At 52.5% G+C, this 137310-nt stretch overlaps 8 protein-coding genes and 3 long non-coding RNA genes across 33 annotated transcripts in view; 5 read left to right on the top strand and 6 right to left on the bottom strand.

The window, feature by feature from the left end:
* SIGLEC1 (sialic acid binding Ig like lectin 1) overlaps positions 1–3024 on the bottom strand; it is a 21140-nt gene extending 18116 nt beyond the window's left edge. For 2 of the 8 annotated variants that reach the window (XM_070588887.1, XM_070588891.1), the window contains exon 1: positions 2608–3024. The gene's annotated coding sequence lies outside the window, so the exon portion shown is untranslated. Of the gene's footprint in view, positions 1–2582 lie in introns of all 8 variants that reach the window. The other 6 variants (XM_070588889.1, XM_070588893.1, XM_070588892.1 and 3 more) reach the window with 5 other exon arrangements.
* Positions 3025–17314: 14290 nt separating this feature from the next.
* On the top strand, positions 17315–38639 carry HSPA12B (heat shock protein family A (Hsp70) member 12B). Of its 5 annotated transcripts, none has more exons than XM_070588880.1 (14): positions 17334–17391; positions 21041–21324; positions 23767–23826; positions 25455–25552; positions 26566–26690; positions 30941–31127; positions 31471–31575; positions 31837–31953; positions 33829–34003; positions 34886–34972; positions 35398–35502; positions 35610–35868; positions 36296–36399; positions 36999–38639. In XM_070588880.1, the coding sequence occupies exons 3-14, from the start codon at positions 23784–23786 to the stop codon at positions 37652–37654; spliced, it is 2061 nt and encodes a 686-aa protein (XP_070444981.1). In that variant the 5' UTR covers positions 17334–17391; positions 21041–21324; positions 23767–23783; the 3' UTR covers positions 37655–38639. The 5 variants fall into 5 exon arrangements, with proteins under 5 accessions (XP_008531821.1, XP_070444981.1, XP_070444982.1 ...); XM_070588881.1 differs by having other exon boundaries at positions 17379–17510; XM_008533599.2 differs by lacking the exon at positions 21041–21324 and having other exon boundaries at positions 17315–17391.
* Positions 38640–39054: 415 nt separating this feature from the next.
* Positions 39055–51731, bottom strand: ADISSP (adipose secreted signaling protein). Of its 5 annotated transcripts, none has more exons than XM_008533595.2 (6): positions 51497–51667; positions 45153–45269; positions 43569–43711; positions 41006–41144; positions 39973–40095; positions 39055–39724 (listed from the first exon to the last, which is right to left on the bottom strand). In XM_008533595.2, the coding sequence occupies exons 2-6, from the start codon at positions 45169–45171 to the stop codon at positions 39624–39626; spliced, it is 525 nt and encodes a 174-aa protein (XP_008531817.1). In that variant the 5' UTR covers positions 45172–45269; positions 51497–51667; the 3' UTR covers positions 39055–39623. The 5 variants fall into 5 exon arrangements, with proteins under 5 accessions (XP_008531817.1, XP_070444984.1, XP_070444987.1 ...); XM_070588883.1 differs by having other exon boundaries at positions 45153–45323; positions 51497–51659; XM_070588886.1 differs by lacking the exon at positions 51497–51667 and adding an exon at positions 50221–50286 and having other exon boundaries at positions 45153–45323.
* A 7671-nt stretch (positions 51732–59402) lies between these two features.
* On the bottom strand, positions 59403–63208 carry SPEF1 (sperm flagellar 1). 3 transcript variants are annotated; one of them, XM_008533593.2, is made up of 8 exons: positions 62910–63208; positions 61602–61713; positions 61085–61241; positions 60848–60887; positions 60652–60712; positions 60304–60427; positions 60089–60192; positions 59403–59858 (listed from the first exon to the last, which is right to left on the bottom strand). In XM_008533593.2, the coding sequence occupies exons 1-8, from the start codon at positions 63016–63018 to the stop codon at positions 59534–59536; spliced, it is 1032 nt and encodes a 343-aa protein (XP_008531815.1). In that variant the 5' UTR covers positions 63019–63208; the 3' UTR covers positions 59403–59533. The 3 variants fall into 3 exon arrangements, with proteins under 3 accessions (XP_008531815.1, XP_070444979.1, XP_008531816.1); XM_070588878.1 differs by lacking the exon at positions 61602–61713 and having other exon boundaries at positions 62910–63182; XM_008533594.2 differs by lacking the exon at positions 59403–59858 and having other exon boundaries at positions 59950–60192.
* A 2347-nt stretch (positions 63209–65555) lies between these two features.
* CENPB (centromere protein B) lies at positions 65556–68466 on the bottom strand. Its single transcript, XM_008533611.2, has one exon. The coding sequence runs from the start codon at positions 68186–68188 to the stop codon at positions 66371–66373; it is 1818 nt and encodes a 605-aa protein (XP_008531833.2). The 5' UTR covers positions 68189–68466; the 3' UTR covers positions 65556–66370.
* A 114-nt stretch (positions 68467–68580) lies between these two features.
* Positions 68581–72003, top strand: LOC103559813 (uncharacterized). Its single transcript, XR_547063.2, has 4 exons — positions 68581–68694; positions 68783–68844; positions 70303–70345; positions 71409–72003. It is a non-coding gene; the product is annotated as an uncharacterized lncRNA (long non-coding RNA).
* A 3496-nt stretch (positions 72004–75499) lies between these two features.
* CDC25B (cell division cycle 25B) lies at positions 75500–85261 on the top strand. Its single transcript, XM_070588877.1, is given in 16 exon segments — positions 75500–76016; positions 76890–76996; positions 77586–77637; positions 79481–79522; positions 79726–79762; positions 80035–80241; positions 80244–80393; positions 80585–80719; positions 81169–81249; positions 81363–81539; positions 81686–81781; positions 82327–82389; positions 82552–82650; positions 82869–83002; positions 83724–83835; positions 83985–85261. Coding segments are annotated over 16 exon segments (1833 nt in total). The 5' UTR covers positions 75500–75816; the 3' UTR covers positions 84126–85261.
* A 7508-nt stretch (positions 85262–92769) lies between these two features.
* On the top strand, positions 92770–96949 carry AP5S1 (adaptor related protein complex 5 subunit sigma 1). 3 transcript variants are annotated; one of them, XM_008533586.2, is made up of 3 exons: positions 92770–93310; positions 94331–94518; positions 95806–96949. In XM_008533586.2, exons 1-3 carry the CDS (start codon positions 93185–93187, stop codon positions 96230–96232), a joined length of 741 nt encoding a protein of 246 aa, XP_008531808.2. In that variant the 5' UTR covers positions 92770–93184; the 3' UTR covers positions 96233–96949. The 3 variants fall into 3 exon arrangements, with proteins under 3 accessions (XP_008531808.2, XP_008531809.1, XP_008531811.1); XM_008533587.2 differs by having other exon boundaries at positions 92965–93918; XM_008533589.2 differs by having other exon boundaries at positions 93145–93359.
* Positions 96950–102061: 5112 nt separating this feature from the next.
* LOC139078175 (uncharacterized) lies at positions 102062–108561 on the bottom strand. The gene is made up of 3 exons (XR_011530997.1): positions 108444–108561; positions 104537–104686; positions 102062–102557 (listed from the first exon to the last, which is right to left on the bottom strand). It is a non-coding gene; the product is annotated as an uncharacterized lncRNA (long non-coding RNA).
* A 2776-nt stretch (positions 108562–111337) lies between these two features.
* Positions 111338–115506, bottom strand: LOC103559809 (uncharacterized). Its single transcript, XR_547059.2, has 3 exons — positions 115307–115506; positions 113751–113954; positions 111338–111721 (listed from the first exon to the last, which is right to left on the bottom strand). It is a non-coding gene; the product is annotated as an uncharacterized lncRNA (long non-coding RNA).
* MAVS (mitochondrial antiviral signaling protein) lies at positions 114550–130654 on the top strand. 4 transcript variants are annotated; one of them, XM_070588873.1, is made up of 7 exons: positions 114550–114944; positions 118101–118271; positions 119686–119860; positions 121073–121245; positions 122239–122395; positions 125130–125644; positions 126581–130654. In XM_070588873.1, the coding sequence occupies exons 1-7, from the start codon at positions 114792–114794 to the stop codon at positions 127034–127036; spliced, it is 1800 nt and encodes a 599-aa protein (XP_070444974.1). In that variant the 5' UTR covers positions 114550–114791; the 3' UTR covers positions 127037–130654. The 4 variants fall into 4 exon arrangements, with proteins under 4 accessions (XP_070444974.1, XP_070444976.1, XP_008531807.2 ...); XM_070588875.1 differs by having other exon boundaries at positions 114806–114944; positions 118081–118271; XM_008533585.2 differs by lacking the exon at positions 114550–114944 and adding an exon at positions 115694–116789.
* Positions 130655–137310: the final 6656 nt, after the last annotated feature.

Genomic DNA, 137310 nt, shown 5'->3' with positions numbered 1-137310 from the left:
AAAATGATTACAACAGGGGCCGGACCAGTGGCACAGTGGTTAAGTGCCCACATTCTGCTTCGGCGGACCGGGTTCGCCAATTCGGATCCCGGGTGTGGACATGGCACTGTTTGGCAAGCCAGGCTGTGGTACATGTCCCACATATAAAGTAGAGGAAGATGGGCATGGATGTTAGCTCAGGGCCAGGCTTCCTCAGCAAAAAGAGGAGGATTGGCAGCAGATGTTAGCTCAGGGCTAATCTTCCTCAAATACATACATACATAAATAAATAAATAAATAAAGTATTAAAAAATTATCAAAACAGTAAATTTTATGTTATATATATTTTACCACACACACATATAAAAACCCACGTTGTCAACTTTGCAATCCTCCCTGGTCCTAAATGCTGACTCGGCAGAGTGATGGGGAGGGCCTGAAGAGGCTGGAAGTGGGGACAGGAAACTCATGACATATCCCAGCCCCCAGTCCATCAGTCTCAGGGTTGGGGCCCAGCTGATTCTTGTGGCTACCAGGGGGCACACCTGGGGAGGGGCCGAGCAGACGCCAGGGTGCCTGAATTGCCTGTCAGGATGACAAAGCAGCTCTTAGCCAAGTGTGAAGGGAGCACAGGAAAGGCACGGGTGTGGGAAGGCCAGGAAGAGCCCAGTTTCTCAGGGGGCATAGCCCCCTGGCTGAGCTGCTCCAGCAGACAGGTCTGGTCATTTGCTGAGGCCCAACAAATGGGCCTAGGTCTGCTCCTCTCCCAGAGGGATGTACCCACACCCTCCATACCTGGTCCTTGGCCACAGGAGAGGCTCATGCTGCCCAGGCTGGACCCTGTGACCTGGATGCTATGGCCTGGATGCTGGGAATGTTTGGGGACAGGTGTGGCCCTGGGACCCAGAGCCTCCCGGGGTATCAGGGTCAGCTCCTCCACAGCCAGGACATCAGTAAGATACACACATATTGACCCTACCAACCCTGCTGTTCCCAATTGGGGCCCTGGAAAGGGCATGCCGAAACTACAGGAGGAATGGTGGGGTTTTAGACACACTGACCCCAGAATGAAGCAGGAATTTCTGGAATGTGTGAGAAGACCCTTTCTAGAACCACCTAAAACCACATCAGGTAGATGTCACCCATGCTTAGCCCAGCCCTGGCTCCGAAGGGGTCGGTACCCCCAGAGTGCAGCTTATTGGCTCAGCCTGTAAAGGCCAGCCTCAGCCCAGAGAACTTTTGGGGAACAAGAAGGGCAAGAAGGACCGCAGGAAGGGAGACTCTTGCCCCCCTGTGAAAGGCTGGTGGTGCTAAGGGGCAGCTGTCTCTAGGGCTGGGGTTGGGCTGGGCATCCTAGTGTGCACCTAGTGCCCCCTGCTGCTACAGGAATGATTGCAGGTCCTGGGGAAGTGTGTGGGTGTACTGGGGGGACAAGGAGCATGGCAGCCCTGAAACAACCCGTCCCTTGGGCAATGACTGGGAGAGCATTATCCCTAAGACTGGAAGTTCCTGAGGTTCATCCTTTTATCTCCAAGTCTTGGATGCTCTGAAGAGAGTTTTCAATCCTTGCTCCTAGAATTGGTATGCATTGCATCTGGGTTGGGTTGGGGCTGCCTGGCACACGGTGGGTGCCCATGTTGCTGAAAGCAAGTGTCCCAGGACATCTGGGGAGGGCGGGCTTGGGCCCTGATTCCCTGACCTTTGATCCCGGAAGCCAGCTCCAGCCTGGGGAGGGAAGGGTAGCGGCAGTGTCACGGTGGACAGCTGGGCCTGGGTGCAGGATTCAGTTTCTGTTTCCCAGCCCCAGGGCTTCTCCTCAACTTCCCTATCAGGCAAGACAGGGACGGAAATGGGGTGACATGACCAGCTGGAGTGTTCTGCCCACAGATAGGAAATCAGGGTACAGATGGGCAGTTCGGAGAGTGCACTGTCTTCATAATTGTGGAAAGCCCCCAACGGAGGCCAAACATTTAACTCTGAAAGCCATATAGTCCATAAATGAGGCCTATTGTCTTTGAAATGGGCAGCAGAAATTTCACGTTCCATTCTCCAGTCTGGCTGTAAATGCTCCCAGCCCAAGCACCCATTCCCCCAGCTATGCGGGATGGTGCGGGGGGTCCTGCACTCAGAAGAACGAAGGGGTCAGGAGAACGAAGGGGTGATGAATGGAGGGGAGTGGGAAGGGGTTAGAGGGAGGGAAGATGAGGGCTTCAGTGCAGTTGGGCTGGGGTTTAGAACGGAATTAGGGCTGAGATTGGGTTGACATGGAGGTGAGAGTGATGGGGTTGGGGTGAGAGTGAAGATTGGGGTTGGGGCTGGGTGGGGATGACGGTTAGTAGATGTTTGGGGATGGGATGCAAATGATGATACAAGCGAGAGTGAGGTGAAGCTGGGATAGGGATGGGGCTGGGCAGGGCAGGAGCCAGGATGCCAGTTAGGATTGGCATGTGGGTTGGGGAGGGTTTGGGTGGAAGAGTTTGGGTTACGGGTACATCTTTGATTAGTGTCTTGGGCTTGGGTTGGTTTGGGGTCCAGCACCCACATCCGGACATCCCCCCGGCAAATCTCAGCCCAGCCCCACTCCAGCCCCACCCTTTGCTTACCCTCCAGGCCCAGGGATAGGAGTACCTGCTCCACAGGGGAAGTGGCTTCAGGGCTGGTGAACTGCAGGAGGGAGAACAGGAAGGACCAGGAACTCTTGGTGCAGCTGGCTCTCCAGGACACTGCCACCCCAAGAGAGGAGTCCAGTCTCAGGGGCTGCTTCCTCTTTTCCCTGGTCAGGGAGGCAGCTGCAGGCCTTGCGCAATACCACGGCAGGAAAGCCCTCCTAGGCAGGGGAAGGCCCTCGCAAGGTCCAGGACTCAGGGACTTGAGCAAGCAGAAGTGGGATCTGGGGCCACACTGGCACTTCTTCTCAGGCAACACGGGAAATAGAGTTCCTGTTCACCAGGTTCCTGTCTCTTTCGGCATGACTCGGCCTTTTTTGGGAGGTCAGGAGAGGAGCAGGGAGCTGTCTGCACATTGTTCCTCTTGATGACTGGGAATGAGGCAATCCCAGCCTGTGGCGGGGAGCATCTCTGATTCCTCTCTCCTTCCCCATTGTCTTTCCCCCAACTCCCCTAACACGTGATTTCAGCACACCCTCCACCCCCGCTGAGGCAGAAAAGGAAAGACTCCTCCATGGCTGAGTTTCTGTCATAATACTGAGCCCGTGTTACTGAGGGCCTACTATGTGCCAGGCACTTGACACATGGGGGCAGACGTTAATTGCTCCAAGCAATCTCGGATACAAGTCACAACACGTTTCTTTGTTCTGCAACTCACATGTAATTCAACTCAGCTCCTGCCTACCTGTAGTGGTAGGGAACCCAGCCGCTGCAGATCAGGCCCCTGTACCTGTGGGCAAACCCATAGATGCGGATCAACAAGGAGGGAAACCCTGAATCAGGAGAGACCCAGGGTCTCAGGCCACAGTAGTCCAAAGCAGAAGGCTGCTGACACTCTACCCTGAAATCCTCAGGCCCCGGAAAGATCAGGTCTCTATCACTGTCCTCTCTGAAGCTCCTGCATCATTCCTAACCTTGGCCATTTCCTCTTTTATTGTTTTTTTTTTGTGAGGAAGGTTAGCCCTGAGCTAACATCCGCCACCAGTCCTCCTCTTTTTTTATTTTTTACTGAGGAAGACTGGCCCTGAGCTAACATCTGTGCCCATCTTCCTCTACTTTATATGTGGAACACCTGCCACAGCATGGCCTGATAAGCGGTGCGTAGGTCTGCACCTGGGATCTGAACCAGTGAACCCAGGCCGCCAAAGCGGAATGCGTGAATTAACCACTGTGCAACCTGGCCAGCCCCAGGTCATTTCCTCTTTTGACCAAAACACAATGGGTTCACTCCATTGCTTTCTCCTCCAACCCCAGCATAACATTTGTAGGTTCAGAGACCCCCAGTTCTAGGCCTTTGAGATTGTGAGTTAGTGGCCCCAATCCTTCCGTCCGCTGTAGAGGCTTCATGTTGAGCAGAGCATCTTCCTTCGGGTAGAGCTAAGACCCTAGATTTTGGTCTTAGCCATGTAACTTCCTCCAGCCAAAGGATGTGAATAGACATGACATAAAAAAAGTCTTGAAATGTGCTTGCCTGGCTGGCTTTGTCATCTTGCATTTCTGCCACTGCCATGAAAAGGGCACACTCGAGCTAACCCATTGGCTTAAAGAGGATGATAGACACGTGGAGCAGACCTGAACCAAACTCACAGACTGGACTGAAGCCCAGCTGAGCCCGGCCTCCAACAGCCAGACCTGAGCCAACCTGTGTTCACTGGTGGACACAACTGAGAATTGTGCAGCTGCTTGTCAGCTACCGTAGTAAACAGACACAAGGCCTAAGTCCCAGACCAGCACACACAGAACTTGCTCACCTTTCCTTGGGGTAAGGAGAACAGAGACTTGTCCACCTTGCCTCGTCAGGGAACATTACCTTTCCTTGTTTCTTGGAGGCTTCAGCTGGCAAAATAAATTTAGAAATTAAAATTCCTAGGTAATTTCTCAATAGGTCACACTGCTGCACATACTTTTAACTTTCACAAACACTCGGTGAGGTAGGTAGTATTATTCTCATTTTGGATGTGAGAACCAAGGTATGGGGATGTCAGGAGATTTGCTTAAAGCAAAAATTTTTGGCTGCAAAAACATAAATAAGACTTTACCAAAGAGATAAGAGATATACAGATGGTAAATGAACATGTGAAAAGATGCTCCACACCATATGTCATCAGGGAAATGCAAACGAAAACAACAATGAGCTACTTCACACCTATCAGAACGGCCGAAATCCAGAACACTGACACACCAAATGCTGACGAGACTGTGGAGCAACAGGAACTCTCACTCATTGCTGATGGGAACGCTAAACGGTCCAGCTACTTTGGAAGACAGCTTGGCAGTTTCTTACAAAAGGAAGCACACTCTTACCATATGGTCCAGCAGTCATTCTGCTTGGTATTTACCCAGTCGAGTTGAAAACTTATGTTCACACGAAAACCTGCACATGAATGTTTATAGCAGCTTTATTTATAATTGCCAAAACTTGGAAGCATCCAAGGTGTCCTTCGGTAGTTGAATGGATAAATAACTGCGGTACGTCCAGACCATGGACTATTACTCAGAGAAATGAACTATCTATCAAGTCTTGAAAAGACACGAAGGAACCCTAACATCACATGACTAAGTGAGAGAAGCCTATCTGAAAGGGCTACAGACTGTAGGAGTCCAACTCTATGACGTTCCAGAAAAGGCAAAACTATGGGGACAGTAAGAGGATCAGCGGTTCCCAGGGGTTGGGGAGGGAGAGGTGAATAAGTGGAGCACCGAGGATTTTTAGGGCAGTGAAACTATTCTGTGTGATGCCATAATGGTGGAGACATGTCATTACACATTTGTCCAAACCCATAGAATGTACAAAACTCAGTGAACCACAATGTAAACTACAGACTTTGGGTGACTATGATGTGTGAATGTAGGTTTCAATTGTAACAAATTGGTTGGGGACGTCGATAATGGGGGAGGCTCTACGTGTGTGGGGGCAGGGGGCACTTGGGAAATCTCTGTATCTTCCCCTCATTTTGCTGTGAACCTAAAATTGCTCTAAAAGAAGAAAGAACAGAGGTCATCCCACTTGCCCCGTTTGCTGCGGTGAGAACTCAGAAATTCTCCCAAGAATTTTGGCCGTAAATGGTAGGCACTCAGCTTTGACGTTCACGTCCCATCGCATGAAACCAGTGCCAGCTCAGGCCCTCGACCCTTCAGACAAGTGACATTTTCCACCGTGAGGCGGGTGGCTGAAAGCAGTGTGGATAACTGCTTTCATATCCATGTTGTTTAGAGGTTGGAATATAGAAGGAATAAAGTTCAGGAAAAACTCTTTAACAAATCTCAGACTTTTGTATCCTGAAATTCCATCTTATTGTATTTAAATATATTAGATCAAAATCTGCCCTAAAACGGCAGATCCTAAAATAACAGAACTTTTCAGAATCAGGAAACAGCAGGAGCAAAGATGACAAACTATTTTTTTGGTGGTAACGCTTCAAATGCGAAATCTTGAATACAAACTTAAATCTGGCTAATAAATGAATTTATTTCATGGCTTAATGGTGTTACTCTTAGCAAAATTTTGATAATGTGTTTTACTTTTGTTCTGGAATAACAAAAATGTTTTTTAATGGAAAAAAAGAAGTTTGGCTCAAGTGCAGAAAACCCAAAATAACTGTGGTTTAAACCAAATAGGGGTGTATCTCCCTCCCCCTCAAGTGAGTGCTGGCATCCAAGGCTTATATGGCAACTGCACTATCATCATAGTGATAGACCCCTCATAGAGATTAGACCCCTTCTTACTTATTTGCTCTGCCGTCGTCAATGGGCTGCTTCCACTCATGGTCCAAGATGGCTGCTTCAGCTCCAGCTATTATATCTGCATTCCAGAAAGCAAAATGGAGGGAGGAACAAAGCAGGTCACGCCCTCATCTTTTAAGGACAATGCCTTAAATTGCACACTTCATTTCTGCTTGTATCACACTAGTCAGAAGTTAGTCACATGGCCTATGTCTTTACTCCAATAGATGGTGTGCCCAGAGAAATATTGGGGGCGTATTACTAAAGAGTCAGGGGAGATGAAGCCCTACCCTCATATGGAGCAATCAGGACCCTAATTCAATCTTTTATTCTTTGGACCTTCCCAGATCCCAGCCGGAGCCCACTGACTACTTCCTTGACAGCATCCCTCAGAGCCCCCTGTCTCCCCCAGAGGGCGCCAGAGGCCTCAGCTTCCTCGCCTTTATTGTTCCAGACGCAATTGCAACATCTGAGGTGTGGACAGCTCTGTCCAGCTGCCTAAGGGAGATCTTTGGGACCTTGCTCTGTTCAGCTCAGGGGCAGGCCGGAGTCGTGTAGCCCAGCGGTTAAGAGTCCCACATAGAGCTGAGTTTAAATCCAGACATGTCATTCACCAGCTGTGTGATCATGGGGAAGTCACTCAACCCCTCTGAACCCAGAGCACTCCAAGAGCTTGTATGAAGAGCTTCCCACAAGGCCTGGAATGTCGGAAGAGCTCAGTGAAGGCAGAGTGAGAGTGGCTGAAGGCTATGCTCCCCCTCCCCCACCCGAGGTGACCTTCACTCCCATAGCTACATCTGGATTTTCACCCATTCAGTCAGCCCACACAGCCTGTGGTTCGTCCCTCTGGCTCTCCTCCCCTGTTCATGCACCTTGTACTCACCCAGTGTGAGGGCTCCGGGGTTCTTAAGGAGACTAAAGGCCACCCTCCTCCTGGATACAGCCACCAGCTCTGTCTCTGTGGGATCACCTGCTGAGGGGGTGACTTTGAGGCCAACAGGCCTCACAGGAAAATAAAGAGGCTCAAGTCGTGAGTCCCCCGTTTTTCCTTCCTGTGTGGGGTCTGGGCGTCCAGTGTGAGCACTTGCAGGCCCCATGGGGCCCTATCGGTGCAGAGCTGGATGGAGTTAGAAACGTTTAAACCACTACACCGACTTCCAGTTCAAGATGTTGGGCTGAGAACATGTCCCGACCACCCCCAGCCTCTCAGATACCACCAAAAGCACCAAAAGAAAGAGGAAAGGAAATAAACCCACAGCAAGGCTGAGAACAGGATGGCTGGGGGGGTGGGTCAACAGTCCAGGAATCTTGATTTACTTCTAGAGGAGAGAAAAAGGGCAGATTGCCATGAGGGACAAATGCGGGCAGAGGAAACCACAGCCAAGCACGCCGGAGAGAAAGCTCCTCCAGGGGCGGAGCAGGGATGGCGAGCAGGAGTGGACTGTCTATGGGAGACAGCACACCTGGAAGGGAGGGCAGGGCACAAGGACCTCTCCGCCCCCACTGCTGATGCTCCAGGGCAAAGGGAATACCCAACATCAATGCCAACACCAGTCAGCCCTGCCCTTTGTTCATAAACGTGAATTAGTCACCAGGTATTACTAGGTAGGTAAGAAAAACCAACAAAAGGAGAAGGATTAAGAAAAGAAGAGCAGGGCCAGTGGGTGGTGCAGTGGTTAAGTTCACGTGCTCCGCTTCGGTGGCCTGGGGTTCACCAGTTTGGATCCGGGTGCAGACCTACTCATCACTTGTCAAGCCCTGCTGTGGTGGTATCCCACATAAAATAGAGGAAGATGGGCACAGATGTTAGCTCAGGGCCAGTCTTCCTCAGCAAAAAGAGGAGGATTGGCAGCAGATGTTAGCTCAGGGCTAATCTTCCTACAAAAACAAAAAGAAAAGAATAGCAAATAGCTATTGAGTGCTTACTGTGGGCCTGGCAGTGGTCTAAGCGTTTTACATTTAGTAACTCCTATAACGACCCTCCGAGCTGGGCGCTATGATTATCTCCACTTTACAGGAAACTGAGTCACAGAAAAGTAATACAACTTGGCTGAGGTCTGCACAGCTAGTAGAGGGCAGAGAGGTGGAATCTGAACCCAGGAAGCCTGTTTCCTGCATTGTACTCCGAACAACTCAGCTACGCTGCGTCTTTGATAAATTAAACAAAAGGCAAACAATCCGATCCCAGAGGACACAGATCATTCAAAGAGCAGAAGAGAACCTACAAAGAGTCTATACTACCACATTCATAAAACAAAAAGAGGCAGCTATGAAAATAAAGCAAGAAACTGTTCTTGGAAATTTAAAATAGAATCACTGAAATCAAAAGAAAGTCATAGAAAGGAAGTGTGAATGAACATCTGTGGTTTGGGTGTCCAAAATGAACTCACTCTTCTTTTGGTAAAAAATACTCTGATTTCTCTCCTGTATTTCCAAGCCCTGTGGATTGGGTGGTATTGACTCCCTTCCTCCCATTTGCTACATAACAGGAACATGTTGCTGCTGGCAGTCCACCTTGTGGAGCCAAGGGGTGAAGACAATACTGAGGGCAGAGGAAAGATATATGTGACCCTGTGTCTTTGATGACATCATTGGAGTCCCTGGATCAAGCCTTACCTGAAGCCAAAGGGGTGAGTGCTTCTCTCTCTCAATATCCACTGATCAAATCCCATAGAAGGACTCCAATTACTGCCCTCAGATGAGTCACCATCAAGGTAAACTGTCAGGCCTTGGGTACAAGTCCACCCCTGAAGGCATTGCAATCGGACAAAAATCCAAGTCACACGACTGGACAGGAGGAGCAGCATTTCACCAAAAGAAAGGGGGAGGGAAAAGGAATGCTAGATAAACACAGCAACAGGTACCACACTCACTACCTATATAAAGGACCCAGGCACGGGAAAGTGTGCCTGGCAAGCAGACTTTGTGGTAACATAATGGAGACAACATCTGTTTCTTCTCTTAGAAAGAAAAAAGAAAGGCAATTAGAAACCCAGAAACTACAAAATCTATTCCAGGGACCAAATATGAAGCAAATACATGTGAGGCATGATTTTGAGCAATTCGTGGAGTGTCAGAAAAGAGAATCTGCTTGACCTTGACACTCTCCTTCAAGCAGCAGAGGGTGGAGGAAATGCCATTCCGTTTCCCTCTCAATGGAGCTCTCTTGTTACTTGGTTCTGCAGTAAATAATGCTTATATAATGATAAAATTGGTTGGTTTTCAGTTTTCAGAATCAAACTAAAGAATGGGAGATTTAATTATAATTACAGAACAGAACGTAAGCATCATAAACTTTGACCAAGGAAATGTACAGATAAAACCAAGTGAAATTAGAAGGAGGTGGAGAAGGAAGGTGGCAGATGGCACAGAGGAGCTAATTATTCTTATATAGTGGTGAGGCTCAAGAAAGCCTGTCTCAAGTTGATGGAAGAGGAACTAAATTTTAAATAGAGATTGTCTAGAACTGTAAATAACACCGACATAAGACTTCAATAATAATATAGCTAACACAGCTGAGAAAGTAGGCATGGGGTGAGAGGCGAGAGTGTGATTTAAATTCTTGCTTTAACGGTGAGGTATCATTAGATGCCCTCTTGAGTTACTCAGTCGAGAAGCAAAGGTAAAGCACATTATTTAGAACTATGATGTTAAAACTCCAGGATATCTACAAATGGAAAAAGTTCTGAGAAGTGGAACCGGGTGTAGGAAATTTTGCTTTTCGTTTTGCCCCATTCTGAACCGGTAGAATTTCTTTACTCACACGAAGCATAGCACAACAGCAGCCCCCGCCCACCCACTGGGCTCTACTTCCTACGTCTGTGTGGAGGGTCGACACACAGCACCCAGCGCCACTTCCTTCTAGTTTGTCTTCCTGGACTGCAGAGGCTGGAAAATTAAATTTACATTTCCCAGACTCCCTTCCAGCTACCTTAATGCCACCACGCTATCCAGCCATAATTTATTTCCCACTTCCCCAAACTGGTCAAAATAACACTCTCTCCCAAAAATCTGGAACTGGGACTAGGACTCTATTGGCATCTGCTTGTAGCAGAAATGAAGGGAAAATAAATTCAGGAGCTGTGGGATGATCACGTGCATGGAGAAGAAAAGATCAATAAAAGGCAATCTGTTAAGAGAATGAAAAGGCAACCACAGACTGGGAGAAAATATTTGCAAAACACATATCTGATAAAGGACTTGTACCCCAAATATACAAAGAACCCTTAAAACTCAACAATAAGATATCAAACAACCCCATTCAAAAATGGGCAGAAGATCTTAACAGATACCTCACTGAAGAAGATATTAAGATGGTAAATAAGCATATGACAACGTGCTCCACATCATATGTCACTGGGGAACTGCAAATTAAAACAATGAGCTACCGCTACACACCTATTAGAAGGGTCAAAATCCAGGACACTGACAACACCAAATGCTGGAGAAGACGTGGAGCAACAAGAAATCTCATTCTTTGCTGGTGGGAATGCAAAATGGTACGGCCACTTTGGAACATAGTTTGGGGGTTTCTTACAAAGCTAAACATAGTCTTACCAAATGATCCAGCAACCACGCTCAGATATTTACCCAGCTGAGTTGAACACCTGTCCACACAAAACCCTGTACAAGAATGTTTATTGCAGCTTTATTTATAATTGCCAAAAACTGGAAGGAACCAAGATGTCTTTCAGTGGGTGAATGGATAAATCAACTGTGTTACATACACACATACGAAGGAATACTATTCAGCGATAAAAAGAAACAAGCTATCAAGCCATGAAAAAAAATGGAGGAAATTTAAACGCATAGTACTAAGTGAAAGAAGCCAGTCTGAAAAGGCTACGTATTGTATGATTCGTACTCCCTGACTTTCTGAAAAAGGCAAAACTGTGGAGACTAAAAAAATCAGTGGTTGCCAGCTTTTCGGGGGATGAATAGGGGAGCCCGGGGGATCTTTAGGGCGGTGAAACTATTCTGTGTGATACCGCAAGGGTGACATGACATTACGTATTTGTCAAACTCACAGATGTACAACACAAAGAGTGACCCCTAATGTAAACTATGGACTTTAGTTAATAACATATCAATATTGGTTCATTAATTGCAATAAATACACACAGTAACCCAAGACGTTAATAACAGGAGAAACTGTGTGAGGGAAAGGATAGAGGGACACTGTCCTATCTGCTCAACGTTTTTGTAAATTAAAAACTGTTTTTAAAAATAAAGTCTATTAATCTTTTTAAAAGGCCATCTGCAGCAAAAGAAGAATTTCGCAGATATGCAGAGAGCAGCAGAGAGGAGAATGCACACAGCAACAGAGCAAAGAAAGAGGCCAGGCGACAGCTCCCTGGCTGCTGGCATAGGGCCAGTTCCTTGTTCCAGGCCGTTGTGAGGCCCAGATGCACTGCTCCACCCCAAGATTCCACAACATCCAACCCCCTGTGTCCTTGACGCAAGCTTCTCCTTTACTTATGCTGCTCCAATGGGTTTTTGTTACTTGTATGACACTTCTAAAGCCATCATCCAAGTGGACCAGTCTTGGGGTGATGTTATGACAGAAGAGGTCCAGTCTAGCAACCAAAAAGTAATTTCAGGGGCCAGCCTGGTGGCATAGTGGTGAACTTTGCACACTCCCACTTCGGCAGCTCAGGGTTCACCAGCCCCGATCCCAGACACGGACCTACGCACAGCTTATCAAGCCATGCCGTGGCAGCGACCCACATACAAAATAGAAGAAGGGGGCCAGCCCGGTGGCACAGCAGTTAAGTGCGCACAGTCCGCTTTGGCCGCCTGGGGTTCGCTGGTTCAGATCCCGGGTGTGGACATGGCACCGTTTGGCAAGCCATGCTGTGTTAGGCGTCCCACATATAAAGTAGAGGAAGAAGGGCAGGGACTTTAGCTCAGGGCCAGTCTTCCTCAGCAAAAAGAGGAGGACTGGCAGCAGATGTTAGCTCAGGGCCAATCTTCCTCAAAAAAAAAAAAAAGCAAAAGTATTTTCAACAGATTTTAAGTTCTGTGTGTTTTCTTTTCTCTCTCTCTCTCTCTAATTTTTTGCTGATGAAGATTCTTCCTGAGCTAACATCTGTACCAATCTTCCTCCATTTTGTATGTGGGTTGCTGCCTCATAGTGGCCACCAATGAGTGGTGCAGGTCTGCACCCAGGATTTGAACCTGGGCCACCAAAGTGGAGCATGCCAAACTTAGCCACTAGGCCAGGGGGCCAGCCCCTCTGTGTGTTTTCTTGAATACCATGAAAGGGATACTCAGATTACAGCAACATGTTAAAAAACTCCTCTCTTTTCTTCTCCGATCCACACACAATGGCTACTCTTAGAATTCTCTCTTTAAAAACTCCTCAAAACAATTTCCCCCAATCCTAGTCCATACACCTCTCGTCTTTCCCCAGCCGCCCTCCATCCTGACTCTGCATCATAAAAGCCAAGAAGTGTTCTGGGGAGGCAGAACCCTCCTCACACAACGTGGGAAAGGGGTGGATGAAACTGAGTGGCAAAGCCAGAATCATCTTTCATGGGCAAGGGGCAGTGGGGGGTGGGGGGGGCAGGCCTCTTCCCTTCTCTTCCACACCACACTCTCCGCCTGGGTGATCTCATCCACTCTCATGGCTTCAATTACCATCTCCACCAGGACGACTGCCAAATTTCTACCCACAACCCAAGACTCTGCTTCGAGTTCCAGATCCATATACCAACTGCCTAGTCAACATTTCTCCTTGGGGTCAAATGAGATAGGATTACATTCTGCTAGGAGTAGCAGACTGAAAATAGAGTGTCCTAAACAAAAGAGTTTCTTTCTTTTGCACTTAAAAGTCTGAAAGGACACAGCCCTGGACTGGCATGGGGATACTGCTCAAGTGCCAGTTTCCTTGCTGGTCACATTTCTGCTATCACTAGGGTGGGTCCCTCAATGTTATGGTCCAACCTGGTGGTTAGAGCTCCAGTCATCTCATCAACATTCGAGGCAGCAGGATGAGGAACGAGAAACAATGGGCAGCCAACAGCAGTGTTTAAAGGCTGGAAGATGCCCCATAACACTTCTGCTTACACCTCATTAGCCAGAACTTAGCCACAAGGCTATGCCTAGCAACAAGGAGGGGTGGGAAATCTATTCTTTATACTGAGCAGCCATGTGCACGGCTAAAAAGAGAAAATTCTATTATCCAAAAAAGGAGAATAGAGGGGCTGGCCTTGTGCCATAATGGTTGAGTTAGGCCATTCTGCTTCGGCGGCCTGGGTTTGTGGCGTTCGGATCCCAGGCGTGGACCTACACCACTCACCAGCCATGCTGTGGTGGCATCCCACACACAAAATAGAGGAAGATTGGCACAGATGTTAGCTCAGGGCAAATCTTCCTCACCAAAAAAAAGAAAAAAGAAAAAAGAAAAGAAAAGGAGAATAGATATTGGGAGAGGGGGCAGCCAGCATTGTCTAAACAGCAGTCACACAATCTCCCCCAAGTCGACATGGCTGAAATGGAAGTATCATCTTGCCCCAACATTTCCTTTTCCCTTAGAGCCTTGGTCCTTTTCTGTAGCCCCAAACCCTAGTAGAGGGGTAACTCTGTGGGGCAGAGGCTGGCGAGGGGAGGTGTCACCCAAGCTAAGTGAAGACATGAGCAGAGAGAGAATGGTGCAATGAAGCTGAATTCCTGGTGGTCCAGAATAGAGACTGAAGACCCCAAACAGAAGATGCCCAAGTGGAGCAAGTGGGGTTGAGGGTTCCCGTGCAAAGGGCCAGAGTGCCTGCTGGCGTAGGACACAAGGGTAGGTCTGTACATGAAAGCATCAGCGACAAACACACCCAGCCCCTCACCCAGCTGCCTCCTGCTCACTCCACCCTCTGTGACTTTGTCTGGTCTGTTCCCTCCTCCTGGAATGCCCTTCCTGCTTCTCCACTGAGAGAGTGGATAACTCTCTCAGTCATCCTTCAGGGTTCAGGTCAGGGGTCACCTCCTCCAAGAAGGCTTCCCCATGTCCCTGCTGGGAACTCTAATAACATCCCTCTGAAGAAGGGGCTGCAAGTGGGGCGGTGTCAGTGCACAGTTCCAGGAGCTGGGCCAATTCTGCTGCTCTGGGTGTCATTTGGGGCAGGGTATTGGGGGTGCTCAGCAGGAAGGTGGGCCCCCAGGGCTTTCTTTTCATGAAGGGGGAGGCGCCAGCTGCCTGACAGTGGAGGCAGGGCACCGCCAAGGTTGAGCCTTGGGCTCCTGGCCACAGGCTGGGGAAGCCTCCCGCACTCCCATCTCCACTGAGGAAAATGATGCAGACCGAGGCTTTGGGCCACTGAGAGGAAGTCCAGCTGGGCGGGGGCAGGCAGAGTAATTCCTGGAAGGAAGCTGGCACCTCAGGAATCTGGCAGAGAAACCCTCTAGAGGCCTCTCTCCCAGGAGCCACCCACCTGCTATCCCCAGGAAGGAGCAGGCAGGGCTAGACAACCATGGGGGGACGGTGCTCTGGGTGCCCAGGGACCATCCTCCTTTCAATGGCCTCCTGTAACATGTGGCACAAGCAACAGCACAGGCTCTCAGGCAGCCGTGGGTCTGAATCAGGCGGTGCCCTGTCCTTGCCAGGCCTCAGCTTTCTCCTCTGTAGGATGAGGATGGAAAGTCCTTCTCCCGAGGGTGCCGTGGCAGCATGTGTGAAAGGGTAAGGTACCCAGTTAGGCACCAGCACATCATGAGGGGCAGCCAACAAGTACTGGTCTACTGCCCACCCCCACCCAAGCCCCACTCCTGAGACAGGCCGAGGGGGCACCTGCCGTCCCCTGGGTGTGTGTGCGTGTGCGTGTGTGTGTGAGTGTGTGCCTGCCCCAAGCTCTGAGGTGGAACCAGCAGCCAGGCCTGGGCAGGAGGGAGGAGACTGAGAGGTTCTCCCCACAGCCCCTCAGCACGCATGGGCTTAAGTAGGGGGATCACCTGGCCTAAAGCCAAACGTCACCCTCTGCCCTAAAACTGCCTGTCAGGCACCAGGAAAGGGGAGCCTGGCTCCTGCCTTCCAAACCCCGAGTCTTCCTGGAAGCCCCACCTGGGGGTGACCCGGCCGGGGGCTCTCCAAGCAGACACAGCACTCACAACAGGGTGCGAGGGGCCGGTTTCTGTCTGAGGCCCAAGGGAGGGAAGGATGTTGCCGAGCAGGTCAGGGCTGGGGCTGGCCTGCGTTGAACGAAGAGTCCAAAGCACAGAAGGCAGGCTGTGCTTGAGGGGCAGGAGACGGGGTTGGAGGTTAGGGCCGGAAAGGGGAGCTGGAGAGGTCAGCTAAGGGCAGTACACTCCTGAGATCACTTGGATCTTCTCCTGTGGGTAATGGGGAGCCATGGAGAGTGTAGGAGTGGTGAGGCCATGGGACCAGATTTGCACTTTGAAAGTCTCCTCCAGTGGCACCACAGAGATGGACTGGAGGTGCAGGGCTGGGAGCCAGGGCATGCCCAAGACTGGCAGCTCCTGAGCAAAGGCCAGACAAGGGAAGCCTGGCCTTCAGAGAGGCTGTTCCTGGGAGGACACCGTCGGAGGCTGATCCTTCCTTGAGCTTCCCCACCTCAGGGAGAAGCAGGAAGCCGGTGAGGTCAGTGGGTGGGCCCACAATGGCAGTGGAGGGGAGAGGAGGGAGGGACAAGGGCATAGAGAGGACAGTAAAGGGTAGGGCTCTGCAGGACCCTTGTCCACGCCCACCTGGGCCCAAATCTGATGGCAGTTGAATCGAATTTCCTCTGACACAGAATGAGCATTCACTAGGGTTGTTTGCTATCTTTTTCTTCCGTCAGACTGGAAGCTGCCCAAGGGTGGGGCCTGTGACTCCAGAGTCAGACCGTGAGGGCCTGAAATGGGGGGAAAAGAAGGCTGCCAAGCAGGAGGGTGCTGAGGGCTGGGGACCCCCACCCGTGAGTCTTCACTCCTGCTCAGCGCCTGCCGCCTGGGGCCCTCAGAGATGAGCCAATCTGTGGAGCTGAGGATGGGGATGGAGGAAAACGGGGAGTGGAAGGGAAAAAGAGGCAGGTTGTGTTCAAGGGGCCAGACCCTTCACCCCTTCCCAATATACTCATGTACGGCCTCACTTCCACCCTCCCAGGCTTTGCTCAGCCTCTGGAATGAGAAGAAGGCCTGCCAGCTCCCATCACACGCCTGTCACACACCCACAGACAGACAAACGCACTCACACACAAAGACGCAAGACACAGCAACACACATATAACATACACAGCCTCATAGACACACGTAGGCACATAGACACAGTCACATAGACATCGCAAGAGACACAGACATACATACACATGTAGTCATAGACACACAAAGACACACACATACCCACAGACACACCAACAGATAGAGACACACACTTGGAGCAGCCAGTGGAGGCTGCTGACTGGCTGCTGGCTTGCTGGCCAGGTACTGACGTCCAGAATTGTCTGGTGTAGCACACCCCCGACCTGGACCCCATTGCAGGGGCCCTCTAGGGCAGAGGCCCTGACAATAAAGGCAACAAGCCTAGTGGAGGTGACACTTTAACTGGGAGCCTTTTAGATAGGCAGAGAGCGGGGAGGAAAGTATTCTGGGGAGGGAAAAGGGTCCTGCAAAGATTTGAGGTGGAGGGGCAACTGTGAAGCTCAGAGAACTGCAGGGGCCTTGTCTGCCCAGGGGGTGGGAGACCAGACAGGAGGCCAGCCCCCTAGCCTACAGAGACTTCACTGAGAAGCAGTCCTTGGCCCCCACTCCACCCATGCTCAGCCTGAGCCTCTGTGGGGGCACACTGGGCAGAGGGGAAGGGGCTGGGCCCGGGCCTTGCCAGAACTGGAGCGGGGCTGGGGCCCTGGTAAGTCAGCTGCCTTAGAGGGGCCTAGTAGAACAGAATCTCTACCTGTTTGGAGCCCACATCCCAGCATTCCCGACAGGGCCTGGGTTAGGACAGGAAGAAGGCTGTGACTCCCCACAGGAAGGGGCTGGGTGCTCCTTGCCAAGGCAGGATGAGTTCCGAGTGGTCCCCTCGCCAGGAGTGAGGCCCCAACCGGTGAGAACTCTTGCCTCATTGCCCCAAACTTCAACAAGGACAGAGCTGGGCCACAGCCTGGGACCCAAAAGCCAGCCCTCACCCTCAATTTGGCCTCTTGTCTGACTACTGGAGACCAGGCAAAGGAAACTTCAGGGGAGCGGTCTGGGGCAGGGGCTGGACGGGTCTGGGGCAGAGACTGGAGGGGTGTGGGGCAGGGACTGGAGGGCTGTGGGGCAGAGACTGGAGGGGTGTGGGGCAGGGACTGGAGGGCTGTGGGGCAGGGACTGTGAGGGGTGTAGGACAGGGGCCGAAGGGCTGTGGGGCAGAGACTGGAGGGGTGTGGGCAGGGCCTGGAGAGCTGTGGGGCAGAAACTGTGAGGGGTGTAGAACAGGGGCCGGAGGGCTGTGGGGCAGAGGCTGGAGGGCTGTGGGGCAGGGACTGTGAGGGGTGTAGGACAGGGGCCCGAGGGCTGTGGGGCAGAGACTGTGAGGGGTGTAGAACAGGGGCCGGAGGGCTGTGGGGCAGAGGCTGGAGGGCTGTGGGGCAGGGACTGTGAGGGGTGTAGGACAGGGGCCCGAGGGCTGTGGGGCAGAGACTGTGAGGGGTGTAGAACAGGGGCCGGAGGGCTGTGGGGCAGAGGCTGGAGGGCTGTGGGGCAGGGGCTGGAGGGCTGTGGGGCAGGGACTGTGAGGGGTGTAGAACAGGGGCCGGAGGGCTGTGGGGCAGAGGCTGGAGGGCTGTGGGGCAGGGGCTGGAGGGCTGTGGGGCAGGGACTGTGAGGGTCTAGGGCAGAGTTCTCCCTCCCCAGCAGCTGGGCCTGTTGGGGCGGGCAGGGGAGCCCTCCACAGCTGGGCGGCGGGAGGCCAACGTGGGGTCTGGAATTCCTCTTCCCCTACTGCACCTCCCCTCTCTGCCTGCCCCCCTCTCCCCTCCCTTCCACCCTTCCCCCCCCCCCCCACGCTGCGGGCGGCGCGGGGGAGGCGCGGCGGCGGGGGCGCGGCGCGGGAGGGGCGCAGGGAGGGCGGGCGCAGGGCCAGGCTGGGCCCCTCGGTGGAGGCCCGCGCAGGCAGGCCCCGCCCCGGGCTCGCACATCTGGGCTGCGAGCGCGGGCCGCCCCGGGGCGCAGCCGGCCGGCCATCCGGCCGGGGGGAGGGAGCGGCGGGCAGCGGCGCTGGCCGGGCGCACGTCGAGGGCTGCGGCCGCCGCGGCAGGGCACGGCCACCACCGCGGCCGGGATCGAGGCAGCTGGACAGAGGTCCGGCTGTCAGGAGGGCGGAGGTGAGTGCTGGGCTTGGGTCGGGGCTGCTGGGTTCCCAGAGAGGAAGAAAGTGCCGGGGTTTGTCGTCCTGTCCCGGGCTGTGGGCTGCGACCCCACCACAAAGTTTCTGACCCTGGGGGGCCGGCTGGGGACAGATCTACAAGCCCCTGTCTTCAGCGGGGCTGCGGGTGCGACCGGGCAACTGGCCAGGGGACCTTGGGCTCCCATCCCGGCTTTGGGACCCCACACCCGCTCTGCGGATGGTCGGAGTCTGGGGTGGGGCTGGGGGCTGCTCCAGGGAGCTAATTTGTGGAGGACACTGTGCTTAGGCCTGAGGTAGAGACCCGGGGGTTGAGTGCGTGTTTGGGGGGCGCCTGGGAAGGGGGAGGTCCCAGGGCCTGTGGTTCGGGAAGTTGGAGAATGGCTGGGTGGCCTGGGTGCCAGTGTCTCGAGGCTGTGGGCTGGCTTCCTGACCAGGGACCTCTGTTTCCCTCTGTGAGGCCAGCTTGGAGGTCCAGATGGGGTGGGGTCTGGGCTCTCTCGGGGGCAGTAGGGGACCTGTGAGTCAAGCTTGTGTTGGGGAGAGAGACCAAGAGAGTGAGCTTGAGAATATGGACTCCCTGAGAGCAAAGGCAGGCCTGGACCCCAGAAAGTCAGGGAGGTCAGGGGGACTGGGGGGCAAAGGATGGGAGGGGCTGCAGGCCCTGGGCTATGTAGGACAGAGGTTGTTTGTGAACTAGCTGCTCCCATGATGAGGACCATGGGGATGGGTCAGGATGTATGCAAAGAAAAGTTGAGGACAGGGAGGGGCCGTGGGAGGCCATTTCTGTCACTCCCTGCCCCAGCACAGGAGGAGGCAGCCACCCCACTCCACAGCCTCCTACTGGTCCGTCTCCTGGAGGGCTCCTCTCCAGAGACAGGCTGGGGCAGCCTTTGGGGGTTTCTGATCTGTGTCTTGGGCCTTGGTTGGCCCAATCCATGGCTTGGGGGAGTTGCCTGCGGCCTCTCTTTGCCTGCTGACTGTCCTGTTCCATTAAAGGGCCCTTAAAGATGATGAGTGGAGAGCAGAGGATGGGAGAGGTAGGGTCCCAGTGACAGGAAGCCTGCAGGGGAGGGAGGGAGCTGTAAAGATCTGGGTGGGCTCTTTGTCCTGATGGGCACAGGCCAGGTCTGTGTGGAGCCCTGAAATCCAGCAACACGACACACCCCTAGTGCCTGGAGGGCATAAGTACCCAGCCTTAACTTCCCCACCCAGAAGGAGATCCTTGGAGAAATCTCACCATCAGGCAGAAAGTCCTAGGCTTTTGTACGTCTGGGGGGCACTCTGGGATGGGAGTCTCTGGTTTCAAGTCTCTATTCGACCACACCCTATCCTGGTCCCCAGTGACTAATAGTTCATGCTTATTGGGTAGAACTCAGGGCCAGGGGTCAGGGTGAAGCTGAAGATTGGAGGTCAGTATGAGGCCAGGGGTTAGGGGTCAGTCCATGGGCAGGGTTAAGAGTCTGTCTGTGGGTAGGGTAGGGGTTAGGCTGGGGCCAGAGTTTGGCGTGCGCTTTTAGCCAGGAAATGAAGTTGCTTTCTGTGTAAATCAAACTGCTCCACCCAATTATTCTCAAAACCATAAACATTACCACTCTGAAATTAGTGGGTCCCTGGGGTGGGGGTCTACCTCCCCCCATTTCCAGCTGTGGAGTCTGCGCAGATGTAGCTTTTGGGAGCTGAGGCTGTCCTGAGCCCCATGGTCAGCGTTCCCCTTAAATGTTTCTGGGTGTGTGGGCATGTATGCATGTGGGGCATGTCCCGAAGACCCCCCGGGCGTGTGTGCCTGCTTGCAGGGCCGGCAACGTCTTCTACCTCCACCTTTCAAGGCATCAGTAGGATCCTTCTTTAACGCAATTGATCCCCCTCCCTCCCTACGGAACTTAGAATGACTAGAATAAAAGTCTCAATGAGACCAAAAACTTCTAAGAAGAGAAAATTCACAATCCACATCCTGAAGAGAAAGTACACTGCTCACATCTGGCCAGCTCCCCACCTTTATCAACCACTTCCTTACCTGGACTTGTAGGTCCTTACAAGCACCCTGTGTGACCCATTTTACAGGAAAGGCACTGAGGCACAGTTAGAAGACATGATACATTCCGGCCAGGTACCATTCTAGACCCTTGCCAGTCCCGAGGCCCCAGTCTAGGGGCACCCAATGTATCACACACTCAGAGGTGGCAGATAACTGGCCTGGCTTCAGAGAGCTGGGGAGATGATAGGCACACGGTATAGACCTGGAATCCAGCTTAGATTGATGCCTCCTGAGTCTTTTTTTCCTGGTGGTTCTAACATGTTTCTCCTCCAGATACAAAAGGTTTAGTCCAGAAAACCCATTCATTCATTCAACCATGTGTTTCCCCAGCATTTAGCCAGAGTCTGACACAAAGAAATGCTCAATAAGTTTTTGCTGAAGAATGGAAACAATATACAAACCAGGCTGCCAGCTTCTCCCTTGTGACCTTGATCCAGTGGTGTACTGGTCCATGTTTTACCATCAACTCTCCAAGAGGAAGAAAAACCTGATTTGTAGTGTTTGCCAATTTCTGTGGTGTAAATGCTCCCACTATGGCTGATTTCAAGCTACCAATGTGATGTCAGTGAATGCAGAATTGGGAAGAGATGCACAGAATCAGCTCTTGTGAGCCGGTGGGTACCGCCTCTAGCATGCCACTCCGTCACCTTAGCTGGGCTCCTGTCCCTAGCTCTCAAGGCCCATACCCACCCCCCGTTTTGCTTTCCCTTTTCTCAGCATCACCCAGCTGCTCTATGAGTGCCCACGACCAGTCCCTATCTTTCCCCTGATTCTGATTCCTGGACATCCAACTGTGAGCCTCCAGTGACAGCAGGACTGGGTGTGTCTGGAAATCTCCATGTTGCTGGCCATGCAGGAGTGTCCTGGACATGTCTGGGTGTCCATGACGAGGCTGGGTTGTGGGAACTGTGCACGAGCAAGGGTGCGTGCCTATGTGTGTGTATGGGTGTTATGGTGCCCAGCTCTGTGTCTGCCTGGGTTTTGTTAGCAAAACTTCCTGATCAGGCCACTGGCTACAGAGAGGGTGTGGGCTCTGGGCAGCCCCCACCCTTGTTTAGGGAGGCAGCCAGGCCCACAGTGAGGACAACAGCATTGGCGATCTGAAGACTGGCCCAGGGACACACTGAGCAGCACTTCTCAAACTTTACTGTGCACCAAACTATCTGGGATCTTGCTAAAATGCAAGTTCTGACTCAGCAGGTCCGGTGCAGGGCCCGAGGTTCTGCATTTCTAACAAGCTCCTGGGAACCCAGTGCTGCTCCTCTGAGACCACACTGAACATCAAAGCTGTCCATGACCGGGAGGACGCTGCCTCTACCCTGGCCCCCAGAACTTCACAGACACAAGCTCAAGTTCCTCCCATCTCAGAAAAGAAAAGAAAAACCCTTCCTCTCCTCCCTCAAGCTTTACGTTCTCCCAGCTACTGCCTCACATCAGCTCCTGGTCTCAGCCAAGCTTCTCAGAACCGCTAGGTCCGTTCTCTCACCTTCTGCTCGCTCCTCGCCTGGGCTTGCCTGACTGCTACCCCATCTCCGCCATTCCACCAAAATGCCTGCCATTAAAACAAGATGTTTCCAGTCATCTAACAACCTCTCACAGGCATCTAGCTTCACGCCCGTCTCTTATGGGTCTTCGTGAAACCATGGCAGGCATCTGGGTCTCCTTGGCCAGCCCACCTTCCTCCAGTCAGCCTTCAGGCACAGCTTCTCTTCTCTCTGCCAAGCCTCCCATGACAATGAGTCTGAAACGCACATCTCCACCTCAGCTTTCTCCCTGCCCTCGAGATCACACGGCATCTGGCTCCTTGGTATGTTCTCTTAGCAGTTTCAAAACTGCACCAAGAACCCCGCCACTTTCCCCCTGCCAGCCTGCCCTTCTGCAGTCATCTCCATTTCACCCTCCATCTCCTAGCTTGACCACACCGTGGCCCTCTTGACACCTTCTTCCTAACCTCCCGCGTCCAATCCAGCCATCCTCCATCAGCCCTGTTGGTTTTAACCTCTGACTGTCTCTTAAATGTCTCCACTCCTGTTTCAAGGCATATAGCCACCACCAGCTGTCACCTGGAGCCCTAATTGGGCTCCTGCTTCCATGTTGCCCCACTGCAATCCACGCTCCCATGCAGACAGAGAGACACTTCAAAACGCAAATTTAGTCCTGCCTGCACCCCTACTCTGGCTCCTCAAACTTTTCAGGATTTGCTGTTACCTTTCATATAAAACCAACTCTAAAATAGGGTCCACGAGGGCCTTCCTGCAGCATCAGGCCAGCCCAGCCCCTCTCTCCAGCCTTACTATGCTCCCCATTTGGCCCTGCTTGTATCCAGCTGTGACTTTCACAGCATCCTTTGTAATCTCAAATTGACTTGTGTGATCATCTGATTGTGAATGGTGTCCCCACCAGGCTGTGGGCTCCTGGGGCAGGAACCATGTCTCTCTGGGTCACTGATGTCTCCCACCACCTGGCACAGAGTGGGCACCCAAAAACATGTAGGAGCATCCTGATTTCCACAAAGTGTTTTTTTTTTTTTTTGTGAGGAAGATTGGCCCTAAGCGAACATCTGTTACCATTCTTCCTCTTTCTGCTTGAGGAAAATTGTCCCTGAGCTAACATCTGTGCCAATCTGCCTCTATTTTTTGTATGTGGGATGCTGCCACAGCATGGCTTGATGAGCGGTGTGTAGGTCCTCACCTGAGATCCGATCACGAACCCTGGGCCGCCAAAGCAGAGCATGCAAACTTAACCACTGTGCCACCCAGCTGGCCCCTGCAATTGTTAAAAAGACATTTTTGAGACAAGCTGGGACTGTGGGACTGAGCATTAGATGAGATTAAGGAATTACTGTTAATTTTGCTGGACATGATAATGGTGTTGTGGTGATGTTTTTTAAAAAGTCTTTATCTGTTGGAGAGACATATGTGTAGGTGAAACAACATGATGTCTTGGATTTGCTTCAAAGGACCTTGGCCAAAAGTCAATAAATAAGATAAATAAGCATTCAGTGAGGGAACAAAGGAACAAATAGATGCCACTCTGCTTGTCCCTTCCGTTCACAGCCACTGGGCCTGCAGAGATGCTGACTGTCCCGGAGGTGGGCCTGCAGGGGCTGTACATTGGTAAGAACCCCCAACCGCCCCCCCAACCCACCACCCCACTCACCCCGGCGCTGAGACCCACCCCCAGTCTGTCCATGGGGACCTCTCCCAATCGAGGCTCCTGAGCGCCATTCTGTGTGTGTGTGTGTGTTGTCTGCCTGTAGGCAGATCTCTGTGCACAGGACCTTGTGTGAGAGTGTGTATGTCTGCAGGTGGGTGTGTACACAGAATTCTGTGCGTGCGTGAGTGTCCGCCTGGGGCCTGGTCTGGGAGCAGGCTCTGGGTTCTCTGCAGGGGAGGGAGGCCAGGAGGCAGGAGGGACACTCCTCAGGAAGTCCACTCACAAAGATCTGGCAGGCTGGGCCTTCCTTCCTGCCTCCCTTCCCAGGCTCGAGCCACAGCAACTTGGCCTCTCAAGCTGGAGCTGGTGGCAGAGCCCAGTCCTGTGCTGGCCGCCTGAGATAAAGGAGCCCTGAGAGTATGAGCACCACCTCCCGGCCCCTCCAGCAGCTCAAGACGGACTCCAGCCTTTCCAGGCACTTCCTAGAGTCCCCCTCGTGCCTGGCCCCTCACATATGTTCCCAGGGGACCCCAAGGCCAGGGAGGGCTGGGACTGTCAGGGCCACATGCTTGCAGCTGAGGGAACACAGGCCCCAGCCCTGGCTCAGCCGGAAACCAGACAGACCTGTTTGATTTGTCTGTGGGTCTTCACGCCAGACCCCATCAGCCTCCCTGGCCAGCCTCCCTGTCCCCACACGTGAATCTCAGGGCAGCCCCAGTATCCTTCACAGGGGTCTTAGCAAAGCCCAGGTGGTGGTGACAAGCCACCAGCCCACACCTAGGGGATGTCCAGCCAGGCAGGCCCTCTTGCCCCCTGAGCTGCCTAAGCCTCCAAGCCAGGCTTTGGGCTGACCTCTGGGGGCTGCACTGCTTCCTCCTGCCAAAGGTCCAGTCAGTCCTGGGCCTGCGAGAGGGTCTCTGTGGGGTCTCCTGCACCCAAACGCTGACTCCAGGTATATGTGTGTTGTAGAGGGCCAGGGGATGGTGGGGGGGGGGGGCCTTAGAATGTGACTTTCTAGTGTTGTGGACACCCTTCAGCTCAGGGCTGGGCTGGGGGAGGTGCTGACCCCCTTGATCCTCACCAGGCAGCCAGCTGGGCCTGTCTGTGGCTCTTGGGGAGGGAAAGGGGCGCGATTCCCTCAGGTCCTGATTATAACCACGTGGCTGAGCTTTAGTTGGGAGTGGGGAGCGGCCCCATTCCCACTCAGGTATATAGTCCCCCCACCTTTTCTGGTTTCTCCACCCTTAGGCCCACCCCGGGAGCTCACCTGCCCTCCTGTCTCTAGACTCGGTCTCCCACAATGCTTCTCTATCTCTTCCCTCCCCTGCTGTGTCTGAGGGGTGCTGGGGAGACGATGAATCCCCAGGTGAAGCCTGGGTCACCCTCCAGAGATGGGTCGCCTCTAGCTGATAACGGGCCCTCAGCTGCCTCCCCGTTCTTCTCACTCGTGTCCTTCCTGCCCTCCCTCTCACTCCCCCTTCCCCAGCAGGGTGCTCCTTGCCTTGGCCCAGCAAGGACTGATGGAGCACCTCCCCGGCTGCCAACCCCCCACCTGACTGTGCTAGAGTGACTTGCCTTCTCTTTGCAGGCTCCAGCCCAGAGCAGTCCCCAGTGCCCAGTCCACCCGGCTCCCCAAGGACCCAGGAAAGCTGTGGCATTGCCCCCCTCACACCCTCGCAGTCTCCAGTAAGCCCGGAGCTGGTGGTGGTGGGTGGCCTGGGTGCTGTGCAGGGGGGTCGTGCTCCAGAGAGCAAAGGCTAGACTGTTCTGGGCTAGGGGTGCCACCATGCCTCCTGCCCCTGCACACTCCAGTCATGTTCTCCCGGAAGGGTAGCTTCGGGTGACCTTGGATGGTAGGGGTAACAGTTCTACTGAGTTGAGCCCCCTCCAGGATGACGTCCAGGGGCCATTGCAGCAAGCCTGCCTGGGGCAGGTGGACCTATGGGCATGTAGTTCTTCCCGGTCCTCAGAGCACTGGGCCTCCCAGAGTTGCTCTCCCTCCCTCTACCACAGCCCCACCTTAATACAAGTTATATCTGGGGAGGAGGAGACATGTTGCTAAAAAATAATTTGGATAGCACTAGCTTGAAGGATCCAGGACATAGCCTTCCCCAAGCTCCCTGGTTACCCCACCTAGAATGGCCTCCCTCTAGTGATCCAGCCTGGAGACCCCCTTGTTCTCAAGGAGCCCAGGCTTGGCCTGGGAGAAGATAGGGACCACTCTGGGCGCATGCGTGGGGGCTCTCTTCTCTGCCACAAAACCAGACAGCGTCTGGTTGTGTCACTGTAGCCACAGAGAGCAAGAGGGTCAAATATACATGGGTCCATGTGCTATGAAGCAACCCGGAGGAGCAAAATTGCTCCCAGCTGGGCCCAGGCTGGTGCCAGGCTGTGAAATGATGTGAGATGGGGGTGGGGCTAAGGCAGTGTAGGCAGAAGGCCACCAGAGAACCAGAAGCAGGAAAGCAGGAGCTTGAGCCAAAAAGTGCATGGGGCTACCTGAGACGCCGTGGGCTTTCTGAGCAGTTGGCAACTCCAGGGCTCAGCCTGGAGCCTAGGAGGGGAGGGGAGCCTAGGCAGGCAGGCAGGTGGGGGTGGGCCAGGGCTGGTCTGGACCACAGCCAGCAGAGGAGAGGAGCTCCCACACGCAGTCAGCCTGGCCCTGTGGGGTGCAACCTGACTCTAGGCTTTGTTTGCAGAAGCCCGAGGCCCGAACCCCCCAGCCGGCCCCCTTCTCTGTGGTGGTGGCCATCGACTTCGGCACCACATCCAGTGGCTATGCCTTCAGCTTTGCCAGTGACCCTGAGGCCATCCACATGATGAGGTGAGGGCGGCTGGGTTGGGAAGTTGGTGGGGGGAGTCCTCATACCCTGGGATAGGCCTGGTCCCAGCAGTACTGACACTGAGGAGACAAGGGGTCTCTTCAGAGCTCCTTCCACTCCTCATCTGGGGCTCCCCACTGGGGCAAAACATTGGAGGATAGGCCCCAGGTCTGGGCTCCGAGCCTCAACTGGAGCAGCTCCCTGCCCTCTACAGGAAATGCTGGGCTTCGCTTTGATTTTTTTAAATTATTTTGTTGAGGTCATACTGGTTTATAACTTTCTGTAATTTCAGGTGCACATTGTTATATATCAGTTCTGTATAGACTGCATCGTTATCACCCCCAATAGTCTAGTTTTTATCCGTCACCATATATACGTGCCCCTTTACCCTTTTGCCCAACAGCTCCCCCCTTCCCCTCTGGTAACCACTAAACTATTCTCCTTCTCATGTGTTTATTTATCTTCCACATATGAGTGAAATCATATGGTGTTTATCTTTCTCTGTCTGGCTTATTTTGCTTAACATAATACCCTCAAGGACCATCTATGGTGTTGCAAATGGGACAATTTTGTCTTTTCTTATGGCTCAGTAGTGTTCCATTGTACATATATACCACATCTTTATCCATTCATCAGTCGCTCGGCACTTGGGTTGCTGCCACGTCTTGGCTGTTGTGAATAATGCTGCAATGAACATAGGGGTGTGTAAGTCTCTTTGAATTGTTGAATTCATGTTCTTTGGATAAATCCTCAGTAGTGGGATAGCTGGATAGATGGCATTTCTATTTTTAATTTTTTGAGAAATGTCTATATTGTTTTCCATAGTGGCTGCCCCAGTTTGCGTTCCCACCAGCAGTGTATGAGGGTCCCCTTTTCTCCACATCCTCTCCAACATTTGTTATTTCTTGTCTTGCTAATTATAGCCATTCTGACAGGTGGGAGGTGATATCTCATTGTAGTTTTGATTTGCATTTCCCTAATAATTAATGATGTTGAACATCTTTTCATGTGCCAGTTGGCCGTCTGTATATCTTCTTTGGAAAAATGTCTATTCATATCCTCTTGTTGGGCTTTGTTTTTAATTTTAAATTTTTATTGAAATATAACAGTAAAATACACAAATCTTTTTCTGGACTTGTACACAAACACACATACATATATATGCACATATATTTTTTTTAAGATTTTTATTTTTCCTTTTTCTCGCCAAAGCCCCTCAGTACATAGTTATGTATTTTTAGTTGTGGGTCCTTCTAGTTGTGGCATGTGGGATGCTGCCTCAGCATGGCTTGATGAGCAGTGCCATGTCCACACCCAGGGTCCGAACTGGCGAAACCCTGGGCCGCCAAAGCAGAGCATGTGAACCTAACCACTCGGCCACGGGGCTGGCCTCCATGTGGTTTTTTTTGATGTGAAGAATTTATTGAAAGTTTCACAGTGCTCACAATTGCCTTTCTACATCTTATATATTTATTTATTTTTATTGAGGTGATAATAGTTTATAACATTGTGAAATTTCAGTTGTACATTATTTTTTGTCAGTCAACATATATATGTGCCTCTTCACCCCTTGTGCCCACCACCTGACCCCCTTCCCCTCTGGTAACCACTAAACTGTTCTCTTTGTCCATGTGTTAGTTTATCTTCCACATATGAATGAAATCGTATGGTGTTTGTCTTTCTCTGTCTGGCTTATTTCACTTAACATAATACCCTCAAGGTCCATCCATGTTGTTGCGAATGGGACGATTTTGTCTTTTTTATGGGTGAGTAGTATTCCACTGTGTAATATATATACCACATCTTTATCCATTCAGCAGTCGCTGGGCACTTGGGTTGCTTCCATGTCTTGGCTATTGTGAATGATGCTGCAATGAACACAGGGGTGCATAAGTCTCTTTGAATTGTTGATTTCAAGTTCTTTGGAAAAATACCCAGTAGTGGGATAGCTGGGTCATATGGTATTTCTATTTTTAACATACATTCGTTTTTTAAATAAAAATGAGAAATCATACAACTTGCCTTGTTTTAAACTTTCAACACTATTTTGTAGACGTTTCATATCAATACATTGCCACCACTTTCTTATTTATTTATTTATTTATTTTGAGGAAGATTAGCCCTGAGCTAACTACTGCCAATCCTCCTCTTTTTGCTGAGGAAGGCTGGCCCTGAGCTAACATCCATGCCCATCTTCCTCTACTTTGTACTTGGGACGCCTACCACAGCATGGCTTTTTGCCAAGCGGTGCCATGTCCGCACCCGGGATCCAAAACGGCGAACCCCAGGCCACTGAGAAGCGGAATGTGCGAACTTAACTGCTGCACCACCGGGCCGGCCCCTGCCACCTCTTTCTTTTAACAGTTACATAGTATTCCATAGTATGGATGTGTCATAATTTATTCATAATTGATTCATTCTTCTATTGATTCATTCTTCTATTGTTTTCAGGAGATTTTTTCCTCTTATTTTTCACTATTTCAGAGAGTGCTGCAATGAATAACTTTCCTTGGAAACTTGTGCTGGGATTGCTACAGGGTAGATTCCAAGGTCCAACATTTCAAATGAAAAACAAGGAAACGAAGGATCAGAGGGTTAACTCAGTTGACAAGTGATACAGTTGCTATGAAAGAGATGTTCAAAAATTCCACTCTGATGTTGTCGAGTTTTGTTTGAACAAAACATTTGTTTGACACTCCCCTCCAAGCCTTGAGACCCTGATCATCTGAATATATCTTAGAGGGGCTGCAGCCAGGAGGTGGAAGACCCTAAAGCTCCCAACCCAGACTGGGATGGGGGATCAGGGATGCTCCCCAGGGCCTGGGAGGCTGGATAGAAGGTTGGATGGAGAGACAGACAGAAGGGTCACTGCCCCAAAGATACAAGGGACTTGACCTGTGTGCATCTGGACTGTCCTTCCACTTCCTCTGCTCCCTCCACATCCACATGAAGCCACAAAGGCTCTGGGCACTTATAGCCGTCTAGGAGCTTCAGGGATCCCAGCTGGCATACTCCTCAGCATACACAGCTGAGGCCATGCTGGGCCCCATGCTGGGGCCAAGGACACATGAAGGGATACTGTCTGTCCTGTGGAAGTGACAGGCACACTAAGTAACTGAGGGACATCCTGGTCTCCTCCCAAGCCCTTCTCACCCCCACCAGCCACCAAGCCCCATCATTTCTGTCTCCCTAATATCTCTGGAATACCTATCCACTGCTCTCCACAACCACCACCCCTAAGTTCAGCCCCAATCTCTCTCACCTGGACAGCTGCAATATCCTTCTCCCTGAGGTTCCTTCTCCATCCTCCCTCCCCTCTAGTCTGTTGCTACATGGGGACCAGTGACCTTTCTAAATGCAAATGTGGTCATGCCGCCTCACTCCCCTACTTCAAACCCAGCAAGATAGAATTCCGATATGGCAGCTGATGCTCTTCTTTGACTGACTTTAACATTCCTGTATTTTCTCCTACTGTATATTGAGCCAGCTATGGTTAGTTCTCCCTGCTCCTTCATGCCTCTTAGCATTTACACCTGCCCTTCCTCCTGCTTGGATTCTCAGTTCCTTCCCTAAACGGCTGCAGGGATGAGCTGAGCCTAGAGGGGTCAGGGCATCAGAGAAAGCAGAGGAAAGGGAGGGAGGATTGGCCAGGCCAGTGAACTGGGCAGGGAGTTCTGGGTAGAGGGCTGCATGGTGCCTGTGGATAGGGAGGTTTGGAATCTCATTCAGGTTTTGGGGGCCTGCTGGAGGTGCAGTCAACTGGGGTGTAGCTGCTGAGGTGCATCAGACAGGAATGATCACAAATGCCTTGAAGGAGCTTGGCTGTGGAAGATGCCCTAGAGGAGGGCAAACTGGGAGAAGGACTCTGCTAGGGTCCTGGAGAGACGCATCAGGAGACCAGACCCAGGCATGTGGACGACAGCTTGCTGCTGCTTGTTAAGGGTACGGGGAGGAGAGTCAAATGGTGTACCTCATGGGAGGGAGCAGAAGCTGAGAATGTCAGATGGGACTCGTGGCCCCATGGATAGAAAGAAGATCCCACTTATGGAGATTTAAGTGGATGCCAAGCACCATCTTCACAAGAACCCAAAGAGGTAGGTACTATTATCATTCCCGTTTTACAGACAGGGAGACTGAGGCTTTAGGAGGCTAAGTGGCCTGCCCAAGGTCACACTGCTGGTCCCAGAGCCAGCACCCAAACCCACGAAGGGAGGGTTGCTGCTGACCACACTGACAGCCTGTGCCTCTGCAGGAAATGGGAAGGCGGAGACCCAGGCGTGGCTCATCAGAAGACCCCCACCTGCCTCCTGCTGACCCCAGAGGGCGCCTTTCACAGCTTTGGCTACACTGCCCGTGATTACTACCACGATCTGGACCCTGAGGAAGCGCGTGACTGGCTCTACTTCGAGAAGTTCAAGATGAAGATCCACAGCGCCACTGTGAGCCACATTCTGGCTCCGGACCCGGCTTCAGCCAGGGCTGTGGGGCCAGAAGGGAAAGGGTCGGGACTAATGGAGGGTAGGCAAAGCTCCAGGTGAGGCGGGGCTCAGGGGGCGGAGCTCGGATGTAAGAAGGAATGAAGGCAGGGCCAAGGGGTGAGGTTAGGGTTAGAGGAGGTGTGGGGCTAAAGAGAGGGGCTGGGACCATCTAAAGTGAGATTAGCGCGAGAGAGGGACGATGCCAAGAAGAGAAACACCAGAAAATGGGTGATTTTAAGAGAGAGGTCATCAGGTAATGGGGGCAGAGCTATGGCCTCCTGCAGTCACCCTGTGTCCCCTCCAGGATCTCACCTTGAAGACCCAGCTAGAGGCAGTAAATGGAAAGAAAATGCCTGCCCTGGAGGTGTTCGCCCATGCCCTGCGTTTCTTCAAGGAGCACGCCCTTCAGGTGCGCTGCGGCCCCATCCCCTGTCTGTCCAATGGGGAGCCACTGTCGGAGGTCATCTTCTCCAGTCTCCTGCCTTCCTATCTAGTAGAGCCTGCCTTGGCCGTAGTTTTGGGAGCCGGGGAGTGTTAGGGATTCTTCCAACTCAGCTGGGAAATCCTTCCTGAGGCTCGATTAATTCCTCCAGCTCCCATAGAGGGCTGAAGACACCCCCACTCCCCACCCCAAGCCAGCCGTTCCCCTCACTTCTTCCTCCTGCTCCAGGAGCTGAGAGAGCAGTGTCCATTGCTTCCAGAGAAGGACACTGTACGCTGGGTATTGACGGTGCCTGCCATCTGGAAACAGCCAGCCAAGCAGTTCATGCGAGAGGCTGCCTACCTGGTGAGGATGTGCAGACAGAGCCGTGGATGTGGCTCAGGAGGGCCCTGGGGGTGGCCCCATACCCTCCTCCACCCCACCACCCTTGGGGTCACAGAGTCATTGTGTAAAGACCTCGGCCTTCCCCTGCTGGGCATTTTGGAAGGTTCTTGCCACTAGGAGAGGGAGTGAGCCTGCAGGAACAGAGAGCAGAGGGACAAGTGGCACGACCCAGGCCAGCTTCGTCACTGTCTTAAGTCAGGTTTCCTAGGAGCAGAGCCCAAGATGGGGAATCTTGTGCATATGGCCTATTGAAGAAGGACTCTCAAGAGAAAGGGGAGTGAGGAAAGCAGGGGAGGAGAAATAGCTGAGCAGGATGTGTTCTCAACTGGAGAAGCCTCAGCCTGATTCCATGGAACGCTCTGGAGGGAGAACTGTACCCCGGAGTTGGCCAGGTGAGGCAAGGGGGCCGGCTTTTTGTACATCCATATCAGCCTGTCACTGGTTGCTGGGGCACTCAGGGGAACCTCTCCAGGTGAGGTGGTTCCCATTCAGCTGAGGGCAGTTCTCCAGAGAAGGGGGCAGTTGTGGGCCAGGAGCTACCAACACTCACAGCAGCTGGACAGGACACCAAGCACATCCACATCAGCCAGCAGCAGTATTTTCAGGAACCTCCACCCCCAGCACAGCCCCCACCATTGTAAGTGCCTAAACAGTGGAAACAGGACTATGGAACTAAGAAGAGAGGTGATTCTGGCCAATGTTTGCTGGGCTTCCTACCATAAGAGATGTCCAAAGGTCTGGAGAAAGGGGAGGTGTAGCCCCTGGGCCCTTGGGGGGCATCCTAGGACCTCCAAAGGGGATCTCAGGCCTGCCTGTGGACCCCGTCGGAGGATACCAGGGTCCCCAACCCTCCCACACACACACCTGGGGGCCAGGCATCCCCCAGGTGCCAGGTCTGCAGGTGCCTACGCTTGTCACTGGAAGGAACTAACCTGAGCCTACTGGGCATCCCCCTTGCCAGGATAAAAGCAAGACTGTGCCCAGCCAGAGCAAACACCCCCACCCTAGTGCCCCCTGCTGGTTTACCCAGGCTGCTTCCTCCCATACTGTTTCCTGGCTGCCAGCTCAGGAAGGGCTGGCCCTGGGCAGGAAGTCTCGATACCCACCCATCCCCATCCCCCACCTGATTAGAATCTGGGGAAGCCCACAAAACCATAAACTACTCCCTACAGGGATCCCCTGTCCTGATGCAGGAAGTGACAGATCCCAAGTGTTTTTCTCTCCTCAATTGGCCTGTCTTGGTGCCTGGAATTTTACTGTTAAGAGTTTCTTTCCTCCTATATCAGATTCCCGGGGAACAAAGTTCTCCCAGGAGTGGGAGGCCTGTGGCCACTGTCTGACACCAGCCTGGAGGAGGAAGAGGTTCAGTGAGCCAAAGGGCCCCCTCCCATCTCCTCTGATTGGTGGTTTGGCCATTACACCCCTACACACACACACTGTGCTAAAGTCTCCGCTAACACCCTCAGTCAGCGCTCAGCTGGGCAGCCCTTCTGTGAAGGAGACTTTGCTGCAGCCTGGACCACCTTGGGCATCTCGGAGGGGCAGATCCCAGGCTCTCTAGGTTTTCACTCTGTCTAGGGTCTCTTCCTGCTGGGTGACCTCATGGCATCCCTGACCATGGCCATGCCCCTCCCCAGCCTGGTCACAGGAGGTTGTGAGGCAGCTCCAAATTTGTGCAGCATGGAGGGGCCTGAGAGGGTTGGCATGGGTGGATGGGTGGAGTGTGAATGAGGAGGCCGGAGCCCGACGGGGCCCTGTTGCCTGCCCCGGGGTACCATCTTAGGAGTGATGCTTGGCCCATGGTTCTCCCTGGCCCTACCCAACACCCATCCTCAGGCCGGCCTGGTGTCAAGAGAGGACGCAGAGCAACTACTCATTGCCCTGGAGCCTGAGGCCGCCTCTGTCTACTGCCGCAAGCTGCGTCTGCACCAGCTTGTGGACCTGAGCAGCCGGGCCCCAGGCAGTGGGCGCCTGGGTGGGCGCCGCTCCATCGATTCCAGCTTCCGGCAAGGTGAGCCGCCCCCAGGGGGACTGCCCAGTGGTGGGCTTGGAGGCAGCTGCCCTTGTAGGGTCAGAGGGTCCCTGAGGCCAGAAGCTCAGCCATGTCCAGCATGAAGGGGAGGCCCCCTCACCCAGGAGGAGCCCAATCTGAGGAGGGAGAAGCATCCCTGGTGGAGTTCAGTCTGAGGGAGGAGGCACAGCCCTCACCCTGGGGAGCCCAGTCTGAGGGTGGAGATCTCACCTTGCCCTAGGGAAACACTGTCTGAGGTGGGTAGGGCTCAGCCCAGCCCTGAGTCTGAGGTGGGGGGAGAGCCTCCCCTGGGGGGACGTGCTCTGGTACTGACAAAGGAGGACTGGGAGGAAGTTGGTCCCCACTCTGAGCTGAGGGAGGGGTCTTCGGGAGCTTTCCCGTAAACAGACACTGAATCAGCTGCTGCTCCCCTCCTGGCACATCAGCTGTCCTCCCCGCCATCAGCCCCAAGCTCCTGCTGTCAGGACCATGCACTGAGACAGCTATGGTCAACCTTGGTCACCCTCCCAGATGCCATTTCCCATGACAGGGAGAGGACCCAAGTCCTGAACTCCCAAGACCTCCCCCGCTACACACACACACAGCTCCTCTGAACCCACCTAACCCTGATTTTGCCATGGCCTGAGCCCTCCTGCGTTAAGGGAAGGCCCTGGGGCCAGAAATACTCCCCTCAGCTGTTGGCTACAGCGCCTGCGATTAACCCGTCGGGTTCTCTAGACTCTTTGGGGTTCAGTACTGCTCTCTCCCAGTTAGGAGTGGAGCAGGAGTCTCCGGCGAGCGCTGGCGGGAGGATGGGGGTTGAATGTGGAAGCCGAGACCCCTCCTTCTAACCTCACTGTCCCGCTGTCCCTCAACTCCCAGCCCGCGAGCAGCTGCGAAGGTCCCGCCACAGCCGCACGTTCCTGGTGGAGTCAGGCGTCGGAGAGCTGTGGGCAGAGCTGCAAGCAGGTGGGGGGAAGGGGAGATGCCCTGCGGGGCACCATATACAAATGGCGGCAGGGAAAAGTTAACGAAGTCGGCTCCAACCCCTAGAAACTCCGCCCCTTCTTCCTCCATCGGCTGTACCTAACCCGGCAGTCCCTTCACAGTCCCCTGTACCCCCACCCCACTCACAGCCGTGCCCCTAACTCCCACTCCTCCCGGGGATTGTCTGCAGAAGGTCCCCCTGGAACCTTCTCCCACACGCACCTTGCGCCCCTACCCTCTGGCCTGAGGTTCAAGCACCTAAGCCCCTTAGGGCCCATCCCCATCCCCCCTTCCGCGAGCAGGGCTCGGGACCTGGGGCAGGGCTGCAAGCTGGGTAAGTCTGAAGGGCGCGCAGAGCTGAGGATGCAAGGCAGGCCACGAATGTGTCCTTACGGCCACCCCTGCAGGAGACCGCTACATGGTGGCAGACTGCGGGGGAGGCACCGTGGACCTGACTGTGCACCAGCTGGAGCAGCCACATGGCACCCTCAAGGAGCTCTACAAGGCGTCTGGTGAGTAGCCAGGCAGCGCCCTTGGTACCCAGCGCGCCCGGGCTCCGCCAACGCCCTCTGGCGGCAGTGTCGGCGCTGACTCCCCTTCACTCCCTGCCCCACTCCAGGCGGCCCCTACGGCGCAGTGGGCGTGGACCTGGCCTTCGAACAGCTGCTGGGCCGCATCTTCGGTGAGGACTTCATTGCCACCTTCAAAAGGCAACGGCCAGCAGCCTGGGTAGATCTGACCATCGCCTTCGAGGCCCGCAAACGCACGGCAGGCCCGCACCGTGCGGGGGCGCTCAACATCTCGCTGCCCTTCTCTTTCATCGACTTCTATCGCAAGCAGAGAGGTCACAACGTGGAGACGGCCCTGCGCAGGAGCAGGTGCGCCCGGGGACCGCGGGCTCAGGCAGTTTCCGGATGGGGAACGCCCCTACAAGGGAGGGTGTGGGCCCCAGGGGGCAGTGTGGTTCCACCTGAGCCGCCCGGCACACACATCGTGCCAGCCCCGGCGGCAGAGGGAGGGGCATGAGTACCCCAGCTGGAATCCGCAGCCGGAACTGGGCCGAGAGAATCTTGAGCCCCCAGGGTAAGGCCGATATCTGTCTCCTCCCCGCCCGGAGCCACAGGGAGGCTCCTCTGCTGGGACCTCATGCCTGGAACTGGAGCGGGCCCACAACTAAAGAACCCCTGAGAGAATGGGGTTGGGATAACACACAATGTGCATTCGGTGCCCAGGCACATCGGGCTGGAGCTGGGACAGAACCCCGGACCCTGACCCATGCGCCTGTGCCCCTTTCACCGCCTATAGCCTGAACGTCGTGAAGTGGTCCTCACAGGGAATGCTCAGGATGTCTTGCGAGGCCATGAACGAGCTCTTTCAGCCCACGGTCAGCGGGATCATTGAGCATATAGGTGAGAGCTTGAGCTTGCGTCCCCCATTCACCCCACATACATCCCCAGATGTGGGAATAATTCCCCCTATTAGTGCCTGGAAACCTCCACACAACCATACACTGGAATGAGACCCAGAATCATCTGGAACACCTGGAGTTAGTGCGGTGGAGACTAAGATGGACAATGTGTAGTCCCGCCAAATCAAAGAATCTCTCGTGCCTCAGTTTCCCCATTTATAAAATGAGGTGATAATGGGTTCCCAAAACTGTTAGGATAGGAATCTAAATGAGCTGAAATATCTAAAGAGAGTGCAATGCCTTGTACACAGTAGGCATTTAGTACGTGTAACTGCCTATCCTTATCTCATGCCGTCCACGTTGGGGGGGCGGGGGGAAGAGTGTTGGGAGGCGGAGCCCTCAATGAAAGCGCTCAGTGTTTTTCATCATCAGAACAAGGCTACCATTTTAGTGAAATGGCTAGTTTTTAGCTGCCAGGAGGGTACAGGTGGGCGGACGGAAGGTGCCAGTGGCCACGCAGTGGTGGCCTCAGCGGCTCGGGCTCTCTGCTCCCTCGCCTTGCTTCCTTCTCCTTACCCCCACCCCCACCCGGTCCTGCAGAGGCATTGCTGGGGCGGCCCGAGGTGCAGGACGTGAAGCTGCTGTTCCTGGTGGGCGGCTTCGCCGAGTCAGCGGTGCTGCAGCACGCGGTGCAGACGGCGCTGGGAGCCCGCGGTCTGCGCGTGGTGGTCCCGCACGACGTGGGCCTCACCATCCTCAAAGGCGCCGTGCTGTTCGGGCAGGCGCCGGGCGTGGTGCGGGTGCGCCGCTCGCCGCTCACCTACGGCGTGGGCGTGCTCAACCGCTTCGTGGCTGGCCGCCACCCGCCCGACAAGCTGCTGGTTCGCGACGGCCGCCGCTGGTGCACCGACGTCTTTGACCGCTTCGTGGCCGCGGAGCAGTCCGTGGCCCTGGGCGAGGAGGTGCGGCGCAGCTACTGCCCGGCGCGCCCGGGCCAGCGGCGCGTGCTCATCAATCTGTACTGCTGCGCCGCCGAGGACGCGCGCTTCATCACCGACCCGGGCGTGCGCAAGTGCGGCGCACTCAGCCTCGACCTCGAGCCCGCCGAGGGCGGCCCCGACGCCACCGGCGCGTCCCCTGGCCGCCGCGAGATCCGCGCCGCCATGCAGTTTGGCGACACCGAGATTAAGGTCACTGCCGTCGACGTCAGCACCAATCGCTCCGTGCGCGCCGCTATCGACTTTCTTTCCAATTGAGGACGCGCGGGCGCAGTGCCAACACCCCCCTGCAGGCCCCTCCTTCTTTCGCTCCGGGGCCTAGGGAGCCTGCTGGGGTAGGCGAACCTGCTGGTTCTGATGTCATCGCGCCTTTCCCCACCCTCCTGACCCGGGGATGAGGTCGCAGGAGTACAGGTGGGGACACATCAAGGGACTCTGGCTTTGGGATTGGGCCCTGGTCCGCTGACTGGAAGGCTGAAGGGCCCTGCCAAGGACTGAGGTCAAGAAGACTTAGAAGGGGGTTGTAAGACGGCACGTCCACAGGGAGCACTTGACCCAGAAGGCAGAATACACCAGAAGACAGCCCTGGGCTGAAGTGGGGAGGGTGGGGGGTGGGGGTGGGGGCAGAGGCAGCTAGGGGAGGCCAAGCAAGGCTGCGGTAGGAGGGGCAGCAGGAGGAAGAGGTTGTGCAGGGCCTGGGCCTGAAGGGCCGAGTGCACTGACTGATGGGCGCAGCCGGCACAGGGAGCCAGGCAGAGCAGCCCTGTGTCACAGAAAAATGACTGGAAGCTGACCCAAGAGGAGCAGGGGTAATAGGACCGGCCTGGGTGTGGTACTGACCACCCTAGTGTGACTTAATTGTAGAAAGGGCAGTAGCCGACTAATGAGGAGGGTATGGGGTGAAGGCACTTATGATAGGATGTGGGGACAGCATGCTGAGGGGCCTTTCCTTCAGGACAAATGACCCATTTGGGAAGGCCCCAAGGGCAGCCTGTGAATGACCCACTTGTACTCTATCCCAGCCACAGAAGGATTTGAGGGGCAGGGAAGACAGGGAGCACGGAGGGCTGGTCCCACTCTGCCGTCAACTGAGTGTGCCATTAGGACATTCCCTGCCCACCTATGGCAGGGTGATTTTCATTCCCCGAGTATGAAATGTCAGGCACCTCCCTCCAACCATGACATGCACCCCACCTGCCTGAGAACCTTAAGGTGACAATAAAGCATTTATGCCTAAGGTGAAGCCATGGCCTGCTGGTACCTCACAAGAGGGGTCCCCAGCAGTGGAGCAGCGGAGGGGGCCTGGATTCAAGAAAGAAATGAGGAGGCTTTCAGCTGTGCATGGGGCTTGGAACTGAGCAGAAGGGGATGCTGCTGTCTCCCTGTTGAGCATCCCAAACAGAACTCCCCAAGGCAACCACAAGACCTCTCTGGCCTGGGCAGAAGTCTCCTCCCCATCCAAACTGTCTTGGCAACTATTCCCAGGCCTCAAATGCCACCACCTGTGCATACTTCTTTTGGGGCTAAGTGCTATAATACCATGAAGTGCCCTTGCTTCCTAAAAGAATGAGTTTAGCCAAATCTGTCCCTTGGCCCATCTGGGAAAGACTGGGTGTTCTCAGGGCCCTGGAGAACAAAATTTCCAATGGCCTCTGGTATCCACTGAAAGTTTTATTTCTTTAGGATTTTATCCCAACCAGTTGTTTAAAAACCAAGTAACACAGACCTGGGGAGTAGGGGTTGGGCACTGCACCTCCCTCCTTCTCCCCATGGACAGCAGTAGGAGAGAAGGAGGGGACAGGAGAGGTGGCTGAAGCGGGGCAGCAGCAGTAGTAATGGGGCGACGCTGTCACAAAGCTAGCTCCCTCCCTCCTCTCCCAGGCCCTGGCTGGAGTCCCTATGGCTTGGGGTGGGAGGTGGGGAGAACCCACCCCAGGCCCTCCCCCACCCCTCCTCAGATAGCCTCCTTGGGGACTCAACCCATTTCTTCTGCAGGAGACTGAGGCACAAGGAGAGGAGTAAGTGGGAGAGGAGGATGCAGGAGAGGCAGGGAGGTGGCACAAATGAAGGCAGAGGTGAGAGGCATGGGCGAGGCCCTGGGAGGCCCCTGGATGCTCCACCCCCATACCCACCCGGCGAGGAGCCTGGAAGCCACACCATCACGCAGCATTCCGGAGATGAGGTGGGGTTTAAGGCTGAGGGGCCTGGAGGCTGGCAGGAGATGGCCTCAGTCGAAGCCATGCCAGTCACTGTGCTCAGAGTCGTATTCTAGCTCAGCACCCACGCACTTGACACCATCCAGCAGCATGGGTGTGCCGTGGTGCCGGTCTGCAAGGCAGGCGAGAGGTCAGTATGCCAGGCTAGACCCTGGCTCCACCCACTCCAAGGGGACCCCTCCACCTTCCCTCCCAGCTCTGCTAGGGGGTAGAGGGAAAGACACCTGTCAAGGAGGTTGGGAACCCTGGGCCAGGGCAAGGATCCCTTTTTCAGATGGTGATCTGGGAGGAGGGCAGAAACCCCTTGTGGCCAACCTGGTGCCTCCCTGCTCTAGCCAGACCTGTGCCTCATGCTCTCACCCATGACGCGGGCCTGCACCATGACGCGCACACAGGTCCCGGTGCCACCTTCACAGGCTAGCAGCATCTCCTCCTTGAGGACACCCTCCTTGTGTGCCGAGTATTCACACTTGATGCTGTAACCTGCCCAGGGACAGCCCACAGCAATCAGCACCTGCATGGCCTCCTGCCCCGGCCCCTGCCCCCCAGCATTCACGGGCCCCACTCACCACCAAGACTGGCCTCCTTCTCCAAAGGAGCAAGGATGGCTCAGGAGGCACACAGGCCTCAGAAACTTCCCATTCTCCAGTGACCTGTACATGCCTCTGGCCTAAGAGACGCCATTATGGCTCCAAGAGTCAAACTCAGGCTTCCAGAAGGGCCTGCTGATTCCCCAAAAGGGCAGGCAGGGAGTGGGGGTGATGGAGAAAGGTGGGGGGCAAGGCAGGTCTTGAGCAAATCAGGCAGAAGGAGGCAAAGGCCTGAGGGGACTCACTCAATCCACTTAAGGGCAAAGTCATGAGGAAGTGAGGGAACATGAAACCTAAGCTGGGCTTCAGCTCATGGTGAAACGGACACCCTAGCATCTGCCAGGCTGTGGGGGGAAGTGGGAGAGGGCCTGAAGCGGGCAGGGTAGGAAGAAGCAGCCTGAATCCCAAAGCCTGGGACTGGCAGGTGCTAGGAAGTAGCTGCCCAGAGTTCCTTCTTGAGCCTCTGGCAGGTTTTTCTCCAGGGGCAGGTGAGAGGGAGGGCGGGAGGCACACAGCCAGTTCCTCAGTGGCTCCCATCATCCCACAGAGGTATCTATCAGGCGATGGGCAGACACAGGCCAACAGTATGAGCCCATGGACTTCTGTCTAGGGAGTGAGGCCTGGGGCATGGGACCTGCCAAGCTGCTACTCTGCAAGCCCATTAAGAGGCATCATGACCCCTGATTGCTGAGCAGCCTGTCCACCCAGATGGGGGGAAGGGAGTACCCATGTTCTCACTCCCACACACACCCAGACCCTGATGGAAGAGGGCAGTCCTCCAGCACTCCGAGCAGGGGACGCACCTTCTGGGATGGGCATGACGCTGAGGAGCTTGAGGTGCAGGCTGGGGACAGGTGCCTCTCGGATGTCCTTGCTCAGCCTGTGCACTGGCGGCAGAGTGAAGGTAATCTCATACCTGTGCAGGATCTTCAGGAAGCCAACCTGCAGCAGGAAGGGTGGGGGAAGGAGGCACCTTCACTTATAGCCTCCCCCAGGAGCAGCCCAGGTCATGCCACCTAGGATTCTGTGGGCTCCTGCAGCTGCTTCCTCAGGGATCCCTAGGGAGCCTAACTCCCACCACTACTCCAGGTGGTCCACACCCCCAGCTTGGTAGTTCCCGGCCCTTCCCCTCAGGACCTCATCCCCACAGCTCAGCGAGCACACCCCTCAGCAGCTGTCTCAAGGGCCTCGCAGCTCCTCAGTGCCCATTTTATACGCGAGGAAATAGAAGCTAGGAAATGACTGGCTGGAGGCCAGGATAAAGTTCCCCATAGACCTCTTGGCCACTTCTGCCACATGTGGCACACAGCAAGGCACCAACCACTGCCCACAGGGAGATGCAAAGTCCCGTGACACAGGACGTCCACCATCTACCACTACTGAGACCTGCTCAGAGCCAAGAGCCTAGGGTCAGGGACACTGGTCCTCTAGTCACTCACATGGAGATCAACGGTAGCACAGAATGAAGAATGAGACAGAAGACACTAGACCAGCTGTGTCAGTCCAGAGCTGGCCCACAGCCTGGCACCAGCCATTAAACCCAGGCTTTGCCTGCCTGGCTGGCACCTGAACATGGATGCCTGCCTGCCCAGTGCCACCTGCTGCTTACTGTGCCCAGCGGCCCCGACTCGGCACAAGCCACAAGCAATTTTTGTTGTTCATATGCAATGCTTGGCAACCAATGCCCTGAGACTGGTGCCATCCTTGGAAACTCCAGTCGTCTGAAGGGTCACAAGCCAGATTGGCTGTGAGTAGGTAGGCTGACCGAGTGCCAGTCCAGGAGGCACAGGGGTGCATGCTGTACCCACGGCTCACATGAGCACATACTCTCCTGCTCACGGTTTCAGGGGCTGGACCGCCCTGTCCCTGGGGGTCAGTTGGGACATGCTGCATGGAGCATTTAGCTTTTCAACGGGAGCAGCCTGACGTCACTGCATAAAAAGGCTCAACCCATGTGGCTCCCACACTCTGCACGTGGAGGGCACACCTCTCAAGAGGGCTTTCTGGCTGTACCTGCCATCAGTGACGCTGTAACCCAGCTGCACCCCTTACAGAATCTTCCAGGGGAAATACTGAGAGAAGTGCAAAACAATACTCATTACTGCTCTATTTAAAACAGTGAAAAATAGAAACAGCCATAACACCAGGAATAGGGAACCGACTAAATCAAGGATGATACATATAACGGAATACCAGGCAATTGTAAAATCTCCTGGAAAATTATTTAGTGACACAGGCAGGAGACAGTTCACAAGAAAAGAAAGCAAAAAACAGCATGTACACTGTTAGACCAGCTTTTTGTTTTTAGAAACAAAGCTTTAAAAAAAAGCTGGAATGACACACATCAAAATATTTACCATGGTTATTTCTGGATGGTATGATTGTGGGTACTTTTAAATTTCTCTATAGTTTTCTCTGTCTTCCAAATTTCCCCTAATAGACATGATTGGATTTTGCAATGGGGGGTTTGAGGGGAGAAGGAGCTATTTTTTAAAGTTTTAGTTCACTCTGTTTATTCCCTTGGGGAAGTGGTCAGCTGTAGGAGAAAGAGCAAGGATTTCAGAGTTGGACAGAAATGGGTAAGAATCTGGGCCCTTCCTCAGGGTGGTCTCAATGCCACTCCCCTTCCCCCAGGGCACTCCTGCTCTACTCTGGAGCCCTAGCTCATTGTCCGACCTGAAGGCCTCACTTCAGCCCGTTTCCCGGCAATCCATCCCCTGCAGAGACTGCCCCCTGCCCCTCCCAAGTGAATGTGGGCTCTGACAATGTCCCAGCAGTTGGAGGAGCCATACTGGAGGGTGTGTGAGGTGTGACTGCTAGGAGAGGTGGGGGCTCCACCAGCAGAAAACATGGGGGTGATAAAGAAAAGAGCCTAAATCAGCCAGAGGTTTACCAAAGAAGGGTAAATAAAGTCACATCTTCTTATCAGCACAATTAGCCTCACACCTGTGTGACAAACATACATTCTTCCATTTCATTCTTGCACAACTCTATGGGGTGGGAATTGTCTTCATTCAGAGAAGAGGCCTGGCCAAAGTCACAGAGCCAGAATAGCAAGCCTGGACCTAAACCCAGGCCTATGGCCCCATAAGCCTTGACACCCACCTTCCGTTGCTGTTGTTGGGGTGATACCGATGATAACAGTGGCTCTGCTCACCTTGTTATAGGAATACTCTAAATGCACTCATCTCATTGCATTCTCACCACCTCCTGCTTTACAGACGGGAAACCAAGGCCCAGGGAGGGACAAAGATGTGCCTATGAAGCCAGCTTAGAAGAAATGGAACAGACAGGCCCAGTATGCCAGGCAGGGGTGGGGAAGAGGTGGAGAGAGTAAGGCTGAGGAGGGGGGAGGTGTGCCCATACCTTGACTAGAAAGCTGCTGTCGCTCTCCTGGGTGACCATGACCACTGAGTCATGCAGCTTCTCATCAAAGTGGACGTGGCTCTGGGAGCCTTCTGCATCATGACCTGCTGCAAAGCGGATACTCCGGACTCTAGGCTTGTTGCCTAGGAAGAGAGTGGGAGAGGGCTCCAGGGGCTGCTGGCTTCCTCTACCCCCAGGAGACGACTCCCCCTTGTCACCTCCCCACCCCCTGTAACTGCCCTTGATGTCACGCAGCACCCACTGGCTGGACTCCTTTCAGGGCTGGGCCACATCCTACTGGACACTGGGGATCATGAGGCTTGAGGCCCCTCACCTGCCCCTACCTGCCCAGTCCTCCCACAAAAAATACCCACCCTGAGAATGGGTGTGGGCGGAGTCAGGGATTGGCTAATATGACCCCTCACTTAGAGGGGATGAGGCTGACACCAGAGACAGGAAGACAGTCCTCCAGACTCTCGCCCCAGGCAGTGCAGGACTCAGTCCCAGGCCTCTGGGTACCCTGTCTGGTGCTCTCCTTCACACTGCCAAGCTCCCCATCTCTGGGACCTTCTCTTCCAGGTCTGTCAGTGCCTGAGGCCCCTGCCTGCTCCTCTGGATGACCCCAACCTGAGAGAGGAGCGGGGCAGGAACAGGAAACAGGAACGGGCTCTGTGGAATCTTCCTGGGTATAGGAGAAACAAAGAGGGCCAAAAACAACACCAAGCCCCCCTAGGAGAGGCTGCCTCTCAACCTCATCACTGATCACTGGCAGGGAAGATGGAAGAACCTAGTGGAGCCTCCCAGACCCCACCCAGAGACACCCTTCCTTCCTCTGCTTCACTCTCCAAAAAGCCCTGAGCTGTCCCCGGCTGAGTTGGGTCCTCCAAGGCCAGGAGGCAGAGAGTTGAGACAGGCAGAGTAGTGGGAGGTGGGTTGAGCATCTGGGTTGGGGGAGGCCTGTCTTGCCAAGAGCATGACCCCAGACCTCTCTGGCCCCCACAGCCCCTAGGTCTCCCAAGAGCCCTGCCTAGAGTCCTGCTGGTGGGATAGCCTGGGCCAGCCTGGGCCTGGGTTCTTGGACACTCAGTGGAGGCCTGAGGGGGCCAGCCTAGTACTTCCACATTCCCTGCTGAGCCTCCAGACCTGACCCGCAAATCTTATCAGGCCTCCTTTGCCTAAATCCCTCTATGAGCCCTTCTGGAATCTGAACAAAACCCAAATTCCCTTCCACTGCTTGCTATGGCCATACTCACCTCGTCAGCCTCAGTGCTCAGCCCAAGCCCCTGGGGACCCCTAAACCCTGCAGTGAAACAGGAAGCCTGGAACACGGGGACACGAGGGCACACACTTCCATAGACCAGCACACCAAGGAGCCAGCAAGGGTCCCAGGTTCCCTGCTAGGGCTTCGGTGAACCCCAGAACCTGGCACAAACACTGGTATAATTACTGATGTAATGTAACTCATACTCACATTCAGACACACACACACACAGCCAATGCAGGCCTCACATGCCACAATGCCCCCTCCCACCAGGGCCTGCTGGAAGACTGGAGCAAACGCCGCCAGGCCAGGAAGGCACTCACCCTTGTTGGCTGCAGCCATGGACGCCCTCCCTGCCACAGGGTGAGACACTCAGCTCCTGCCAGACACTGCCACTCAAGCTCAGCAGCCTCCCATGCTCCAGGGACACGAGCAGGAGCCTGAAGGATGGCGAGTGGGGAGGGCCGGAGTTAGGGCCACACATGTGCCCACGGCTGGGGGAGAGCAGAGATCTCCCTTTAAGAAACGCCCCCTGCTCTCAGCAGCCCAAGTGGTGCCTGCAGCATCTAGCACAGGGGGTTTCTGCCCCTACTCCCTACATTCACCAAGAGCCCTCACTCCTGCCTGACACCCTACTGACCCAGGGGCCAGCCAGCATGTGCTGAGCTGCAGCTTCTGGGTGCCAAAGTGCCAGCACAGGATTCTTGTGCCCAGCACACGACTCTTGTGCCCAGCACACATGAGGCTGGTGGGAAGGGCAGCCTGGAAAGGAGGAGGGCATCATTGGCACTTTCTAGGGGCCATTTCTGGCGCTGGTGACCCCAAGGGCTGTACCCTCCTGCAGCCAGAGGCCACATTATTCAGGTCACACGCCCACTACAGCTGGGTCTAGGTCAGAGCCAACAGAATGCTTGGAGGGGAGCAAGAATGGGGGCCCAAAGAAGACAAACATGTCCGTGGAGCTTTCCCTCCTTTGATCAGTCAGAGCCCCTTGGAGGGGCTGCCCCCATCACAACCCACCATTCAGACTCTGGCCTGATTCGAGGGGCTGGCCTCCCAGTTCAGCTCCCCAAGGGCAGCCTCAGGGCAGGGGCAGTAGGAGGTGCCCCCAGGAAGCCTGTGTGAGCTGCTGATGGGCTGAGCTGGGCCCATCTAAGCATCAAAAAGAATAATGACTGCAATTGACAGAAACAGATGGAATACATAAAATTGGAGCATTCACAGAGATTACAAAAAAAGAAGAGAGAAAGCAAAACAAACAAACCCAAACCCTCATTTGTCACCACGGCCTGCTGGTAGCAATGCCCTAACTCTTTACTCTGAAAATTGGCAACAAAGAGTAATAATTCAGCCTGTCTCTTGGCCTTTCTGGTAGCCAAATTGCCCTGGTGGGTAAAGGAAAGCTCTTCTTTACAGAAGGATTCTCACTATTAAATAACAAAGGAATGACCAAATGCTAAGTAATTCTGCAACCTCCAAAGAAACAAATGCTGGAGGCAGTGAGTCAGCGGATGCTAAACCAGGAGGGGAAAGGGTGACCGAAGTGGATGCTTGCAGATACCCAAGAACCACTGACAGATGACCTGGGGTTCTTAAGGGGAATGACACAAGTTTGCAATGGGGAGATGTGACATCAGCCAGTCATGCACTGATCAATCTCCCCTCCATCAGTGGGCCAGCCTGACATTGATGCCTCCTGATGTGAAGCAGCATGAGGTCACAGCATCACCGATACGGGGGTCCTGCCCAAAATGTCTAACCTGGATCTAATTGAGCCCCTAGTTCCAACTTCCCACTTACTGAAAACACAGAGGTTAGTGGGACAAATTAAATGACTCCACAAGAAAGCAATGAGACAAACCTAGAAAGCAGGATATTCTATAGGACAACTGACCTGTTGTTTTTTTCCCCCCAAACTGCAAGAAGCAAAAAAAAGAGTAGGTTGTTCTAGATAGGGAATGGGCAAACTACAGCCTGTGGGGCCGCCAACTGTTTTGTAAAGTTTTATTGGACACAGCCACACTCACTTGTTATATGTTGTCTAAAACTGCTTTTGCATAAAGCAAAACTACCTTGAGTAGCTGTGACAGAGACCGCACAGCCTGCAAAGTCTAAAATTATTTCCTATCTGGCCCTTCACAGAAAAGGTTTGCCAACCGCTGTTCTAGATTAACACAGAGACCAAGAAGGCAGGATACTCCGTGGGACAGCTGACCTGGTTTTTTCCACCAAATCGGTTACAAGAAGAAAAATAAATGGGGTAGGGGGTTTTTAACTTCCTATAAAAAAAGACATTTGGGGGATAATCGGGAGATGTGAATGGGGCTGGATCTTAGATGACATTAAGAAAAAGAGCTTGTTAGGTGAAATAATGGAACTTTATTATGTAGATAGTATGTCCTTATTTTTCAGAGATACATAAGTACGTAGAGATGAGTGACCCGTGAATGACCTTGGCTAGTCCAGAGAATGAAGAGAAACTATGGGTGGCCTCATAGTCAGGGCTGGGCCTGTGGAGGACATGACCTTGAGGTCCCTCAGGTGCTGAGTAGCCAGGGGAGCAGGCCTCATCTCCCTCCCCATTTCCCAGTACAAGAGAAGCCCAACCAGGCCCAAGCCCCCTGGTAGGGAAGGAATGCAGAAGCAGCCCCAGGCCAGCACCCCCCCCCCCATTGGAGGCTAGTTCCCAGGCCCCAGCCCAGGCTGCAGGGAGGGGAACTATGCCCCCATTCATCTCTGGCCAGGGTCACTCTGGGATCAGCCCCAGAAGGGCAGACCTTTAGCCCTTGAATGCTCAGCTTGTCCCCAGGGAACCTGGCCTCTGGAGAGAGGCCTACCCCCAACCCACCCACTCTCTCTGCCCCCACAAGCTGTGGACTCAGAGCATGTGAAAAACGGCCAAGTGTAAGGCTACCAGGCCCTCTTCCTATCCCAGAGCCTGCTCCAGCCACACCTCTGCAGCCATGGAGGAATGACAGCCCAATGTCAACAAGGTCCACCCATCTCCCAGGATACTTAACCAGTGGCTGGTGAGCAAAGGCTCCTGGGGAGTCTTCACAAAACACTCTGACCCAGTACATGCAGGGCATCCCCTGTCTTCCCCCCAACCCACTGCCTGTTGCCTGCCTGCCTCCACTCAGGCCATCCCCCTGCTAGGAACAATCCTGTTCCCCATCCAGACCTTAGCCTGGGTCTCAGCCCCAGAGAACCTTTTTTAGGGTAGCACAATGCCACCCCACCCTGGCCCATCCCAGGATAGGTCTGAAAATCTTGAAAGGATCCCCTTTCTCACTTCTGGGATTATTTGATATCTACATTCCCCACTTTACAAGGACAGTGACTGTGTTTTTGCCAAACCCTGTGTCCCCAGAACCCCAGTCCAGCACCTGGCAGGGAGCAGCTGTGTCCAGTTTGTATTTGTTAAATGAATAAAGGACCAAACTAAGGGGAGCCCAAGCATGGCCTTGGCTGGGCCCTCTAGGCAGACGTGGCCCGCCAAGGTCAGTGACTGTACCGGAGGTTCTCAGGAAGAGGAACTCCTCACCCTACTCTCTTAGCCAACCCCTGTCCTGGAGGGCACTCCCCTCCCCCATCTCACAGTGTGGACTCACACTGGGCATTCTTCTAGCCTTGCCACAATCAAGGGGGGGCCCATGCCCGCCTAGAGATGGAAGCCCACTGAAGGCAGGACCCATATCTCATGCACTGCCCAGAGCTCAGGACGGAGCAAGCACTTGGGCACTGCCTGTAACCCTCTGGCAGGGAGAACACAGAGAGGGGAGGCAAGTGACTTCAGGGGCCCAAAGGAGACTGGAAAAAGCAAGCCTTCTTTTGCAGCAGAGAGCCCTGCCGGTCACTCTCCCTGGGGAGCCACTCTTGTCCAAACATAATTCCTCCTCAGGAGCAGGAGGAGGGGGCATCGGTCCTCCTCCTGCTGCAACTGTGTCCACAGGGAACTGTGGCCCCCTGGCAACCCCAGGCCTCTTCCTGTGCCAGCCAAGTGCTGAGCATGGCCCAAGCCACACAGTTGCCTAGAGGCAGCAGGGACAAGGTGAGGAGCATGGGTCCAGAGCCCAGCAGTTCTGGCTCAAATTCAGGCTGCATGGGGAAGTTACTTTGCATCTCTATGCCTCAGCTTCCTCATCTGTAACACAGGAATAAGCAATGGCCTCTTCCTCCAAGGGTTCAGTGCAGTTGATGCCTGAAAGCTCTGTGACAATGCTCCCCACTCCACCCCCACCTTTGCAAAAGCAAACCCCCAAAGGCCTCGTTTCTAAAGCAACAGCCATTTCAGGGCTGCTCTGGCGGAGACGCACTTCAGGCCAATCCTAAACAACCAGGAATGGCTCTCAGGGTGGGCCCCAGGGATTTCAGCCTTCTCAGAAAACAGCTCAAGTGTTGAGGGGCCTCCCTCCCCCTTCTCTTCTCCTGCTTCCCCCTCCCCCACTCCCAGGTCAGCCAGGTCCCCAGGGATTGCCAGAGAGCAGAATGCTTGGAGTCCGCTGTCCCCTACAACCAGAAGGACTCACAGTGCAGCTGCGAAGAATGTACATCCTGGGAAATGCTCTCACTCTGGCAAAAAAAAAAAAAGACACCCACCCCCTTAGAGGGGCTATCAACAAGTCAGGGGGCTACTACCATGGACAGTCACAGGATTGGGAGGGCTGGAAAGCTGGAACAAGAGCCTTGGGGGGCTTCTTTGGCTCTCAGCTACTCTCAGGGAAATTAGGGGAACCTGCTGTCTGGAGACAGAGAGCTGCCAGCTCAAGCCACTCTCAGCTTTAGCAAGAAAGGCTGCTTCGAGGTTACCCTACCCCGGATAGGCCTCAGCCAGCCCACTGGAGCCTCTGGCATGAGAAGCAGACCCAGGGACATGGCAAGTGGGCAGAGATGGACGGTTACACAGGAACCCAGAGTTCGCAGCCCCCTAGACTCCTGCCCACAGGGTGCTAGCTGCTACTCTAGGACGTCCCACGCTGAGGCCCATGGCTCCAGGCCAGGGGGAAGCCAAAGACAGTTTGTCTATGGCAAAGTGGAGCTCCAGTGCCACCCTCTTGCTGCCCACCCCACAGCTGCACCCCCACACCACTTCTGTGCTCCAGAGGCAGCCCCCAAATCCCAGGCATCACAGGGCCAGCCCCAGCTTGTCCTCTGCTTTATGGCTGGGAGCATGCCCTCAACTTCTTGGGGCCACCTTTCTCATTCATTCCTCAATCTCCATTCTCAACCTGTTCAAGGATTTTCTGAGCCAAGAACTCCACAGCCTTCTACCCTCCTCGCCCCCTGCCCAGGGCTCAGTCCTGGCTTAAGGACTCAGTCCAGCAGAACATCGTCCAGCCTCTCATTAAAGGTCAAGTTTGTAAAAAGAGTGCCCACGGAGGCCACACTGACCTGCTGATTCCAGAACCTGACATAGGGCTGGGCACACCGTGGGGGCCTGCATACCTAGAACAAAGCTTAGAAAGGGAAGGCTGGAGGTCAGGTGTGGTTGTGGCAGTTTTACATGAACTCAGTCTGGATGTGACTCCATTTCCTCCTCCATCCAGCAGGCCAAAAGTGCAAGGATAAGTATGGGTGTTCTCTCTCTCACAAATGGGTAGAGCGGGGGTGAACTGGGTAAGGAACCCCCACCATCCTACACTCTCCTGTCTCCCCAAGAAGTGCTGCCCTCCCCTGCCCAGCCTCCCTTCCTCACAATCCCCCCACAGCCCCAGCTGGAGGGTGCTTAGACCCCTGTAGCGTCTACCAGCCTGCCCCACCCAGGCCCTACCCTCGGCCTGTCACCTGGAGGTCCCAAGAAGTAGAGGCCAGGCTAGGCCTAGGGGGTTACTGCTGCCCCTGACCTTCTTCAGCTCCCCAGGCAGAGAAACGCCCTACCCCCACTTCTCAATGCCAAGATTCAAGAAGAAGGGCAACCTAAGGCCTCCCTTCTCAGTCCAGCAGGGCTCCTGCTCATCAACAGGAACACTAGCCCAGAACCTAAACAGAACCCCTCCTGCTGAGTGACAACAGGGAGGTGCTGACCAAGCCCCCAGAGGCACCAGGGGCCCGGGTGTAGGACCCTGAATCCTCTCCCGCCTCCATCCCCGTGGGTGTGGCACCCCTATCCCCGACCCGTTCTCATCTTCTGGGGGGACAGATACGGCTGGACGTTTCTCCTCCCATCACACCTATGCTGGACTTCGAGTCGGCGGCTCTGTCCCTCAGAGACAATCCTGTGCCCTCCCCACCCTCACCTCTGCTGACGCAGGAGTCTCGGGAGCCCGCACTCCCCGACATCACCGCCCTCCTCCTTGAGGGTGCCGAGGCACAGGACGCTCAGAGAGGCTACTCGTCCAAGGTCACACAGCAAAGCGGTGACAATAGAGGGGTGCTGCCGGCGCTGACCCCATTAAACCCCGTCCTCACTGTGTCACACGTGCCCACGACAGCGCGCCGCGCAAAATACCCCAGCTCCACCAGCTAACGGTCACCCGCAGCCCCAGGGCCTGACATCTCCCCACTTCAGGTACTAGGGAGCCCTCCTGGGCCGGGCCCCGACAGAGGAGCCCCCGCCCCAGCCCGTTGGGGTGTCAGGAATCGACTGCCTAGGACAGCGGCTAGGCCAGGAGGAACCCACAGCGAGCGGGGTGGAACCAGGAGGTGGCCGGAAGAGGAGCAGTCTCACCGTGCAGGGCGCACTGCGGGGCCGTGACGGACGACCGCGGCGGCAGCTGTGGCGGTCGCGGCGGCAGCGGGGGCTGGACGCAGAGCACGAGGAGAGACCCCCGCGCCGCCGCCGCCGCCGCCCGCCTCATGGCCACGCCCCCGCCTCCACCCATTGGTCAACCGAGGGGGGTGGGGCGAGGACGCCTCGACCAATAAGCGGGCGCCAGGGAACATCCAACAGGCGTTGCGCCACTGCGTCACGTGCAAGGGGCCCTGCGGCTGCACTATGCGAGCCCACGCCTACCCAGGGCTGTCTGAGTTCTCGCGAGGAAAGCGGGCAGGGTGCCCGACGTGGCCAGGGGCCAGCATGGGGCAGAAGGTAGAGAGGGAAGGACGAGCGCGTCGAATAGGCCCCGCCCGCGTCCCTCCTTTGGCTGTGGAGTTTGCACCTCCTGCCTCAGCCTCAACTTGGAAAAGGCCTCCCTGGGCTCTGTCCCCTCGAGCGGCCGTCAGGCGGGACTCAGGGCTAGGTCGGGCACCTGAAGGTTGTCTTTCTCCCTAGGCTTCCAAGCCTACATCGGCAATCGATACGGGCACCGCTAGGTCCTGTCAGGAGCTGAAGAACCCTCCATCCTTCCCGCTCTGCAACCCCCGGGTTTCGGCCTCTTCCCCCTCCACCCCGTGCCCCTGCCTCGGCGAAGCTCTCCCGCGTGGACCTGAGACTCGTCCTGGGAGCCCGGTCGGCCGGGATAAGCATCAGAACAAAGGCGGCACGCGGGGTGGGGGGTTGAGAGAATCTGTGCTGGTGCCCGCGGGGACGGCAGCCTCTGCTCCCGGTCTCCATGGAGGCGGTCGCCATGGCAGCGGGATGCGCCTAGCTCAACGCCGCGGGGTGGGATGTGCGCGCAGGCACAGAGCATGGGAGCGAGAAGCTTGACCCTCAGGTCTTTAGAAGTGCTAGCCGCGGCTCCGCCTGCAGGTCCTTGAACAACACACCCCCACCCCCGCATTTCGCTGCACCTACGGTGTCCAAGAGGAGCTGTCCGGAGCACGCGGCTGCCTCCTACCACCGTAACTAGGAGAGAAAGGGCGTGGCGTGGCTAGGACCAGCTTTCTTTCAGGAGGACCAGGGTCGCTGCCTTTGGGGAGCCCCCAAGGCTCCTACCCTCCGCTGGCTCCCTGTGGCCCCTAACCTATCTCCTGGTCTATGGTCTGCACGCTGTTGGCAAATTATGTCTTCCTGAGCTATTGTTCCCATTGCATCTTCCCCACCTCCAACGCGCTCCGTGCCCTGGGCCTGTCTTCAGCAGAGCTTTACAAACTTCTTAGCAGTATTTTGGGTGATTCGTGCGCACTCTGGCGTTTGAGATGCTGCCCTCCTGCGCGGGCATTAGAGTTCCACATTCTGACCCCAGCCCATCCACTCCTGCCCGGATGCTTTCTTACCACCCAACTACACCATTCCATGTGCCTCACTATGGCTCCCCCCAGTTGTATTCCCATATCTATTCTATTCTTCAAGGTCTAAAGTTGGCAGATAGTGGGCCTGAAGCAGGTTGTTGATGTACTTTGTTTAGCCCACATAAGTCTTTTTAAAATTCTAATTCTTCTTCCTTCTCTTCTTCCTCTTCCACCTCTTCCTCCCCTTCCTCCTCTCCCTCTTCTCCCTCTTCCTCTTCCTCCTCTTCCTCTTATTTCCTCTTTTGAAATATCAGAAGATCTAACAACATGGACTCACATTTCACCCTGGCACAAGAGGCTGGCACATTAATTTGCCATAGTCCCCACCAATCCCTATTTGTGGGCTTTTTCAAACACACAGACTAGCTGCTAACTGTGCACTGCGTGGGGCTATTTCCTAATTGTCAACTCCTTTCAACAAATATTTACTAAGTGTATATGATGAACAAGTTACTGTACTAGACCCTGGAGTTAAAGACACTCGCAGTTTAGGGTGGGAGGTACACCACACAGAAAGAACTGTGGTCCCCTGTCCCTGCCAAACACTCCTTGCACTCCCAGGTGCTGGGCAACATGGATGACTAGCCAACTGGGAAGACCTGCAATACAGAGCTGCCGGTGCCTGGGGATACTACAGGCTCCCAGGGAAGGCCCCATGGCCACAGTAAGTGCTGATGGTTCTGTTGGAAAACCTCCAGGAGGAAATGAAGCTTTTTTTTTTTTTTTTGGTGAGTAAGATTGGCCCTGGGCTAATATCTGTTGCCAATCTTCCTCTTTTTTTTTCCCCCCTCCCCAAAGCTCCCCAGTACGTAGTTGCATATCTTAGTTATAGGTTCTTCTATGTGGGACACCACCTCAGCAGGACTTGATGAGTCGTGCTAGGTCTGCACCCAGGATCTGAACTGGCAAACCCTGGGCCGTGGAAGCAGAGCATGCGAACTTAACCACTCCACCACAGGGCTGGCCCCCTGGGAAATTAAACTCTTCATACCAGGAAGAAGTCAGAGTAAAAGGTACATGGCTGCCCCATCACAGCCCAATGGGCCTGTGTACCAAGAAGAGGGTGTGCCAACATCAGAGTGGTCCCCAGGCCCTGGGACTTCCTGAGCAAAAGGCCTTCCCAGAGCTAGATGGCTGTTTGAGGGAATCCCCAGGCTCCTTGGAGAGGAGGCCAGTGTGGGGAGGAATTCGCAACTCCAGTTTAGGAAAACAGATTGAGCACATGTAAAACATTCACTCCTGCTCCAAACACATGGCATTCCTGACTCTATTCTTTTTAATAAAAATTAAATGACTGTAAACTCATTGGAGAACTGCTTGGCAGTATCTAATAAAGCTGATAAATGCCAACCCTATGACCCAGCAATTCCACCTTAGTTATACACCAAAAGACACAGATGTATATTCATTGCAGCACCATTTGTCGTAGACCCAAACTTAGAATAACCAAAGTGCCCATCAATGATAGAATGAATAAATAAAGTGCACGATATTCATACAGTGGCATATTATACAGCAATGCCAAAGAACAGCCTACTGAATACATGCATCAATATGGATGATTCTCACAGACAATAATCAGCAAAAGAAGTCTGACACAAAAATAGTATACACTGTATTATACATTCTAGTACATGTCTTGGTAAACATGTATATATTGAAGAATGGAATTGCTGGAACATAGCTGTAGTGGCTTTATAGTGTGTCAACTTAGCTATGGTGAAAAATATTTCCCAGAATTTCCTTCTATCTATGTTTCCAGTTGGGGTGGGCCACAACAGACATTTTTGCATGAGATTTGGAGAGTGGAAGAAAAGCAGTGGCTATATTGGTTTTTACACCTGCAGGGTCTAGGCAGGAGTTTTGTAGCCCATGCACTTTGTTGCTGATCTGCTGGCTCAGCTCCCTGACATGGGGTAGCAGCCAGGCTTGCTCCACCTTTCCCTGAGTCCTCCTTCAGCTTCTCTGACTCCTGGGGCCAGATAACACAGGAGGCCAGCCTCTCCAGCAGGATACCCACTTCATCAAGTTTGCAGGCAGTGGGAAATGACATGAGGTCCAATTTGTCCTCAAGGGTTCCAGCTTATGCTCATGGATTCCAACTTGTCCTTTCTCTCCTCCACTTTATGTCCATCTTCCCTCACCAACTGCCTGACCTGTGGACTTTAAGCTCCAGCACCAGATGCAAAAATGACAGCCTTACAGAGACTGTTGAACAGTTACTTGAAGTCAAATCGCCGTAACAAATCCTTTCCACTTCTCTGATTGAACCCTGATAGAATAGCATTGGCATAGGTTTGATTTTGTGTGAAACTGCCAAAGTGTTTTCTGAAATGGTTGTACTCATACTCCCATCAGCAGAGTATGAGAATTCTTGTTGCTTCACCTCCTCATCAGCGTAAAAATTAGCAATTAATTTTGTAAAAACACAACACTGTGCAAGCCAAAGCAGGGCAACAGACCACCAGTCTTCAGCCTCTGCTCTGAGCCATGCCCTTGTGGAGGACGATTTCGCAATATCTATCAAGATTGCAAATGTATATATTCTTTGACATAACAACCCCAGTTCTGGAATTTATCGTACAGATATATTTGCATACAATACTGAATTATGAATGTATGAGGTTATTCATTGTTACATTACCATTATTAATAACAAAAGATTAGAAACAACTAAAATGTCCTTAAATAGAGGACTGATAAATTTGATGCCGATAATAGAATTTTTTTTTTAAGGTATGCTTTTTGGTGAGGAAGATTGGCCCTGAGCTAACATCTGTTGCCAACCTTCCTCTTTTTTTTTTTTTCCCTCCCCAAAGCCGCAGTATATAGTTGAATATCCTAGTTGCAGGTCATTCTAGTTCCTCTATGTGGAACACCACCTCAGCATGGCTTGATGAGCAGTGCGTAGGTCCGTGCCCAGGATCCAAACCTGCAAACCCCGGTCTGCTGAAGTGGAGCACATGAACTTACCCACTCAGCCACTGGGCCAGCCCCCCAGACAATAGAATTTCATACGGCTTTAAAAACAGAAGTTTTTAATGGACTGATACATAAAAATCTTGTGTTAGTCACAGTTCTCTAGAGAAACAGAACCAATGAGATATATATACATAGAGAGAGAGAGATTGATTTATTATAAGGAACTAGCTCATGTGATTATAGAGGCTGGCAAGTTTCAAAATCTGTAAGATGAGTCAGCAAGCTGGACAGATGATGATTTAGTTTCAGTCCAAAGGCTGGTAGGCTCAAGACCCTGGAAAAATTGATGTTTTAGAGTCCAAAGAACTCCATTGGGCTACACAGATCCTTGTTTCATGACACTCTCTCCACACTTGTGCATAAACAGTCCACTTATGAACACCTGTAAACCCACCACTTGCCCCAAAGGCAGGAAAAAAGCTGATGTCCTGATGTCCCAATTCAAAGGCCATCATGCAGGAGGAATTTTCTCTTACTCACAGGATGGTCAGGCTTTTAATTCTATTCAGGCCTTCAACTGATTGGATGAGGCCCACCCACATTAGGGAGGGCAATCTGCTTTTCTCATTCTACCCATTTAAATGTTAATCTCATCCCACAACACCCGCACAGAAACACCAGAATAATGTTTCACCAAATATCTGGGCACCCTATGGCCCAGTCAGTTTGGCACATAACATTGACCATCACAGATCTACAAGCAATCTTGCTGAGTGGAAAATCAAGATGCAGGATAAAGTGGGTAGTATGCTCCCCCCTTACGTTTAAAAAAAGAGAGAGAGGTAAGAGAACAATAAATGTGGGTGTTTGCTTGTATTCCCATAAACACACTCTGGAAGAATACACAAAAACTAAAGATACAGGATGCTTATTGGAGGTGCGGGAAGCAAGACTTTTCACTTTTTATATGTTTTTTTTTAATTATATGTTTTATCTATTTAAAATGTTAAATAACAAAAAAATTTAAATACTTTTTTACATGCCTCCTCCCCTTCTAGGATTGTGAACACTGGAGGAGATAAATCATGTATAAACTTATCTTTGTGTTCCTGGCATTTAGTACATAGTAGACGCTCAATAAACATTTAAGGAATGAATAAATAAATGAACGAACCAGAAGAAAGGGGAGAGGGAAGTGAGGAGCAGGGCAGGAGAAATATGTCAATGGCTGTCAGAGTGGAAGTTTGGGGAATAAGAGAGATGTTGAAAGAAGAGTTGTAGAATTATAATGTGTCAGGGCTGGCCCCATGGCTGAGTGGTTAAGTTCATGCACTCTGCTCCAGCGGCCCAGGGTTTTGCCAATTTGAATCCTGGGCACGGACATGGCACTGCTCATTAAGCCACACTGAGGCTGTGTCCCACATGCCACAACTGGAAGGACCCACAACTAAAAATATGCAACTATGTACTGAGGGGCTTTGGGAGAAAAATAAAATCTTTTAAAAATAAATAAATTAATTAAAAATTTTTTTAAAAAAAAGAATTATAATGTGTCATGTAATCCACCTTCACATTTATTCCCAAGAAACATTCAGTAGAATTCTCCATTGCTTTTGGGGTTTGATTTGTAGGGTTGTGAGCTGTGATTGTGGGTTGAGGCATATCTAGATACTAGGAATAGAGAGGGGGAACTCAATAAAAAGGAACCTCCAGGACCTGGCCCAGCCTCTGCCCTGGAGGAGGCCAGCAGACTCTCCAGGGAGTGATCTCAATCACTGAACCCGCATTCTGGGCCCATTGTGCTCCTGTCAGGCAGAACCATGCCCTGCCCCACCTGCTGGTCCTCAGGCCCCTCCCACAATCTACCTCTATGAGCTCCACACACAGGAGCCTACAGATGTGGTCTATGGATGAAAGGTTCAGAAAACAGAACTCTGGAGACCCAGTGCAGACTATGGAGAGAGAACAGTGCTAGAGCTGGGATTAGTATGTGTGAAGAGCTGGTGGCTAATTTGGGGAAGGCAGAAGGTCATGCAGAAGCAAGTGTTAATCTAAGTCCAGGCTGAGTGCAAGGAAGGGGTTCAGACCAAGGTCAGGAGTAGTCATCAACCTTTATTTTTATTTAATATTTTAGGAACTCAGGTGAACAGAATTGGACTACACATATCCTTGTTTCAAGACACTCTCTCCACACTTGTCCATAAACAGTCCACTTATGAACACCTGTAAACCCACCACCTGCCCCAAGAACTAAGATATTACAAATAATATTTACTCATGTGCTTCTTGCATCTCTGCCTCTGCTTCCTCAGAGGTAACCACTATGCTAGATTTTATCCTTTCATTGCTTTTTCCTCTTTGTGGTTGACAGCTTCTAAAATGATCCCTGCCTCCTGGTATTCACATCCATGTGTACCTCTCCCCTTGAATGTGGGCTGGACCTAGTGACTTACTTCTAGTAAACAGGATGCAACAAATGTGATGGATGTCATTTCTATGATTACATTAGATAAGACTGTAACTTCCATCTTGCTAGCAGACTTTGTTAACTCTCTCCCTCGCTGGCTTTGATGAAGTAAACTACCATACTGGAGATGGCCACATAGCAAGGAAATGAGGGCAGCCACCAGCCAACAACCTTCAAGAAACTGAAGCCCTCAGGCCAACAGCCCACAGGAGCTGAATTCTATCAACAACCAAGTGAACTTGGAAGTGAGTCCTTCCCCAGTCAAGCCTTCAGATGAGACCACTGCTTTGGTCAATACTTTGACTGCAGCCTTGTGAGAAACTGTGAAGCAGAGAACCCAGCTAAGCCATGCCTGGACTCTTGAGATAATAAATGTATGCTATTCAAAGCCACTAAGTTTGTAGTAATTTCTTACATGGTAATAGATAATACAAGTTCTTTTGCTATTACAAAGAATGTTGCTATGAACATTGCTATACATGTGTTACAGAACACAGAACACAAGAGATTAAGTTTCCCCTGGGTATATACTGAGCATATGCCTAGAAGTAGAATTTTGAGGTCTCAGGATTTACAAATTTTCAATGCTACTGGTAGTCAGTAAATGATCAGAGTTAGGGTCACACCATGGCCATGGCATCTTGGTCAGGGTTGGGAGTCAAGGTTGGCCTCAGTCCACAGAACTTGGGATCAGTCTATGGGAGTGATACAGAGGACAGATTTAGGGGTCAGTCCTTGGGTAGAGTTGAAGGTGATTGTGTGGCTACATTTGGGGAGAATCTGAAGCCTGGGTTTGGGGTTGGGGTTGGACAGGGTTGGAGGACACTGTGAGGGTGGGTTTGGGGGTCAGTCTAAGGCCAGAGTTAGAAGTCAATCTGTCCTAGTACACAAGACCTGGCCCCTGTGATATCATCAACCTACCAAGCAATGGCCACCCAGGGCCCACATGCTCACAAGGTGAGACCCACTCTGGGCCTACAAGGTTCTTCCACTCAAGGGGTGGGAGGCAGCCAAGGTGGGCAGGAACTCACTGCCCTCAGGAATCCAGGCAGAGACAGAAGGAAGGCACAGAAGAGAGAGCACAACACCTTTAATGGGGTAGCCCTGTCCCATATCCCCCAAACATTCTCAACAGTACCCATTGGAGGGGAGGGCCATTGGTATAGGCATAGCAATGGCTTCCCCACTCCTAGCTGAGCCCATTCCTCACCCCATCCTCTCCAGCTGCTGCACTCCCCAACCTTGAGCTGGGTCCCAGGTGAGCACCCAGGAGGGGCAGGGGAGTCCCTCAGCTGCCTGGGGCAGCTTCCCCCACGGCCCAAGGTGCCGAGCACCAGCCTGGATGGAGACGCTGCTGTCCTCAGAGCTGGGCGGGGACCCAGTTCTAGGGTTGTGGATTGAGCCAGTGGACGACCCCCCAAGGCCCAGGGCAGGGAGCGCCAAAGTGGAGACCCCGGTGTCAGGCACTGCTTTGTGGGGCACGCCAGGTCTCTGCTTGTGGCTTCTGGGTTCTGGAAAGCGGTCCATTCTCCTGACCCCGATGGAGTGGAAGGACGTGGCTCAGTCAGGGGCTCTGCGGGGAAGGGCTTCTGTCCCACCACCCCCGACGCTTACCCCTACCCCAAGGGAGAGGGGCGCTCGTGCCCCAGGAGGCTCATTGGAGCTGCTGGCTCCGCCCACCCATTCGTCCGTCCGTCTTCCGTCGGTGGGTGCGTTGGTCGCAGCGTCTGGGCTCTGGCGGGTACGGGGGCTGCCTCTCACCGCTGCTTACGCTCCACCTGCTGGAGCCGCCGGGAGAGGTCTTCGATGCGCACGTTCTTGAGCTGGAGCAGGTGCTCCAAACGCCTCACCTTCATCTGCAGGACCTGGGCCGCGCCACGCAGAAGTCAAGCTTGACGGCCCGCTGCCCTCTGCCCCTGCCTCTCCAGGCTGCAAGGCCTCCCCGCCAATCCCCCGCCTTCCTAGTGCACTCTTACCTGCACGGTCTCCTGCGAGGCCAACAGCTCTTGCTCCTTTTCAGCGATCTGGAGGACGAAGCTTGGGTCGCCCTGCAGCGCCTGGGTATACCCTGGAGGCCGGGGCGCTGGCAGCCAACCCCGCCTGGGGTGGGAAGCAGCTTAGGGGAGGCTTAGACTTCGGGCCCCACCCACACCTGTCCCTCAGCCTGGCCTCCCCTCCTACCCCCTACCTTCCTCACCTCCCCACCCCGTCCCTGACTTCCCTACCTTTCTAGGTGCAACCTGCCCCCACCTTCACCTCCCGGCTCGGTGTGGATGTCAGAGATCACCGGGCCTGTTGAGGCCAGGAACTGCCAGCCTCCTTACCTGAGCTGCCCCCCTCCCTGGGGGTCTGGGGCACCTTCCCCTGGGGCCTTCTGGGACAAACCTGAGATAAGGCATGTGGAGGAGTAACTGTGCTGGAGTCCTATTTTCCTTCCCCTCCCCACCCCCACCCCACATAGGAAAGAAGAACAGGAGGAAGGCTCCTCCTGGGAAGAAGGAAAAATAAAGGCCACTTTACCCACATCCATGTAGTCAGTGCCATCCTGGGGGGCCAGCTCCTGAAAGAACACCCCCAGGGGCCACTGTGAGCTCAGGCTGCCCATCCCCATAGAGCCCCATGTCACTTCTGTGATCCCCCAGGCCAGGCTCCCTATAGCCAGGCACCCTTCTCCCACACTTATGGCCAACAGGGGGGGCTTCCTGCTGCCCGGGCAGCTCCCCCAGAGCAGTGGGAGAAGCTTGACTTGGGTGGCACCTGTAAGGAGCCCGTGCCCTGCTTCCTGCGCCTCTGCCGTTCCTCCAGGCGCAGCCTCAGTGGAATGAGCACCAGCTCCACCACGCCCGGGGCACACTGGGCAATCTTGCGCATCACGTCCTCTGGTACCGAGAAGTTCAGCTTGTTCAGCACCTTCCTGGGGGATAGACAGAGGGATGGTGGACTGGGTCATGGGAGAATGAAGTGAGGGGGGTGAGAGGAAGGAGGGGGGTGTGGTGGTTGCAGTCCTTAAGTGTGCAGCCCTGGGGGAATGGGAAGGCACGCATCTGAGCCCCGTGCTTGGGAGTGCGGAGGTTCCTTGTCACCTCCCCAATTGAAGAGTCCCTTGATTTTGTTACCAGATGGATTCTGTTTGCATTGTCCCTCCCCTCCCTGAAACCAACACAGTCCCAGCCTGGGCTGTGGAGACCATAGGAGGTGGAGGGGCTGGGCAGCCCTTCCTGGGATCCCAGATAGGGGCTGCAGTCCCCATTAGTGTGCCCAGGTATTCTGCTACCTGTTCAGGTGACCCCAGTTGCTGAGCTTCTGCTGGAGAGAGTTGGCAGGGACATAATTGTGCATTTCCACCATCTTGGGGAAGTAAAACTTGATGACCTCTGCGACCAGGACTGAGGGAGTAGGGGTGGGAGCAGATATGGAAGGTGGGGGGTTGGGTAAGGGAGAAGAGGGAAGGAGAAGAAATGGGTGGGGTGGGAGAATCAGGGGTGGCAGAGTGGTGGGGCCAAGTGGAAAGGTGGAAAGGGGAATAATGACAGGGAGGGAGTGGTAGTAGAGTGGGGAACAAGAAAGCGAGATCAGTGATCAGTCAGAGACTAAGCCTGCAGCATACCCCAGAGGAGCTGCATCCCTTCCCCATTAACTCAGGGCATATGAAAACTGAGGTCTCTGGCCCTCTAGCAGAGAATGAGTCTCCAAGAGAGCCCTTTAGGAGCCTGGGGCCTCACACTAGGAATTCACATGGATATAGATGCACACACACACACACCAACACCAAAGTCCCAGGAGAGAGTCACAGACTCACACAAACAGATATATGTGATAAGATCCCTCTACAGATATACACATAGCACAGTGTATATAGACACACAGGCACACATATAGCACACACACACACAAAACCACACAGATGCACAAACACACACAGAGATACTTCCATCAGTAGAGTTCCAAGGGACAGTCACCAATACACAAGCACAACAAGTCATAAATACACCAATATACACACAGAGAGACACATACTTCTGTCATTAAAAACCCAGGAGACAGACTTAGACACACAGACATCTATACAATCACAAAGAAAGGCATATGCACACAAGACTTTTCTACATACATACAGGACAGAATGTGTCAACACACATCTGAACACACACAAGACTCCCACAAGACAGACAATATAGAATACAGCAATGAATGTGCACACACTGAGAGATGCACAAATACATATACAGACACACATCATAGTCATTAAAGTCCCAAGAGGGAGTCATAGACTCACACACTCAGAGACACACACACACATACCACACATGCATAAAGGATAGAACATGTAGACGTATATATGGACACACACACACGCACATTCCCACAGATGCAGACAGAAATACACACACACTTATACAACTGAAGTCCTAGAAGATAGTCAGACATCCCCCAAACACACCCCCAACACACGCACACAAGCACAAAGAAGACATGTATGCACACAGACTCCTACAGTAACCCATATTACAGGACAAAACATGTAGACACACACGGACACACAGAGGCACGCGCGCACACGCACACACACTTGGGCGCACACCTCCGTCACTGAAGTCCCGGGAGAGATTTCGCTTGGGCCGGGACAGAGGGATGTTGTCCACCCACAGGTACAGCTGGTGCAGCGCCTCCTCGTCCACGCTGCCCGCCATTGGTGCCCTCGGCAAGGCCAGGCCGTTCCAGCTGTGCAGCGTCCAAGCCCAACCTCACGATCCCTCAAGCGCCTCCTCTCTCGCCGCTGCCGCCGCCCAGACCCAACTTTGCCTCTCTAATCCCAAGACTTGTGTCCCAGCTGGGAGCAGCCATATTGTTTTCTGAAACCATGGCAACCATCCGTGACTCGCCGAGGAGCAGAGGGTTCTGGGATTTGTAGTTTTTCTCCCGCTACCTCCTCTCAAGGCCCCGGCTTTGAAAAGGCGATTAGGTGGCTTCATCTTCCCCGTCTCCCAAGGAGAAATCACCTCTACGCCCACGCCACCTGCTGACCAGCCACGGGTCCACTCTGGGACCTACCAAAGCCAACCAGGCCCGCAGAGCCCCTACACCAGCATCCCCAGGGCTGGGACCCCCCCTTCTGAGTCCTTTAGGGATCAGTCCCAAATGAAGGCAGCATTCCAATGTTTGTCAGCTTTATCTGGGAGGTCCATTATTAATCACCCACTGCTTTCCATCTGGAATGTGTGATAGGCTATGTGACAGTGCCTCCTTGCTGTGTCCCTCCTCAAAACTCTGTGCTTATAGGGCCATCACCACTCCCTGGCTCCCAGCAGTGTCCTGGTGGGGCGTTTAACGTGTACCCCAGACTCCCAGAACACTTGAGCTCAAGGCCAGTGCCTTGGGCAGGTCATTTAACTCCTTAACCCTGTGTCCTCCTTTGTAAAATGGGGATGGTTCACACCTATTTGTTCCAGTGCAGTAAAGGGAAGGAGAATGGGAAGGGCAGTTACAGAACACCTGTATTTGTATGGGGACTGGGGGAATGGGATTTGGCTATAGGTACAGCAGAGCTCCTGTAGACACTTCCACATCCCTCATCTCCCTCCAAGAGCTTTTCTTCCATAGGTTAGAAACTGATTTCAGTAACCAGTTCCTTTTTAAAAGAGCACTATATTTAGGAGGGTTAGGAATATGGGTCCGTCCTTAGTGAACGGGTACAGAGTAGCAGTAAAGGGACACTAGTTGGGTCAGCCTAGGGAGAAAGCTTGCTTCTGCCACAGACTAGTGGTGTGGCTTTGGGCACATTACTGGACCTATCTATGCCTGTTTTCTCGTGGTTTTACCTACCTCATAGGGGCTTTGTGAGCATCCAGAGCGCTTGGCACAGAGCCTGGCACACAGCAAGAGCCCTATTAGCATCAGTTGGTGTTATCATTGATGAGATGATCTCAGTTCCAGCAAAGAGGTGTTCTTGTTGGCAGGAGACAAATGGGAGTGATTTACCTTGTTGGTATTTGAGGTGAGGGACTTGGGTTGGCTGGGGCACCTGGGGAGAAGGCTATTGCTCCCACCTACTTACTCCAGAGCAGGCCAGGGAGAAGGCTGGGCTTCCTTATGGCTCTCTGGTCTCCTCCTCTAGGGCTCAGATGAGGTGGGGGGAAGAGGGAACTCTCAACTGCTTTTTGCTGTCACTTAGTTTTGAAGCCTTCACATCCTGGAGGGGATCCCTGAGTGCCAGGAGTGTGGAAGGCCAAGTGTGGAAGTCACCCCACCTTCTTGTTTAAGTCCTACAGTGGCCTTGCCTTTCTAGAAGGGACCACACCCAGGGCAGGCAAGGGACAAAAGATGACCTGGATACCCACCCCCCTTAACATTCCAGGGTGGAGAGAGGAGGAACTGCAAGGTGGTGGCAGGGAGGAACCACAGGGTGATGTGCCAGCCCCAGCAGAGGTGGGAAAACCGGTTTAGGGCGCAGAGCTGCCTGCCCTGCTCAAGCTCAAGCCTGCCTCTACCTGGAACCACTGGGGCCTGAGGGCCTCAGTGAAGAAAAGGGGGGCGGGGAGTACAGGGGGCGCCAATCTGCAAAGTCCTCACCTTTGGACTGGAGGGCACTGCACAGGGAGTTGCCAACTCATCCTCAGCCTCTTGGGGGTGCAGTGTGTCCCCAGCAATTTCATGAGTCAGCAATTTCACCTTGCTCCTGCCACTGTTCCCAAGGACAGCCGCCAGGCTTGGAGATGCCAATCACTGAAAGGCCTAAAGGGCTCCCTTTTCAGGCACCAAAGGTAAACCAAGGGACGCCCTATATGCCCCTCCAAACTCCAACCTGGACCACAGGAGCTGTCCCAACACACCTCTCTTTCTGCCTTCTGGCCCCACTCCTGCAAGGCCCTTCTTTAATGGGCCTTGCTAGGCCTAGATCCCAGGTACCTATAGTTTAATTTGGCCCAGCAGGGACTGCTGGTTCTCTCTCCTGCCCCAGCCAAATGACACCGAGTTTCTCTCTAACCCCAAAGCAGTGCAAGGCCCAGCTTCCTCAAACCCACCCCCAGGCAGGTGTAGTGAAGACTCCTTCCTTCCCAAGCTTAGATAACATTTAGATATGGATGTTGCCCCTACCCACGTCACGGCCAGGGCTGTGGCCACCCTCTCAACATTTGCTTCCATGTCCCGCCAGAGGAAGGCCCAAAGGGAACCAGGGAAGGACATGTCCCCAAGACAGACGCAAGCCCAGACCATGAAGGATGCACCCTTGGCTGTTAAAACGTTCACCCCCACAAAAGGGGGGTGGACAGATTTATTGAATTCAGGCTGGGAAAGGAGCTGCTGGTTGGCTGGACTCTGGGCCCAGCCCCAGACCCCCTACCCAGGATAGGGCCCTGTCAGAGACGGAGAAGAGGAATGGGGCCTGCAGCTGCCCACAAGGGAAGCGCCCATTATCACTCCTCTGGAGGGTGCCTTGGGAACCTCCAATCTGGAAAGAAAACCAAGGGCCAAAGTAACATGGACTGGGGAAGAGGGGAAGCAGGCAGAGGCAGGCTCAGGAGCCTGCAGTGAGTTAGACTGTGCTTCTTGAGACGGCCCAGGGGGCAGGATGGGGGGGCTGCCAGCCTTGTGGGGGCCTAGGCTGGACCTTCCTCTGGAGCCCTTCCCAGAATGGCTTTGGGGTCCCCTCCACCAAAGACCTAGTGTGGACGGCAGAGGGGAGAGGCACTCTCCGGCCGGGAGCTTCCAGGGCCCATCCCTGGCTGCTGCTGTGGCCTAGTCCACTGATGGCACGGTGTGGTAGCACCGGACAGCTCCCCCCTCCTCCCCACCTGGTCCCCCAAGCCAAGGGGCATATGGGGAGGAAAGAGGATTCTGAGAAAGAGGCAATAAGCAGGCAGTGAGGCTGACCCCAGCCCCGGACCCTACCGAGGTGACTGGGACTGTCACAGGGCCAGGAGAACATCACTAAAGGATCTGGGGCTCCCCACTCTGGTTCAATCCACAGTGGCTGCCGGAGAGTCCTCTGCCCTGGGCTGGTGCTGCCACATCCAAGTTGGGGGCATGGCTAGGCCCAGTCGCTCAGCTTTGATGTCCAAGACCCCGAACTCCGGCCTGCCTGGCATGGTTCTTCCTGGTCACATGGACCAGATCATGTTCCAAGTGGAGAATGTGGCTCTGCACACGGTCGTCAATGGGGAAGGAGGTCAGGTACCTCTTGACCATAGCAAAGTAAGCCATGGCCTCCCCGAAGCTGGGTACAGGCACCTCATCACCATCTTCCTCCTCATCTTCGTCATCTTCATCTTCATCCTCCTCATCATCCTCATCTTCGTCTTCTTCCTCACTGTCCGACTCAGAGTCCTCCTCACCTTCTAGGAAATGGAGGGTGGGGCACTGGGCCTCCTCCTGGGCACCATAGCCCGCGAAGCTGCCACCGGCCTCCACTACTCCCTGGGCCCAGTCCTCTGCCTCCAAGCCCTCAGAGGAGCTCTCCTCCTCCTCCTCCTCTTCTTCATCACTGTCATCAACATCGCCCTCCTCTTCCACCTCCTCTTCCTCCCCCAGCTCCTCTCCTTCTCCGCCTTCCTCCTCCTCGCCTTCTTCCTCTTCCTCCTCCTCCTCCTCCCCTTCACCCTCCTCTTCTTCTTCCTCTTCTTCTTCCTCCTCCTCCTCCTCTTCCTCCCCCTCACTCTTGAGGGCAGTGGTGATAGTGGCATTAGGGCCACCCCCGAAGCCAGCCTCACGAAAGCAGGCAGCTATGTCCGAAGGCTCCACTGCCTGCCAGGCTGCAGCCACGAAGTGCAGAGCCTCCATGAGGCTCAGCTGCAGGCCTGAGCGATCCTGGCCCTCCAGCGCAGCCATGGCCTTGAGCAGCATAGCCTGGCGGTAGTGCCCCTTCACCTGTTGGACCACTCCCCGCTCCAGCGGCTGCACGGCACCAGATGGGAAGAAGGCCAGCTGCACATGCCGCAGGCCCGAGGTGTCCAGGGATTGGGCAGACAGGCGGCCGGCCAAGAGCAGGACCCGGCGAGATTCTGCAGCCATGCGGGTGTCCAGGGCCTTCAGGTACTTGGCCAGGGCCTGAGTGGTAACACCACCCTTAGAATTGGCGGTGTAGTCGCAGGGCAGGCCGGCTTGGCCTGCACGGGGCTTGGCCGACTTGCCGGCCACAAGCGGGGGCAGCTTCTCGCTGCCGTCGGCGTTGGCGCACAGCAGGACGCTCAGGCGCTGGGTGGCTCTGCGCGCCCGTCCATCACCTCCGCACATCCCTGCGGCCTGGTCGGGCAGGAAGTCGTACCACAGACTGGTCTCGGTGGCGCTGAACACGTCCTGGGAGGCGTAGCCCTCGGCCACCGACGGCGGCTGCTCCTCCCGAGCACGCCAGCCGGTCGTACTCCCGCCGCTGCCCTCCGAGGGCACCGCGGGCGGGCTGGCTGGAGCCGCTGGGGCCCGGGGGGCAGCGCTGCGCGACCGGGCGCGGGCCACGCTGCTGCAGGACACCACACCGTGGCGCCGGCGGAAGCGGTCCAGCCAGCCGTTGGAGGCGGTGAAGTCGTCCATGCCCAGCTCCTCGGCTATACGCAGCGCCTTCTCCTTGAGGATGATGCCCTTGACGGGCAGGCCAGCGGCGCGGATCTGCTGGAACCAGGCGATGAGCAGCCCCTCGAGCTTGTCGTAGGGGGACAGCTTGTTGGTTTTGCGGCAGGTGGAGGCCACACCGTACTTGCGCTCCGACGCCAGGATGGCGCGCTTGTTCTTCAGGATGGTGCTCAGCGTGGACGGCGGGATGTTGAAGCGCCGCGCGATCTCGCCCTTGCGCAGGTCCGGGTTCTCCTCCACCTCCTGGATGATCCGCGACTTCTCCCGGAACGTCAGCTGCCGCCGCTTGGGGCCCATCCTGGCGCGCCCCCCGCCCCGGGGCCCGGCGCCACCGCCGCCGCCCCGGGGCGGGGGGCCCGGGCCCGCGGCGGGGGGCACCTGGCGGCCTCTCCCGCGCGCCCCGCCCGAGACAAAGCGGCTCGCGGGGCGGCGGGCGGGGAAGGACCCGGCCGGGCCGGGGGCACCTTCGGGGGTGCCGGCGGGCGCGGCGCCGGGCTGCGGGCGGCGGGCGGCAGGCGGCGGGCGCGGGCGAGGGCGGGCGGCGCGGGCGCGGTGGGCAGGAAGTGCCGCGGCGCGGGGAGCGGGGAGCCAGGCGAGCGGGGCGGAGCGGGCGGAGCGGGATCTCGCGGGAAGCGCGGGGACGCCCGGCACCGCCTCCCCGCCCTCCGCGCCCACCCTCTCCCCGCCGCCCCGGGCCGACCGCGGGGGGGCGCTGCGGCCTGCTGTACCGGCCTGCGCTCGGGCGTCCGGTGACCTGCGGGCGGCAGTGCGGGCTGGGGCGCGGTGTCCGGCTTCTGCGCTGGGTGGGCAGCGATTTACTGCTTATAAAGAAGACCAACTGTATCTTGTATTTTGTTTTATTACGGTAAAAATAACTCACGTTTTTTGCAGAAACTGAAAAATAGAAGAAACTAAAAATCATCTTTCACCTCAACACCTGGAGAAATGTGCAGGTAACATTTTGATACGTTTCCTTCCAGTCTTTTCTCTAGGCGCATGCCGTTTTTTGTTTTTTTATTTTTTAATTTATTGCATAAAAGCGGCATCAGACTGTATTTTCTGTATATCTGGCATCTCCTGCTGTTTTACCTGGCATCAAGTGATGAGAATTTTGCCATATCGGTAAAGTATTGCCAACCTGCTTTTTAATGGTTGTATACTGCTCGGATTATGGATGAACACCAATCTGTGTAACCTATTGTTACCCCTTTAAATGGTTATTTTTATAAGCCACATTACAGTTTTAAATCTATTTGATGGTAATCCCACAATCCATAGATAAACTGCTAACATCCGGGTGCGTCGCTTTCTGGGCTTTTCCATGCATGTAGCCATGAATGTATGTGTTTGCACCTACGGAAATAATGTCATGTGTGTACATAAGCACACATACACGTGAATCCCTGAAACCTCCTCTTGCAGCAAACACATAAAAATGACAAATTCTTAAAACAATGACTGCACTGTAGTGTTTTAAAAAACCGCTTGGAGTAGCATGAGGAGTAGGCAGAGAGGAAGGCTGTGACCCGGGGGGACAGGCTGAGGACCTAGGACTGGTTGAGGCTTCAAGCAAGTGGGTGCGGACAAAGAAAAGAGGACCAAGGAAGTGCCCTGGGCTCTCCAAGGTCAAGGGCTCAGGAAAGGACTAACAAGAAACTCATGAGGAACAGCTGAAGCGGTAGGAGAAAGACCAAGCCTGTGTGGTGTTCTGGAAGCCAAGGGAAGAAAGCGTAACTCCCTTTTGTTTTTAGTGTGCATTTCTCTGTTCTTATGGGGACTGGCCATTTGAATCTTGTGAATTTTCTAGTCATATCCTTTGCCCAAATACATTCTCTTGTATTTTTGTTGACTTTTAGGAGCTCTTCATATCCTTTGAACATAAAATACTTTAAGTATGTCGCAAATATTTTCTCCCAGCCTGCCACTTATCCTTTAACTTAGCCTAAGGAGTCTTAGATATGAGAAGTTTTTAGTCTCCAAGCAGGCAGGTCTGTCAATTTTTTCCTTCATTGCTTCTGGGCTTTGTGTCTTACTTAGAGAGGCCTTTCCCACCCATGAAATATAAAAAAATAGTCTTCTAATCACAAGGCCCAGAAAAAAACATGAGAGACTTTTTCCTAGAGGAGCCAGATCAGTGCTTGGCCCATAATGGGTGTATGGGCCCTATGCAAAGGTGAATGTAGGGCCACCTGGCTGAGGACTCCTTCCCCCGCGTCTTCAGGAAACCGTGTCTACATTTTGGAGGTTTCATCCATGTGCACATGTGTCCCTCCTGCCTCCTCACCCATCCTGGCTTATAATCAATGGTGTTTGGGTAAATGGACTGTGGGTGGGCTTTTTTTTTTCTACTTTGCTGAATTTTCCAAGTTTTCTTCAATAAGCAAGTACTACAGCCCCTTTAATTTGAATAGGAGAATGGAAAGCTTACTGAGCGGCACGAAGAATAGTGATTAGGTAAGTGGAATGGGTATTAAGCCTGGTGGACAGCTTTGGATAGCCAGAGCCAAGAGAAGAGAAGGTGGACTGTGGACTTCCCTAAGGTGGAGAATTGGAAAGATGGGGCTTATGGGGGGGGGGATCCCCAGGGCTCCAGATGGACTCGTGTGGGAAATGGTCAGTTGAGAGGGAGTGGAAATGGGCCCTGTGCACTGCTACAGGCAGTGGGTACACCAGGTGTCTGGAAGTGCCTATGCCATCAGCATCTGTGTGTGGCTTCTTTTCTGTCCTGGAAGTGGCAGTACCAGTGCCATTTGTATGATGCCCAGGATAGGCCTGGACGTCGAAGACATGTGGGCCTGTTGGTGGGGGGCAGATGCAGTTAGCAGGAAAGAGGTTGTCCAGCCATTCGAGGACATTCCTAGAGTTCCTAGAGCCAAGAGTCCCAAGAGAAATACCTCATCTCTCCCCCAATTCTCTATAGAAGATGCTTTTATTTTTAACAGCTTTATCAAGATATATTTCACATACCATACAATTCACCCATTTAAAGTATACAATTCACAGATACATGCAACTATCACCACAATTTTAGAACACCAGTAAGTCTTAGAACATTTTCCTCACCTTAGAAAGAAACCCAGGGCCGGCCCCACGGCCGAGTGGTTAAGTTCACACAGTCTGCTTCGGCAGCCCAGGGTGTCGCTGGTTCGCATCCCAGGCGCAGACATGGCACCGCTTGTCAGGCCACGCTGAGGCAGTGTCCCACATGCCACAACTAGGAGGACCCACAACTAAAATATACAACTATGTACCAGGGGGCTTTGGGGAGAAAAAGGAAAAATAAAAAATCTTTAAAAAATATATATATACACAACAACGTACCAGGGGGATTTGGGGAGAAAAAGCAGAAAAAAAAAAAAGAAGCTTGGCAACAGTGAGGTCAGGTGCCAATCTTTAAAAAAACAAAAAAAAAGAAAGAAAGAAACCCTATACCCTTTAGCTATCATTTCCCTAGCTGCCGCTGCCCCCTCCCCAGCTGTAAGTAACCACGAATCTACTTTCTGTTTCCCTGTTCTAGACATTTCATATGAATGGAATCAGATCATATGTGTCTTTTATGACTGGCTTCTTTTACTTAGCATCATTTTTTCAAGATTCATCCATGATGTAGCATCTATCAGTACTTTATTCTTTTTATGGCTGAATAATATTCTGTTGTCTGAATGTATGACATTTTGTTTATTTGTCAGTCGATGGACATTTGGGTTGTTTCTACCTTTTGGCAATTATGAATTGTGCTGCTATAAACATTTGTTTGCAAGTTGTTGTGTGGACATATGTTTTCATTTCTCTCGGGTATATACCTAGGAGTGGAATTGCTGGGTCATATGCTAACTCTGTGTTTAATTGTTTGAGGAACTGCCAGATTGAGATCGTTCATGCTCTTTTAATTAATCCAAAAATTATATCTGTTCTTTGGAAAATATTTTAAAACAGAAAATTTTGAAGATAAAAACATTTGATCACCTTTAGTTCTATCGCTCAGAGAATATCCTTGTAGGATACTTTTTCTGTGCATATTGTTTTTAATGAGACCATACTTGGCATAATATTTTGTAGCACATATTGTGAACATCTTTTCATGTCAATAAACATCTACATCATTGAGTTTCAAACTTCTTTTACTATGAGAATCCTTCCTTCAAAAGACTATTTTCCAAAAGCCCAATATGTAATCATTCAATAATCAACAATTACTTTTTGGGACCCTGCCAGGGGCCAGGCAGCCTACACCCCCCTGACTCACGCTTGTTCTCTTTTAAAGGCTGCAGATACTGCACAGTATGGAGAAACTGCCCTCGTTGTCTGTTCTCCTATTAACGGACACCCATATCTCTGTTTCATTGATATTAACAATGACTCAGAGAACATATGTCTGTGTGTACTTTTATCATCTCCTTAAAAGAAATCGCTAGAAGTGGGATAGTGGGGTCAGAGGCCAGCCTTGAGGCTCTGGCCTATTCGAGGTGCTGGGAGACAGGAGAAGAGGTAAATGACTTGATCCCTGTTCTTCAATAGCTCACTCAGCTTGAGGAGATGAGATTCAGGAAAGGGAAAGGGAGATTTCAACAAATAAAGCCCATACCTTCCTCTTTAGGAATCTATTCTGTGCATACCTGGTGCATCATTGTAAAACCTAATAACCTAAATGTTCAGCATTAGAGAATTGAATAAATATAGACCATTATGGCACTCATATGGATTCATCTCCAAGTAAAATAAAGAAAGAAACGTGTAAAACAATGTTTCATCTACCATTGGTGTATTTATAAAAATATGGGCATATATATGCTTGTAAATGTAGAGACCTGCACTGTCCACTATGGTAGCCACTGATCCCATGTGGCTGTTGAGCACTTGAAATGTGGCAATTTGGGATGTGCTGTGAGTGTAAAATGCACACTGGACTTTAAAGACTTGGTACCCAAAAAAAGGTATGTAAAATATCTCATTAATAAGTGTTATATTGATAATATATTGAAGTGATAATATTTTAAATGTATGAGGTTAAGTCAAATATCAAAATTTCATGTTTCCTTTTTGCTTTTTTTAGTGTGGCTTCTAGAAAATTTTAAATTACATATGTGGCTCCTATTTGTGCCTCCATTGTGTTTCTATTAGCTAGGACCATTTTAGACTATCTCCAGAAGAATATGGAACACATTTATCATAGTAGCTGCCTCCGGGGAGGGGTCCTGAAGCTTTATGTGGGGTGGGAGACTGACTTTTCACTGCCCTTTTATACCATTTGAATTTTCTCCTCTATTTGAATTTTTGGTACCATGTACCACTTTTTAAAAACCATTTCATGGGCTGGTCCAGTGGCGCAGCAGTTAAGTTTGCATGTTCCACTTCGGCAGCCCGGAGTTCGCCGGTTCAGATCCCAGGTGCGGACCTACGCACCACTTATCAAGCCATGCTGTGGCAGGCGTCCCACTTATAAAGTAGAGGAAGATGGGCACAGATGTTAGCTCAGGGCCAGTCTTCCTCAGCAAAAAGAGGAGGACTGGTGGCAGATGTTAGCTCAGGGCTAATCTTCCTCAAAAAAAAACAAAAAACAACAAACATTTCACATGTCACAAGCCATGACAGAAAAGGCACTAGAAAAAATAATCCTACCAAGAAGATGCTGTGTGGGAAGAGGCTTGGAGAAGCAGAAGGATTTGGCAAACATGCAATAATTTTTCCTCCTCTTCTGCCAAGGGCCCAGGGTCACACTAGACCCTCTCAAATGAGCCCAGAACTTGATGTGTACAGTCCAGCACCAGGGCCTTCCTTTCCATGGGTGGATGGAGCCTTCTGCAGCTCAGAAGTGTCATTGTAACCAGGGCCTGGCTGGATGGGAGGATTTGTTTCTCTTACAATATGGTTGCAAATATTTATTTTAGTTTATTTTTATTGACTAGTTTTGTTTTTTTGGTTTTTTTAATTGAGCACGTAATCTATGATCTACTTGGCAAAAGGAGATTCAGGAAGATACACAGAGCTGATGTGTGGGATGCTCTGGAATGACTCCTCTGTGATCCTGGCCCCTCTTCACTGGCCCAGAGGTGACCTCTGACTGGGATTTCTAGGGATTCAAGAATGTAACTCCCCCATCTCCCGCCGCAGCCCCACACCCTCCCCACACCCGGTAGAGGTGTGTGTGTGTGTGTGGATAACACCTGATGGGATGATTTTGAAAATGCAACCCTCAGGGAAGTTTTATTTCCGGTCTTTGAGGTGGGAGGCCTCACAGTCTGCCTCCTTCTCTTCCTCCTCCTCCTCCTCCTCCTCGCCTCCCCTTCCCCAACCAGGGCAGTCACAGCCTGGGCTGTGAGTAGTGGCTGGAGGTCCGTAGCTAGATCCTTGACCTAGGACGATGAACCGGAAACCTCAGCCCTGCTCAGCGCGTAGCATAGCGCCTGGCACAGCACATAAACTGGGCAAAATATTGAGAGAAGCAAAAGTCCTCATCGCCCCTCTCAGGTAGGACTGGGGTCTTCCCACCCCTTTCTTCTACGTGTCCCCCCGCCCCTCTCACCCAAACCCCCACCACCAGGCTCTCCCTTCTGCCACTCCGACCCACTGCAGCCTTGGCCGAGGGTTGGGGCTGCACGGTTAGGGGCGCAAGGCCGCAGCTCCTTCCTTCCTGGGCTGCGCTCCGCCCAGCCAGAGGCCACCTCTTCCCTGGGAAGATCGGATTCGGAAGCTGCTTACCGCCCCCTCGATGTCGGGCGCAGCCTTCTGAAAGTGAGCTCGCTGGAAGGTGATTAGATAATTAGAAGATGCTCAGTTTAAACTAGTGACAAATTTGGCCTACCTGATCATCAAACAGCAATTAAACAGTATGATGCCATTGGCACCACATTAGCCAAACCATCAACGGTTATGAGATACTTCCATAACTGGGTTTTGAGGTCGCCGACACCTTCTTTGGCCCCCACTGCCAAAACTCATGCCTAGGCCAACCATTAGAGCCTGCTCTGGGGCTGCCGAAGAAAATCGGACCCCTTGGGGTCACATCTAACCTGGGGCCCCCGGAAGCGCTCATCAGTTGCACGTGGGCCCCCACCGCCGGTCCACCTCCTGCGCTGGGGGGCTGCGCGTGGGAATTACGCTTTGGCGCCACTCCACGCTGCCAGTCGCGGGGGCAGGGAGGCTGCGGGAGCAGAGGAGCCTGGGGCGAATCTCGGCTCCACCACTTGCCCAATCGCGTGACCTTGAACGAGTTAATGAACTTCTGCACGCCTCAAAGTCGGGTCTGTGGAGAGGCGAACACAGACCGTGCAGCGCAGCTGTGTTTGGCAAACTCCAAGAGCGGAGCCTCTCAAGATGCCTACGGTGGTTGTAAATTATATTAAACCTGCCTGGGGTCCCTCTGAGGCCACCCTAGGGGGTTGCTGCTTTCTCTGGGGCTCTCTCCGCTGGGGGTGTGCAGCTCCAAACCACATCCTGAGAAGCGGAATTTGGGAAGCCAGGATCCTCGAGCCCTGGCTGGGGGGCTGCGGAGGGCGTGGGAGAAACCCCAATTCCTCCACCCCACCCAAAGCCTGGGACTGGGCGGTGCCATGCTGGTCCAGCCTCCGCGCCTTTCACTCCCGCGGGCCCCGCCCTCTGCCCCGCCCTCTTCTAACCCGCGCCCCCATTGGTGGCGTACGGCGGCGCGGCCGCTGTTATTTTTCGAATATATAAGGAGGTGGAAGTGGCAGCTGCTGCTAGAGGCGTCCCGACGTGGTGGCTGGTCCCCCGCATCCCTCCATCCCTCCCCACCCTCCCCGCTTCCCTCTCCTCCTTCCTCCCTCGCTCCGGCCCCGTTGCTCTTCCTCCCCCCTCCCCCCTCCACCCCGGGCCCGCTCCCTACCTCGTCCCGGCCAGCTGTGCCCAGCGTTTGTTGGTCGCCCTGCGCCCAGCCCTCCGGCCAGCCTTCTGCGGGCCCCACCGCGATGGAGCTGCCTCAGCCGGAGCCCGCGCCTGGCTTGGCTCTCAGTCCGGCCGGCGCGCGCGGTGGCGCCGAGCGTCCGGGCCACCTCCCGGGACTCCGGCTGGGAGCTCATGGCTTCCTGGGGTCCCCGAAGCGCGCGGCCGCTTCCTCGCCGGTCACCACCCTCACCCAGACCATGTACAACCTCGCCGGGCTTGGCAGGTAGGGTGCCCCAAGGAGGCTGGATGTGGGATGAGAGGCCCGCACCAGGGTGCTGGTTCCGGGCCTCCTTGGGGAACCCGGCATAGGAACCGAATCCGAGAGGCAGAGTTGGGAGGTGTCCCGGGCAGAACCTGCTTCAGGGGCTCGGGACAAGGGCAAGGAGGCCAGGGCTGCGCTGCTGACCCGCTCCTGGTGACTTGCTCTTGGCCAGCACCAGTCTCTGGAGACCCTCTTTCTCTTTCCCCCTCCTCCCTCGGTGTTCCTCCACCATGCTGTCTCCCTAATCTCTGCCCAAATTGCCACCATTTTGCCCCAGGCAAGGGATCCTGAGCCTGGAGGGGGAACTTGAGGGTGGTAGAGCTGTCCCATTCTCATATGTCCATGCCCCTGCTCCCTCCACCCAGTTCTTCCCTGGGGTTAAGGGGTTAAAACTGGTCCTGCTCCCTGAGCAAGTCTGCAGGGTCCAGGCGGGGTTGTCCTTGAGCAATAGAGACCCAAGTCTCCATCCTTCCTCCAGAAAGGCTCGTGGATGGGTAGGGGCCTCAAGAGTTTAGGGGCAGGCCCTCCAGGGCCGTTTTGCTGCCCCACCATCCCAGGGGATGGCCCCCAGCCCACCTGCTAGCTCTTGCCCTGGGCTCACCTCCCCCTGTACCCAGGAAGACCTTTCTTAAATCAGTCGACAAAGACAAGACACTTAGGGCCTCTGTAGAAAGCCTGAGACGAGGGTGGGCCCTCTACACCATCACCTCCCTGGGGGCAGTGCAGAGGCTAGATCGCTCTTCAGAGGTGGGTGGCTGGTGGGAACACGGGCCAGCCAGCCCTTGAGCCCCATATTTACCTTTCTCCTTCTCTGGGTCCCTGCTCCCTTCCCAGCGAGACCCCAAAGACTCAGGTAGGCAGCCTGCTGACACGCCTATCCCTGTCCCGGCGGGCGTCTGAATCCTCCCTGTCGTCTGAGTCCTCTGAATCTTCTGATGCAGGTGAGGCCCAGGGGTGCCAGGGGAGTTTGGGGGGCTGCCTGAGCCTCCCCACTTCCCTGCAGATCAAACTAACACCCATCCCACACCTGGTGGGCTCAGGAACCTCCCTCAGCCCACCTCTGATGGGGCTCACCACACCCAGCCCAGACTGGCGGAGCGGGGAGGTTGGGCGGGGCCCTCTGAGGAGACAGATCTTACCTATTTGAAACTGGGCGCCAAAGTCCCTGAACCACAGTCCTGCCTGGGAGGCATTAGGGCTGAAAGTTGGTCGTTTTATAACATTCACTTGCCTTTAGCTGTAACTTTTTCCTTCAAAAGGTTGTTATTTCTTCTAGAACAAATTATTTTAAACCAGTTCAAGAAAAACACCTAGCGAAGTTTAGGTTTAAAAACCTATGTAGAGGAGTTTCCATAGTAAACAGGGAGTGGAGTCCTTAGGGTCCATGGGTGGGTTTTTTTGTTTCATTTTGTAATGTGCCAAGATCTAAAATAGAAACAGGTTTTTTCGCTTCTCTGAATAGGGTTGGGAATGGTGGAGAAAGTGCAGGAAATCCCACTCCTTTCAGACCAAGGCGCTCTGTCCCCCCAGGTCTCTGTATGGATTCTCCCAGCCCCATGGACCCCCAGATGGCGGAGCAGACGTGAGTAGAGAAGAGGGATTCCCACCATCAAGGAGTTGGTGCCTGCCCCTGGGAATCCCATTTCTAGCATGAACTCTGGAGAAGCCTGGGAAAGTGGACAGACCCCCCCCCACCCCATCCCCATTGTGGGGACTAATTGACCTTCCCAAGTCCTGGGATTCTGCTCCCTGACTCAGAGAAGGGTCTGCTCTCACGGGAGCAGCTGAGAGTGGGCTCAGGGCTGGAGTGGTGGGGACAGTGGCCACTGGTAGTAGTAGATACTTGACTCCAGCCAGCCCTTGTCTTATGGGAATACAGGCCTGGTGTGGATCCTGTTTTTCTTTCTGCCCTATACACATATTTTTCTGTGGAATATCACAATTTTAAAATATAGTCCAACTAAATCAAAACCTTTCTGTTCGCTCTAAACCAAACAAAACAGTTGCTGCAGGCTGGTTTGGCCTTCGGCCATCCTATCAACAACCTCTGGCTTCAGTGACACTTGACCCTCTGGCCAACCCCTGGACCAGGCCCTTTGTGAGAGGGAGCTGGTTCTACTTGGGACAGATCCCTTTCCCTTGGTTGTGGGGCATGAGGAGCACCTTCCAGAACACAGCTGTTCCCATCCAGCTGTTGGGCCTCAGCAGGGAGAGCAGCTGCCAGGCAATAGTGGGGACAGCTGGCATCTCCAGCCTGGGCTGGGGGACCATGGCTTTGGGTTTAGGGTAGTGGTTGTCTTTCCTCCCATTGTCTTTGATCAGACTAGGCTGGGCTGCAGGGTTCGTTCACAAACAGGAAATGAGTTGGGGGGGGGATTGGGTGGGGGTGTGGGGAAACACAGGTTAGGTTTTGGTGGCAACACAGAGCTGTCCTTGCTTAACCCTCAAGGCCCAGGTGCAGATCGGAAAACAAGCCAATGAAATTGGTCATCCCTGATGCCAGGTTGGCTGGGCACAGCCACCCTCCCCCGGACCTGGGAGCCATCCCCCTGACATTTTAGCCCTAAGTACCCCCCCCACCTCTGCACCTGCTTTGACAGTTACACAGTTTCTCAGAAAGAAGTGTGTGTGTGTGTGTGTGTGTGTGTGTGTGTATGTATGCATAGACACATAAAAGCCCCAAGTAGCAGGTGGTCTCTGGTAACATAGCTAGCGGGGTGGGGCCTATCTATAGAAGCTTGTGCCCTAGCCTCAAAAGGAACATCTGTTGGAATTCCTTGCCTGCTGGCCTCTTCTAAGGCAGGAGGAGGGGGTGGGACAGAGGCTGGGTCCTGGAAAATTCCATAGGAGGGAGGAGAGGATGTGACTCTGCACATTTGTCACTCAGGGGTCTGGCGTGGCAGCCTGGGGCTGATCCAGGGGTGTGCTTAACCAGGCCCCTGTCCTGGGGGGAGCCAGGACAGTCCCACATAAGGGGAAGGAAGCCCAGCCTTGCTGGCATCCAGGCCCTGGAGATACCCACATTGTTGAGCCAAGGCCTGTCATCGTGGCATGGATGGATGCCTTTCCTGGCGGCCATATGGCCCCGCTGAGGTGATTTGCATACAGGTGGAAGGCCTGTGGGCAGGCTGGTGAGACTGTTGCCTTGGTAACGCCTCAGCCACCCTGTGACCTGCCCCAGCTGTCTCCATCGCTGCCATTCTCTCAGCCCTCTTCCATTCAGGGCAGCCTTTAAAGTCCCAGGCTGCCTCTCATCTCCCCCCTCCCCAGTACCTGGGCCCCCTGATAATTGGCATTCTTCCTATCTCCTCTTTCCACTGGCCTGAGTGCTGGCCCCTGAGTCTTGTGGACTGGGGACCTGATGCTTGAGGTGGACGATGGACTGTAGCGGGACGTGGACTGCATGGGACCCTTCTCTCTCCTAGGTTTGAACAGGCCATCCAGGCAGCCAGCCGGGTCATTCGAAAGTGAGTGCTCTGGCCTTCTTCATGCAGGCTCCAGTGGGCTACCCACCACAGGCTCCCCCCACAGCCCAGCTGGGGTTGGGTAGAGTAAGCAAGGAAGGGTGCTTTCCCAGGCCCTCCCATGGGGTGCACAGGGCTCTGTGGTAGAGGGGCATCCTGCATGCTCTCTGTCATGGGTCTTGACGTGTCCCTGTTTCCTTCTGCAGTGAGCAGTTTTCCATCCGGCGCTTCCAGTCCTTGCCGGTGAGTGCCCTGTGAGGCCTGATGGGAGGTTCAGGCCTCATGGGAAGTTCAGCCACGTTGACCAGGATTGGGGAGGAGCAGGAGGGTTCTGGGGTCAACTTCCGGAGGTTAGACTTGAAGCCGTCAGGTGTCCCTGATCTGGCTGTGGGAGATGGAGTTGCGGAGGTAGATGGAGGAGCTGGAGGAGTTGGAGGAGGGATGGGAGAAGGTCGGGACTGTGCTGTTGCCAGAGGAATGCAGCCTTCAGCACCTGCTGCCTCCTGACTCCCTAGGTGAGGCTTCTGGGTCACAGTCCTGTACTACGGAACATCACCAACTCCCAAGCGTCCGGCAGCTGGAGGAAAAGCGAGGCATGCAGCCGAGCTGCCCACAGCTCTGGGGAGGACAAAGAGAATGTGCGCTTCCAGAAGGCTGGAGTGGGAGCATTCCAGAGAGAGAAGGGGGTGTGCTGGGATGCTTTTCTGGCATTTGATGATGTGCCCCCCCCCAACCCCGATCTTGCCCACAGGATGGATTTGTCTTCAAGATGCCATGGAAGCCCACACATTCCAGCCACGCCCATGCTCTGGCAGAGTGGGCCAGCCGCAGAGAAGCCTTTGCCCAGAGGCCAAGCTCGGCCCCCGACCTGATGGTACACCAGGAGAGCTGACCTGTGCAGGGCAGGCGTGCAGGCAGGGCGGGTGCTCCTGACGGCAGCCTCAGGGATGGGAGGGTGATCCTGAGCCCCAAGGCAGTGGGAACCATTTCCCAGAAGGATGAGGGATGGGGATTGCTTCAGGTCCCCACCCCTAAGTAGCCCGTCTCTGTTTGTCATCCATTCAGTGTCTCACCCCTGAGCGCAAGATAGAAGTAGAGGAGCTGAGTCCCCTGGCCCGATGCTGCTTCTCCCTGACCCCCACCAAGGGGGCCACCGAGGAGGATGATGGATTCGTGGACATCCTGGAGAGTGACTTAAAGGTAAACAGGCTTGTGCCATCAGGCCCCCTTCCTCTCCCTCCCTGGAATCTCCCAAAAGAAGAGAGCCTTGAGCTCCTGCAGCAAGACTGTGACCTCAGTCCAATGTCAGAAGAGGAACTGGAGGTCACCAAGTCACAGTCTGAGCTCTGGCCAATCAGAGAGGAGCAGGCGGCTGCAGTCAGAGGAGGATGCGCAGGGCGGAGGGAAGGCTGGCCCTCCTGCCTGGCTACACTTCTCACAGTTCTGCAGAAGCCCCAGCAGCAAGTGGGGCCCTGCAGCTTCCTGGTTCTTGGGGGCTGCCCTGTGTGGAGGTGCTAGCAGGGCCAGCGAGGGCTGCTGGCCTGGGGGTTGCTGGGAGAACGAGGAAGGCTGCGCTGGAGGTCTCAGGGCCTTGAGGGGTTTGGCCTGTGCCTGAGGATGTGACCATACCCTCGCTGACTTGGCCTCAGGATGAAGATGCAGTCCCTCCAGGCATGGAGAGCCTCATTAGCGCCCCACTGGTCAAGACCTCGGAAAAGGAAGAGGAGCAGGTGGGCCTCTGGGGTGGCCCCTCAGGACTTGGAGGGGTAGGGTCCTACCCTTCAGGTGGGATTTGGGGGGCAGGGGCTGGACACACTGACCCCCAACCTGCTGCCCCTGCCAGGACCTGATCATGCACAGCAAGTGCCAGCGGCTCTTCCGCTCTCCATCCATGCCCTGCAGCGTGATCCGGCCCATCCTCAAGAGGCTGGAGCGGCCCCAGGACAGGGACCTGCCCATACAGAACAAGCGGAGGAGGAGCGTGACCCCTTCAGAGGAGCAGCGGGAGGCCGAGGAACCTGTGAGTGCCCTCTCCTGGTCCACTCTGCAAGCCCTTCTCAGCCGGGTTTGTGGCAGAGGGCAGGGTGCAGGGAAGAGGGGATACCAGCCAGATGGGGCACTGAGAGGCAGCCTCACCCCTGACCTTGGCCACCGTCTGCCTCACAGAAAGCCCGCGTTCTCCGCTCGAAGTCATTGTGTCACGATGAGATTGAGAACATCTTGGACAGTGACCACCGTGAACTGATTGGGGATTACTCCAAGGTACCAGCAGTGGGGCCTTCAGGAGGCACGACCTTTTACTGACTGCGGCCCCCAAGCCCAGCAGCTGCTTCAGCACCTCCCTCTCTTCCCAGGAGCCACCTTCGCTTTGTCCTTCGAATCTTATCATCCTTTATTCTCATCTAGACTCCTCTCTCTGACTCTCCTTGGTCTCCTGACTCTATCTCAAATCTGTCCAGGGCATCAGTTGTATCTCAACCTTGGGAAACATTTCCAAACTAACTAACATCTAGCTTGGAAACTCCTTGGGCCTCATCCCCAACTTGGCAGAGCATGGGGACAGGAAGCAAGAGTTCATCTCTTCTGCTCCTCTTCTTTATTTCCCTTTGGAAGGTTATTCCCTGGGTGTCAGATTCAAGAGACGCCTGTTGGTTGCTATCGGAACCAGAGCTGACCTTGAAGGTCAAAGCAGGTGTGGCCTCTGGGCTTGGGAATGAAACTCCATTCTTTCCAGGCTCCTAGTCTTACCAGTTTCACTTTCTTTCTTCTTTCTGTCTCAATCTCTCTCTCTCCCCGCTTCCTTTCAGGCCTTCCTCCTACAGACTGTGGATGGAAAACACCAAGACCTCAAGTACATCTCACCAGAAACGGTACGTGGGGATGAGCCATTCTCCGGGCATCTTTGGGACTGCTGTTTGCCTGTTAACTTTCCCTGGGGATGGGCTGCAAGCACTGGGTCAGCTGTAAGGTTAGGGACCAGCTCCTGTCTGCCAGCCTGACCTGCTGGGACCCACGTCCATGGCCTCCTATAGATGGTGGCCCTGCTGATGGGCAAGTTCAGCAACATCGTGGAGAGGTTTCTGATTGTGGACTGCAGATACCCGTACGAGTATGAAGGAGGGCACATCAAGGTGAGGCAGGGTCACAGGGAGAGACCCTGAAGACCCACCCTGTTCTATCCTTTCTGTGCCAGGAGGGTGAATTGGTGGATGGTGGGTGCACCCTCTCATGGGGAAGGATCCTTCTCAGCAGGAGGTGGGGCCACCTGTCTGAAAGTTGGGGACTGCATAGGGGAGGGGTCCACTGCCCAGGCCCAGGGCTGTGGCCTGACCTCCGCCTCCTCTGGCAGACTGCTGTGAACCTGCCCCTGGAACGGGATGCCGAGACCTTCCTGCTGCAGAGCCCTATCACTCCCCGTAGTTTGGACAAGAGAATCATCCTCATTTTCCACTGTGAATTCTCATCTGAGCGCGGGCCCCGCATGTGAGTCCCAGCTCTGCCCAGCCGGCTAGTGTCTGCTCCTATACTTCCCCACCCAGGCTTGTGCATGCTGGAGCCATCGAATGGCCAAGAGGCCCGAGCCTAGCTCCCACCCCTCCTCAGCCTGGGCCTCTTGTTTCATCTGATGGCCTGGAGCAGACCCCAGCCTGCTTCCCTGTGCATGGCACCCTCCTCCCATCTCCCTCTCACTGTCCTTCTGGTCAGGCATCCCCTCCACCCTCCGTCCATTGCCGCCACCCCCACAAAATCTGGTTCCAAGTCTCCAGCAGTGTCCTTAAAATCCAGGGGCCCTGTCCCAATCCTCATGACGTGGACCCTTCAGAGTTCGATTGTCCTTTCCTCTCCCCACCTTGTCCTCACCAGGTCTTATCCAGAACTCCTGAATTCTATGTCTTGAACTTTGTCCACTTCTTTCCTTTCTGCTTCCCCTTTCCCAGTCCAGGCCAGATATCGCCAAGAAAGACTGTGCAACTGCCTTCTAGAAACAGAGAGCCCCCTTGATTCACCTCCTTCCTTCCATCTCCCTAACCTCTTCTAAGCCCTAACCAGACGTCTAATAGTGTTCTTGTGGCTGACATTCCTGCACTCAGAAACCTGCTGTCGCTCCCCAAGGCCCTCAAAGGAGTGGGTGCAGGGAGCAGGTCCCCTGAGGTACACCCCACTGCATGCCCAGCTCTGACCCCCACACCCCTGCTGGTCCCAGGTGCCGTTTCATCAGGGAAAGAGACCGCGCCGCCAACGACTACCCCAGCCTCTACTATCCTGAGATGTATATCCTTAAAGGCGGCTACAAGGAGTTCTTCCCACAGCACCCGGTACCATGGCTGGGGGTGGCCACAGCCTCTGTGGGAGGGTTGGATTGCAGAGAAAGGGCTTGGGCAGGTGGTAGCCCTCAGAGAAGGGCTGGGTCCCCCCCAGAGTTACCCAGGGCCTTCACTGACTGACCCCTCCCATCTTGCCCTAGACCTTCTGTGAACCCCAGGACTACCGGCCCATGAACCATGAGGCCTTCAAGGACGAGCTGAAGACCTTCCGCCTCAAGACGCGCAGCTGGGCTGGGGAGCGGAGCCGGCGGGAGCTCTGCAGCCGCCTGCAGGACCAGTGAAGGGCCGGCGACAGTCCCACCTGCCTTCCTTGCCTCGCGTGGCCTGGGCGCCAGCCGCCCAGTGGCCTGCAGGGCCGAGGGTCTGCCGGAGGCCCCAGGTGCTGTCCAGGGGAAACACGGCGAGGGTGTCCTGTCCGTCTGTCCCTCGCCCCGTCTCCTGTCTCACTCCAACCATACTTCATATTCTGGTGCTCCCCCCCTCCCCTCACCCCTGGAAGAGCCCAGCCTGTTGAAATTGGATTAAGTCCAGCTCAAAGGAAGTATTTTGTGTCCATCAGGAGCCTTTTTGCTTTCTTTCTTCCTTGTTTGGGTTAGCCCTTTGTCTTCCTGTGTCCAGAAGGCCCCCTTTTTTCCCAGGGGCTTTGTTTGTATGTACGAGGCTGGGGGAAACCTACCCCACCCCCCAGGAGGGGCCGAGGCTGCGCTGCTCCCTACCCTGGGAGTGAGCCCTGTGCCTGGCCTTCTGCAGCTCTCCTGGGGGTGTCTGCCATGTTCCCTCCCTCCTGTCCCTCCACACGAACACTTCCAGCACAGACGTAAGCTCTTACTCTTTCCTGTTTCAGTGTTACCTGCTTGATTTGTTGGTCTGATTTTCTGTTATCTCAGGATATTCACAGGCTGAGGTTTAGGTTCCCCCTGTGCAGTTGGGGTTAGAGACTCAAATGTTAATTACTGGCCCCGGCTTCTTTGCCTCAGAAAGGGATATTGTTATCCTTGGGGGCCCTCGGTGAGGGCTACGGCCTGCATCCTGAGCCCGCTGCAAGCCCGGCTCCCACTGCTGTGAACCCTGGGGCCTGACTGGTCAGGACCTGCTGCTGTCTTGTCCTGGACGGACGGATGAATGGATGGATGGATGGATGGCCGTGGATGCACAATGCCTTGCACACACAAACCCGCGGAGTGGAAGCATTTCAGTGAGTGTGACAGCCTGTGGCAGGGATATATGTGTATCTGTGTGGACAAAATCTTTACACTTTAAGGTTTGGAAATATTCAAGAGGAAACGTCACAGAAGCAGCTAAACCAAGGACAGAGCCACGTCTGGATTCTGAATCTCAGGATGTGGGAAGGGCTGTGTAGAAGCCCTGATGAGTCACCTGCTAGGGCTTTGTTTCAATAAAGCACTGAGCAAGTTGAGTAACCAGCATCGTGTCCTGGGGCCCTTGACAAGACCATGGCAGACCCTGATGGTGGCACAGGGTGAGGGGCAAGCCGGTCAGCAGATTGGGGCTGGAAGACTCCTGGGGAGGAGGTCTCAGGCTCTCTTCCCAAGTCTTGCCCAGATTTTGGATTCAGCCTCCCCGTGCCCCTCATCTGGCTGCTCAAGCACCTCTGACTGGGCTCATCCTTCCTAAACTTCGCACCAAGAAGGCAAGAGCGATGCCATCACTCCTCTAGAATTGTGAATGGCTCCCCATTGCCCTCAGGATAAACTTAAAAGTCTCCTGGCACTGCCTTTGAGGGCCTAGGCCCTCCCCAGCCTCACTCCTCACCTCTCGCTGAGTCGAACGCCCACAGCTTGCTCTACACATTTCCTTGCCTTTGCATCTGCTGTATTATCCTCAGGAGTGCTGTCCCCCATCCATTAGTCCTTTAAGATTTGATTTCAAATGTCACCTCCTCCCAGAAGCCTTCCTGGCCTGTCAGGGAAATGGTTTTCCTCTCAGATACCCCAGCACCCTGCAGAGGTTCCACCAAATCGGGCCAGATTTGGTTCAAGACCAAAAGAGTGGGAAAGGGCCAATCAAGAACAAGCCCAGTCCCGGGCCCGAGCCCAGTGTCTCAGGACATCCCCTCTGAATACCACTGCGGATGAGAAGATGACCCCCCGGCCCCCAAATGTGCACTATCTATGATTGCGGGGACACCTTTGCAAATGTACGAATAAGATGCCGCCTGATGAAGAGCGCACACACGTCAGGCATCCTTCCCACTTTCTGTCAAAGTTCATCTGCCTTCTGAAGTAGTGCGAGGTGGTGCGATGATTATTCACTTCATTTTGCAGATGGGAAAATGGAGGCTATTTCTTAGCAGAGCAACAGGCAGGGACTCTGGATTCCCAGGCTGAGTCTAAAGGCCACCTCCCTGTCTCCCACCTTGTCCCCAAGGTTTCTTATGCCCCAAGGACTGGTCTTCACTCTTGGTGCAGAGCCCCCTGGAGAGGAACAACGGGTTGGGGGTGGTGGGGTGTAGTGTTGATGGTCTGAGGGCTAGGCCCCTGCTGAGGGAGGGAGGGGCCCTGAAGGCTCCGGAAGCCCCTTTCCACTGAGCAGGCAGCTGGCACGAAGACCAGCATTTATTTGGGTGAGGGGACTTGCCCCAGAAAAGCGAAAATAAATGTGCAGACCTCTGAGAAAGAGAAACGAGAGGAGGGGAGAGAGTGAGCCCTGGGCACTGTCATGTTGAGACTTGCCTGCTCCACCCTGAGTGCTCGGGCAGTCTTGTGACCCCTTCCCCCTTCCCGTTTTTACAGAGGAGCAAGGCAGCTGGATGCTCAGAGAGGGCACTCACTTGACCCAAGTCACACAGCAGATACAAGCAGAGCAGGCATTCTAGTGCCCAGGACTCTCCCACTCCTCACCCCCACACCCCTTGGTCCCAGAGCAGCCAAAAGGGTAGGGCTAGGCTGCCTGGCTTCTGCTCTGAGTGTCCACTTCCCACTCCATCAATCTGGATCAGGCCACATGGGGAGGAGGGAGCAACGGGTGCTGAGTGTCTGATAGGGCCCAGGCTGTGTGCCAGGGGCTGACATCAGAGGCCACGCCCGCTCTCCTCTCCCATAACCCACGATCACACTCACAGCTGCAGTCACGGGGCCCTGAGCCTGCTCCAGACACTTACATATTGACTTAGACCCACCAGCTCAGCTTTCAGCTCATTTTGCAGGGGAAACGGAGGAGGAGGGCAGGGAGGGACACTTGGTCAAGCCAGGAGACAACTCTACCCCAAGAGAAGGCCCTGGAGATGACATCCACCCTGAGGGAGGTGTGGCCTAGGCCTGGGAGAAGGGGCTCCAGGGGTTCACCTCTCCAACTCAGGCTAGGACCCCTCCGCCCCTGGGAAGTTCAGGGGATGGGGCAGAGGTGCCCCAATCCCCCTTCCCCTGAGCAAGAGAACTTTCTTTCTGGATGCTCATAAAGAGGAGAGGATCAGGCAGGGAAGTGGTTTAAAATCCTGGGCTGCCAGCCAGTTTTAAAGGTTGTTTTGCTCGGGCCAGGGTGGGGCAGGAATTCCAGCCGGCGAGGAGCCTGGGAGCAGCCACGTGCAGCCGGCTCACGTGGTTAAAGAGCTGCGTGGGGCTGGGCCCAGCGGGGAGCTGGCCTGAGCCAGGCCGGGTCAAGGCAGCAGCACCAGTGGGGTCTGGGCACCGTCTGAACTGCTCACTGACTAACTTGCAATGACAAATTTAAAAAAATAATGTTTTCTTTTTAAATTGAGGAATAATTAACATTTCATCAAGGACACACATCTGAAGCATAGGGCACAGACCCGAGGAACTACCTACCACACAGCTAAGACTCAGGACATTCCTTGCATCCCAGGAGGCTCCCTCATGCTCCCTCCCAGTTCCTCGCACTCCAGAGGTCACCACTATTCTGACCTCTATCAGGGTACGTTAGTTTTGCCTGTTCTCGAGCTTCATGTACATGAAACCGTACAGTTTGTAGTTTTCTGCATCTGGTTTCTTTCACTCAGCGTCATGATTTTGAGATGCATCCATTTTCCTTCAGCAGGAGTTTATTCTAGTTCACTGCTGTATGTCCATTATATGGCCATACTCCTAAATGAATTATTCATTCTACTCCTTTTTCTTCTCGTTTTTAAATTTAAAAAAATTAAGGTATAACATATATGCAATAAAATTCACCCTTCTGAGCGTACAGTTCTGTGAGTTTTGACGAATGCATACAGTTGTGTAACCATCACCATAAGCCAGACATAGAACATTTTCATTCTGCCCTTGATGGATTATTTGGGACTACTTCAAATTGTGCTGGGAACATACCCAGGAGAGAATTGCTAGGTGTGGTGTGTGTGTTCAGCTTTAGGAATTTCCACACTTCTCCACGGTTGATTTACCAACTTACTTTCCCACCAGCAGTGTCTGGAGAGGTGTGTTGCTCCACATTCTTATCAAAATTGGTAAATTTTAATTTCTCTCTCTTAGCTAGAAAATTTGATTGTCATATATAGCAAAGAGCTCTGATAACTGTCAAGTGCTGAGCCTCCACGCCGTGCCGTGGCAGGAGCAGGGGTTCACGCGCCATAGACCCAGCCTGGGTTTGGACTCTCCTACATTGAAATATTAGTCTTAACGTCTTCCTCAAGTCAGATTCTTAAAAGAGTTAAAGTAACTCTTTGGAGTCAATTGGCTTACGTCACTGGCTTGGGTCCCTCCACTGACGACAGCTCACAACCATCTAGAAGATTTATGATTTCTAAGAAGTCTTTATCCTTGGAATTGAACAGGCCCCCTACTTTCCAGAGGCAACGAAACTGTTGGTGGTGCAGAAAGGATGTTTAGACAAGGAGGTCCACGGCCACGTGGAATCTGGAAAGGATCAGGAGAGGGAAGTTGAGTAATGATGGAGAAGCTGCTGTTGCGCAGCCATGAAAGTCATGCCTTGAGAGGAGGCTGGATGACATGGAGTTATTCACAGTCTATTGTTCCAAGAAGACAGTTGGTTATGGGACAGAAGGCAAGAAGCATTCCCACCCAACCCACCAGGGCATTTGTGTGGGTTCCAGGCAGTGCCGCAAGGGTTGTCTCCGCCCCACCCAGCCTACAGCCCACAGCCCACACTGGCACACACTCCCCTCCGAGTGGGTGGTGACTGCAGCTGCCAGGCTCTGAGTCAGCGGGGCCTGGGGCAGCGGGAGAGGAAGGGGCCTCACGTGGCTGGGCCCGAGCTGCCTCGTGGGGCCTCCTGGCTCTCAGCCCTGCAGGAAGCGTGGCCGTTTGAAAGGACGAATCACATATGGCCTCGTCCTCCTGGGGCCTAGCCAAGACTATTTCCACGGGGCCTGGGGCTCCCTGAGGGAAGCAGGGGAGCCTCTTGGGGTGGAATTGAGAGTACTGGGGAAGGAGGTCATCCAATTGGGGTGAGAACAGATCTCCCAGGGTTGGGTTGTAGAGAGTAAGCAGGGCTGGGGTTATGGCCTCCTGGAGCTGCGTGGGCACTGAGCCAGCCCCTGGGGTGACCATGAGGGCACAGGGGGACAAAGGGACACACGAGGGGAGGTGAAGGGGCAAGCTGAAATCTATCAACATGTACACCCCCCTCAGCACATGTGCAACATCAGGAAACTTACTTGATCTCATTGCCTCAATTTCCTCATCTGTGAAATGGGGATCGTAAAGCCCCTCCTTCAAAGGGGTGTAGATAGGATCAAATGAGTTGGTGGATGTAAAGCACTCAGGACAGGGCTTGCCCACAGTAGGTGCCGAACAAGAGTCTTCTGTGGCTGTTACTACTGAGGGCCAGCGTGGGGATCACAAGATCAGACAGGCAAAAAGCATAAGCCCCAAAACACTTACTTAAAAGAAAGCAGCCAGCCTGAGGGTTTCCTCCCCTTTCTGAATATGGACAAGCTGCTGGGTGTCCTGTCACAGGAGAAAAGCCCAGCCTGTGTGTAGGAGCCCAGGGCTGACTGCATCAGTAAGGGTAGCAGTCAGCAGGTTGTGGATGGGGGTTTCGTGGAGACAGAGGAGGAGGAAGCTTTCTGGTGGCTTGTGGGAGGCGGCCCATGCAGGGTGATGGCATCTCTGAGACGGCCCAGGGAGGTGGAGAGGATGGAAGGACGAGGCTTGCCTGACTTTGGTCCCCTTTATTCTAGAGCAACCATATCTGCTCAATCTCAGCCCACATGGATTCTCAATAAAGCAGAACCCCTCTTCCTGTTAGTTTCCTGCTCTACAATTTGAGAAATGTCTAGACTGCCCTTATCAGGAAGTCATTCAAAAAAACTCACTGCCTGGGGCTGACAGATTCCACCTAACTGCCCTCCCCACATCCAGAAGTGGGTGGTGGCTCAACTGGTCTGGCCTGAGGTCTTGGGGTCTGTAAAGATCATCAATAAGGGTTTCCAGCTGTCAAAAACCAATGCGGCCCTCTCAAGGGAGAGAGCTCCCTGCCCCTGGAGGCATGTAAGAAGGTCCTGGGGTCTGGTCCTGATGTCTGGGAGAAGCAGCAAAGCTTCCCAAGCAAGGCTACTCATCAGTGATTCAGGACCCTGCGGTGGCTTGGGTAGGTGGGGAATGGAAACTGCTTTCCAAATTGAGTCAGTGTCGATCACCACACGTACCCCAGTGGTGGGCACCAAGGGGATCAAGAGGCAAGCACCAGGCTGCCTGTGACTGTGGCGGCACAGGCCTCACCCTGACATGGGTACAGAACAACGGAGGCTGGGAGCGTGGGGAAGGGGCCCAAACAAAGGGCTGCAGGCAAATCCCCACCTCAGAGGACCACCAAGAAGAGCAGGGCTGGGGAGTGGGGCAATGGGCACCTCTGCCCACAGCCAGAGGAGGGGGAGGGGAAACAACGGGAGGTGTAGCCCCTGGGCCCTTCTAGGCAGGTGGACAGGGCCTCAAAGCCAGGCACCTGCTTCCTTCAAGCTCCTCTATTTTTTTGGAGTCCTTTATTTTCCTTTTCTTCCTTCTCTCTTGTTTCTGTCACCCAGGCATACTCTATTCATATCCCACAAACTCACATCTGCACCTACTGTGTGCCTGGCCCCGCAGGAATCTCTAGGGTAACCAATAAAAGCCTCGCACACATGAAGACGCACACACAGAGCCCCACCACACTCAGACCGTTCCATTTTGTCTTCGGGGGCGGGGGGGGGCGGGTATCTTGTAACTCCAGGAAGCACCGGGAAGTTAGGCCTGTCCATCCTGCCCCCTGAGCTGCCCCCAGACCAGAAGGCCCCACCTGTTTCCAGTGCTGACGAGGCCTCTCTGACACCTTCTCTCATACTGTTTCTGCATTAACGGTTGTCAGCAGTCCCTGATTTACTGAGTGCTTGCTCTGTGCCAGGCTCCACCCTGCCCACTTCACAGGCTGCATCCCTTAGGAATGAGTGAGGCTGCATGTAACAGAAACCCCACTCAACGGCTTAACAAAATAATTGTCTGTGCTTCTCACTCGCCAAGAATGCTGTGCACAGTCTCGTGGGACCCAGGCTCCTTCGTGCCTCACTGTCTTTGCCACATAGCTATTGACCTTGGGGGCATAAGTTGGCTAAGGGCTGCATAAATCGAGCGCACCTGAGTCTCCCCCACTTATCTGCACACCACATCCGTTTGGGTCCCCCACTGCCTCCAGGGTAGTGGCTCAGGCCAGCTTCTCACTGCTGTCTCCCCCATGCAACTCACACGAGGCCAGCCCTCCAGTGGCCTAGGACTTGGAGTGGACTCACTGCCTGAGGAACGGACAGATGCTGGAATACTGGGTTCCAGATGCCAGGTGGCTCCCAGCAACCAGAGCCCTCTGCCAGCTTTCTGTAATCAGCTGGCAGACATGAGTCCTGGGTGAGAGTGATAGGGACCGGGGACCAGGCACTGAGCCAACATCACCCCCAGCCTTGTGGCTGAGGCCCCACGCTTCTCTGGGCCTGCCCCTCCATCTACAAATATATTGATGTGTTGTACCTGTGGTCAAAATGCCCATATGCCATGGTCAGCCCCTGGGCTACCTCCTCTAGCCTCCCTTCAGTGCCCCCCACCCAGATCCTATGGTCAGAGGGGCCCATAGTGCAGACCCTTAGAGGCCCCTGGCTCCAGGGTCCCTGGCTGGGCTGCTCCCCCGTCCTTCATTTCTTCAGTCACCAAGAAGTGTGTCTGGGTGGGCTCTAGACCTGCCTTGTGGATGGCCTGGGGAGTGAAGCTGGGTACCACAGCCAGAGGGTACCCCATGGGAGAAATCACCACTATATGCAGACGTTCACAACGGGTGCCAAGGGGGCAAAAAATGCTAACGGGCAGTCCGGGTAGGAAGGCTTCCCTTAAGTTTTGGTCTGAGCACATTTTGAAAGGCAAAAAAAGGGGAAGAAAGGGCATTCCGGGCTGAGGACCAGGCAGGCTGGGGGCTCTGAGGCCCAGAACACCGGCACGCAGCTGGGGAGGCTCCAGCGTTCACATGCCAAGAGGCAGACTGTGTACACACGTGTGTGCCTGTGCATGCTCCCAGGGCAGGCGGTGCGGCCCAGACATGCCTTGTGGGGCCCCAAACACCTCTGCGCCAAGCCTCCAGTGTAGCTTTTACCCGCAGCTCTGGAGGCTTCCCCTGCAGCGCCCTTTTCAAGTTTAAGGTATAAGCCTCCTCACTCGGCCTTTGATGGTGCACCTATACCGCTATACTCCGAGAGGGATGGAGGAGCTTGTTAGAGGCGGGAGTGTGAAAGGAAAACCTAGCAGCCTACTAAACCCTATGGGGCTTCACTGGGCCCAACGAAGTGACTGGCCTGCCAAGGACACACAGCTGGTCACAGGGTTGGGACTAGAGTTTGAATCGTTCTACTCTACACCGAGTCCTCGTCTTAACCCACCGCAGAAGCCCACAACCCAGAATCCCCCCGAAAACGCCCCAAATATGCGTATTTCCTCCCGAAGTCATGATTTCCAAGGTTACGGCCCAGGAAGCTGCACTTTAACAGGCGCCCCCGCGGTCCCCACGCACACTGGCCAGGTGGAGAACTCGGCCCTGCACCCCAGGCCCCGCAAGCCGCACCAGGCCGGCAGGGGCCTCGGCGTCCGCACCCCGCCAGCGGTGACCGCCCCGGCTCCGGCTTCTTCGGGGAGGTCACGCGCCGGGCCGCGGCGCCCCCTCGCGGCCGCTGGCGGCGGTGGCCTGGGGCTCAGTGGGTCCATGGCTTCGAGTGCGAACCCTGTGTACCCGGGCGGGGAATGACCGGTGTGGGCCCCGCCCGGAGCTGGAAGCAGACGGTCTTCGGCCTGACGACGAAAGTCGCCGCTCCCGGTGTGCAGGAGTCGCAGCACCACCCCCGCCCCGACCCGGACCAGCGCTAGGGACGTGAGGGCCCCGCCCGCCGGCGCGCGTCATGCTCGCGCGCGCGCGCGCCCGCGGCTGGCGTGCGCAGACGCCCAGGGGTCGCGCAGCCGCCCTCGCTCCCGTGCTGCCAAGTGAAGTGGGTTGTTGCTACAAGTCGGCGGTCCGGGAAGGAAGGGTGAGTGCAACATCCTGAGGACAGCGGACCCGGACCGCAGGGCGGCACAGTGAGTGCGGAGTGCTCTGCGTAGGCCTGGGTGACTGGAGCAAGGAACTACGAACCCCCAAATGCACTGCGCCGCTGAGTTGCGCGAGGCAGTGACGTAAAGGTTCTTGGCCGCTACCATTTCTCCACGGGGGTGCGGGACGTGGTGGCGAAGGCTAGTGACGCGCTCTTCTTGCGGCTAGAAGGTCACCGGAGTCACCGGAGGTCAGCGGACTCCGGTTCCCAAAGTGCCTTCCCGAATCTTCCTGTTTGACAATTTAAACGGACAATCTGTTTACCCTTAACTACAGATATCTGCTTCCTGTGTACCGGCTGCCTTTTAACCCCAAGCTGGCCACTGAGCCAGACGGACGCTATTATTGTTATTAATTACTTACTAGTCTTTATTTGAAACAATCTCACACTTACCCCAAACGTCAACCCTTTTCTTATAAAGAACTCCCGTATAGTCTCTGATACTTAAGTTAGTTGCAGATATGATGCCTCTTGACCTCTGTATTTAGAGGTACTTCAGTGTGTATTTTCTACAAACAAGGACATTGTGCTACATTCAAGACCAGGTAACAATGATAAAGACTGTTATCTAATCTGTAGTCCGTATTTAAATGCTTCCAGTTGTCATAATAATGCCCTATTGTTTTGGTCGCACGTTGTATCCACCTGCCCCGTCTCTTTAGTCTCCTTCAGTCTGGAGCAGCTCCCCGGCTTCCCTTGATTCTGGTGACTTTGACACTTTGGAAGATTCCTGGCCAGCTGTTTTGTAGAACTGGATTTGGGGTTGTCTGAGATTTCTTCACCTCTACACTCTTACGGGCAGAGGTGGTGCTGACCAGATGTCGTTATTCAGAGGCTGGGAGTGTGCCTTGGGTGGCCCAGGAGGACCAGTGACCAGCCACACGCTCCCACACCCTGGTAGGCCAGACCCTTTCTGTGGTTGCGCCCGTCTCACTAAGGTCTCTGGCTTCCCTGTAGGACCCTCCCGGAGCCATGGTCCACGCCTTCCTCATCCACACCTTGAGGGCCCCGAAGGCGGAGGAGGGCCTTTGCCGGGTGCTCTACTCCTGCGTCTTTGGTGCTGAGAGTTCACCTGATGACGGGCGGCCACATGGCGCCGAGAGGGACAGACTCCTCCGCAAGGAGCAGATTTTGGCTGTAGCCAGGTAACCACACAGCCCAGCCCAGCCCCTGCCCTTCTTTGAACGCATGACCAATTGTGATAGGTTTTCTGGGTGGCACAGAGAAACAGGAGGACTAAGAGGCAGAAAGCTTTAGAGTGGTGTTTTCCAAAGTCTTCCACGCTCATTCACAAGTGTTACACGAAAAAGGGTTAAAGAAATAATAATGCTATTTATCATCATCGTTACAATTATAATTAGCATTTATTGAGCCTGTAAGTATGTGCTAAGCATTTATGTTCTGAGTATTTCATGTATATGAACTCATTTCATCCTTGTACCAGTCCTTTGAGGTAAGTACACTTATTCTCCCACCTTACAGGTGAGTAAACTGAGGTAATGAGAGTTTAAGGAACTTAACCTGACCAAGATTACATGTAGAAAGAGCCAGAGCTGGGATTTGACTGTGGGCAGGCAGAGCTGGGTACCAGTTAAACATGCATTGCAGTGCAGAAGTTCTCAGTGCCTTTAAGCTTTAGCAATCTCTAAGGAGGAAAGAGAATGTGGCATGTGGGCACTCTGTGTGCCCAGAGCTTCCTCAAAGCCTGGGATGCACAGAGCACAGTTTGGAAAGACTGTTCCGGATGGGGTGGCTGGCCTTGGACCTTCCCATCCCAGACCCTGATGGAGCCGGCAGGTGCCAGAATCTCCTGGCCCCTCTGTGTTCTGGCTGAGGAGATTTACACTCTGGGGTAGCTCTGTGCCAGCCTCCTGCCATCCGCTTGTTCCTCTGGGCCTACTCCCCTTCTTGTGGCACAGAAAACCAAACAGATACTTTTAAGGCTGGCCTGTGCACAGCCCAGATTGAGAGGTGGTTCAGGAGGGATTGTAGAGTGCTGTGAAAAGCCTGGGTGGCCAGTGAGGAGTCCGTCTTTATTTGGAGAGGGTTGCACAATGGATGAGGGTGGAGGGTTGGACAGCCTGGATTGGCCGTGGCTTTTACTCCGCTTCTCATTGCTTGCTTTTCTTTATGTTGAGGAGGCCTCCGTGAAGCAAGTGAGTCCGATCTTCTTCCCCTGGTGCCCTTTCCCAGCCTGAGGAGCTGTGTTCAAAACCTGCCTTCTTGTGGCCACATGGAATGAAATGGTTCAGGGAGTAGAGGCTGGAGCCTGAATTCCCATCCAGATTCATGCTTCCTGCTCTGTGGCCCTGGGCAGCTCACTTAGTCTCTCTGGGGCTCAGTTTCTACATCTGAGATAGGAGATAATGGCAGCTTCTAGGTCCAGGGCTGGTCATAAGGATGACAGTCAATGACCTACCCGCTCTCCCCAGGCAGGTGGAGTCCATGTGCCGGCTGCAGCAACAGGCGTCTGGCCGGCCCCCCATGGACCTGCAGCCCCAGTCCTCAGATGAACCAGTGCCCCTGCATGAGGCCCCACGTGGGGCCTTCCGCCTGGCAGCAGGGGACCCTTTCCAGGAGCCGCGGACGGTGGTCTGGCTGGGCGTGCTTTCCTTAGGCTTTGCCCTGGTGCTGGACGCCCACGAGAACCTACTGCTGGCTGAGGGCACACTCCGGCTGCTGGCACGCCTCCTCCTCGAGCACCTCCGGCTGCTGGCCCCCGGCACCAACCTCCTGCTGCGGGCTGACCGCATTGAGGGCATCCTCGCCCGCTTCCTGCCCCATGGTCAGCTGCTCTTCCTTAATGACCAGTTTGTCCAGGGTCTGGAGAAGGAATTCAGTGCTGCCTGTCCTCGCTGACTCCTTACTGGGTTGGGACTTCCCAAGAGTACAAGGAGGGGAAGATGGGAATGGGGATGGACAAACACACAGCCAGGTGAGCTCACGATCTGCCTCCTTCCCAGCCTGCTCCCAGCTGTGGTGTATTGCCACACCCAGCACAAGTGGACAGGACAAGCTGACAGAAAGGGGGTCGGGCAGAGGGTGGAGGGGAGAGATCACAGAGCATCCTGTGCCTGGAGCTGTCCTGTGACTTGTTCAGACCAGTGCATTGGGCCAGCCCCCTTGTCCTTGACCCTGCTTGCTCCCATCCCTGCCAGCCAGCCCCAAGCAGATCACCAGCCACTACTGCTGGAGAGTGAGGAGCGGCTGCCTGGAACTCAGCCCACTTTGTTCTTCCAAACCTGCAGTCATCACAGAGCAAAAGGGTTCTCTGAGGCTCCCAGGGTTGGGGAGCTGGCCCCTGCCTTTGCACCCACTTAGGCAAAACAAGGACTTTGTTGGTGAGGGCCTGCTTGGTGTCCAGCCCACCACAGTTCACAGATGTGTCAGTCGTTCAGCAGGGGGATTTTGTATCTCCTTTTGGGTCCAGCCTGTGCCCACCAGGCAGCCTCGAGTAATCATGGGCTTCCCTTGTCTGCAGGGAGAGAAGGTACTCTCAAGGTGGGTGCAAGAGGTCTGGCCTGGGTGATGTCATCTTTCCCATTTTGAATTAAAAGCACCAGCTGTTTGATTTCACCCTCCGTTTCTGTGAGTGTCATTAATGCACATCTGCTTGTGTGACCCTGAGCGGGGGGTCAAGGATGCCCCTGAGAGCTTCTTGGGAGATCTCCACCTCTTGTCCCCCACATCATCTCTGTCTCCTGTGCCTCCTTTGGATGGTAGCACTTGCGTCTTCTACCAGGATGTGGGGGGTTGATGTGGATCCCTGAGAAGTAGAGCCTAAGACAAGGATTAGATGCAAGTGGTTTGTATGGGAGGTGATCCCAGGAAGCCCTGGAAGGGGAAGCAGCCCATACAGGTGTGTTATCCAGGACAGGTAGGGAGCTCAGCACCTCTGGGAACCAGTGCACAACAGTCACCTCTGAATGACTCACTCAAGGGGTGAAGACCTGTGGGTGTTGGTCTGCAGCTCCCTCCAGTCAGTGGCTGTGAGTTGTCCCAGGGAAAATTCCCTGGCTCATTCTGCCCCCAGAAAAAGCCCTTAGGCAGTGTGGAGCTGTGCCTGCCCACACAATGGTCAGACCCTATGGTGGGGCACCAAACTGCTATTAGGAGTCTAATCAGCAGCTCCTAGTCCTGGCTTAAAATGATTCAATTGGAAAAAAACCTCAGTGTATATCTATTTTCTTTTTTGAGGAAGATTAGCCCTGAGCTAACATCTGCTGCCAATCCTCCTTTTTTCCGCTGAGGAAGACTGGCCCTGAGCTAACATCCATGCCCATCGTCCTCCACTTTATATGTAGGACACCTACCACAGCACGGCCTGCCAAGCGGTGCCATGTCCACACCTGAGATCCGAACCGGTGAACCCCAGGCTGCTGAAGCGGAACATGCAAACTTAACTGCTGTGCCACCGGGCTGCTCCCCCCCCCCCACTTTTTTTTTTGAGGAAGATTAGCCCTTAGCTAACATCTGCTGCCAGTCTTCCTCTTTTTGCTGAGGAAGACTGGCCCTGAACTAACCTCCGTGCCCATCTTCCTCTGCTTTCTGTGTGGGACGCCTATCACAGCATGGCTTGCCAAGCAGTGTCATGTCCACACCCAGGATCTGAGCTGGTGAACCCTGGGCTGCGAAAGCAGAACGTGCGCACTTAACCGCTGCGCCACTGGGCTGGCCCCTTTTTTCTCTAAAGATTTTATTTTTCCTTTTTCTCCCCAACCCCCCTCCCCCCCGGTAATAGTTGTATATTTTTAGTTGTGGGTCCTTCTAGTCCTGGCATGTGGGATGCCACCTCAGCATGGCTTGTTGAGCGGTGCCATGTCTGCACCCAGGATCCGAACTGGTGAAACCCTGGGCTCACGAAGTGGAGTGCGTGAACTTAACCGCTGGGCCACAGGGCTGGCCCCTATATCTATTTTCATGAGCTGCCTGTTGCATGTGAGATGTGGCTTTCTCAAGTGGGCTGCACAGCCTCCTCTTAGGTGGTCAGGGTGCAGGTGTTGGCCCCATCTTGTGCTTGCCAAGACCCAGTTGTCCTTTGGCACCGAGGGAGGACCCCTCCACACACACACCCACTTAGGAGGCAGCTCCTGTGATCAGGATTTTGCCCTTCCAAGTCTGCAGCCAAGGCCATCAGCCATGCCGTGCCTTCCACCACCACCGTCACCAGTGGAACAAGGCCACCTTCTCCATCCTTGGGTGCCACAAATCACCCTCTGACCTTGAAGACCTAGAGTGACCTCAGTCTGTGTATGTGGCAAACCATGCCGCTAGAAATGTCCCACAGGCCCTAGTGGGCCACCCCTGTCCTTTACTGTCTGCTCTCCTGGGCTGCCCCTCCCCTTGCTCCAAGCTGGTGGTCCTGGTGGAATGACTGTTCTCACAAGAACAGGCTCCTCTGGCCTTGGTTGAAGGGCCCCAACTTGGCTGGTCTGAAACGTTTCTGCCTGTTTTTCAGACTGAACTTGAGGATGAGGGTGAGACCCCACTCCCCTGGAAGCTATGGGAAGTTCGGTTTAGGTGGAGCTGGTAGCCTTGGTTCCCATCAGGTGGAGGAAACTGATGCGCAGAGAATGGCAGAGACCGAGACCCTGCCCTGGGGCCGCAGCGCCCCTGGTTTCTGTTGTTCCAGATGCCCAGATAATACGCGGGTTTCCTTAACCCCACGAACTTACCCAGCGCCCTTCCCGTGCAGTCCCACTTTGCCCTAGTAGCTCTGAGCCTGGTTTCCACTACAATTTCTTATACTTACCTCACATGAGCCTGACACTCTGCTAGGTGCTATGCAGGGTATGAGATGCCCCCAAGGGTCCAGGAGGGACAGAGCTGGGCACAGATGCCTGCAAAGCAGCATTAAGCGTCACTGAATTGATCCAAAGTGCTTTAAACATCCAAAGGATTTCCTCCTATGTTATGTCCTAGGAGTTTTATAGTTTTGTGTTTACATTTAGGTCTATGGTCCACTTTGAGTTAATTTTTGTGAAAGGTGTAAGTTCTGTGTCTACAGTGATCTTTCTTCATGTGGATGTCCAGTTGTTCCAGCACCATTTGTTGAAGAGACTGTCTTTGCTCCACTGTGTTGCCTTTGCTCCTTTGTCGAAGATCAGTCGACAACATTTCTGGGGTCTATTTCTGGGCTCTCTGATGTGTTCCATTGATCTGTTTGTCTGTTCTTTCACCAGTTCTATACTATCTTGATTACTGCAGCTTTATAGCAAGTCTTGAAGTTGGATAGTGTCAGTCCTCCAACTTTGTTCTTTCTCAGTATTGTGTTGGCTGTTCTGGGTCTTTTGCCCCTTCATGTAAACTTTAGAGTCAGTTTGTCAATATCCACAAGATTACTTGCTGGATTTTGATTGGGACTGCATTGAATCTATAGATCAAGTTGGGAAGAAGTGATGTCTTGACAATGTTGAGTCTTCCTATCCATGAACATGGAGTATGTCTCTCCATTTATTTGATTCTTCTTTGATTTCTTTCATCAGAATTTTGCAGTTTTCCTCATATAGACTTGTACATATTTTGTTAGATTTATACCTAAATATTTAGTTTTGGCTGGTGTTAATATACATGGTAATGTATTTTTAATTTCAAATTCTAGTTGTTCATTGTTGGTATAGAGGAAAGTGACTGGCTTTTGAGTATTAACCTTATATCCTGCAACCTTGCTATGATCGTGTATTAGTTCCAAGAGTTTTTTGCTGTTGATGCTTTCAGATTTTCTACATGGTCATGTCATCTGTGAACAGATAATTTTTATTCTTTCCCAATCTGTATACCTTTTATTTCCTTTTCTTGTCTTAATTACATTAACTAGAACTTCTAGTACAATGTTAAAAAGGACTGGTGAGATGGGACATCCTTGCCTTGTTCCTGATCTTAGTGGGAAAGCTTCTAGTTTCTCCCATTAAGTAGGATGTTTGCTGTGGGGTTTTTGTAGATATTTTTTATCAAGTTGAGGAAGTTCCCTTCTATTCCTCGTTTGCTGAGAGTTTTTATCATGAATCGATGTTGGATTTTGTCAAATGCTTTTTCTGCATCTATTAATATGATCATGTGATTTTTCTTCTTTAGTCTGTTGATGTGATGGATTACATTAATTGATTTTCAAATGTTGAACCAACCTTGCATACCTGGGATAAATCCATTTGGTCATGGTGTATAATTCTTTTTATACATTGTTGGATTCTATTGCTAATATTTTGTTGAGGATTTTTGCATCTAGGCTCATGAGTGGTGTTGGTCTGTAGTCTTCTTTTCTTGTAATGTCTTTGGATTTGGTATTAGCATAATACTGGCGTCATACAATGAGTTAGGAAGTGTTCCCTTCGCTTCTATCTTCTGAAAGAGACTGTAGAGAATTGGTATATTTTCTTCCTTAAATGTTTGGTAGAATTACCAGTGAATCCATCTGGCCCAGCCTTGACTTTTTAAAATGTTTATTTTTTAAATTAAATTTTATTTGCCAAATAGGTAATATGATTTAGATATCAGAATGATAAAAAAGGTTTCACTGAAAAACTTGCTCCCACCTCCGTCCCTATCCACCCTGTTCCCCCTACTGCCCCTTTCTTGGTTTCTTATATATCTTTTTATCTCTCTTTACACAAATATAAGCAAATATGAGCATATATCTTTTTTTTTTTTGCTTGGGAAGATTCGCCCTAAGCTAACATCTGTTGCTAATCTTCCTCCTTTTTCTTCTCCCCGTCTCAAAGCCCCAGTACATAGTTGTGCATGGTTGTAAGTTCTTCTGGTTCTTCTATGTGAGCTGCTGCCACAGCACGGCTACTGACAGACAAGTGGTGTGGTTCTGCACCCAGGAACTGAACCTGGGCCGCCAAAGTGGAGCACACGGAACTTTAACCGCTAGGCCATCAAGGCTGGCTCTGAACATGTATTCTTATTCCACTTGCTGCCTGCACTATTTTTTACACAAGATGCTGCCTACTACATATAGATCTTCCTCATCTTATGATGGAGTTACATCCCAGTAAACCCATTGTAAGTTTAAAATATTATAAGTCGAAAATGCATTTAATACACCTGACCTACCAAACCTCATAGCTTAGCCCAGTCTGTTTTGGGTATGCTCAGAACACTTACATTAGCCTACAGTTGGGCACAATCATCTAACACAAAGCCTATTTTGTAATTAGGTGTTGACTATCTTGTGTAATTTATTGAATACTGTACTGAAAATGAAAAACAGGGTGGTCGTATGGGTTAACAGCATGGTTGTAAGTGTATGGGTTGTTTACCCTCGAGATCGCATGGCTGACTGGGAGCTACGGCTGCTGCCTCTGTCCAGCATCCTGAGAGAGGATCGTATTGCATATCACTAGACCAGGAAAAGATCAAAATCAAAATTTGAAGTACAGTTCCTATGAATGCTTTCACACCATCGTAAAGTTGAAAAATCATCGTTGAACCATTGTAAGTTGGGGACCGTCTGAATAGGGTTCTGCACTTGCTTGTTTCACTTAACAGTGTATCCTGGAGATCGTTTCATAGCAGGACATAGCATTTTTATCCTTTTTTATTCTTGTCCATTATGTGGATATATTATAATTCATTTAACAAACCTAAAAATTACTGTGAAATAGTTCATGTTTATAAAAAAGTTCTTGGAATTATATAATGAGCATCCAAGTACCCATCATTCAACTTAAAAAAAAAAAAACAGCATTAACTCATTAATTTCTGCTTTTATTTTCATTAAGTCATTCCTTCTGTTTTCATTTGGGTTATTTATAACTCTTTTTTTTTTATTGCTTTTCTTCCCCAAATCCCCCCAGTACATAGTTGTATATTTTAGTTGTGGGTCCTTCTAGTTATGGCACGTGGGATGCTGCCTCAACATGGCCTGATGAGTGGTGCCATGTCCGTGCCCAGGATCTGAACTGGTGAAAGCCTGGGCCGCTGAAGCAGAGCATGCGAACTTAACCACTCAGCCATGGGGCCGGCCCCTATAATAACTCTTGAGGATGCTTAATTCTTTTGTTTTCAATCTTTTTTAAAAAAATGGTACTAGTGTTTAAGTTATGAATTTTCTTCTGACCACTGCTTTGGCTGTCTTCCATAGGTGCTGACGTGCTGTTTTCTAGAAAATCTGCAGTTTCCGTTTTTGCCTCTTTGATACACTATTTCTCTGTGACCTCATAACAACAGTCTTCCTGAGTTCCTGTAGGTTTAAAAAAAAATTTGGAGCCTTTATACTTGATCTTTCACCTGGGTGCCCCAAATATTATTTATTTTCTGGTAACATTACTAGAATATATCTTGTACTGTAAACATGATATTTTTTTTTCAAACATAGACTGAAATCCCTTTTTATTTCAGAAACACTTTCCTGAATTATATCTTTAAATAGCTATTGTATTTCATGTTTTTGTTCCCTTCAGGGATTCCAGTTATGCACTAGTTGGCTCTCCTTTGCCTGTCGTCCATAGCTATCATTTTCCCCCCAATCCTTTTAATGTGGCAGATCCCAGAAAGCACCAGAAAAGAAAAATCCCTTTTCCTGAAGATGTATCTCTTATTTTCAACGAGGTGGAAACTGCAGCGCAAAGTCCCCCCTGGACCCAGTTTAGCTTAAGCTAGGAGAGAGCCTGCAGGCTTTGAAGTTCATGAGGCTCGTGTTCTCTCAGCTCTCTGCCTTCTGGGCCGTTCCAGGTCCTCCACCCCTGTAGAGCTGGTCCATCTCTAACATCTGGTTAGTATTCCAGTGCCAGTTACCTGAGCCCTCGTCCTGCCTGCAGTGGGGCACTCAGCACCGCCCCAGCACGGCATATGTCTCCTAGGCATCACTTGTTCTCGTTTTGTGTTTCTGTGGCATGTCAGTCTCACTGGGGTCTCAGGGCACGTGGCTCTTCCCTCCTCTCTGCCCTGCTGTGTCTTCCCAGATGCAGAATACATGCTCTTTCTCTTTTTTTTTTTTTTTTAAGATTTTATTTTTCCTTTTTCTCCCCAAAGCCTCCCAGTACATAGTTGTGTATTTTTAGCTGTGGGTCCTTCTAGTTGTGGCATGTGGGAAGCCGCTTCAGCATGGCTTGATGAGTGGTGCCATGTCTGCGCCCAGGATTGGAACCAGCGAAACCCTGGGCCACCGAAGCAGAGCACGAGAACTTAACCACTTGGCCACAGGGCCGGCCCCATGCTCTTTCTCTTGATGCCCCCCAAGAATCAGGTATTTGGGTATAGCAGACTTGTACTAAAGTTTAGGGAGATAGAGGAGAGTTATCTCAAAGAATGACAGAGCAAATAACTCCAGATTGATTGTCAGACACTCCTGTTCCCTGAATCTCTTGACCATTCACCCCCAGGAGGTCTTCTCACTCCTATTGCCTCAGGGGCCTTGGCTTCTCATCAACCTTCAGGCTACTCCCTCCTTTTTTTTCTTTGAGGAAGATTAGCCCTGAGCTAACATCTGCTGCCAATCCTCCTCTTTTTGCTGAGGAAGACTGGCCCTGAGCTAACATCCGTGCCCATCTTCCTCTACTTTATACGTGGGACACCTGCCACAGCATGGCTTGTCAAGTGGTGCCATGTACCTAGGATCCAAGCCTGCAAACCCCGGGCCAGTGAAGTGGAATGTGCACACTTAACAGCTGCGCCACTGGGCCGGCCCCTGCTCCCTCCTTTTTAATTTTTTTATTAAAAATTGTTTTTCTTGGGGCCAGCCCAGTGGCGTAGCAGTTAGGTGTGCACATTCCACTTTGGCAGCCTGGGGTTTGCCGGTTCGGATCCCAGGTGCGGACATGGCACCACTCATCAGGCCATGCTGAGGCGGCATCCCACATGCCACAACCAAAAGGACCCACAGCTAAAAATACACAACTATGTACCGGGGGGCTTTGGGAGAAAAAGGAAAATTTTTTAAAAAGTCTTTGGAAAAAAAAAAAGCAGAGAAAGATGGGCACGGATGTTAGCTCAGGGCCAATCTTCCTCAGCAAAAAGAGGAGGATTGGCAGTGGATGTTAGCTCAGGGCTAATCTTCCTCAAAAAAAAATTGTTTTTCTTTATTCTTTTTATTGTGAAATATACAGAAATAAAATTGACCATTTGAACCATTTTTAAGTGTACAATTTAGTGGCATTAAGTACATTCACAATATTGTCTCTATTTCCAGAACGATTTCATCCTTCAAAACAGAAACTGTACCATTAGGCAATGATTCTCCCTGCTCCCTCTGCTCTCTGGGCTCCAGCATCCTCATTTCATTCCTGTTCATTCCTCCTTTCCTGTTCTTACAAAGCAGTTTAGGGCTCCATCCCTCACCCAACTTGGTTCCAAGCCGCATAGCTGTGCCACCTAAAAAAGAGAAGGAAAAAGCCTGTTCTGGGGCTCCATCTTCAGCAGTTTAAAGCACATTTTCAGTTCTGCCTTGAAATCAACTCTTGTGGGACGTGATTAAGTTCTCAGGCATAGCTTCCTTCCCCATGAATGTCTGTAAGCTGAAGGGGACCATAGAAAGATAGATTCTTCCACGGGTGAGTCATATTTCATCTTAAGAGCAGGAATAGCTGTGCTAATTTTTTAACAGCTTTCTCCAACGACCGCCACCATTGCAATTGTTTATTTGTGTGTGTTATTTAATGTTTCATCTTCCCATCAGGTTATAACCTCCAGGAGAGTTTATATTGTGTCCCTTGTTTTCTACATTATACTTAACACCTGGCACATAGCAGGCACCCAGTATATATTGAACAAATGAATCAGTAGGTGGTTTATAGGAGACCCTTGGGGCCAGGGACTCTGCAATATCACCATGTAACTACTTTTCCTTTCTCCTGGGAAGCAGAGAGAAACAATAGGCTGTGTTATCTCTCGAGTGATGTGCCTGGGACCACATGTCCCTTTCCCAGATGATAAACTGCTGCTTACAGCAAAGGAAGCAATCATGTAGCATATGCAAGTCTCCTGCTACAAGGCCCCCTGTGTTCCGAAGTTATGCCGGCTTACTTTTTACATCACTATTAGTGAAGAGGAACGGTCTCTCCCCTCAGTGTTCTGAAAGAGGTCAGAGTTATGACTGGGTAGCACCACAGGCCTACAATTTCTGCCCCTAAGAAAGGTGAGTAAACAAGTGGTCAGACAAAAACTAACAAATGTTGGAGAGGGTGTGGAGAAAAGGGAACCCTCACACACTGCTAGTGGGAAGGCAAACTGGTTTGGCCACTATGGCAAACAGTATGGAGAGTTCTCAAAAAACTGAAAATAGAAATACCATATGACCCAGCTATCTCACTCCTGGGTATTTATCCAAAGAACTTGAAATCAGCAATTCAAAGAGACTTGTTCCCTGCAGCATTATTCACAATAGCCAAGATGGGGAAGCAACCTAAGTGCCCATCGACTGATGAATGGATAAAGAAGATGTGGTGTGTCTACACACACACAAATAGAATACTGCTCAGCCATAAAAATGACAAAATAGTCCCACTCACAACAACATGGATGGACCTTGAGGGTATTATGTTAAGCAAAATAAGCCAGATAGAGAAAGACAAACACTGTATGATTCTACTCATATGTGGAAGATAAACAAACATGTGGACAAAGAGAACTATTTAGTGGTTACCAGGGGGAAGAGGGGTGGGGGTGGGCACAAAGGGTGAAGGGGCGCACCTATAAGATGACTAACAATAATGTACAACTGAGGGGCCGGCCTCGTGGCCGAGTGGTTAAGTTTGCATGCTCTGCTTTGGCAGCCCAGGGTTTCACTGGTTCAGATCCTGGGCGCAGACACGGCACCACTCATCAGGCCACGTTGAGGCGGTGTCCCACATAGCACAACCAGAGGCACTCACAACTAGAATACACAACTATGGACTAGGGGGGCTTTGGGAAGAAAAATAAATAAAATTACTTAAAAAAAATGTACAACTGAAATTTCACAATGTTGTAAACTATCGTAACCTCAATTAAAAAAAAAAGGTCGGAACTCTTCCTCTCACTGAAACAGCCACCTGGATTTACAAAGCCTGGCAGTGGTCAGAACGACACCTTCTGTGTCCACCCCAATTATATAAGCCACACCAGCTGGAGGGCCCAGAAGTCTTTGGATCAGCGAAGACTCCATCTTAAACTAGAGCCAGGGGCAGAGCCTTTCCTCTCTGGGCATTACTTGGGGTTGCTACTTGATCAAAAGTAAAAGGACACTAAACCCCTTTGACAGGTCTGTCTCTGGCTCATGTGGTCCTGTAATATCCTTGTGATGAAAACGAAGTAAGTCCTGGCCCAGAGAGCAGCCTTCCCTGACTCAGAGAGGCCCCAGTGTAGGTGGCCAATAGCAAAAGTGACGAGCAAAAATCAGTAACTTCCCTATGTTCATGAATGAGGAGTTAGAAAATACAATGAAAGACAAGATCCCATTCAGGATAAAGACAAGAAATATAAATGCCTAGGATCAGACATAATTAGAAATACATCAGACCAATACAAAGACTGTGAAGTATACTGAGATGCTAAAACCAATGGGTGAAAGTTTGATGAGGAACAGGATTTTTCATGGCCTCAAAGTGCCCTTCCGTGAATTACTTATTAACTAAAAATGGGAAAGAGTAAATCCACAGTGGAGAAACCCGGAGGGCACCTCCTACCAAGTGATCAAAGTGCACATCCGCAGTACTGGGACAAATGGGGAAGCATTTGCATGTTTGTAATCCGATTACATTTTCAGTAATAGTGTTTTCTCTCTCCGCTATATTAGTGCATCAGGGTCTTTCCGTTGGCAGGATTCTTTATTTCCCCAACACTACACATATTTAAAGTGCACAATTTAACAAGATTTGACATATGTTTATACCCATGAAACCATCACCACAATCAAGATGATGAACGTATCAATAACCCTCTGCAAAAGTGTGCCTTTGGTAATTCCCTTCCTTTTTAAATGTCAGCCACAAACGACAACGGTATTAGCAGAACATGTGACTCAGTCACCAAAAGAAATTACAGATATTTCCAGGTCACGATAGAGTTGATGCAGATACCTTGGACTATTATTTATGCATTGCATTACTTAAATATTTATTTAATGAAAAAAATGTGTGATAGTTTAATAATTATATTTTAATATAATTGGGATTTTTGTTTTGGTAACTCTATGTATCTTTAAATGCCTTTAAAAACATTGTTCTGGCCTGGGATAAGCCAGATCGAGAAAGACAAACACTGTATGATTCTACTCATATGTGGAAGATAAAAAACATGTGGACAAAGCGAACTATTTAGTGGTTACCAGACAGCCCGAGGAGTCACTGGCCTGACCATGTTGAGCACCCATGCTCTAAAGCAACAGAACAGCCCCATGGACGAGACCCTCGCGTTCTGGCCTGCAGGGGCTCTTCTACAGGCCTATCCCCGCCTGGCCCCTGCCAAAAGCAAGCCAACCAGTGGATATGCACAGAACTTCCTCAATGCTTTTTATTGCCTCGTTTTTAATGCAAACAAAGTCCACCAGACATTCGGGGAAAGCTTGCAACACAAAAGAGAAACTAAATAATCAAACAGCAAAGAGTGGTTTCAGAGGAAAACCATGCAGGGAACATAAGAGAATTAAAAAAACAAAACAAAAAAGGCTCTCTAACTACTATTCTCAGTAATTAGCTTCAGGAAGATATCATATCCATAAAGCAAAGGCAAGAACAACAGAGAACAAGAAGTTCTCAGAAAATAAAAATATTATTGCTTACATTAAAAATTAATTAGGGGGGCCGGCCCAGTGGCGCAGCAGTTAAGTGCACACGTTCTGCTTTGGCAGCCCGGGGTTCACTGGTTCAGATCCCGGGTGCGGACATGGCACCGCTTGGCAAGCCATGTTGCGGTAGGCGTCCCACATATAAAGTAGAGGAAGATGGGCATGGATGTGAGTGCAGGGCCAGTCTTCCTCAGCAAAAAGAGGAGGATTGGCAGCAGATGTTAGCTCAGGGCTAATCTTCCTAAAAGAAAAAAAAGAAGATTTGGAAAATAAAGTTAAGGAATCCAGGAGACAGGACAAAATAAAGAAAAGAAAAGGCAAGATACAGGGAATCTTATTGCTTTGCGCAAAAAAGAAACAAGGTACCTGGGATTGCTGGCTAGTTCCAGGACGGGGAGATGTGGGGCGTTCTGTGGATGAGTGTGGTAGATTGCCCTGGCGGTTCATCCCACCCTTTATTCATACCCTTGCAAAGTGGCTTTACACCCTTCTGGAAGAGCTGGAGTCTGTTTCCACTCCCCTTGAATCTGGGCCAGCCTTGTCACTTGCTTTGGCCAACAGAATGTGGCAGAAGTGATATGCCATTTTGGAGAAGTGATATGCCTTCTGATAGGCCTAAAGAGCACTTTTCTCTCTCTCAGAAACCTGCCCAGCCATCATGAACACAAGCCTAGGCTAGGATGAGAGACCACGTAGGGCAGAGATGGTCCATCCCAGCTGAGCCCATCCTAGGCCCATCAGTTCCCAACAGAATTGGCAACTAACTACAAAAGCATGAGTGAGCCCAGATAAGATGAGAACTGCCTAACTGAGCCCAGCCCCAAATTACCAACCTGCAGAACTTTGAGCTAAATAAATGGTTGCTATGTTAGTCTGTTACCTTTTGGAGTAGATTTCTACTCAGCAAAAGCCAACTAACACAACTGTCTCCCTCTACCTCCTTATAGGGGGCTCTCCTATATTTCGCAGAGACTGGAAACTGAAAGAATACATTTCCAAGACATCTTTGCTACTAGAGTGATGAATATAAACTAAGGTCTGACAATTAGATGCCCCCTCAGAGATTTGGGGGGCTAGAGGCTATCTTCTTGCTGTCACTTCTGAGAGCAAGGACACGGAGACAGGAGGGCCCCCGCCAGTCTCAGCAGTCAGACTCAGCATTCCTGCATTAAGCAGATGTCGAGACAGAGCCGTGTGGAGCTAGGGGTGGCAGCAGGGGCCTCCTCCTCACTTCTGATTATGGTTGTGGTGATGTGCTCTTGAACTCAGTTACTCCAGGGGCAGCCCCCTGACTCCTGTTCCTCCAGCCCCACTCACAATTTTGTAACCAGTAATTCCCTGCATTAAATTCCTTCCTGTGAAAAAACTGATCATGTCAAGTGTTGGTGAAGAAGTGGACTGGACTGGAGTACCTGGAACCCTCACTACACTGCTGGTGGGAATGTAAAGTGGTGCAACCACTTTGGAGAACTGTTTAGAAGCTTCTAATAAAGCCAAACTACCCTATCATCCTGCAATTTTTGAATGAGGGCATAATTCCACAAAAAGACTTATACATGAATGTTCATAGCAGCTTTATTCATAAATATTCCATTAAAAATAGAATGGATAAACAAAATGTGGTATATGCATGTAACAGAATCCTACTCAGCAATGAAAAAGAGCAAATTCCTGATATATTCAACAACGTAGATGGATGTCAAAAATATGTCGAATGAAAGATGCCAGACACAAAACAGTATGTAGTATATGATTTAATTTATATTAAATTCAAGAACAGACAAAATAAATTATGATGATGGAATCAGAATAATGATTGGAGGTGGAGATTGATAAGGAGTACAAAGGAACTTTCTGGGGAGATGGAAATATTCTAGATCTTGATCTAGGTGCTGGTTACACAGGTAGTTACTTGGATAAAAATTAATCAAGTTGCACACTGAAGATTGATGTATTTCACGGAACGTAAATTATGCTTTGAGAAACAAAACCCTTCCATGCACAAAATACCTATGGTAGTTTCTGTTTTCTGCACTGAATTCCAAATCCTGGGGGAGGGGCCCTAGGACAAGGGATAATAAGAGGGGCCGAAAGCAAGCAGGGCAGGAGCAGTGTGGCAGGAAGCTGGGGCCATGGAGGGATGTGGCCCAAGAGAAGTCTGCTGTGTTAGAGGAGGCCCATGAATTTTAGGAACTCTGATTTCTAACTTCGATGGCATGTCTTGCCCGTGGGCTCATTTCCCTGTCTTCCCATGAAACCTCCAGTAAATGTCTGGTGCCAAGCAACCTGTATCAGTGGTTCTCAGTAACGAAGGGCAGGATGGCAGCTCCTGAGTGGCAGGTGACCAGCAACACAATGCCCTGAGGCCAGAGAGGAGGCCATGCTGACCACAGGGGCTGGATAGCTTTGAAGGAGCCAGCTGTAGCAGGGACTGACCCAGGAGCTGACATGAACCAAGCTCCCCCTCCTTCTGAGACCCCTAAGAGGTAAGGTGGGCTTATAGCAGACCCTGTTATGTCCCAGATCATGGCTTGGCCCATCTCATGTGGCTGGTCAAGGCAAGGGTGACCTCAGGAAGCCAGAGGACTCAGAGACCTTGTGTTGTAGAAAAGAAATTACCAGAAGAGAAGACTCCAGAGGATCACCAGCAATTACCTTTGGGTGGTGGCAGTATGAGGACAGATTTTGGGTTTCTTCATCAAACATTTCTATTTTTTTCCCATATTAAATATATATGCCTCTATTAATTTTTCCCCAGCTTTATTGAGCATATATATTTTTTTGTAATAAAATTGTTTGAAAAAATAAAGTAGTTTAAAGAATAACGGTTTAAAAACTTATTTGAAACGAGGTTGTAAAGGTAGGGGTTATATTTTGTTTTCCAGTCTTGGAGAGTTCTCTGAAGAGACTCAGACTCAGAACATGTCCCTTTTTGGGGCCCTCTGGCGCTATCTTTGGGCCTGACTCTGCTCTCTGGGGGAAGACATGAGCTGGTGGTTGCTGACTCATTACACGTGAGCCACAGCCCTCCGTGGAGCACTGGCCTGGGGACATGGGCCACCTGCTTGGGGATGAGCTTTATGGGGGAGAGGGGCTCTGAGGCCTTCACTGGCGGGTGGCCTGGGGCACAGATCACTCTCTAGACTTGCCCTTCCACTAGTAAATGGACAACGATCAATGAATTCTACTCATGAAACAGGGCAGAATGCAATCAACAATATAAGATAAAATAATATAAATAGCCAGACTGGGTCAAAAGATGATTTTTAAATTTCACTTTTTAATTTTTTTCTTGAAATAATTTCAGACTTTGAAAACAGTTGCAAAAATAATACAAATGTTTATATCTTACATAACCACAGTACAATGATCAAAACAAGAAAACTAACACTGATAGAATATTATTAACTAGTCCAAAAGCCTTAGTAAGATTTCACCGTTTGTCCCAGAGATGTTCTTCTTCTATTTCAGGGTCCAACCCAGGATGCCACGTTGCTTTCAGTTGTCATGTCTCTTTATTCTTCTTTAATCTGGAACAGTTCCTCAGTCTTGTCTTTCATGGCCTTGACATTTTTGAAGAGTTATTCTGCAGATCAGTGCTGTTCAATATAACTTTTTTTTTTTTAACTATCCAGTAGAACTTTCTGGGAGATAGAAAATTATGAAATCTATATCTGTGCTGTCCAATATGATAGCCACATGAAAATCACATTTGGAATGTGGCTAGCAGGGGTGAGGAACTGAATTTTACATTTTATTTAATTTTAATTAAAATAGCTACATGTGGCAAGTGGCTACTGTATTGGACAGGATAGCTGTTGAATGTCCCTCATTTGGGGTTTGTTTGATGTTTCTTCATGATTCGCTTCAGATTATGAGTTTTAGCAAGAATACCATAGATGTGATGTTGTGTCTACCTTTGGTTCCCCGCCAAGATGGCAGGAAACCACTGAGGCTAGGATTTTTATTGTGGCAAAATATATATAAAATTTACCGTTTTAACCATTTTTAAGTGTACAGTTCTGTGGCAGTAAGGACATTCACATTGTTGTGCATGCGTCCCCACCATCCATCTCTAGAACTTTCTCACCTTCCCAAACTGAAACCCTCTACCCATTAAACAAAAACTCCCCATTCCGCCTCCCCCAGCCCCTGGCAACCACCATCCTACTCTCTGTCTCTATGAAGCTGACTACTCTGGGGGCCTCATATAAGTGGAATCATACAGTATTTGTCCTTTTGCAACTGGCTTATTTCACTTAGCATAATGTCTTCAAAGTTCGACCATGTTATGGCATTTGTCAGAATTTCCTTCCTTTTTAATGTATTCCATTGTATGAATATACTACATTGTGTCCATCAGTAGACATCTGGGTTGCTTCTACTTTTTGGCTATCGTGAATAATGCTGCTATGAACGTAGGTACACAAATATCTGTTTGAGTTCCTGCCTCCATTTCTTTGGGTATGTATCCAGAAGTGGAATTGTTGGATCATATAGTAATTCTATTTTTAATTTTTTGAGGAACTGCCATACTATTTTCCACAGCAGCTGCACCATTTCACATTCCCACCAGCAATGTACAAGGGTTCCAATTTCTCCACGTCCCTGCCAACACTTGTCATTTTCTGTTTGTTGTATAATAGCCACCCTAATGGTTGATATCTGCTATAACTGAATGTTTATGCCTACCCCTCCAATTCATATATTGAAACCTAATCCCTAAGGGGATGGTATTTGGAGGTGGGGCCTTTGGGAGGTGATTAGGTCATAAGGGTGAAGCCCTGATGAATGGAATTAGTGCTCTTTTTAGGAGACCCAAAAGAGCTCCCTTGAGGACACAGCGAGAAGACAGCGTCTGGGAACCAGGAAGCAGCCCTTACCAAACGTGGAACTGCAGGCACCTTGACCCTGGACTTCCCAGCCTTCAGAACTGGGAAATAATGTTTGTTGTTTAAGCCACTCAGTCTGTGATGTTTTTGTTATAGCAGCCCGAATGGACTAAGAAAGTATCTCATTGTGTTTTTGAGGAAGCTATATTTTTTTAACACCCTGTGAGATGCAGCAAAGACAGGGTGACAACAGCATTTGGAAGCCGGTCACCACACTCCCAATGTTCTTCCTGCACGAATTAGATATGAGGTCACTGGACTTGGGGTGGGTAGCAGGCAGGAGCAATTCTCGAACCAATCAATATTCACCCTCTCTTGGCTAAACAAGACAGAGCTGACTTTATTAGTTGAGTTCAGGTCTGATATTAACACTTTGTAAATGCTGAATATTGTGAAATATCCCCAGAGTTACCCACTAAACTAATAAAATCTTACCTAAAGAGTGTTCAGGCATCTTCCTACAATTCAGTCTGGGATTCAGTACTGGCTTTGGAGACAGGTATGTACTCACGCATTTGCACGTGATTTCTGCCAAACCTCTTAACCCCTCAGTGTCTTTCTTCCTTTTTTAAGTTGCAGTATAAAGTGTAACAATAAGTGTACAGTTGATGCATTTTTACATATGCCCAGGCTCATGTACCCACCACTCACATCAAGATATAGAACATCTCCATCCCCCTAGAAAGCTCCCTTGTAGCCCATCCGTCACCATCCCCCAGGGGTTAACCAGTGAAATGATTTCTATTTATGTAGATGAGGTTTACCTGTTTTTGAATCTTACCTTTCCTTGTAACTGGGAACAGTGGCATGTACTCTTTGTGCTTGACTTGGTTAGTGCCCATTCATCCCGTTTAGATTCATCCATGTTGTGTGTATCAATCATTTGTCCTTTTTCACTGCTGCATACTATTCCATGATATCAGCACATTACAGTTTGTTTCTCCATTTTCCTGCCGATGGACATTTGGTTGTTTCCAGAGTTTTCCTGTTGTGAATAAAGCCACTATGAACACCATCTTTTGTGCGTGTTTTTAGGTGGACACACACCCAGGAGTGGTTGACGGGTGATAGGATTGGCACATATTTAACTTTAGAAAGGGCTGCCAAACATTTTCCCAAATCTTTTAATCTCTCTTTAAAACGGGAAAAATAAACCTCTACCTGGTTATTGTGAGAGTATTTAATGAGCCCTACAGTATAAGACTTTAAGCCTGTACCAGGAACACAGTGAGCGCTCAGTAATTGCTGGGCTCTGCCCCAGAGGAAGCGTGAGGGGGTTGGCAAGCACTGCAGGAAGATGCCGGCCCCAGATCCCTGGGTGGAGAGGCCTTTCCCACACAGCACTCCGGCCCACACCCTGCGTGCCTGGGGAGCCAACCTTGGCGCCCCTGCGCTGCACCCACCTCCCCCGCCTACCCCCACCCCGATCCTGCTTCCTCAGGCCCAGCATGTGCCTCGCCAGGCTGGGCACTCGCGCCCTTGTGAATTTTGCTTGACATTCGGCGTTTATCGATCACTAACTGTGTGCCAGGCCCAGGAGCGAACAACATAAAAACCCTCGCCCCCTCAAGCTACTCGGCGGAGAAGCTGCTGCGCATAGGAAGCGTGGGGACCGAGCCGGCCGCAGACTCCGAGGTCAGACGCCCGCTCGGTTTCTAGCCACACCCTGGACTTCTCCCGGGAGTTGCTTGAGACGAAGGGAAGAAAATAATCCGCTTCCCCGCGCCCCAGCAGGAACCCGGGTCTCCCGAGCGCCGGTACCGCCGGCCGAGGCCCCGAGACCCGGGGCAGGCACCCCGCCTCCAGGCTTCCCGCGGCCGCGATGCTCCGCCCCCCGCCGCCTGGCCAATGGCCGCGCGGGCCCGGCCCAGACCCTCCCCCCTCTCCCCACCCTCCCCACACCCCCCGGCCTCCCGGGAGCCGGTTCCGAGCTGGCAGCGGCGGTCGGCAGGACCCCGGGTCGTGGCTACCCGAGGTAAGCTCGCTGCCCTGGGTGCTCGGTCCTCTGGGCTCAGGGTGCACGGACGCCTTTCAGGGAAGTGGCCCGTGGCGGCAGGAGCCGAGGGGGACTCGGAGTCTGCCGGGGCGCACGCACGGGGTGTGGGGCGCGCGGGGGGCCGGGGAGGGGACAGGGCGCGCGGGGCCGGGGAAGAGCGGGTCCAAAGAGGGCTCCACTCGCCGCATCCAGCATCGGGGTCAGGAGGTGGGTGGCGCAGGACGTCTGCTCCGGATTCGGCGAGGTTAGGCCGGAAGGCGACCGGCCTCTGCTGCAGGGCTCCTCCAGCCGCCCGCAGGTTCAGGGTGACCTCTGGTGAGGCCTAGCCCGGATGCACCAACCTCTGAGGGCGCGGCCGCGCCTGGGGGTCGAGAGCTGCCGCCTTCCCCAGGATCTTGACAGTTCTTGGTGGTGACACCTGCTCAGAACAGTCTCCCCTCCCTCCGCGAACCTGGGTCCGGCCCAGGAATCCGGGAATCCGAGCCGAGGCGGTGGGGCGTCGCCCCGCCCGCGTGGGTGGCTGTTTCTTTCCAGAATCTCCGGGGCAGTCAGGTCGGCAACTCTCCTCGCCGCGTCGGTGCAAAACACTCTGCCAGCCCTCTTCTCTGAGACGCGAAGGAGGTGCCGGGAAAACAAAAACTGCGTTCTCCGTATGGTTGCTGTGGAACCTCAAAAACATCTGGAAGGACGGTCGGCGACCTGGCAATGGCAGCTGCCGTGGAAGGGGGGGTTAGAATGTCCTCAGCCCTGTCTGAAAGATTTCCTGGCCCCTCCCAGGGCTTGAAGACGGGGCCTATGTGAGCCTCACTTGCTGCACGGGCCTCTGTGCCCTGCGAAGTGTATGGTGAGCTTCAACAAGGCAGCAAGTCCAGGGTTCAAAGTCATGTCAGAGCCAGTGGTCAGCGGTGCAACGTGGCATCTCTTCTCTTCCCATGGGATTGTGGCAAGGATAAAGTGAAAGCAACTTAAGATGTGCCAGCTTATAGTGGACGTTCAATAAACGTGAACAAATACGGGCTTCCTTTGTTTTTGGTTGGACCACATCATAGCCCCATACCACCCAAACTCTGTGCCTAAAGGGCTGAGACTGGGATGCAGAAGAATGCATCACCTGGCTCCCTCCTGGTACCTTCCTGGATGCCATGGGGCAAGGAGAAAAGGGTCTATTAGCCACCATAGAGTTGTTCTTTGCTCATCTGAAGGCTCAGAGGACTCTCATCTCCCCCATCCTCCTAACCTCTGTCATTAGCAGCGGCCCCATCATGGATGTTGTGCTACATTCCTGGTAGTTGGCAAACGAAGTCATGCAATGTGAGGCTGTAAAGCTGGTAGACAGGACTGCTGCCCTGTTTCCCATGTGGCGAGGGATTGGTGGCCTCAGCAGCTTTTGGGCACTCTCTGCTCTGCAGAACTGTCTCCTAGAGACAGGCCTGAGACCCACGTTTCTACTCCAGCCTGGCCCTCTCTCCTCCGCCCCCTTCCCTTCCTGAAAACCCACTTGGACATCCAAAAGCATCTCAAGCTTCACTTGTTCAAAATGGAACTCTAGAGTCCCCTCTGTGCCACTGCTCCTCTCCCAGGTTCTCTGGCCTGTTAAATGCACCAACCATCCACCCACTGCCTGAGGAGTCATCCTTGATTCTTCTCTCTCCCTCACCTCCCACATCCACAAAACACCAGGAATCCAAACGTTTCTCGCCACCACCACCACCATCTCAGCCAACCCCTAAATGTGTCCCTGCCCTGGCCTCCTGACTTGTCTCCCTGCTTCCGTCTTGGCCCTTCCACAGTCCAGGGGCCTCACAGCCGCTGGCAGAGAGTAACGTAAGTCAGATCCTCTCCCTTCCCTGCTGAGATCGCTCTGATGGCTTCCTTTTCCACTGCAAGTAAAACCCAAAGTCCTTGCCTTTAACACCCTACATGAATGGTCCGTCCCAACCTCCTTGACCTTGATCTCTGTCCCTCCCCTTAGCTTTCTAAACCTTGACCACTGACCTGCTTTCTATTCTTTAAACATATCAAGCTCATTCCCACCCTAGGACTTCTCACTTGCTGTGCCCTCTGCTGGAAACACCGATCTTCTCACAGCCAAGAACACCTCAGCTCAGGTGTTGCCAATTCAGAAAGGCTTCCTTGACCATCGTGGTTCCAGCAGCGTGCCCTTGGCCAGGGGCTCTGTCTCATTACCCTGCTTTATTTTCTTTATAACCTTTACTACTATTTGGAATTCTTATTTATGTAGATGTTTACTGATTTGTTATCTATCTCACCCCAATAGAATATAAATTGGATGATGGCAGAGGTCTTGTCTGTCTGATTCTCTGTAGCTCTCCCCAGTGAGAGAGGCAAATAAGATGCAAGGAAACAAACACATCTATAATTGCAAATTGTGGTAAGTGCTGCCTAAGCATCTGGTGGCAGTTGCTCGTATTTGAGGCACTTTTATATTTCAGGTTATAAGACCGAACTACTGTAATGTCAAAACAAGCTCTCTGAGCCATTTTAGGGGTAAGGAAAAGCCTGGAAAAGACTGGTAACTTGCACCAGGTCACACAGTGAGGGGAACTCAGCCTCCTACTCTAAGCACATGTATGTAGCAAGCTTTAGAGGTGGCCTGCTGTCATGTTCTGGAAAGAACCTGCTTCTGGATCCTCAGTTCTTTGCTCTTCTACTAACTAGCAAGGCCCCTTAATTTCTTGGTACTTCATTTTATTCGCCTTTAAATTAGGATGGATCCTGTTATTATCATGTTGGGCTGCTGCTTTTTTCCCCCCAGTATACCCCAAAGCAGCAGCATTTCTAGGTGGAGCCCTCTTATTATCAGCAGCTAGGGGCACATACAGAACTGGGGCAGATGTGGGGGGAGCCAGAGCGCTCCCCAACCCTAGCCAACCCTCAGGGCACACATGGGCCCTAGACCCTCTGGATCTGATTCTTTTTGGTTCCTCCATTCATCTGTAAGCAAATTCACACAGGGCCTCTGGGACTCAGGCAATCATAAAATAGGATGATTAAAGACAAAAGCAAAAATTCCAAAGAGTCGAGAAAGAAAGAATTGCCTTTTGTCCTACTCCACGCTCACCCCTGCTGCCATGTGTGGTCTATCTTCTTCTAGTCTCTTTTCATCTCTCTCAGTCCATCCACCCTTCATGGGCCAGAGCCCTCTGTCACTTCAGAACCTGGACAGCGATGACGGTTGCCGAGGACAAGACTTTTCAGTATATCCGCCAGCATCACAGCAATTTTTCCCGGATCCATGTTCTGGAGATTCTGCCTTACTTGTCCTGCCTCACAACCAGTGATCAGGTGAGCCAGGGCGTGACGGCCAGCCATGCACTGGGGTCAGGACTGTGGAATTCCGAGCTTCACCCAAGCCAGGGCCAACTCCTTCCTTCTCCCTCTCCTTGACACTTCTTTCAGAATGAAGTGTGGTTCAAGGTGACCTTTCCGACTTCCCTGAGCTCCCTCTTGTGTTGTTTTGGTGTAGTTCTCAAAAACATGGCGCTGGCTCTCTGAGATTTCCGGGCTCCACCTCTCCCACTTTTATCAGAACCTTCTTTTTCTTCAACTCTCTTGTCCTTGTTCCTGCTCAGTTTTTTTCTTTTCTTTTCTTTTCTTTTTTGTGAGGAAGATTGTCACTGAGCTAACATCTGTGCCAATCTTCCTCTATTTTGTATGTGGGACTCTGCCTCAGCATGGCTTGATGAGCAATGCGTAGGTCTGTGCCCAGGATCTGAACCCACGAACCGGGGGCCGCTGAAGTGGAGTGTGTCAACTTAATCAGTATGCCACCAGCAAGACCCCATGCTCAGTTTTGATTTCATTCTCCTTGTCATGGGACCCTGTCCTGGCAGGGAGCCTGGGGCTCCATTTTTGGGGGGTTTTTTGGGGGTTTTTTTTGAGGAAGATTAGCCCTGAGCTAACATCTGCTGCCAATTCTCCTCTTTTTACTGAGGAAGACTGGCCCTGAGCTAACATCCATGCCCATCTTCCTCTACTTTCTGTGTGGGACACCTACCACAGCATGGCTTGCCAAGCGGTGCCATGTCTGTGCTCAGGATCTGAACTGGTGAACCCTGGGCTGCCAGAGTGGAATGTGCACACTTAACCGCTGTACCACCAGGCTGGCCCCTGGGGCTCCGTTTTGAGAGTTCATGGGAACCAGGCCGCAGTAGCCCGTTAGGACTTCTGTGGGCCCCTAGTGAAGTGGGCCAGATGCCCCCCTCAGTTTTAGCAGTTCTCAAATGGAATCCCATGGCTTTCTGCTTCCTCCGCACAGGTGCGGGTGGCATGCAGGTCCATGGCTAACGGGCCTCGGCCCCTCCCCCTTGTATTTTGGGGTTTGTGACGATACCTTGCCCCCTCATTCTTCTGTAAACGTTTCTGTGGGTTTTCATTTCTCCTGTCTCGTTGTTCGTATGTGCTAAGCCTCAGTTTCCTCATCAGTAGAGTGGAGTAATAATAGCATTATGTAAGATAATTCACACGAAGCCGTGAGTGGAGAGCCTGGAACACAGTGAGAGCCCATTTCCTGGTAGCTGCCTTGAAACTTGGGCTCAAACCCTGGCCTTGTCCTGGGCTCCGACCCAGTTTCAGATGGCTGCCTCCCTCTTGTGCTTTCTCAGGGCCCTCCTCTGCAGCTGCACGCTCCTGAGTAGGGAAGGAAGCAGGGTCATCTGGCTTGAGCAGGGCAGCGGGGCTGTGTCTTCCTGTCTTCCAGGACCGACTGCGGGCCACCTATGAGCGCTGGGGGAACCAGGACACCCTCTTGGAGCTCTTCACCAGCCTTCGGCGGCGGAACGGCTGGGTGCATTCCCTCATTGGGGCACTGAGGGCCTGTGAGCTGTCTGGTCTCGCTGATGAAGTGGCCCGCATATACCACAGCAGCTTGCCGCGTGAGCCTCCTGCCCCGGCCCTCCTCCTCGAACCCCTGCCTGATTCCCCTGGCCTCCACTCTCCCTGTCCCCATACCCCTATCACCTCTGTCACCTTCCCTCCCATCGCTCCTGGGCAGTGGACAAGCCTGGGTGTAGATCCCAGCTTAGCCAGTTATTAGCTGTGTCCTTTTAGCCAAGTCCCTGGATTTTTCTGAGCCTTGGTCTCCTCTATAAAATGGAGCTAATGGCAACATCTAGCTCATAGGGCTGCAGTGGACGCCATGGGGTGATGGCGTGTTGAGTGCTTAGCTGGCACCAGGCACCTCCTATGTGCTCAGCAAATGGAGCCTCCTTTAGTTTCTGTGGCTGTGACATTGGCCTCCCACCCCTTTCTCCCTTCCTCCCGTTTCCTCTCCCTCGGCTCATCTTCCCTCTCTCCACTCCTCTCTTCTCCTCTCCTCCCTTCACTGCCTCCTCTTTCTCCTTTGGGGGTTCCTTCCTTCCTTTCTCCACATCTCTTCCCCTCCCCCTGGTTTCCCTTAGGACCTTCTTGGTCCCCCACCTCAGCGACCCAGTTACTCCCCAGCTCCCTCTCAGTGCTCCCTGCCAGGCCCAGGCCAGAGAGGATTTGATGAGGTCAGGTCTGAGGGGCCGAGACAGGAAGAAAACTCAAGGCAGACTATTTATATTTCAGACTGGAGACAACTCCTGAGACCCTGCTCAGATTTACAGCCTTAGAATATCCCCATGTTGGCCTTTTTTCCTCTTCCCTTCCTTTTCCCTCCCCTCCCTCCTACTGTGTCTCTTCATTTGTGGAGATTAACAGTATTCCCCCCAACCCTGAATGCAAAAGCCGGGGGTTGGGGGCAAAGAGGAGGGGCTGAGGAGGCAGCATCAGGTCAGGGATCAGTTAGTGGTGACAGCCACCCATGAGGAAGAGAAAGCCACTGAGTCCCAGAATGCCTGGGGACAGAGAAATGGTGACTGCTGACCCAGTCTGGCCCGTGAGGCGCCCCACACACTCGCGCCCCCCTCCTACCTCTCCTTGTCGTCTCCAACTCCTCTCTCCCTCCCACTCCTGCCTCCCGCTCAGTGAAGCTTGTCTCCTCTGAGGAGTGCACCCCACATCAGGACAGCTTTGGAGCTGGAGGTCCAAGAGCACCCAGGGCTCTCCTGTTGTTGGGAGCAACCCTGATTCCTCCTTGACACTGCTATATCTTTGTCCTCCAGGGACCTCTAACCGCCCTCCAGCCCCACTGGAGCCGTCATCAGTTCCTGCTGAGGTTCCAGAGCCCTCCATCCCCGCTGAGGCCCCCAGCGCCCCCCACAACGGCTACAGAGGGGAGGAGCCAAGTTACCCCATGCCTGTCCAGGACACGCGGCCGCCAGAGCCCGAGGGAGAGGTGTGTCCTCACAATCTACCTTGGGCCCCCTGCTTTTTTTTTTAAAGATTTTATTTTTTCCTTTTTCTCCCCAACGCCCCCCGGTACATAGTTGTGTATTCTTCGTTGTGGGTTCTTCTAGTTGTGGCATGTGGGACGCTGCCTCAGCGTGGTCTGATGAGCAGTGCCATGTCCGCGCCCAGGATTCGAACCAACGAAACACTGGGCTGCCTGCAGCGGAGCGCGCGAACTTAACCACTCGGCCACGGGGCCAGACCCATTGGGCCCCCTGCTTTTGTGTTCCTGTCTGCCTACTTCTGCTCACCCAGCCTTCCAGAATGCCTTCCCTGCCCACCACAAATCTTGCCTAATCTCTGCGAGGAACCCCAGGGTTCCCCCAGTGGGGATCTCCCCCAGACCAGCTGCCAGACTGCCAACCAGGGCTTTACCCTGTGGCAGCCCCCAGCCCTTTGTCATCAACTAGCTGTGAGGTCACAGTTTTGAGGTCTTTGCAATGATCTTGTGAGATGTTCACCTTGGCGAGGGACCAGGGGATGACATATGAGAGGGGAATGAGGAAGCAGGAGATGCTGGGGTAGGAGGGGTTAGTAGAGCTGTGATTATTGCCAGTAAAGCCAAGTTTGGGGGAAAGATGACCGATTCTATTGAGATATGATGAGTGGGCAGTGGGGTGTCCAGAAAACACCAAACCGTGGACTGGAAGCTCAAGAAAGGGGTTTGTGCTGTGGCTGCAGGGGGGGAGACCTTTCTACAGGGCCAGACAGATGGATGGGGACTCCCCGTGGGATTTGTGTGTGTTTTCTATGAGGTGGGTTCAAGGTTATCTGTAGACAGAGGGCCTGGCAACGATCAAAGTCGAGGCAGGGGCTTCCTTGGTTCTTGTGCTCCATGGCATGCACTGAGGCTGGTGGGTCTAAGGCCCCATGAGTGCAAGCTGCTCTTTGCCAGCTCCTGGGAGAAGCAACTGCCTTATTCACATTTTCCTTCTTGCAGAGTTCAAGGAAAGCCCCAGAAACACCCAGCCCTGGGGCTGTCCTGAGGAGACCAGATGGCCCCCTGGAGCCCTCCTCTGACCTGGCAGCCACCAGCCCTCTGACCTCAAGTGGGCCTCAGGAGCAGGACACAGAACTGGGCAGCACCCACTCAGCAGGTATGCATGGAAACTGGAGTCCTAGGGCCTCTCTGTCCTCCCAGTGAAGGTGAGGATTAGAGTTGCCCCTCTGGCTTCCTTGGACTCCTAGAAGGCAAGAGTGGGAAGAAAGGGAGTTCATGCCAGGGAGCAACCCAATTCCTTAATTTTTTTTTTTTTTAAAGATTGTCACCTGAGGGGCTGGCCCTGTGGCCGAGTGGTTAAGTTCGCGCGCTATGCTGCAGGCGGCCCAGTGTTTCGTTGGTTCGAATCCTGGGCGCGGACATGGCACTGCTCATCAAACCATGCTGAGGCAGCGTCCCACATGCCACAACTAGAAGGACCCACAATGAAGAATATACAACTATGTACCGGGGGGCTTTGGGGAGAAAAAGGAAAAAATAAAATCTTTAAAAAAAAAAAAAAAGATTGTCACCTGAGCTAACAACTATTGCCAATCTTCCTTTTTTTTTTCCTCCCCAAAGCCCCCCGATACATAGTTGTATATTCTAGTTGTGGGTCCTTCTAGTTGTGGCATGTGAGATGCTGCCTCAGTATGGCCTGATGAGCAGTGCCATGTCTGCGCCCAGGATTGGAACCAGTGAAACCCTGGGCCCCCAAAGTGGAGCATGTGAACGTAACCACTCAGCTACAGGCCTGGCCCCAGCAACCCAATTCCTTAGAGGATGTAAGGGTTAGCATTTGCTGTGTAACAAACAGTTCCAAAATTTAGTAGCTTAAAATATGACTAATTATTTAGCTCATGATTCTGCAGGTCAGCAATTTGGGCTGGCTCAGCTGGGCAGTTCTTCTGATTTTGGCTGAATTCCCTCTGGTATACACACCAGTGTACACATAAGTTCTGCTTATGGCTGTTGGCTGGGGCACGCTGGTTGTCCTCCATGAGTCTCTCATCCTCAAGCAGACAAGCCCATTTCATGGCAGCTGAGCAGAGTTCTGAGAGAGGAGGGTCTCCTGGGGCATAGGCTCAAAACGGGCACAGCGTTCCTCCTGCCTCATTCTGACGGCCAAAGCTAGTTACGAGGCCAGCCCAGACCCAAGGGGTAGGGAAACAAATTCCGTCTCTAGATGAGAGGCCTGACAAAGTCACATTGCAGAGGGCATGAATACAGGTAGGGGAAGAGAATTAGGGCCACTTCTGCACTCTACCAAAGGGACTCTGTAGGGTTCCACCAGGACGTGAAGGACAGAGCAGGAGAGAATACAGGGCTGGGCCAGCTGTTGGCAGGGGAGCCCGTAGGCACTGTCCTACCCCAAAGGGGTCTCTAGCTCCCAGCAAATCACTAAAACTTCTCAGCCCCCAGAGGAAGTATGGTCTTCATCAGTCCGGGGCCTGGACCCCCGCACCAGACCTCAGTGCTCCCCCTCAGGAATATAAAGCTGTCCACTCTGACCTCCCAGACTGGCGTCTCTCTGCCCTGCTATTTCCCAAACTGTGTTCCACATACTGGTGCCCAGCCAGCCCTCAGTGCTCCTGGGACAGCCACAAGGCACGTGAGCAGTTAAAGGCTCAGAGAAGCCATCTTAGTGCCTAACTCTCCTGTCACCCTGACACTCTGCCCCATTCACCCGTTTGCACTTTGCAATGTTAGCTTTCCGTGGAACACCTTTCAGGAGACGCTGCCATGGAACACCTTTCAGGAAAGGCTGCCATGGACCAGGGAGGCATAGGGCACTTTGATTTCAGTACGTGCATGAACACAGGTCCCACGAGATTCTTTGGTGTTCGATTTGGGACCAGGGACACATCAGAATCACTCCCGGCCTGTGTCAGCTGTAGGGCCTGGAATGTGTGTTCTGAGAAGTCCATGGGGAATGCTGATATAACTGCCTTTATGGACTATCACCACCTGCTCCCTCTTGCTTCCCCCAGTTCAGGCCCTCGTCTCAGGGATGGCTTTGTCCCTCCACTGCCCCAAGCCTGCCTCTGGTGCCACGGGACTGGTGTGAACTCTTCTGCTTGAGCCATCCTGCTGCCCCTTGCCCCGGTCCAGGATTGCTCCTGCTGGTGGTCGAGGAGGAAAGATGGCAGTGGGAGAAGCATCCAGAATTCTACCAGGCTAAGGAGAAGATGGAAAAGGCAGACACAGGAGGAAAGGGGGCCTGTCCCTGTCCCAGGCAGGAGAAGAAAAAGCAGAGAGGATAGGGGCCAGCCCGGTGGCGCAGCGGTTAAGTTTGCATGTTCCGCTTCTCAGCAGCCTGGGGTTCGCCGGTTCGGATCCCAGGTGCGGACATGGCACCGCTTGGCAAAAGCCATGCTGTGGTAGGCATCCCATGTATAAAGTAGAGGAAGATGGGCATGGATGTTAGCTCAGGGCCAGTCTTGCTCAGCAAAAAGAGGAGGATTGGCAGTAGTTAGCTCAGGGCTAATCTTCCTCAAAAAAAAAAAAAAAAAGCAGAGAGGATAATTGATAATGATCTTCAAGCTCCTAGACACCGTTAGGGAGGGACCATTTCACTCTTGTGAGAAAACAGACCTAGGGCTGCAGGTCAAGGACTGAGGATAGACGGGACCAAGGATGTGTCTGCAGCTGTTGACCCTTTGGGCCTGGGAGCAGTGAGCAAAGGAACTGTGGAGACTTCTCCATGGGTAGGAGGTTGGGAGGCCTGGATGCAGAAGGGACTTGAGCTGGGGCACAGGGGACCCTTCTCCAGCCCTCTGATCCCAGAGCTACTGTGACTTTAGGGTAACACTCTGGTGGGTTTGTTTCCCCTTTTGTTTTGCTACCTGCAGGCATGGTCTCCGGCCTCACGTCACCCCGTGGGCCTGTGTCTCCAACCGTCTCCTTCCAGCCTCTGGCCCGTTCCACCCCCAGGGCAAGCCGCTTGCCTGGACCCCCAGTGTCAGCTCTGTCTACTGACACCTCCTCCTCCTCCACCATCTTGGCCTCTTCAGGGAGTGCTGGTGACCACGCTGAGGCTACCATCTGCTCCAGTGGGGTGGAAGTGCCCACCACCTCTATGACCACCAGCACAGTGCCCTCCAAAGTGCCCACGAAGCCAGCATTTCCCAGCACAGTGCCTTCCAAGTTGCCTACCAGCTCGAAGCCCCCTGGTACAACGCCTACTAAAGTGCCTGCCAATCAAGCACCATCCAAATTGCCCATCAATTCAACGCGTGCTGGCACAGTGCCACCCAAAGTAGCTACTAGCTTGGCTCCTGACCACAGGATACCCATGAGCATGATGCCCAGCAAGGTGCCTGCCAACACCGTGCGCACCATCAGGAGCAGCCAGAGACCTGAGGAGGTGAGTCCTTGGCCCTCTAAGCAGTGATCCAGGCCCCTTCCCCCAGCCCTGTCCTTGGACTCTTTCCAGTCTCCATTCTGTTTCCAGCCTGCACTGGTCCAGGGTGTAGGGACAACTGAGACCCAGCCTCCTCCAGATCCCACACCGTGTCCTTTAGAGTAGTAATAAACATTGGAGCTCTTAAGTGAGGATGCCTCAGGAGGCTCAGGTGTCGTGGGTCACCCCTGCTAGTCACATGCATTAACCCACGTAGAGCTCACAGCTCCCTGTTAAGCTTAGCAGTGCCATTCTATAGATGAGGAAACTGTGAGGGGTAGGGTAGAGCAGGGCGGCCTGTCTGCCTCGATGCCTTGCTCTTCACCACCAGGTATCCGTGACCTTCCATGGATATCCCAGTCATGCCTGCCCCTCCGTGACCAGAGTTTTACAGACTGCGGTCCCAGTCCATCCAGCCTGGAGCAGCTGCTTTGACCCAGCAGCCCCCACAGCTGTCCCCTCTGAGCCTGCATGTGTAACCCTACTGCTGCTGTCTGCCTGGAGGAACCAAGTCCATGGGGCTCCTTGAGCATGTGGCCAGGCTTCTGACCCCATGGCTGGGCTATGGCCCTCAGGCTCAGGCAGAATGTCAAAGTAGGATGGGGCTGCACATGACCAAAGGCCCTGGGGTGGGGGTGAGCTCACAGGCAGGCTGGTGAGTAGAGAGAGGGCTGCCCTGAAGGAGGTCACCGCTGATGCTGCTGCCAGGCCTTGGTCCCCTCCTCCCCCATGCCCTCCTGCACCGTCAATAGGTTGAGTCCTTAAGAGAGGGTGGCCTCAAGGGCACTATGGGCTGGGAATTTGGGGGCTTGGGTACTGGTTCATGCCGTGGCCTGGGAGTGGGGCTACCCAACCTGAGTTTGCCCCGCTGCCAACTCCAGCCCCTCCTTTCTTTCCCAGGAGACTCCAGCATCTCTAGCACCCACAGGTGCTGCGGCTGCTGGAGGCAGCTCGCCCTGGCCAGACAGCAGCTCCAACAACTGGGGCTCAGAGTCAGAGCTGAGCAAGCCCGGCAGGCTGATATCCCGGATGGACAACCAGCCATTGTCAGTCTGCTCCGCGGACCTCGCCATCAGCTCCAGCGACAGCTTGGGCACAGGGCCTGAGAACGTCCCGGAGGAGAATGAGTATGATTCAGGGTCGGTGGACTCCATCAGGATCCATGTGGCTGAGGACCCCAGTCCCGACCTACTGGAGGGCAACCCCAGGCCGCAAACTGACCAGCATCTCCAGGAGTTCGAAAAGACGCTGTGTGGCTGGACTGTCCCTTGGGTTCAGTGGCTTGGGGTGGCTGCAGCTGGGGCAATCCTGGCTGCGTTCCTGGCTGTGCTGTACCGTAGGCGCCTGCTCCAGTGACGCCCCTGGGCCCTTCCTGCCTTGTGTCTGCTTCCTTCCCTGCAGTACATCCGACCTGAACCACGGAGCTGGGCTGTCCCGCCCGCCTTGTCCCTTTTTCGGGGCTGACAGAGCCTGGATCAGAGGGGAGCCAGGGGGCCTCAGGCCTGGCAGGAGGCTGAGTCATGCCTGGACTGAGTCCTGGGAGGCAGCATTTCCATCCCAGCTTGTGCCCTCTGTGGCTCCCTCACCCTCCTCGGCTTTCTGAGCCCTGGGCTACCTGGTGTGCTCCAAACCTCACCCACCTAGCAATCTGGGTTGTTGCGCTTGTCCTCTGGGGGAGGTGCCTCTGTCCAGGCTTTATCCCTGTTTGCCCAAGTCTGTGGATCACGAGGTGCTGCTGGAGGGTGCAGAAGGTTGGCAATGCCCCCCATCCTGCCCTGGTCCCTGGCAGCTAACAGCAGATGTGTGGGTGGGGACTTACAGGACCTCACTCCAGCCCCCAGCAGCTCAGCCTGACGCCATTGCCCCAGAAGCCGTAGGGTGGCCCGTCTCCAGGGATGCAGCTCTTCTAGGCAAGGGTAAGGAGGAGGCCCGGAGATTCCTGTGGACCCCTGGGAGACCGAGGCAGCTGCTAGGCCTGAGGACCACCTCCAGAGCTCCCTCCAACCTCCTCACCCCCTCTCCTCTTTCCCTCCCTCCTGGTCTCCATTCTCTTCAGCTCTATAGGAAGGTTGGGGAGGGGGCACCTGTGGGACAGAGCTCAGGCCAAGATTTGGATTTCAGCTCCACCCCTTCCTGGGCTGTGTGGCCTTGGCAGATGATCAGATTTCTCTGGTCTTGCTTCCCCATCTGGACAGTGAAGATCGTGGCTCATCCTTCACTGGGTTCTTCTGAGACTGAAACATACGGGTGTTTGTCAAGTGCCTGGCCCAGAGCAGGTAGCCACTAAATGCTTCCCCCACCTCTCCCCTGCCCAGCCTGGTAGAGGTGAGGGCATAAGAGGCAGAGTGCCCAGGGGTAAGGCTGCAACTCTGCCGTGTAGGGCGGCCTAGGCCTGCATCCTGCTCTGTCTCTCACTAGCTCTGTGCTCTTGGGCAAGGTGTTAACCTCTCTGTGCCTCAGCTTTCTCACCTGTAAATTGGGGATGAATAGCAAACTTATATATACATATATTTCTTAGTGTTGTTGTGAGGATTAAATGAGTTTATCTATATAAATCTTAGAATGGTTCCTGGCATTTGCTAAGAGTGGGACACGTTGTTATTATCACTGTTCAAATGTGGAGGGACTGGAGCACTTGGCTACACCTTTAGAGGCAGACCCAGACCCTCCTGCCTCGCCCCTTTATATTTGCCCCTTATGTTGTCCTGTGCATTGGGGAATTGTTGGGGAGTAGGGAGGGAGGCATGTCCGCTGGGGCAGCTGTGCAGGATGGGGGCTGGGGTGCCCCCAGCAGCCAGGTGGATTGGGGGTATCCTTGTGGGTTCTTTTCACGCCATCATTGCTGGACAAGGGGCAGGCACAGGAGCCTCTGGAGCTACCTCCATTTCTGGGCTCTGCAAGGGACAGGGACTAGAGCCCTGGGGACACATCAGGGGTACGGGTTGCCGTGGCCCACCCCCAAGCTGTGAGTCTGCAGGGTTCTGCACCCTGCTTAGGCTGCTACAGCCTTTCTTTGCACTGCCCTAGGGGATTTCAGTGACCTAATGACCTCTACTTCAACCTCTGAACTTCTCTTCAACCCTTGCTCCAAACGCAACAACCTGCACCCTGAAACCAGGAGTGGTCCCTACCCAGGCTGTCTGCACCACGCCCCATCAGCCTTGCTCTTGACCAGCCCTCTGTGCTCCTCCCTCCCTTTCAGGCACCCAGGTCAGTAAACAGTTAATGCACAGGTATTAGTTTTAATGTGTTACCCTCCGAGCGTAGCTTTGGAAAGTTTCACAAAAAAAGCAATGTGTAGTCCCAGAGAACACTACTTAAATGATGAGATTTCAAGCACATTGACCAGCTGCGTGGGAGATACTTTTGGCTAAGGTGTGTAGGAAGCATTCAGGGATCTACCTGGCACTTTTCAAATTATGCCTCCCAGAAGCCCTGACTTGGCCGGCATTGAACAGCATTCCTATCTTGGCTGTCGTCAGCCTGAAGGCCTCTAAAATGCCACCTTCAAGCAGGATTGGGAATTGGCTAGTGTATTGAGGCCTGTGGCCAGGAGAGGGTTTGGGGTAGTTGATAAGATGTGTCAGATCTCCGGAGTCCTCGGTTTGGAGTGTGGCTTTCAGCTGCAGGAGGGTGCATATAGGACAGAGACCCAGGCAGGTTACCCTCACTGCCATGGCATGGATGACGTGGAGGCCAGAACCCAATGGGAGGGAGGGAGGACCTCTACCCCCAGTGGTGGGCCCAGCCACCTATAGTTGGAGACTTGGGAAAACACACTTCCCCTAGGGGTAGAGGCTGGAGAGGGGCCAGAGGGCCCAGTGCCATCCTGAGCACTTAGTGCAAACTCACCAGGAGCCAAGGTACCCGTGTATAACTCCCTCTCCACCTTCTGTTTCCCGCTGACACATTTCCCTCAAAGCTCGAGAGCTGCCACTGCTTCTCTCTCCCTGGGAAACACCTGTGGACCCTGCTTGATGACCTATGAAGCCAGACTCTCACCTTATTTCCCTTGCTGGATGTACTCAGATTTAACAGGATTTAGGGGAATTTCTAGTCAAAGATCAGAAAGATGCCCTTTACCCTTTCAGGCCTTGGATTATTCATAGCTTCTTTCAAGAAACATCTTTTATTATGGAAAACTTTCAGATACACACAAAAGTAGAGAAAACAGACTAATAATCCCCCATGTGCTCATCACGCAGCTTCAATAATTGTGGACTCATAGCCAGTCTTGTTCATCCCTGCCCAATTCCCCTTTTTCTGTATAGGTTCCTTTTGTAAGTTAGAGTGAAGGGTTCAGAAAGCCAAGGGGCGGACTTTCTCCCAAGGCAGCGTTAGGTAACAATGAAGAATTCCCCTCTTGGTTTCTTGGCCTCTGTGGGTGACATCCCTATTGAACCAATTCCAAGTATGAGCAACACTGGGTCCCTCTCTTAGGAGGGGACCAGAGGGCTTCCTCCACTGACAAGCTCCTTGGGGGGTCTGGCTACTCTCCTGTGCCAGGTGATGATTGATGGGGGTGTGCAGTGGCAGTTTGCAGCATTACACCAGGGGCCTCCTCTATAATCTGACAGAGCCCTTCCAGCAGCAGAATTTCCATTCTGAGCCAGATTCAAACTCCACAGCATGTCTCCTGCTCTTACAGAAGTCTCCTAGGAATAGAGTCATTCGGGCCTTGAGGTCCATTGCTTTCCACCAACGAACAATCAAGAAGCTGATAGGAACCCCGTCCCCCCACCTCCAGGGAAAGTGGTGTCCAGGATCCCCGGTCTAATCTGTGCTGGAAGTGATAACTCTCCATGGATGAGAATCACATGCTCCCCATGTGCTCACCTTTCTGTTCTTTTCCCTGTAGCCCAGAGCCATGAAGTTCACACCTGGTGCTGGACCTGCTCACCCAGCATTCTTCACTCCTGCTGCTGCCGTTGTTAACAACAGCAATAATAAAAAGGGCTACTTTCCTACCCCTTACCTCACTGTGTGCCAGGCGCTGGGCTAAGTGCTTTACGTATATTAACTCATTTAATCCTCACAACGACCCTACGAAAGGGGTACCATTATGACCCAATTAACAACTGGTCTGCAGGACTGGGAGGGAGGAAGGACCAGAGGTGACAATGCAAGGGAAATCTCTGACCCTGACTCCCAGAGATGGATGCTCTCTACGCCCATGACCCACAGCTGATTGGGTGTCTGGGACCCGGGACCCCATTTAAAGTGAGATTTCACACCAGCATATCTCTGCCCAGTGTGCCAAGATCTGCCACCTGCTGTCATAGTGTGATACTGTGCAATAGATAGTTAATATAGTCCCAGAGATGTTGTAACAATATGACTATAATCATCCTGTGTGTGCCCAGGCTTAATGGTTTGAGGCCGTGTGAGGTGGGGCAGGGGACACAAGCCTAAAATGCCAGACCTCCAGAGGCCGGTTTGGTTTGGCAGACATTGTTTATTAAAAGATTCTCCCGTGCCAAGTCCAAGCCTAAAATGAGTAAGACAGCTGCATACCCTCCGGTGGCTGGGGATGGCCCACAAAGTGTGGTGGATACAAATAGACTTTCATATCATTCTTTCATGTATTTATACAACAAATATCTATTTTGAACCTACTATGTGCAGAGTACTGGGATAGGTCTTGGAGACATAGAATAATAAAGCAAAGACCCCACCCCAAGAACCCCCTTCCATTGTCTCCAATACAATTGTGAGTGGTCTAAAGAGGTGTTCCAGAAGCGTGAGGGGGGGTGGACGGAAGGGACAACTGTTTTGATCAGTTACATACTATTAATAATTATAACCACCAAATCCAAGAAAACAGTAACACTTAGAGCCTATAGGGAATAAGAAAAATATTAAGTATAAATTTACAAAGATACCCACCAGAAAGGCTAAAATGAAAGTGTCTGACAAGATCAAGTGTTGACGAAAATATAAAGCAACTGAAACTCTCAAACTCTGGGGGAAACGTAAGTTGGTAAAACCCTGTTGTAAAATTGGCGGTATCTACTAAAGCTGAGCGCATGCCAACCTAAGACCCAGCAGTTCCACCCCTGGATACATACACAACAGAAACAAGAGCTTATGTCTACCAAGACATGTGCAAGAATGTTCCTCACTGCGCTCTTCATACTTGCCCCAAACTGGAATCCACCTAAATGTCTCTCCACGGTAGAATGGATATATAAGTTGTGGTGTAGTCACACAGTAGAATACTAGTATACAGCAATGAGTATGAATGAAAATATTGCTACACGTAACAATGGATAAATCTCACAGGCACGATGTTGAGCAAAAGAAGACAGTACACACAAAAGTGCTCGCTGGATGGTTCTACTTGTAGAAAAATAGAGAAATAAGCAAAATTGATCTATGGTGTTGGGAGTCAGCATGGTTACTTTGGGAGGGATAGAGCCAGGAATGGGTGTTCTGGGGCGTGGCTCTACCTCCTGGTTTGGGTGTTGGTTTCATGAGTATTTCAGTTTGTATTCAGACTTCCTGCTGGAGATGTGGAAATAAACCAAGATCATCCAAATGAGAACAAGCAGAGGCTGTTCATTCAGAGCTTGCAAGGGAGTCAGCCACCATCACTTGCGTTTGGCAGGGAGGGACTCAAAGCAGGCAGGGAGTGGGAAAACTTTACGGTGAAAAAAGGAAGGGAGGCTCCAGGTGTGCTGTGATTGGAGGTTCTTTGCCTGGGATGCCGGAGGGGGCCTGACCAGAAGGGGGGCATCTTCCGTGATTGGTTGGAAGCATATTTGGCTTTCTCTGGTTGATCCTGAGTTGGAGAGAGGGCAGAGTGGTTGGGGATTGGGAAGAAGCTGGCACACCAAGTCCTGATCATGCTGGGCCCATTGCTGCAGAGGTGGTGGTTTGGCTTTCCAGGCTGGTTACTGCAGAGAGTTCTATTGTCATATATGGTCTGGCCACTGTCATTCGTATATTCAGTCTCTAGGAGGGAAGCGTATGGGCCTCCACTGCTGGAATGGGCTGGGGGTGGGCACATACACAGTTCTTCCACATCTCATCCCTCCCTGGGGTCAGTGGTGCCCCCCATTCCCCCAACGTGAGGCCAATGGCTAGAAGGCTCTGCTCCCAGTATTGCTTAGCTATCACACCCACCAAGGTTCTTTTTTTCTTTAAGGCCTGGCTTAAAGCCCAGCTCCTGTTCCAAGTCTTCTTTGATTGGACCCCTCTCACTTATTAGCCTTCCTAAATTCCCATGGCTTACCTCAGCCTCTGCTGTGTAAATTCCCATCTCCTTCCTTGCATTTGAAAAACCTACACTGAATATTTTCCTTCCACTTACTCAGTGCCGTTTCTATAAAAGCAACAGCAACAAAACAAAAAATAACATGCCCCCAAACTCACAACTTTTTGTTCAAGTAAAACATACATACTAAAAAAGGGTACTCAGAGACAGGATCGGGTGGGGGGCGGCCAGAGGGTGGAAGTCAGGAGAGAAGATGGGAGGGGGTGGGAAAGGGGAAGAAGGGGAGGAAGCCCTGGGTTCTAGTTCTGGGTCCACACAGCCAACTCCTGGTGTCCCTCACCCTCCTGGACCCGTAAACCATGAGGCTGGACCAGGTGATGTCAAATACTGCCTCCTCCGTAGCTTAGTCCCCCAGCCCTTGAGTGTCCTTGGCATTAATGGCTGCGCCAGCTTCCTACCCCTCCTGTGTGCTCCTCCCCCAGCCCCAGGTGCCATTGCCATACTATCTGAATCACTGATTTCCTAGCAATCAGATGCTGTCTTCTATTTAATCAATTCGCTTGTATTTAACATAAGAAGAAAGAAAAAATCTTTTCATCATCACATGCAGCTGGAAATCGGCTTCTTGCACGAGGCCTATCCAAAGGAATTGGGAAAGAGAGAAGCTGGTAATCGTTGAAAGAATTGCTCTTTTTCCTACTTGCTGTCACGATGTCCTTAGAATTATGAGTCCAAGGACACTTGTTTGCAGTCATTCTGCTATTATTACTTCTAGAACTTAAAATCCTTTACCATTTCCTTCGTTCAGCCCATAGTCATGAAGGTCCGAGCCTAGTGAGGCTACTGCAGTGATGTAAACGGAGCTTTCAATCTGGGGGCTTGTTCGGACCTCTCCCCTTTTCCCTCCTGCTTCACTCTCAGGGCGGGTGGGGGAGAGGGGTAGGGGGTTCTACTCAGAGACAAGCTACGCAGCACTCAGAGCCTGGAGGAGGCTGTCACTTTCTGGGCTGGCTCTGTGGACTCCTTCCTTCCCACCCAATCCAGGGGTGTCAATCTCCCCTCTGAATTTTCAACTTCCTTAGTCTCGTCTCTTTAAAACATCTTTTAGGGGCCAGCCCAGGGGCTGAGTGCTTAAGTTCACATACTCCGCTTCGCTGGCCCAGGGTTTTGGCTGGTTCAGATCCTGGGCGTGGACATATCACCGCTCATCAGGCCGTGCTGAGGCGGCGTCCCACATAGCAGAGCCAGAAGGACCAACAACTAGAATATACAACTATGTCCTGGGCGGCTTTGGGGAGAAGAAAAAAAAAGATTGGCAACAGATGTTAGCTCAGGTGCCAATCTTTAAAAAAAAATCTTTTAATTATACAAGTAATACGTGAATATGTGCTTGCTGTAAGACGTTAAAATACCAAACTATACAGTTATATAGGCCAGAGTTTCTCAAACTTCGGGATAGGTACAAATCCTCACGAGATCTTGTTAAAGGCAAGTGCTGACTCACTGTCACTGCATTTCTAAGGAGCCCTTTTTGAGTAAAGACAAAGAGCAACAATTGAAAATGCCCTTCCCTCCCCTGCAATCCTGTTTTCTTTTTAGGGGGTTTGATAAACATCATTCCTTGCCTTTCTCTATGCACTTCTGTGCCATTTGGTAGCCCTGACTTAATCCCATCCTTGACTTTGGGGCTGGGGACACTCTGAGGTCCTGTTCATAGCAGTGAGTGCAGGGCCTTCTGGCCTCCAGCCTCCTCTACAGCTCCCTGTAGCGCCACACAGACGATTGTTACCAAGCTTAGTAAGTCTTTGCTGAATTGAATTTAGTTATGCAACAATCCAAACAATTTGGTCATTGTTTCAGTTGGTTGAGGACTCTCTGGTTCTGGATTTTTTCCCACCATGTGCAGGATGAGCCACCCTAATCACTGATGAAATGGAGAACGGGGCAAAGCCAGAGCCCCACACAATGCTACTCAAGACCATTGGCCAACTGACCTTGTCATTAGTCAATTAATCAGCACTCTACTCTCCCTACAGTCATCTAATAGGTAAGAGTATACACAAAACAACCCCTGTGGAGGTGTATCTGTTAACTAATGCTGCACAAGAAATGATGTCAAAACTTAATAGCTTAAAACAACACATTTAGTATCTCAGTTCCGGTGGGTTAAGATTTCAGGTGCAGGTTCGCTGGGTCCTCCAACTCAGGGTCTCTCTCAAGGCTGCAATCAAGGTGCCAGCAGGGCTGATGCCATCTCGAGGCTAAATCTGGGGAGGATTCACTTCCAAGCTCACTCATGTGGTTGTTGCGGGATTCAGTTCCTCACTGAACTGTTGCTTTGAGGACCTCACTTCCTTGATGGCTGTTGGCCAGATGTTGCCCTTAGTTCTTCCACATGGACTTCTCCATAGGGTAGCACACAACATGGCAGCTTGCTTCATTAGAGTAAGCAAGAGAAAAGAACTAGAGGGAGTGTGAGAGCAAAACAGAAGTCACAGTCTTTTGTAACTTATGTTGGAAGTGACATCCCACCATTTTTGTAAATTGCACTCAAAGGGCAATTTACCAGGAAGTGGGGATCATTGGGAGCATCATCTTAGAAGTTTTATACCACGAGAATTGACTTTGGCTCTGTCCTGCAAAATGACATACATATTTATCTTTGACCTAGCAATCTCATTTCTAGAAATCTAAGCCAAAGATACTTTGCAAAAATAAACAAAGATGTATGTACAAGGCTGTTCATTATGGCACACTTTGTAAATAGCAAAAGACTGGAAATGAGCCAGGTGTCCGTCAAAGGGACACTGTCTGAACAAACCATGGTATCTCCACCTTGGAGTGCTAGGCAGCTGTAAAAAGGAATGAGGAATTTTCTTATACTGCTATGGAGTGAACTCCATGATGTTTTGCTAAATGAAAAAACAGCAAAATGGGGAATTGTATACAGCTTGTTTTAATAAAGACCAAATAAAGGTTTTGTTTAAGAGTTGAGGGTTGGTGGAGGAGGGGACTCTTGGAAGCTTGGGCCTGGTCTCCTCTGGACTTCGCCCCATGCAGCTTTCCCCTTGGCTGATTTTGCTTTGTGTCCTTCCCCTGTAATAAGTCTTAGCCATGAGTAACACTAAACCAAAAAAATTACTACTAAAACAACAAAAAAAGAGGAGTCAGCCCTGTGGCTGAGTGGTTAAGTTGGCACTCTCTGCTTCAGTGGCTGGGGGTTTGCCAGTTCAGATCCTGGCTGCAGACCTAAGCACTGCTCATCAAGCCATGCTGTGGAGGCATCCCACATAGAAGAGCTGGAGTGACTCGCAACTAGGTTATAGCTATGTGCTGGGGCTTTGGGGAGAAAAAAGCAAAAAAAGAAGAGGAAGATTGGCAACAGATGTTAGCTCAGGGGCAACCTTCCTCAAAAATAAAAAATCATAGGCTTTTAAAAAAAGTTGAGTGGCTGGCCTGGTGGTGCAGTGGTTAAGTGTGCATGTTCCGCTTTGGCGGCCCGGGGTTCACCAGTTTGGATCCTGGGTGTGGACATGGCACTGCTTGCCAAGCCATGCTGTGGTAGGTGTTCCACATATAAAGTAGAGGAAGATGGGCATGGATGTGAGCTCAGGGCCAGTCTTCCTCAGCAAAAAGAGGACGATTGGTGGCAGCAGTTAACTCAGGGTTAATCTTCCTCAAAAAAAAAAAAGTTGAGATGGGAATTTCTTGTCTATTTTTACAGAAAGGTAAACCAGAAACCAGGTTAAAAAATGGTTATCATGGCGGGGGAGAGGAGGGAACAGAGGGAAGGGTTCAAGGTTAGAACTTAGACTTCTCTGACTATACCTCGTTTTGGAACTATGTTACTATTTTACATAATTATATAAAAAAATTAAATTTAAAAAATTTAAATCTCTAAAAACTGAATCAAAATGGAAACAAAATGGACTTGTGTATCAAGCTGATGGCTGAACTACACAGAGAGTAATTATTCCAAATGACTTTAAAGCACAACAATTTTATTTTTCACCCTAGTGCAGTGCGCCCTAAGGACAAAAAGAACTGCAAAGAAATCTGAAACAGCATTTAGTGATCACATTGTTGGTAATAATATTGATATTTTTGTTCAGAAACTATTATCTATGGATTTAATGATGATGAATAAGTGAAAAGCAGTAAGATATTGAGGTACGAGGAAGCCATTTAGTTTAAAACTAATTCAGCCTGACCTTGTTTTTCCAGAAAGGCCTGACTGTGCCTGTCGAGCCTGCATTGTACATCTGCTTTAAACATTTACGATGTCCCAAAGCTAAGAATGATGCCTGCAAAGATAGGGATGTATACCTCCCTCTACATCAGCATTTCTTTAAAGATAAGCATTTCTTCCCAGAAACTAAGGATTAAGTACTGACCTACTCTGCTCATCTTGTGA

The sequence above is a fragment of the Equus przewalskii genome, chromosome 21, assembly GCF_037783145.1.
Source record: "Equus przewalskii isolate Varuska chromosome 21, EquPr2, whole genome shotgun sequence".
NCBI lineage: Eukaryota > Metazoa > Chordata > Mammalia > Perissodactyla > Equidae > Equus > Equus przewalskii.
This window is presented reverse-complemented; position numbering and strand designations above follow the sequence as displayed.

Coding starts and splice junctions, on each gene's coding strand:
- HSPA12B (XM_008533599.2), top strand. CDS start 23,784: ATGCTGACTGTCCCGGAGGTGGGCCTGCAGGGGCTGTACATTG. Junction 34,973..35,397: donor GTGGGCAGAGCTGCAAGCAG/GTGGGGGGAAGG, acceptor CCACCCCTGCAG/GAGACCGCTACATGGTGGCA. Junction 35,503..35,609: donor GGAGCTCTACAAGGCGTCTG/GTGAGTAGCCAG, acceptor GCCCCACTCCAG/GCGGCCCCTACGGCGCAGTG.
- ADISSP (XM_070588882.1), bottom strand. CDS start 51,650: ATGGGTGGAGGCGGGGGCGTGGCCATGAGGCGGGCGGCGGCGGCGGCG. Junction 41,145..43,568: donor ACAGCAGCTTTCTAGTCAAG/GTATGGGCACAC, acceptor TTCCTGCTGCAG/GTTGGCTTCCTGAAGATCCT. Junction 40,096..41,005: donor CGTCATGCCCATCCCAGAAG/GTGCGTCCCCTG, acceptor GTCCCTGGGCAG/GTTACAGCATCAAGTGTGAA.
- SPEF1 (XM_008533593.2), bottom strand. CDS start 63,018: ATGGCGGGCAGCGTGGACGAGGAGGCGCTGCACCAGCTGTACCTGTGG. Junction 60,713..60,847: donor CACTGACTACATGGATGTGG/GTAAAGTGGCCT, acceptor GCCTTATCTCAG/GTTTGTCCCAGAAGGCCCCA. Junction 59,859..60,088: donor CAGGTGGAGCGTAAGCAGCG/GTGAGAGGCAGC, acceptor CATCGGGGTCAG/GAGAATGGACCGCTTTCCAG.
- CENPB (XM_008533611.2), bottom strand. CDS start 68,188: ATGGGCCCCAAGCGGCGGCAGCTGACGTTCCGGGAGAAGTCGCGGATC.
- AP5S1 (XM_008533586.2), top strand. CDS start 93,185: ATGCTCGCGCGCGCGCGCGCCCGCGGCTGGCGTGCGCAGACGCCCAGG. Junction 93,311..94,330: donor CGGCGGTCCGGGAAGGAAGG/GTGAGTGCAACA, acceptor GCTTCCCTGTAG/GACCCTCCCGGAGCCATGGT. Junction 94,519..95,805: donor CAGATTTTGGCTGTAGCCAG/GTAACCACACAG, acceptor CGCTCTCCCCAG/GCAGGTGGAGTCCATGTGCC.
- MAVS (XM_070588873.1), top strand. CDS start 114,792: ATGCTCCGCCCCCCGCCGCCTGGCCAATGGCCGCGCGGGCCCGGCCCA. Junction 114,945..118,100: donor CCGGGTCGTGGCTACCCGAG/GTAAGCTCGCTG, acceptor CATCTCTCTCAG/TCCATCCACCCTTCATGGGC. Junction 118,272..119,685: donor GCCTCACAACCAGTGATCAG/GTGAGCCAGGGC, acceptor CCTGTCTTCCAG/GACCGACTGCGGGCCACCTA.